General features: G+C 30.1%; 1 protein-coding gene and 1 long non-coding RNA gene across 2 annotated transcripts; both read right to left on the reverse strand.

The window, feature by feature from the left end:
* Positions 1-23,320: 23,320 nt before the first annotated feature.
* On the reverse strand, positions 23,321-118,052 carry cad (caudal type homeobox). The gene is made up of 2 exons (XM_075296713.1): positions 116,338-118,052; positions 23,321-25,163 (listed from the first exon to the last, which is right to left on the reverse strand). Exons 1-2 carry the CDS (start codon positions 117,062-117,064, stop codon positions 24,694-24,696), a joined length of 1,197 nt encoding a protein of 398 aa, XP_075152828.1. The 5' UTR covers positions 117,065-118,052; the 3' UTR covers positions 23,321-24,693.
* Positions 103,296-108,885, reverse strand: LOC142226617 (uncharacterized). The gene is made up of 2 exons (XR_012719715.1): positions 108,770-108,885; positions 103,296-103,799 (listed from the first exon to the last, which is right to left on the reverse strand). It is a non-coding gene; the product is annotated as an uncharacterized LOC142226617 (long non-coding RNA).
* Positions 118,053-144,179: the final 26,127 nt, after the last annotated feature.

A 144,179-nucleotide genomic window follows, 5' to 3' on the forward strand; every position in this document is an offset into this window, starting at 1 on the left:
TGTACCACAATAGTCGTGAAGGGTATAAAAACGAATCAGAAACCTTTAATGCAACAATTAATTTATTAATTGGATGAAATAATTTTTAATTGATGTTATTGATTAATACCATCATTTTTGTTGTTGAAGAAATTTCAATATAAAAATTAATTGGTTCAAATAATTTCGCGATGGAAGACAAAAAATATTTTTTCCAAGTAGCGCTGGATACTAGTAAATAAAAAGAAACATTTCATGCTTTTTATTCCAATTTATCTTCCAAGAACGCCAAGCAGTTGCTTGCCAATAGTACTTTACAAAATCGATACTGGTGTTAATTGAAAAAACATCTTTTGATAAAACATCTTTTTATCTTCAAGATGTGAATTCCTAAGAAGGACAACTGTTATCCTTGAACTCAACTCGTTCGTATAAAATATCCCAAAAACTAACATTTGTTTGGAAACAACAAGTAGCAATACCACAACAAACCAAATAGGTGGTATTAAGAGTATTCCAAAGAAATTCATTTTGACGGCAAGGACTTCAAAAGGATATTTGCAACCAAAGGATTCGTTACAGTATAGCTCATAAATTTTGTTGATAGTAAGAGTCGTGAGGTGAGTATGTAATAGAAGGAATTGTATAACTCTTCAAGTAACAGTGGGTTTGGGTTGTCATATAGAAAATACCATCAAAGAATATTTTGTGTGTTTTGTAGAAGTAGCATTGCGGATACGGATATTTAAATATTTTAAATACGTGAGGATCACACAAACGTAGTTCCTTTGGCAGATCTATTGATATGGCAATTGCACTAACATACGCTGGATTACACTGTGAACTTGGGACAAGCATAACTAACACCGATATGTTAAAGAATGCAATCTTTGCATTTGATTTCATTCGAAATATCAATCCATGTCGATACGAACATTTTCTTTTTCAATTAAACACACAGGCAGTTGATTTTTTTTGTGCAATTGATTTCGTTTGAGCCTTTTTGTTTTTTTAGCACATAGGTGTGAAAACTTTATCTTTTGCTGACTCGACTCTTTTGGACTTTCCATTATCATTGGCCAAGGCAAAAAACAAAAATATCGTCGTCACTGTTTGAATGACAAATGCATTTTGTGTGTCAGTATGATCGTGAAGTTCTTTTTTGTTATGTTGGAGTTTTGCACTAAATCCATTGTGACATTCGACCCACATGGGTAAGAGTTATAAAATTTCACCTTTAAAATGTTGGTTTCTTATCAAAAACTCAATTTTTTGTTTGGTAACATTTGTTTAGATGTTTTTTTTCCCTTTGGCTTTAAATCACAAATGGGTGTCAAAATATTTTCCTATAAACAACGGGGTGTTTTGAATTTTAGAGTAGAACATTTTCTATTTTCTTTCAATATTTATACAAAAATTTTATAAATTGTATTTGTTTTGTAGAATTTTTGGTAATTTTGATTTCATATAATTTAAATGATTTTATATCGGTGTAAATAGTTTTAATGAATTGAATTTTGAATTCGAAAAATCAACATTAGAGGTCAACGTTAGATTCACCGAATAAGAATCCCACACCCTCAAAGAAAATCGCTTCGCTAACATATACCACAAACACATTTCAAGCATATATATTTTCACGATTGGTCCAAACAAAATATTGCTTGTATTATTCAAACATATTATGTTTCACCTTAGGCATACACTGGTAGGAAAAAATTTTAATGAAGTTTTCCTTGTGTATGTTATATACATTTTTAAGGCGCCAATTGGTTACTTCCATTCTTTTACTTGCAGCATACTCTCTAAGTCTCTCTTTCTTAACACATATATGTTTATAAACTATTTCTAAATTAATATATGTTTGCATCCAAGCATATTATATTTAAAACATTTTATGTCCCAAACATAATATGTTCTAACATATTAACATATATGTCCCAAACATGTGATGCTAGTTTATGAACATTGTATGCTTGCTTTTAAAAATATTGTGTTTAAAAATTTGAGTTCCAAACATATAATTTTTACACCCAAACATATTACAAACAGTCTTTTTCATCCGCGCGGTTACTATACTGAAAATAATATTGGCATAATAAGATTTATGAAACCTAAATTTGACACATTGAATTTACAAAATATTAAAAACATTTTGTTTTACTAAAGAATTAATTCATAATCTTTATTGTACATTTTTGTTAATAATTTGCATCCCTCTGTTAAAGTCGTGGGTACTAAATTCCACTTTGGCTGACATCAAAAATAAATCTGTAAAACTGTTATAAAATATATTATCTTTGTTGTAAATTTTATTAACCATTGTTGTTTGATAGTTAACCTTTAATCTGTTAATTATATTTGATTAGAACAGCTCGAGGTCGTGGAAATAAAAATTGATGTTGTTGTTTTTGTGAGTTGTAAATTTTATTTAAAAATATCCAATATTTCGATACATCTCCGATGCTCGTCCTCAGGGAAACTAATTTAAAAGTAAGCAACCCAGCAAAAAAATTTGGAAGTTCTTCCGAAGGCACAACTTTAAAAGCACTTCCAAAAGATGTACTCCCAAAGATGTTCTTTATTTCAACTACACAGGAAGTTCTTTTAATTCAATTATTTATAAGTCGCTTTTTTTCTTATTTTTAATAGGTAAATTTATTTTTTTTTTTATTTCAAAAAGGTTAAAAACAGAGTAAGCCTTAAATAAATGGTACAAATAATTGAAATTTTGTCGAAAAAAAATCAAAATCCAGTCAAGAAATATTGCGAATTTTTAAAAATATTTTAGAATGTATTAAAAATCTTAAAAAATTATAAAAATTAGTGTTTTTTAGCAAAATATCACGAACATTTTTAATTCACATCCAAAACACTGAATTTGAATCACAGAGTAAGAAGTGATGTAAATTAAGTGCAACGGCTGTTGAAATGGTGGACATCCGTCCTATGAGAAGCCCGTGTTAAATTCATCGCTTCTGCGCCAATTTTGGCCTACTTCCGGATCCAAAAAGAACATTTTCAATACTTTTTTGGCGACGCTTTTTTTTACCGGGAAGTATATAAGCGGTATGTTCGGTCAGGCCGAATCTTATGTACCCTCCACCATGGATTGCGTAGAAACATCTACTAGAGATTGTCATTTGGAAGTTCTTCCAAAGGCACAACTTTAAAAGCACTTCCAGAAGATGCACTCCCAATGATGTTCTTTATTTTAACTACCTAGGAAGTTCTTTTAATTCAATTTTTTATAACTTGGTTTTTTCATACTTTTAATGGGTACTTTTAACTTTTTTGTTTCAAATAGGTTAAAAACAGAATAAGAATTCATAAAATGGTACAAATCATTTTAATTTTGAATTTAATTTTTAATTTTTGAAAATATTTGAGGTCTAACGTTTCCGACTAGCGTTAGAATCCATTAAAAATGATAAAAAATTATAAAAATTTTATATTTGACAAAATATCACAGAATATTTTAATTTACATCCAAAACATTGAATTCGGATCACACCTAAAGAAGTGATGCAAATTCAGTGCAACCGCTGTTGAAATGGAGGACTTCCGTCCTATGACAAGCCCATGTTAAATTCATCGCTTCTGCAATTTTGCACCACTTCCGGATCCAAAAAAAAACATTTTCATTACTTTTTTGGCGACGCTTTTTTGCTGGGATTGTAAGTTAGTCCATAAAGGGTATATAAAAAAAATGCCGATTAAATACGTATATAATTCAGTTCTTGATCGTTATATATATGGGAGTTTATAAATAATTAAGAACCGATATGAAATGTTGCGTGGTAATTAGAGAGCCAGAAGTGAAATATGGTGGTCGGTACACGGATGAAAAAGACTGTTTTTCATATGTTTGGCTATAAACATTATATGTTTGGAACACAAATTTTTAAACACAATATTTTTGAGTGCAAGCATATAATGTTCATAAACTAGCATAACATGTTTGGGACATATATGTTAATACGTTAGAACATATTATGTTTGGGACATAAAATGTTTTTAAATATAATATGCTTGGATGCAAACATATATTAATTTAGAAATAGCCTATAAACATATATGTGTTTAGTAGCTTGGAGCGCCATTTTACAGGGAGCGATATTGAATTAAGTTGGTGGTTGTTGCTTGTTATTACAAAATTAACATTTTATTTTTCCTTGGCAATTGATCAGCTACTTCTTTGATCCTTACAAACTGTGTGGTCCGCTGTTCGAATCCCCGTCCGGCAAAAGGTAAAATTAAAATAAAAAAAAATCATACAATTGAATAATTTCTTCTACAATGTTTGTATTACAGAAAAAGGTGCTAAGAACTAAAAAATCTCGTGGAAGTGAGAAAGATGTGGGGGAATATACAATTGGGCAGAAACAAAATTTTGAGCATTCAGGTCGAAAACCTATGTTGTTAGCACCTATATTACCTGTTTATTTTCATAATTATGATTGTAAATATATAAATAAATAAATAAAATTTTGAGCACAATATTGTTTGGGAGGATTTTTTTAAGCATATAATATTTTTGGGTGCAAAATGCTTCCAAACATATTATATGTTCACATAATAACATATTGTTTTTTGGAAGACAACATTATTGAATTTGGATGCAAAAATACAAAATGTTTGGAAATTGACTACCCAAACATATATTGTTTCGACCAATATGCTTTCAAACATATTATATATTGGAAGAGATCAAACATATAAATGTTTGGGCAATAGCCAAAAATGTATATGCTTGAAGCAAAATATGTTTGGGAGTATATGTTACAGAAGCGATTTTTTGTGAGCGTGTATATATGAGGCCTATACAATTATGAACCGATATGGACCAAGTTTTGCACGGTTGTAAGTGTCCATATACTAACACAATATACAAAATTTCAACCGAATCGGACGAAATTTACTCCTCTCAGAGCTCCGGTGGTCAAATCTGGGGATCGGTTTATATGGGGGCTATATATAATTATGAACCGATTTGGACCAATTTTATCGTAAATATTAGAGACCGTATACTAACACCATGTACCAAATTTCAATCGGATCGGATGTAATTTGCTCCTTCAAGTGGCTCCGGAGTTCAAATCTGGGGATCCGTTTATATGGGGGCTATATATAATTATGGACCTATGTGGATAAATCTTTGCATGGATGTAAGAGGCTATATATAAAAACCACGTACCAAATTTCCACCGGATCGGATGAAATTTGCTCCTCCAATCCGCAAGCCAAACCTGGGGATCGGTTTATATGGAGGCTATATATAATTATGGACCGATTTGGATACATTTTTGGATAGATGTTAGAGGCTATATATAAACATCACGTACCGAATTTCAACAGGATCAGATGAAATTTGCTCCTCCAAGAGGATCCACAAGCAAAATTTGGGGATCGGTTTGTACGGGGGCTATATATATAGTTATGGACCTATATGGATCAATTTTAGCGTGAATATTAGAGACTGTAAACTAACACCACGTACCGAATTTCAACTGGATCGGACGTAATTTGCTCCTCCAAGTGGCTCCGCAGGTCAAATCTGGGGATCCGTTTATATGGGGGCTATATATAATTATAGACTGATTTGGACCAATTTTAGTGTGAATATTAGAGACAGTATACAAACACCACGTACCAAATTTCAACCGGATCGGATGAAATTTACTCCTCCAAGAGCATCCGCAAGCCAAATCTGGGGGTCCGTTTATATGGAGGCTATACGTAAAAGGGGTCCGCTTTGGCCCATTTCCAATACCATCCGATCTACATCAACAGCAACTACTTGTGCGAAGTATCAAGTCGATAGCTTGTTTCATTCGGAAGTTAGCGTGATTTCCACAGACGGACGGACGGACATCGCTAGATCGACTCAGAATTTCACCACGGGGGTCTTAGACCAATATTTCGATGTGTTACAAACGGAATGACAAAGTTAATATACCCCCCATCTTATGGTGGAGGGTATAAAAACAATGAACTTGTTCACAAGAGAGTACATTCACAACTTTAAAGTAACAGGTTGGCTGATAAGTCCCCGGTCTAACAAAGAAAAACACATTTTGTTTGTCAAAATTCGATTTTATTATTCAACATAATTCCCTTCAAGAGCGATACAACGATTATAACGACCTTCCAATTTTTTGATACCATTTTGGTAGTACTCCTTTGGTTTTGTCTCAAAATAGGCCTCAGTTTCGGCAATCACCTCTTCATTGCATTCGAAGCCCAATACATGAATTTTTACCATCGTTCTCAATGACTTGTGGCACGGTGCGTTGTCTTGGTGGAACAACACTTTTTTCTTCTTCATATGGGGCCGTTTTGACGCTACAATAACGCCATATAATAGTCACTGTTGATGGTTTTTCCCTTCTCAAGATAATCGATAAAAATTATTCCATGCGCATCCCAAAAAACAGAGGCCATTACTTTGCTAGCGGACTTTTGAGTCTTTCCACGCTTCGGAAACGGTTCACCGGTCGCTGTCCATTCAGCCGACTGTCGATTGGACTCAGGAGTGTAGTGATGGAGCCATGTTTCATCCATTGTCACATATCGACGGAAAAACACGGGTGTATTACGAGTTAACAGCTGCAAACACCGTTCAGAATCATCAACATGTTGTTGTTTTTGGTCAAATGTGAGCTCGCACGGCACCCGTTTTGCACAGAGCTTCCGTATATCCAAATATTGATGAATGATATGACCAACACGTTCCTTTGATATCTTTAAGGCCTCTGCTATTTCGATCAACTTCATTTTACGGTCATTCAAAATCATTTCGTGGATTTTTTTGATGTTTTCGTTGGTAACCACCTCTTTCGGGCGTCCTCTGCGTTCACCGTCCTCCGTGCTCATTTCACCACGCTTGAAGTTTGCATATCAATCAATTATTGTTGATTTTTCTGGGGAAACTCATTATCAAGCCAAGTTTTTGCTTCCACCGTAGTTTTTCCCTTCAGAAAACAGTATTTTATCAAAACACGAAATTCCTTTTTATACCCTCCACCATAGGATGGGGGTATATTAACTTTGTTATTCCGTTTGTAACACATCGAAATATTGCTCTAAGACCCCATAAAGTATATATATTCTGTGTCGTGGTGAAATTCGGAGTCGATCTGAGCATGTCCGTCCGTCCGTCTGTTGAAATCACGCTAACTTCCGAACGAAACAAGCTATCGACTTGAAACTTGGCACAAGTAGTTGTTATTGATGTAGGTCGGATGGTATTGCAAATGGGCCATATCGGTCCACTTTTACCTATAGCCCCCATATAAACGGACCCCCAAATTTGGCTTTCGATTGCTCTAAGAGAAGCAAATTTCATCCGATCCGGCTGAAATTTGGTACATGGTGTTAGGTTAGGTTGGTCTATATCGGTCCACTTTTACGTATAGGACCCCCAAATTTGGCTTGCGATTGCTCTAAGAGAAGCAAACTTCATCCGATCCGGCTGAAATTTGGTACATGGTGTTAGTATATGGTCTCTAACAATCATGCAAAAATTGGTCCATATCGGTCCATAATTACATATAGCCCCATATAAACCGATCCCCCGATTTGGCTTGCGGAGCCTCTAAGAGAACAAAATTTCATCCCATCCGGCTGAAATTTGGTACGTGATGTTAGTATATGGTCTCTAACAACCATGCAAAAATTGGTCCATATCGGTCCATAATTACATATAGGCCCCATATAAACCGTTTCCACGATTTGGCTTGCGGAGCCTCTAAGAGAGCCAAATTTCATCCGATCCGGCTGAAATTTTGTACATGGTGTTGGTATATGTTCTCTAACAACCATGCAAGAATTGGTCCATATCGGTCCATAATTATATATAGCCCCCATATAAATCGATCCCCAGAATTGTCCTCCGGAGCCTTTTGGAGGAGCTAAATTCATCCGAATTAGAATGTGGTCTCTAACAAACACGCAAGAATTGGTCCATATGGGTCCATAATTATATACAGCCCTCAAATAAACCGTTCCCCAGATTTGATCTCCGGAGGCTCTTGGAGGAGCAAAATTCATACGATCCTGTTGAAATTTGCAACGTGGTGTTAGTATAAGGCCGCTAATAACCATGCCAAAATTGGTCCATGTCGGTCTATAGTTATATATAGGCGATCCCCAATCACACAAAAATTGGTCCATATCGGTTCATAATCATGGTTGCTACTAGAGCCAAAAACAAGTACATACGGCCGCAAGTTCGGCCAGGCCGAAATATGGGGGTCGCTTATATGGGGGCTATATACAATTATGAACTTGATATGGACCAACTTTTGTGTGATTGGGGATCGATTTATCTGAGGGCCATATATAAGTATAGACCGATATGGATCTAGTTAGGCATGGTTGTTAACGACCATATACTAGCACAATGTACCAAGTTTCAACTCACACGGATGAAATTTGCTCCTCCTAGTGGTTCCAAAACCAAATCTCGGGATCGGTTTATATGGGGCTATGTACGATTGTGGACTGATATGGACCACTTTTGGCATGGTTGTTAAATATCATATACTACCACCACGTACCAAATTTCAAGCAGATCGGATGAATTTTGCTTCTCCAAAAGGCACCGGAGGTCAAATCTGGGGATCGGTTTATATGGGAGCTATATATAATTATGGACTGATAGGAACCAATTCCTGCATGGTTGTTGGATATCATATACTAACATCACGTACCAAATTTCAACCGTATGGCAAGAATTTTGCTCTTCCAAGGGCTCTGGAGGTCAAATCTGGGGATCGGTTTATATGGGGCCTATATATAATTATGGACCGATATCGACCAATTTTTGCATGGGAGTTTGAGGCCATATATTAACACCACGTACCAAATTTCAACTGAATCAGATGAATTTTGGTCTTCCAAGAGGTTCCGGAGGTCAAATCTGGTGATCGGTTTATATGGGGGCTATATATAATTATGAACCGATGTGGACCAATTTTTGCATGGTTGTTAGAGGCCATATATTAACACCATGTGCCAAATTTCAGCCGGATCGGACGAAATTTGCTTCTCTTAGAGGCCTCGCAAGCCAAATCGGGGGATCGGTTTATATGGGGGCTATATATAATTATGGACCGATGTGGACCAATTTGTGCATGGGTGTTAGAGACCATATACTGACACCATATACCAAATTTCAGCCCGATCGGATGAAATTTGCTTCTCTTAGGGGCCTCGCAAGCCAAATCGGGGGATCGGTTTATATGGGGGCTATATATAATTATGGACCGATGTGGACCAATTTTTGCATGGTTGTTAGAGACCATATACTAACACCATGTACCAAATTTCAGCCGGATCGGATGAAATTTGCTTCTCTTAGAGGCCTCGCAAGCCAAATTTTGGGGTCCGTTTATATGGGGGCTATACGTAAAAGTGGACCGATATGGCCCATTTGCAATACCATCCGACCTACATCAATAACAACTACTTGTGCCAAGTTTCAAGTCGATAGCTTGTGTCGTTCGGAAGTTAGCGTGATTTCAACAGACGGACGGACGGACGGACATGCTCAGATCGACTCAGAATTTCACCACGACCCAGAATATATATACTTTATGGGGTCTTAGAGCAATATTTCGATGTGTTACAAACGGAATGACAAAGTTAATATACCCCCCATCCTATGGTGGTGGGTATAATAATCTACCAAAATTTTATTTTTATAGAAAACATTGTCAAAATGTTATTTCTATAGAAAATTTTGTCAAAATGTTATTTCTATAGAAAATTTTGTCAAAATTTTATTTCTATAGAAAATTTTGTCAAAATTTTATTTCTATAGAAAATTTTGTCAAAATTTTATTTCTATAGAAAATTTTGTCAAAATTTTATTTCTATAGAAATTTTTTTCCAAATTTTATTTCTATAGAAAATTTTTTCCAAATTTTACTTGTATAGAAAATGTTGTCAAAATTTTATTTTGTTTTTATTTTGACGTATTTAATCGGCTTTTTTATACCCACCACCATAGAATGGTGACGGGGGTATAATAAGTTTGTCATTCCGTTTGTAACGCATCGAAATATCGATTTCCGACTATATAAAGTATATATATTCTTCATCAGGGAGAAATTCTAAGACGATATAACGATGTCCGTCTGTCCGTCTGTCTGTCTGTCTGTCTGTCTGTCTGTCTGTCTGTTGTAATCACGCTACAGTCTTCAATAATGAAGCAATCGTGCTGAAATTTTGCACAAACTCGTCTTTTGTCTGCAGGCAGGTCAAGTTCGAAGATGGGCTGTATCGGTCCAGGTTTTGATATAGTCCCCATATAAACCGACCTCCCGATTTGGGGTCTTGGGCTTATAGAAACCGTAGTTTTTATCCAATTTGCCTGAAATTTGAAATCTGGAGGTATTTTGTGACCGTAAAGAGGTGTGCCAAAAATGGTGAGTATCGGTCCACGTTTTGGCATAGCCCCCATATACCGATCTCCCGATTTTACTTCTTGGGCTTATAGAAATCGCAGTTTTTATTCAATTTACCGGAAATTGGAAATCTAGAGGTATTGTAGGACCACAAATACGTGTGCCAAAAATTGTGAGTATCGGTCCATATTTTGGTATAGCCCCCATATAGACCGATCTCCCGATTTTACTTCTTGGGCTTATAGAAACCGCAGTTTTTATTCAATTTACCTGAAAATGGAAATCTAGAGGTATTGTAGGACCACAAATACGTGTGCCAAAAATTGTGAGTATCGGTCCATATTTTGGTATAGCCCCCATAAAGACCCATCTCCCGATTTTACTTCTTCGGCTTATAGAAATCGCAGTTTTTATTCAATGTACCGGAAATTGGAAATCTAGAGGTATTGTGGGACCACAAATACGTGTGCCAAAAATTGTGAGTATCGGTCCATGTTTTGGTATGTTCCCCATATAAAACGACCTCCCGATTTGGGGTCTTGGGCTTATAGAAACCTTATTTTTTATCCAATTTGTCTGAAATTGGAAATCTAGAGGTATTTTAGGACCATAAAGAAGTGTGCCGAAAATGGTGAGGATCGGTCCATATTTTGGTATAGTCCCCATATAGACCGATTTCCCGATTTTACTTCTTGGGCTTCTAGAATCCGAAGTTTTTATCCTATTTGCCTGAAATTGGAAATCTAGAGGTATTTTCGGGTCATAAAGAGGTATGCCGAAAACGGTGAGTATCGGTCCATATTTCAGTATAGCCCCCATAAGAACGATCTCCCGATTTAACTCCTTGGGTTTCTAGAAACCGTAGTTTTTACCTGATTTGCCTGAAATTGTAAATATTCTGGTATTTTAGGCTCACAAAAACGTGTATCGGATTAGGTTTTTATAGGTCCATTTGGTAATGCCTCCATATAGACCGACTTCACTTCTTGAGGGTGTAGAAGGCGCACTGATGATGAAAATTGCTTGAAACTCAATGTAAAATTTCCAGATTTTACTTCTACAGATTTAAGATTTCAAATCAAGACGTTATTTTATAATTTTCTTGCACACTTACAAGAGATGTTAATGATTTCTCTAAAACTCAAACAAAAATGGTTCTTATAAATCCAGAATCTGATATAGTCCTCATGGATGAAATCTTTAAATTTATCTTCGGGAAGTGTCCTCAAGTCCTCAAGCTCTCCTGAAATTTCAAAGGAAACCCTAATATTTGGTTCATGGTGGTGGGTATTTAAGATTCGGCCCGGCCGAACTTACTGCTGTATATACTTGTTTAGTTTAATATATACCACGTATGGACTATGTGGTATATATTACGGTGTTAAGAAGTTTTAAGATACCTTGCAAGTGTTACCGCAACCCAAGTAATTCGATTGTGGATGACAGTCTTCAGTAGAAGTTTCTACGCAATCCATGGTGGAGGGTACATAAGCTTCGGCCTGGCCAAACTTACGGCCGTATATACTTGTTTTCCATTTTTTTCACAATAACAAAAGTTGCTTCACAAAAGACGCTCTATCTCACAAACTAATTGACTTATAGACGTCAAATTTTGACACGAATCATTTGAAGGTTGGTACTATATAAAAATAATATGCATTTAATACTAGCGACGCCATCTATGTGTCAGACCGGGGACTTATCAGCCAACCGTTTATGCATGCCAAATTTGGTTGAAATCGGTTCAGATTTCGATATAGCTTCCATATATATGTTTTTGCGATTTGGGCAAAAATGGCCAACATACTCACATTTTTCTTATAAAATCGCCATTGCTAAGTCGAAGACTTGTAAAAATGACTCAAATTTTCCTTTATTTCTAATACATATCTATCGACTGATAAATCATAGATACACTTTTACGAAGTTGCCTCAAAATTGGTATCATATTTCAATGTATTTTTTTACTAACATTGTGTTCCACCTCAGCGCATTAGCCGACTTAAATGTAAAATCTATAAGCATTGTAGAACTCTGTCCAGATCTTGTCAGATAAACAGAATATATGTGTATGAGTGCATATAACATCCAACACATTGGACGGATTTGATATGGTATCGAAAATGTGGATTTACAAAGTGGTGCGGGTATAATATAGTCGACCCCGCCCGACTTTAGACTTTCCTTACTAGTTTTGTATGTGTTAAATATCCCGATTTCCATGTGTTGGTTTTCTTTACAGAGTATCTGTCATGTATTGGTGTAGCTAGAGGGATTATAGGGGGCTACGCCCCCTAAAAACAATTTAACCCTCCCTCTCCCCCCCCCTAAATTTTTAACAGTATTTTTTTTTTTAGTCGCCGTATCTTTGAATTCGTACCTTTAATGTTATGATAGTAATATATAAAATAATATAGGCGAAATTTTTTATTTCTACAAAATATTTGGCGAATAATTAGGATTCTTAAGCATTTGACATAGTTATTGCATACGGAAAATCCCAAACTGATTGGTAAATACAAATTGCTTAAAAAATACAAAAAAAAACAACTTTATTAATAGCTACAAATCTTAGGTAAATACCTATAAACATACCAATAAATTTATAGAAACAAACAATTTATTTGTTTTAGGTTTTTAGCACTTGTCAAGTGACAACCAATAGTCAGTCATACAAACAAACCAAAACAAAAACAAGTATATACAGCAGTAAGTTCGGCCGGGCCGAATCTTAAATACCCACCACCATGAACCATATATTAGGGTTTCCTTTGAAATTTCAGGAGGGCTTGAGGACTTGAGGACACAACCCGAAGACAAATTTAAAGATTTCACCTATGAGGACTATATCAGATTCTGGATTTATAAGAACCAGTTTTGTTTGAGGTTTAGAGGAATCATTAACATCTCTTGTAAGTGTGCAAGAAAATTATAAAATAACGTCTTGATTTGAAATCTTAAATCTGTAGAAGTAAAATCTGGAAATTTTACATTGAGTTTCAAGCAATTTTCATGATCAGTGCGCCTTCTACACCCTCAAGAAGTGAAGTCGGTCTATGTGGAGGCATTACCAAATGGACCGATAAAAACTTAATCCGATACACGTTTTTGTGAGCCTAAAATACCAGAATATTTACAATTTCAGGCATATCAGATAAAAACTACGGTTTCTAGAAACCCAAGGAGTTAAATCGGGAGATCGTTCTTATGGGGGCTATACTAAAATATGGACCGATACCCACCATTTTCGGCACACCTCTTTGTGACCCGAAAATACCTCTAGATTTCCAATTTCAGGCAAATAGGATAAAAACTTCGGATTCTAGAAGCCCAAGAAGTAAAATTGGGAAATCGGTCTATATGGGGGCTATACCAAAATATGGATCGATACTCACCATTTTCGGCACACCTCTTTATGGTCCTAAAATACCTCTAGATTTCCAATTTCAGACAAATTGGATAAAAAATACGGTTTCTATAAGCCCAAGACCCCAAATCGGGAGATCGGTCTATATGGGGGCTATACCAAAATATGGACCGATACTCACAATTTTTGGCACACGTATTTGTGGTCCTACAATACCTCTAGATTTCCAATTTCAGATAAATTGAATAAAAACTGCGGTTTCTATAAGCCCAAGAAGTAAAATCGGGAGATCGGTCTATATGGGGGCTATACCAAAATATGGACCGATACTCACAATTTTTGGCACACGTATTTGTGGTCCTACAATATCTCTAGATTTCCAATTTCAGGTAAACTGAATAAAAACTGCGGTTTCTATAAGCCCAAGAAGTAAAATCGGGAGATCGGTCTATATGGGGGCTATACCAAAATATGGACCGATACTCACAATTTTTGGCACACGTATTTGTGGTCCTACAATACCTCTAGATTTCCAATTTCAGGTAAATTGAATAAAAACTGCGTTTTCTATAAGCCCAAGAAGTAAAATCGGGAGATCGGTCTATATGGGGGCTATACCAAAATATGGACCGATACTCACAATTTTTGGCACATGTATTTGTGGTCCTACAATACCTCTAGATTTCAAATTTCAGGTAAATTGAATAAAAATTTCGGTTTCTATAAGCCCTAGAAGTAAAATCGGGAGATCGGTCTATATGGGGGCTATACCAAAACGTGGACCGATACTCACCATTTTTGGCAGATATCTTTATGGTCATAAAATACCTCCAGATTTCAAATTTCAGGCAAATTGGATAAAAACTACGATTTCTATAAGCCCAAGACCCCAAATCGGGAGGTCGGTTTATATGGGGACTATATCAAAACCTGGACCGATATAGCCCATCTTCGAACTTGACCTGCCTGCAGACAAAAGACGAGCTTGTGCAAAATTTCAGCACGATTGCTTCATTATTGAAGACTGTAGCGTGATTACAACAGACAGACAGACAGACAGACAGACAGACAGACGGACAGACGGACATCGTTATATCGTCTTAGAATTTCTCCCTGATCAAGAATATATATACTTTATATAGTCGGAAATCGATATTTCGATGCGTTACAAACGGAATGACAAACTTATTATACCCCCGTCACCATTCTATGGTGGTGGGTATAAAAAAGATGTTGTGCGTGTGTGATTAACTCATTTACTCCCTCACCACAGGTCAGTCCACATTCGGATAGATCTGCTGGTCTCGTGCCTAATCAAACTAATTAATATGATAAACAATTAACATATAAACAACAAAAATATCATATTTATTTTTAATCCACGATATTGTCTCAAAATTGAAAACAAAAAATTGGAAAATTCTACTTTGCTCATACACTTTGTCAGATCGATTTGATGGACGATATATCGGAACGCCTACACATTTAGCAAGTCAAGTGACGTGATTGAAATCAAAATATTTGGATAAATTTTGTGTCTATTAAATTGGACACAAAACCAGTTGGCACTAGGAACTTAACCAAGTTTGTTAATTAGTGCATGAGCACTAATAACATTCGTCGCCAAATTTTGAAATGCATGATAATCAACTCCTTCGCTTTCAAAGTCAATGAATTCGATCGTTTCAAAGTTCTGCTCAGTAACCGCCAAATGCGAACCGGTTCAATGGTCTTTTGTATCTAAATCCGTCTATATAGCGTAGCCTGAATGGTTGAACATCTTTTTGTTTTTTGTTTTTGTGGGTGATCAATTAATATGGATCTGTTGAAAACAAAAATAAAAGTTGTTTATCGAAAATTAAATTTTACCATGATCTTGGGATGCCTCGAAGATGTTAATTTGATTTCTGTGACTTATATACTTTTTGATAAAGTTTTGATTTTTGAAAATCACTTGAAAACTGTGGGAAAATGTTTTATAGCTACGGAATGAGTTAATGGTGTTAATAGATTTTATTTTAGCAAATGCAAATAGATTCGTCACTTAAGGTTTTTGTTATAGAAAGTCAAGAATGCAGCTTACTTTAAATAAAAAGAAACTCATTGTGGAAACACGATTGCCACAGTTGGTAGGATTCTAAAAAAATGCTATATTTTTTACTGTTTGGTAGATTGGTAGAATTCTTAATGTTTTGGTAGATTTTGCGAATCATTCCTCTCCATTCCTGGAAATGTTTTCTATAGAAATATTTTAGAAAATTTTTCCATAGAAATAAAATGTTGGAAAAAATTTCTATAGAAATAAAATTTTGACAACATTTTCTATAGAAATAAAATGTTGGAAAAATTTTCTATAGAAATAAAATTTAGACAACATTGTTTGTTGGTTAAGCTAAACTTGTAGTTTAGTCAACGTATGGTTTTAATCCGAAATCAAAGAATTAAAAATAAAATTTTGTCAAAAATTTCCATAGTAATAAAATTTTGACAAATTTTTCTATAGAAATATTTTTTTTAAATATTTATTCAATAATCTTTAGTCAATCTAGTTAGTTTGAAGATTATTTCTTAAGATCGAAAAAGTTTTTTTATTATGAAAAATTGTCCTTAGTCTATTGTAAAATTTATTTTAACCTTTAACCGGTGAGGTGAAATTTTTTTGCGTAATTTGCGACGTGTGGTAAATTTTACCCCCTCTTTTACATTAATATTTTTTCTGTAAAAAAATGGTTTTTTTGTATCATTATTATATTTGTTGATTAGTAAACATTGTATTTAACGAAAAAAACAATATTTCGAAATATTATATGTTCTTTCAATGATTAGCATATACTTTATTTCACACGTCTTTTTTAAAATATATGTAAACGAGTGTTCGAGGTGGTAAATTTTACCACCACGTACCCAGTTAAAGGTTAATTAAAATATCTTTAGTACAGTGAAAATCGTTTTTAGTGTTTTTTTTTTTCAATTTAGTGTCCTAAAATTTTGGGTTCATAATCGGTGATGTTAAATCAATATATTAACATCACCCACCGGAGCCACCGTGGTGCAATGGTTAGCATGCCCGCCTTGCATACATAAGGTCGTGGGTTCGATTCCTGCTACGACCGAACACCACAAAGTTTTTCAGCGGTGGATTATCCCACCTCAGTAATGCTGGTGACATTTCTGAGGCTTCTCTAAGTGGTTTCACTGGAATGTGGAACGCCGTTCGGACTCGCCTATAAAAAGGAGGTCCCTTGCCATTGAGCTTAACATGGAATCGGGCAGCACTCAGTGATAAGAGAGAAGTTCACCACAATGGACTGAATAGTCTAAGTGAGCCTGATACATCGGGCTGCCACATAACCTAACCAAACCTAACCTAACATCACCCACACACATTATCCTGAAAATAAGATTACTGAACCTCATAGAAAGTCAACGTTCATCTATTGCGAGGAAAATTATCCGGAATAAGTCAACTTCAAATACTCTTTAACCCACACCTGAAGAATTAATAAGCTTAATTCCTGATTGATAGACATTTACCTAAGCTTACTCGAAGGTCAGGTGTATTGAGATTATATTGCATAAACTATTCAGCTCACTATTTGTCGATGAATCAGGGTTGCCACAGTTGGTAATATTCTACCAAAAAAGGTAGATTTTTTACTGTTTGGTAGATTTGTAGAATTCTGTACAAATAAAATTTTGACAAAATTTTCCATAGAAATAATAAAATATAGAAATAAAATTTTTACAACATTTTCTATAGAACTAAAATATTGACAAAATTTTCTATAGAAATAAAATTCTGACACAATTTTCTAGAGAAATAAAATTTAGACAAAATTTCTATAGAAATGAAATGTTTGACAAAATGTTCTACAAAAATTAATTTTTTAAAAAAATTTCTTTAGAAATAAAATTTTGTCAAAATTTTCTATAGAAATACAATTTGGAGAACATTTTTTAGATATAAAATTTTGACAAAATTTTCTATTGAAATAAAATTTTGATAAAATTTTCTATAGAAATACCATTTTAATAAAATTTTGATAAAATTTCTATAGAAATAACATTGTGACAAAATTTCTATAGAAATAAAATTTTATCAAAATTTTCTTCAGAAATAAAATTTTGACAAAATTTTCTTTAGAAATAAAATTTTGACAAAATTTTCTTTAGAAATAAAATTTTGACAAAATTTTCTTTAGAAATAAAATGGTGACAAAATTTTCTATAAAGATAAAATTTTTACAAAATTTTCTATAAAAATAAAACTTTGGCAAAATTTCTATATAAAAAAAATTTTATCAAAATTTTCTATAGAAATAAAATTTTGACAAAATTTTCATTAGAAATAAAATGTTGACAAGATTTTCTATAAAGATAAAATTTTGACAAAATTTTCTATGAAACTAAAACTTTGAAAAAATTTTCTATAGAAATAAAATTTTGGGAAAATGTTCTATAGAAAAAAATGTTGACAAAATTTTCTATAGAAATACAATTTGGAGAAAAATTTTTTTAGATACAAAATTTTGACAAAATTTTCTATTGAAATACAATTTTGATAAAATGTTCTATAGAAATAAAATTTTAACAAAATTTTCTATAGAAATAAAATTTTGATAAAATTTCTATATAAATAAAATTTGGACAAAATTTCTATTGAAATAAAATTTTGACAAAATTTCTATAGAAATAAAATTTTATCAAAATTTTCTATGGAAATAACATTTTATCAAAATTTTCTTTAAAAATAAAATTTTAACAAAATTTTCTTTAGAAATAAAATTATGACAAAATTTTCTATAGAAATACGATTTTGACAAAATGTTCTATAAAAATTAAAGTTTGACAAAATTTTCTATAGGAATAAAATTTTGACAAAATTTCTATAGAAATTAAATTTTATCAAAATTTTCTTTAGAAATAAAATCTTGACAAAATTTCTATAGAAATAAAATTTTATCAAAATTTTCTTTAGAAATAAAATTTTGACAAAATTTTCTTTAGAAATAAAATGTTGACAAAATTTTCTATAAAGATAAAATTTTGACAAAATTTTCTATAAAAAAAAAAACTTTGACAAAATTTTCTATAGAAATAAAATTTTGACAAAATGTTCTATAGAAAAAAATGACAAAATTTTCTATAGAAATAAAATTTTTCAAAATTTTCTATAGAAATAAAATTTGGCAAAATTTTCTATAGATGTAAAATTTTGACAAACTTTTCTATAGAAAAAAAATTTTGGGAAAATGTTCTATAGAAAAAAATGTTGACAAAATTTTCTATAGAAATACAATTTTGAGAATTTTTTTTTCGATACAAAATTTTCTATAGAAATAAAATTTTGATAAAATTTCTGTAGAAATAAAATTTGGACAAAATTTCTATAGAAATAAAATTTTATCAAAATTTTCTATAGAAATGACATTTTATCAAAATTTTCTTTAGAAATAAAATTTTAACAAAATTTTCTTTAGAAATAAAATTTTGAAAAATTTTCTATAGAAATAAAATTTTGACAAAATTTTCTATAAAAAAAGTTTGACAGTATTTTCTATAGGAATAAAATTTTGACAAAATGTTCTATAGAAAAAAAAATTGACAAAATTTTCTATAAAAATAAAAGTTTACAAAATTTTCGATAGAAATAAAATTTTGACAAAATGTTCTATATTTCTATAGAAAAAAAATGACAAAAATTTTCTATAGAATAAAAATGTTACAAATTTTTCGATAGAAATAAAATGTTGACAAAATTTTCCATAGAAATAAAATTTTGGCAAAATTTTCTATAGAAATAAAATTTTATCAAAATTTTGACAAAGACTTTTATAGAAATAAAATGTTGACAAAATTTTCCATAGAAATAAAATTCTGACACAATTTTCTAGAGAAATAAAATTTAGACAAAATTTCTAAAGAAATAAAATTGTGACAAAATTTTTCTATAGAAAAAAAAATTTACAAATTTTTCGATAAAAATAAAATGTTGACAAAATTTTCTATAAAAATAAAATTTTGGCAAAATTTTCTATAGAAATAAAATTTTATCAAAATTTTGACAAAAACTTTAATAGAAATAAAATGTTGACAAAATTTTCCATAGAAATAAAATTCTGACACAATTTTCTAGAGAAATAAAATTTAGACAAAATTTCTAAAGAAATAAAATTGTGACAAAATTTTCTTTAGAAAAAAATTTTGTCAACTTTTTCTATAAAAATAAAATTTTGACAAAATTTTCTATAAAAATAAAATTGTGACAAAATTTTCTATAGGAATAATACAATTTTGACAAAATTTTCTATAAAATTAAAATTTTGACAAAATTTTCTATTGAAATATAATTTTGATAAAATGTTCTATAGAAATAAAATTTTAACAGAGTTTTCTATAGAAATAAAATTTTGATAAAATGTTCTATAGAAATAAAAATTTAACAGAATTTTCTATAGAAATAAAATTTTGATAAAATTTTCTATAAAAATAAAAGTTTGACAAAATTTTCTATAGGAGTAAAATTTTGACAAAATTTCTATAGAAATAAAATTTTATCAAAATTTTCTATAGAAATAACATTTTATCAACATTTTCTTCAGAAATAAAGTTTTGACAAAATTTTCTTTATAAATAAAATTTTAACAAAATTTTCTATAGAAATAAAATTTTGACAAAATTTTCTATAGGAGTAAAATTTTTACAAAATGTTCTATAGAAAAAAAAAAAATTGATAAAAATTCTATCGAAAAAAAATTTTACAAATTTTTCGATAGAAATAAAATGTTGACAAAATTTTCTATAAAAATAAAATTTTGGCAAAATTTTCTATAGAAATAAAATTTTATCAAAATTTTGACAAACATTTCTATAGAAATAAAATGTTGACAAAATTTTCCATAGAAATAAAATTCTGACACAATTTTCTAGAGAAATACAATTTAGACAAAATTTCTAAAGAAATAAAATTTTGACAAAATTTTCTTTAGAAAAAAATTTTGTCAACATTTTCTATAGAAATAAAAAAAATTGACAAAAATTTCTGTTAAAATAAAATTTTGACAAAATTTTCTATAAAAATAAAATTTTATTCGTTTTGTTATTGTTGGTTTTGTTCTTTCATCATTGTTGTTGTTTTTTTGATTGCAGCTAAAAACCATGCGTTGACTAAACTACAAGTGTAGCTTAACCCTTGTGTATGTGATAACACTGGAAGCGATACCAGCGTGATGAGGTCCCGTGGGACATACAATAAAAAAAGGATGGTAGAGAGGTTATCCCTACCATATTTTTCGATCATTTACTGTAGGTGGACTCTTCTATGATGCACAAATTGCATATATAAATATTTGGTTGTAAATATAGAGTTTTATTTAATTTTTAATAGGATACAGATAATGTTTAAATTTTTGATAAGTATACTAGAGGCCCTGATGTTTGTCACAGGCGTGGTACCTATAAGTATCCTTATACGTACCAAGCAACAATATATTGTTTTGGTAGTCGAACGTTCTTCACAAACTGGATTTTTGAAGGAAAAACAATACGATTTATTTAGTGGCGTTCGTTTTGTACACAGTTTATGTGCATAGTGGTTGTTTCAAACTTGGTCCAAATTGAGGCACATCTTGCCAAATTCCAGGAGCCGATGTGTCTGGAACATGTATAGAAATATGAAAACTTAGATCGACTAAGATTTCGATGAAGTTCAAATATCTTTTTTTGCACTTTTAGTTACACTATAGTGGATATATCCACGAAAGACATAAAATTATGTACTACCAAGCAACGAAACCAATGGAAACTTCAAAAATGACAAATCCTTCCAAATAACGGTATTTTCTGAAAGGATGTTAGTGTTATTAATTGTTCCAAATACGAAAATCGCAATATCTTTACGTTGCTTTTTAAACTGTGCTAAAACCACTAATGTAATTAATGGTAGGTCCCATTGGACCTCATCACGCAGCATCGCACTAAACTTTTTCAAATACCTATAAAAACCGATTTAATGATTCAATCACATAAAAATTTAAAGTTTTGAACTTAAAACACTTCAGTACAAGAAGTCATAAACCATCAAGCTGAAATTCATATAAAAGATAAAGTTATGTATGAATAAAAATCAAAAAGGTCCAGTGGGACCTCATCACGCACAGAAGGGTTAACCAACAGAGGAAAAGAATGCTTGTCAAATTTATTTGGGCATAGCCCTATAGACTGCAAGATGGTTGGATGGACAGACGTTTCGGAATTACCACATTCCTCATCAGCATCCTCTACTTGCAGCAAAACTATCAACCAATTATCAGAATAAATTCAGGCAGTTCATTAAACCCAACAATGAACCTCACTTGAACCTTCCGAAATTTTGACATAATTTTCTATAGAAATAAAATTTTGACAAAATGTTCTATAGCAAAAAAATGTCGACACAATTTTCCATAGAAATACAATTTTGACAAAATGTACTATAGAAATAAAGTTTTGACAAAATTTTCTATAGAAATATTTTTTTATAAAATTTTCTATACAAAAAAAGTTACAAAATTTTCTACAGAAATAAAATTTTGGCAAAATTTTTTAAAGAAATAAAATTTTGCAATATAAAATTAGGTAGTTTTTGGTAAAATGTTCTCTAAATTTTGGTAAATTATTTTAGGCTCGAATGGCAACCATTCGATGAATACATAATTTTTGCTATTAAATTCTTTGGAGGAGCATTCCATAACTTTCAATAATATAGTCATTTAAATAAGTAATAATAGCGATAAAAAAATTGATCTGAACTTTCTTAACAGAGCACATATTTTCATAATAAAATTCCATAATTTGCAAGCGATGTTCGTTTGGAAGACTATTCATGGTTAAATCATAGACCAAACTGATCATGTTTGAGAGTGAAAAAAAAACGAAACGTGCGTCAGCTGTTTAAACCAGTTTTAATAAAAAAAAATAATAGCTAAGAAATCACCCTTTAGTAGTATGTAATGTCAATAAAATTTGTTCAAATTTTAGTTGTTTTTTTTTAATCGTTTTTATACCCACTTTTATCATCATATACATAAATCAAAGACATTTTATTTATAATTTTGTCAATAATTTTATTGTGATTTGTTTGTTTTTTTTTTTGTTTATCGAAAATGTACACAGTGGAATTTTCTTTGTTTCATTTGTTTTTTTTTTTGCTTTGCCAAAGTTATTATAATTCGCTTAAAGAATAATTATCGGATTTTCATTTTGTTTCCGTATATTTGTTTTTTTTTTTTTTATAAATAAGAATTGCATTTAAATTCAAAAAAAAAAAAATCATAATTACATAATATAATTACTAATTTAATTTATTAATTAACTACTATTACTAAGGAGAAAGAAAATGCCAAATAAATTGAAAATATCCCATTAAAATTTATATGCCTATAGAAGTCGTTAATGGGAGTGAGTTATGGGTGATATGGTTACTTTTTCTGGTTTTGTTAAAAAATCTATAAACATTTGCATAGAGTAAATTATTTATGAAGAGGCAAATGCCATATGTTTTTAAATTTAATATTTTAGTAAGTAGTTTTCATTTGATTTTATTTTACTTTTAACTAAATTACATAATAATTGTTCTTATTATTTAATAAGTAATAAACGTTATTAATATATATATAGACCACAATTGACATCGGCAAATATTATTTCGTTATTTTTTCTGCAGCAGGAAATTATTTACACAAGTTATAGAAAAGGATAAAAATACATGAGGTTTTCAAAAATTAATTGCACAGAACTGGAACAAAGTTAATTAAAATTTAAAAATTTCCTATTAATGATTTTTTCTTTAAATAAATACACAATTTTTTTAATTACTATTTATAGAATTGTATGCGTGTGTGTGTGGGTGCTTGGAACTTAAATTTACGAGTGGCATTGAAGTGATCTGAAAGGACGGCTATAAAATTGAATTATCTCTCATTTGTAATTTTGTGAATTAATTTCTCTCTCTCCCTATTTCTTTCGCTCTCTCTCTTCCTCACTACATTTGTTAAGGCATATTAGCTTACACCTAAAACTATCCTAATTATAATTATAAATTTGTTATTTTTGTATTTCATTTAATCTAATATTGTAATTAAATAAAAAAATGTATATAATTAAATAAAAAATAAATCAAAACAAAAAACAATAAAAAAACACAAAATATTATTTTAGTGTACGTTAATATATTAGGCGAAAATCGATCATATCCAGAGACAAAATTGGAAAAGTGGCCATTGGAAAAAGCAATGAAAGTAGAATAAACATTTTATAGAATAATAATAAAAAGACGATAAGTTAGTATGCATTTTAGAACAACAACAATTCGAATATACAATCACAAAAGACAACACGTGCAATATTGAACTGAAGTTGATGGCATACTAAAATAACAACTATTTACAGATAGAAATGGCCATATAACCAAAAATGATATGCCTCTTGGGTTATGGATTTTCGTATCAAAGACTAAGTATTAAAATTTTATGTATTATTTAAAACCCTGTTAGAAGATATATCTCTCCCCCGCAAATAAGTCACAGTGCGCATATGTGTGTGTGTTAAATAGGCGGCCTAATTACAGTGTCTAGAGGTTTGTAATAATTCACTAGGACATGTGCTGTGGTTACTGCATGTCAGGCAAGATTTTGCTATGGTTACTGATTGATGACTGCCAGCACCTATAATAATTTCACTATTTTCTGCGGCAGCTATTGCAGCTAAGGCTTTTTCCACAACATCATCACCGTCGTCGTCGTCGTTGTCGTTGTCATCATTATGGTCCATAGCATTAGCTGAAGATATTGCTGCCGTTGCCACTGTCGATATATCATGCAAAATATGATGATGCTCCTCATCATCATCATCATCATCAGCATCACCTTGATTATTTTTATTACCATAATAAGGTTGTCACATCGATAATGTTCCCACGGCAGCAGATATTTGAGCATGCGGAGATTGATGCAACTGATGTGAATGGGCACTCACTGCTGCCAACGGATGATGATGGCCAGGCAAGTGATGCGGATGAAATCTCATTGTTGGCATACCCATGGCAGCCATGGAACTCATTGAGTGCAGGGAATGTTGTAAATGTATACCGGGTTCTAGTTTTGGTTTAGTATCCATAAGATTGGCATAATCCGGATGTTGTACACCTCCTATGGAGGGCTCGGAGACTTTCTTATTTTGTTTACGCTCTTTGGCTCGTCGATTTTGGAACCAGATTTTCACTTGACGCTCCGATAGCGACAGCGTCTGGGCCAATTCTGTTTTGCGGCGTATGGTAATGTAACGTGATGTACAATATTCCTTTTCTAGCTCTAAACGTTGAAAATCGGTATAAACCACACGGTATTTATCCTTGGTACGTGTTTTTCCTGAAATTGTAAAGAAGAAGAAATAAAGAATAAATACATGTATTTTTTTTAAATAAGGAAAAATATAAAATATATGTCTTAGATATAAAGTTATTTTTCGCAAAAAAACATCTATAGACTTTGAGTAAAATTTTTTCCATAATTTTTCCATAAGGCCAAGAATATGATAAGTACAGTGTGTCTACCAAACGCATTTAGTAAAAAGTCAAAATAAAAAAAAAAATAAAATAAAATAAAATAAAAAACAAACACAGTTATCCATAATGTCATATCGCATTTATTGTCTTTATGCAGAAAAAATATTAGCAAAATATTTCCAATTAAAAAAATTAATAAAATTGAAATCCTAATCAATTAAATTAATTGATACAATAAACATTTTAATCAAATTTCAATTAAATTATCTCAATTAATATCCCAGCAAAAAAAGTGTCGCCAAAAAAGTAATGAAAATGTTCTTTTTGGATCCGGAAGTGGTGCAAAATTGACGCAGAAGCGATGAATTTAACATGGGCTTGTCATAGGACGGAAGTCCTCCATTTCAACAACCGTTGCACTGAATTTGCATCACTTCTTTAGGTGGGATCCGAATTCAATGTTTTGGATGTAAATTAAAAAATTCTGTGATATTTTGTCTAATAAATAATTTTTATAATTTTTTATAATTCTTAATGGATCCTAGCGCCTGTCGGTAACGTTTGACCTCAAATATTTTCAAAAATTCACAATTTTTTCAGATTGGATTTAGCATTTTTTTTCGACAAAATTTAAATGATTTGTATCATTTTAAGAATTCTTACTCTATTTTTAACATATTTGAAACAAAAAAAGTTAAAATTACCCATTAAAAGTATGAAAAAAACCAAGTTATAAAAAATTGAATTAAAAGAACTTCATGGGTAGTTAAAATAAAGAACATCATTGGGAGTGCATCTTCAGGAAGTGCTTTTAAAGTTGTGCCTTTGGAAGAACTTCTAAATTTTTTTTTGGGATTTTAATTAAATAAAAATGTATCGAATTAAAAATGTACATATTACATTAAAGAAAAATCCATTTATAATTATAATCGCAAACATCATAAGAAAGTAGAAACTCTTATAACTCTTATATACAAGAAGATTTATTCAAATAATTACGAATACCCACACAGAAAAAAATGTTACCAAAATATCTGCAATTAAAAAGTTAATTGAAGCTGAAAACTGTTTTAATTAAACAATTAATTGATACAATTAACTTTTTAATCAAACTCGAAACATTAAGTCAATTAGGTCAATGATTGAAAATTTTTAAATTTTTTATTAAAAAATAATTGATATAATTATTTTTTTTTTTAAATCAAACTCGGAAGACTAAGTCAATTAAAAAGAATTATAAATTTTTAAATTTTTAATTTAAAAAAAAAGTTTAATCAAAATAAAAACACAAAGTCAATTAAGAAAGTGATTGATTTTTAAATTTTTTAATTAAAAAATTAATTGTATAATTTTTTAATCAAACTCGGAAGACTAAGTCAGTTAGAAAAATTATTATTTTTACTTTTTTTAATTTTTAATAAAAAAATTAATTGATACAATCAATTTTTTAATCCAAATTAAAAAAAAAAACACAAAGTCAATTAAGAAAGTGATTGAAAATTGATTGATTTACGTCTTCATACTTAAGAAAGTGATTGATTTTTAACTTTTTAAATAAAAAATTAATTGTATAATTTTTTCATCAAACTCGTAAGACTAAGTCAGTTAGAAAAATTATTATTTTTTACTTTTTTAGTTTTTTTTTTTTAATTTTTAATAAAAAAATTAATTGATACAATCAAATTTTTAATCCAAATTAAAAAAAAAAAACACAAAGTCAGTTAAGAAAGTGATTGAAAATTGATTGATTTACGTCTTCATACTTAAGAAAGTGATTGATTTTTAAATTTTTAATTAAAAATTAATCGTATAATTTTTTAATCAAACTCGGAAGACTAAGTCAGTTAGAAAAATGATTATTTTTAAATTTTAATAACAAAAATTAATTGATACAATCAATTTTTTAATCCAAATTAAAAAAAAAAACACACACAATTAAAAAAAAACATACATCTTCACACAAAAATACATTTTTCTGATTCAAAAACGAAACTAATTGATCCAATTAATATTTTAATTGAAATGTCTTCAATCACAGAAATGACAGTATCAATTACAAAATTAATTGAAAGTCAATTAAAAAAATTAATTGACACAATTCAGTTTTGTGATTGATTTTTGTTTAAATTAATAATTTGTTGAATCAATAAAATTTTTATTGGAATATTTTGTAAAATTCAATTAAGATTTTAATTGGCAAAATTTTCGTAAAATTTTTTCTGTGTTTAATTAAAAAATTTTATTAATACAATCATTTTTTAAATCGAACTGAGAACACAAAGTTAGTTAAGAATATGAGTGAACATTTTATCGGTTTTTATTTAACAATTAATTGTAAGTAAAAAATTTAATCGATGCCGATTGCAAAACAAATTTAAATCAGTTAAAGATTTAATTAAAAAATAAATTGAAATTGGATTGTAGTTTAACTAAATAATTAACTAAAACTAATAAAATTTCATATTTTGGATGAAAAAATTTAATTACAAATTACCGAGGGGAACAGTGGTTCTGCGAATTAAGAACTGAATATAGTTTTTAAGGTTATTTGGGACGCTGATCTCATTTTTGTTAAAAATTTAATTTTTTTTTCAAAACTTGAACAATATCTCTAAAACTACTTGCAAAATTGAAAAAACAATGTGAAGACGGCATAACGAGAATATTGTTAGGAATTTTTTTTATATTTTGTTTAATTTAATATGTTGAACCGTTTTCAAGTTATTCCAATATATGTAGCAGAAGTGCCTTAATTTTGAACATGACGATATATCTCGAAAAATCGAACTGATAGAAAAAAAACCGAATGCAGAGTTGGATTCAGCGTCTCAAATAACCTTAAAAACTATATTCAGTTCTTAATTCGCAGAACCACTGTTCCCCTCGGCAATTTTTAATTAAATTTTTTTCTTCCAAAATATGAAATTTTATTAAACAACAGAAAAAAAAATTATTATTTGTAATAAATTTTCCTCAATTTGGCAAAAATTATTAAATAATTTGAATCATGGTGCAATTACTAAAATATTTTAGTTAAAATGTTCTTATATAAACCTAAATTTTTATTCATGGTGGGTTCACTTTTTTCTGGGTGAATTAAAAGTTAATTGAAAGTGTCGAAGAAATCATTTAATATTCTAATCAAGTATATTTTTTATTTCGTATTAATTCGTGATTAAATCAGAATTTTTTGTGTATACGGTGAGTACAGCAAATGTGGTATACCCATTTGTTTTTCGATAGCCAAATTTTTTGTTTTTCTCCGACGAGGCTAAAATTTTACCACATTCATTTTACTAGTGTTAGCCATCCACGCAATTATGAACGAAAAACAAGTATATACGGCCGTAAGTTCGGCCAGGCCGAATCTTATGTACCCTCCACCATGGATTGCGTAGGAACTTCTACTAAAGGATGTCATCCACAATCGAATTACTTGGGCTGCGATAACACTTGCCGATGGCAAGGTATCTTAAAACTTTTTAACACTGTCTTCTAAATTGTAAGTTAGTCCATAAGGGGTATATATTAAAAAAAAAGGCCGATTAAATACGTATATAATTCAGTTTGACAAAATTTTCTATAGAAATAAAATTTTGACAAAATTTTCTATAGAAATAAAAACTTGACAAAATTTTCTATAGAAATAAAATGTTGACAAAATTTTCTATGGAAGTAAAATGTTGACAAAATTTTCTATAGCAATAAAATTTTGACAAAATTTTCTATAGAAATAAAATGTTGACAAAATGTTCTATAGAAATAAAATGTTGACAAAATTGTCTATAGAAATAAAATGTTGACAAAATTTTCTACAGAAATAAATTTTTTACAAAATTTTCTATAGAAATAAAATTTTGACAAAATTTTCTATGGAAATAAAATGTTGACAAACATTGCTATAGAAATAAACTTTTTACAAAACTTTCTATAGAAATGAAATTTTGACAAAACTTTCTATAGTAATAAAATTTGACAATTTTTACATGGCTGTTAGAGGCCATATACTAACGAAATGTACCAAATTTCAACCGCTGATGACTTTTGCTCCTCCAAGAGGCTCCGGAGGTCAAATCTAGGGATCGGTTTATATGGGAGCTATATATAATTATGGACCGATATGGACCAATTTTTGCATGGTTGTTAGAGACCATATACTAACACCACGTACTAAATTTCCATTGGATCGGATGAATTTTGCTCATCCAAGAGGCTCCAGAGTTCAAATCTGTGGATCGGCTTATATGGGAGCTATATATAATTATGGACCGATATGGACCAATTTTTGCATGCTTGTTAGAGACCGTATACTAACATCAGGTACCCAATTTCAAACGGATCGGATGAATTTTGCCCCTCCAAGAGGCTCCGGAGGTCAAATCTGGGAATCGGTTTATATGGGAGCTATATATAATTATGGACCGATATGGACCAGTTTTTGCATGGTTGTTAGAGACCACATACTAACACCACGAACCAAATTTCAATCGGGTAGGATGAAGTTTGCTCCTCCAAGAGGCTCCGGAGGTCAAATCTGGGGATCGGTTTATATGGGAGCTATATATATGTATGGACCGATATGGACCAATTTTTGCATGGTTGTTAGAGACCGTATACTAACACCAGGTACCAAATTTCAACCGGATCGGATGAATTTTGCCCCTCCAAGAGGCTCCGGAGGTCAAATCTGGGGATCGGTTTATATGGGGGCTATATATGATTATGGACCGATATGGACCAATTTTTGCATGGTTGTTAGAGACCGTATACTTAGACCACGTACCAAATTTCAACCGGATCGGATGAGTTTTGCTGCTCCGGAAGGCTCCGCAAGCCAAATTTGGGGATCGGTTTATATGGGGGCTATACGTAAACGTGGGCCGATATGGCCCATTTTCAATACCATCCGACCTACATCAATAACAACTACTTGTGCCAAGTTTCAAGTCGATAGCTAGTTTCGTTCGGAAGTTAGCGTGATTTCCACAGACGGACGAACAGCCGGACAGACGGACGGACGGACGGACATGCTTAGATCGACACAGAATTTCACCACGACCCAGAATATATATACTTTATGGGGTCTTAGAGCAATATTTCGATGTGTTACAAACGGAATGACAAAGTTAATATACCCCCCATCCTATGGTGGAGGGTATAATAAGAAACCCATTATTTCGAATATATTTGCGAATTTATTAAAAAATACATTAAGGTCGAATTCAAAACATGTGCAGGTAATGTGGTACACCATAATGGTGATTTTATTGTAAAAAATATAAATGCAATATATGTGTCGCAATTGCACACATTTTATGCTTATTTATTACTCGTCAGTTATTTACATCCGAAAATTAACAAATTGAAAATATACCATCACACAAAACGAAATGATTAAAAACCACAAACTTGCACAAAGAAAGAGTTGCAAAAATCAAACTGATCTTTGATTGCTTCATTCTCTGACAGCTATAATCTATTCTGCTTGGTTTAGATATTCGTATGTTGTTAGATAGAGAAAAAAGCTACTATACCACATTACCAGCCTGTAGCACATTTGCTGCACTCACCCTATATATTATTTATATAAGAAAAAAATATATATTTAACAATAATGCCTTTGATATAAAATTATTTTCCGCAAAATAATATGTATAAACTTTGAGTGAAAGAAATTTTCCATGATAAGTGAAGTGTATTTTTGTCCACAAAAAGATACAGATACCCTTAATGCCATATCACATTAAATTACGTTGAGCTATATTGGTTTCATACGTGTCACTATGATAATAAAACTGGAGCAATTCTTTTAATCCATTTCGATAAGAACAATAGCTCCTAAGACATCACGAGTTTGGAGGGATTTAAAAATAATTTACAATTTCTATTCCTACGCATTTGTAAGGTAACTCGGCTTTTCTCCATTTCATCTCCATCTTTTGGTTTTCTTCCTTTTGCATAAATTCTAACCATATATTTTTCAAAGTTGAAAACAATTAAATTAAAATTAAACTTAACTGAGTGACATAGCAATAAAAATCGTTCACACCTTAAACTCTTATTTCTTACGTTGTTTAGCGTAAGTATAAAAACAAAACAACTTAAATTTAAACAAAAGAAGAGAATACCTATGCATAAAGAAAACGCACAATTCAACATAGATTTTTTTATTATTATTTTTATATACACAAAAAAAAAGATATTAACACCAAAAAAATAAAGAAAAAACACGTAGGCACAATGATCCTCTCAACACTTGCGTACCCCCCTACCATACACCACAAAATGGACGAAGAGTGTGTTATTTTTACTGCAAATAAGAATATCTTCATGAACCCAGCCAACAAACCAAGTCTACTGATAAATAATACATTGTTCTTCTTGTGCATTTATTTATTAAGCTATTTTAAGGTTCATGTTAGTTATAAAAAAATAGGGATGACAATTGTGGATAAACAAACAAGACTGTAATCGATTTATCGACTAAGAAATATAAAGTTCAAGCGTGATATTAGCTCGAAAACCAAATGTGGCTATCGTTTGCCAGGAATGGGCAGAACCACTTTCTTGCAGGGTGTGATGGTCTTTTCGGCCGTTTGAAGGTAGCAAATTTAATCAAATTTAACCTGATTCTAAAATTGGATGTTATTTTTTTTTTGCTTTTGAACAATAAAATTAAAGAAAAGTATAGCGCTTTACTTTGTTGCATTACATATCAGCCACCCTGTGTACATATCTTATCCATGGATATGCACCACCATCGCTATCAATTGGAGAAATTTTAATTTTTATGAACCTAGATATACATCTTTTAAATCCAAGAAGAAAAGGCATCATCATACCAGGCCTTTTTGACAAAATTTTCTATAGAAATAAAATTTTGACAAAATTTTCTATAGAAATAAAATTTTGACAAAATTTTCAATAGAAATAAAATTTTGACAAAATTTTCTATAAAAATAAAATTTTGACAGAATTTTCTGTAGTAATAAAATTTTGACAAAATTTTCTATAGAAATAAAATTTTGACAAAATTTTCTATAGAAATACAATTGTGACAAAATTTTCTATAGAAATAAAATTTTGACAAAGTTTTCCATAGAAATAAAATTTTGACAAAATTTTCTGTAGGAATAAAATTTTGACAAAATTTTCTATAGAAATAAAATGTTGACAAAATTTTTGTATAGAAATAAAATTTTGAAAAAATTTTCTATAGAATTAAAATTTTGAGAAAAATTTTCTATAGAAATAAAATTTTGACAAAATTTTCTATAGAAATAACATTTTGACAAAATTTTCTATAGAAATAACATTTTGACAAAATTTTCTATAGAAATAAAATTTTGAAAAGATTTTCTGTGAAAATAACATTTTGACAAAATGTTCTACAGTAATAAAATTTTGACAAAATTTTCTATAGAAATAAAATTTTGACAAAATTTTCTATAGAGATAAAATTTTGGCAAAATTTTCTATATAAATAAAATTTTGACAAAAGTTTCTATAGAAATAACATTTTGACAAGATTTTCTATAGAAATAAAATTTTGAAAAGATTTTCTGTGAAAATAACATTTTGACAAAATTTTCTATAGTAATAAAATTTTGACAAAATTTTCTATAGAAATAAAATTTTGACAAAATTTTCTATAGAAATAAAATTTGGAACAAATTTTCTATGGAATTAAAATTTTGAGAAATATTTTCTATAGAAATAAATTTTGACAAAATTTTTGTATAGAAATAAAAATTTGACAAAATGTTTGTATAGAAATAAAATTTTGAAAAAATTTTCTATAGAATTAAAATTTTGAGAAAAATGTAGAAATAACATTTTGACAAAATTTTCTATAGAAATAAAATTTTGAAAAGATTTTCTGTGAAAATAACATTTTGACAAAATTTTCTATAGAAATAAAATTTTCTATAGAATTAAATTTTTGAGAAATATTTTCTATAGAAATAAATTTTGACAAAATTTTCTATAGAAAAAAAATTTTGACAAAATTTTTGTATAGAAATAAAATTTTGAAAAAAATTTTTTATAGAATTAAAATTTTGAAAAAAATTTTGTATAGAATTAAAATTTTGACGAAATTTTCTATAGAAAAAACATTTTGACAAAATTTTCTATAGAAATAAAATTTTGAAAAGATTTTCTGTGAAAATAACATTTTGACAAAATTTTCTATAGTAATAAAATTTTGACAAAATTTTCTATAGAAATAAAATTTGGAAAAAATTTTCTATAGAAATAAAATTTGGAAAAAATTTTCTATAGAATTAAAATTTTGAGAAATATTTTCTATAGAAATAAATTTTGACAAAATTTTTATATTGAAATAAAAATGTGACAATTTTTGTATAGAAATAAAATTTTGAAAAAATTTTCTATAGAATTAAATTTTGGAAAAATTTTCTATAGAAATAAAATTTTGACAAAATTTTCTATAGAAATAACATTTTGACAAAATTTTCTATAGAAATAAAATTTTGACAAAATTTTCTATAGAAATAAAATTTTGACAAAATTTCCTATAGAAATAAAATTTTGACAAAACTTTCTATAGTAATAAAATTTTGACAAAATTTTCTATAGAAATAAAATTTTGAAAAAATTTTCTATAAATTCAATGTCTTTAAAAAATTGTTGGTGCAGGCTAAAAAAAATAAAAATATAATTTTAATTTTGGCGAACTGTCAATTCATCATTCGAAAAACGTATTATTATTCGAAAAAGTTAATATTATTTCGTTTATGCATTGTCATTCCTAATGGCATAAAAATACTCTCAACATTCAAAAAGTTTCTTTCTTCTTTGGGTTTTGAAGAATTTATGATAACCTCACACGATTGGATTGTGTGAATTACCCGTGTTTGGCATTGCAAAATCTCATTTGTTTACTTTTTTCTAAACTACTATCTGGGATGTGATAAATGTGAAATCATACCAAAGATTTATCATCTAGTTTTCCAGATCATACCATTTGACAAAAGATTTCATTCATATCTTATCTTAATTAAATTTCATTAAAAAAAAAAACAAAAACTATTAAAGTTGTGTGTCTAAGATCTTGAAATCCATGCCCGTTGATATTTCTATTTTCAGAATAATCTCTAGCGATGATGGTTATGATGACTGCTTGTGATTCTGAAATTATTAACATGAGCTCCCCCATTTGATTTCATTTGAATTATTTGTATAGTTTTTTTTGAGTCTAATTAAACAATATCATAAACTAATTAAGATTGGAGATCAACTCTTTTCGTTTTTGTTTCTTTGACTTTGCTTTTGGTGTAAAAAAATATTTACACTTTTATTCAGAATTATTATACAATAAAATAACTAACAGCCGAGAGCACCATCATAAATACGAATAGGAGATGGGTGGGGAAGTGAAATGAAATTTACAAGGTAAATAACAAATAAATGCATGAATTTTAAATAAGCATGGAAACAAAAGCAGTTGACACGAAAACTTGCAATAAATAAAGGTGGAAAATGCTGGAAACCTTGACATAAATAAATTCATTGGGTATTAAGAGGATTATTCTTGGGTGGTTTTTGAAGGGCATTTTCAAAAGAATAATTCAGATATCAGATAAATATAGCGCTTATTTAAATATTCATACCGAATACTTCAATTGTAAATCTTAATAATCAGAATTATAACACTATTACTGGACCTAAAAACGAAGTGTAGAGCAGCGTACTATTTGAACTAATCGTGTTCCAAATTTTTCAAATATTTGTTGAAAGTAGAATTTAAAAATTTGAGCAACGAATTATTCATAACAAATTAAATAAATTTTCATTAAATCTATCATCTTTTAATTCCATTTTATTAACCTAATTACAATTATGAAAACCTATTAAATGTAATGTGATGCAATCGGCTGAGTGCTGAAAACTTCACCCAAATGCAGCGTTGCCTCAGTGAATTTTTATTTTGGACCAACACTTTTCCAAAATTGGACCAAAATTCGTACCAGCGGACCATTTTTCCAAATTAAATTAATATCATTTAAAAGCTAACAATTTTGTACAAATTTTATTTATGTAGAAAATTATGGCAAAATTTTATTTCTGTAGAAAATATTGTCAAACTTTTATTTCTATAGAAAATTTTGTCAAAATTTTATATCTATAGAAAATTTTGTCAAAATTTTATTTCTATAGAAAATTTTGTCAAAATTTTATTTCTATAGAAAATTTTGTCAAAATTTTATTTCTATAGAAAGTTTTGTAAAAATTTTATTTCTATAGAAAATTTTGTAAAAATTTTATTTCAATGGAAAATGTTGTAAAAATGTTATTTCTATAGAAAATTTTGTAAAAATTTTATTTCTTTAGAAAATTTTGTCAAAATTTTATTTCTATAGAAATTTTGTCAAAATTTTATTTCTATAGAAAATTTTATTTCTATAAAAAATGTTGTCTAAATTTTACATCCAATAAGCTCGAAACAATATTGTAATAATTTATAATTTTACATCTATAGAAAATATTGTCAAATTTTACTTTTATAGAAAATGTCGTCAAAATTTTATTTCTCTAAAAAATTTTATTTCTGTATAATATTTTGTCAAAATTTTATTAAAATTTTAGTTCATTAGAATATTTTGTCAAAATGTCATTTCTGTAGAAAATTTTGTCAAAATTTCATTTCTGTAGAAAATTTTGTCAAAATTTAATTTCTTTAGGAAATTTTGTCAACATTTCAGTACTATAGAAAATTTATCTAAAATTTTATCTCTATAGAAAATTGTTCCATGATTTTTTTCTATAGAAAATCTTGTCAATATTTTATTTCTATAGAAAATTTTGTCAAACATTTATTTCTATAGATAGTTATCGCAAAATTTCTATTTCTATATAAATTTTTAACAAATTTTTCTTCCAATACAAAATTTTTTGATAATTTTGTATCTATATAAAAATTTTTTAAAGTTTATTTCTGTAAAAATGGCCAAATTTTTTTTTCTTTATAAATTTTGTAAAAATTTTATTTCTGTACAAAATTTGGGCAAAATTTTATTGCTATAGAAAATTTTGTTAAAATTTTATTTCTACAGAAAAAATACCGATTTGACGAAATGGACCAAAATCAATCAAATTCCAGTTGGTCCGACCTTATTTAAAAATTAATAATTTTTTGGACATATTTTGGTCCGATCGGACCAAAATGGTAACCCTGGCCAAATGTCAAATTGTATTGATTAAACAATTATAGGTACAATTATTTTTTAATTGAAATCACTTCAATCACCGATACGATAATATAAATTACTGATATCAGTTAATAAATTAATTATTTAATTTATTCAAATTAATTATGATTTTGATTAAAAAAAGCACTTGAGCAATTATTCTTTTGATGAGATATTTTTTAATTTATTTCAGATTTTAATTTAAAAAAAAATAAAATAAAAATTGTGACATTTTCTCTGTATATAATCTGGTAGATTAGTACAATCGATGCGATATATGCGGAGGTGTATGGACGTTTTTGAGCTGGGGAACAGTGAGTCCAAGCAATTGATTGCAGATTGACTACATGATCATATACTAATTAATGGAACATTATGTTCAAATTTCTTGGATAGATACTAATACCAATTTGCTCCGTTTAGAAAAGGATGAAATATTCCGTCCGTTTGAAATTATTTTAAAATGTTTATTTAGTCAATTCTTCAAATGTTTATTTACTGAATGGTTGAATTTAATGATCATTATGATCATCTAAAAAATTTCCAGCACAGAGAAAATTTCATTAGATTTTCAACTTTAATTGAAATATTTTGGTGATATTTTTTACTGCGTACGTTAGATTAGACAGTTCGTCTCCAACATGGCCATATTCCGCCATTACTGTGGATTCAATTTGCTAAGTCTTTTGAAAGATTGAATATGTTCACTATTCATTTGTTTACAAAAAAATATATGTTGTTTAGTATCCATTAGGGGTTGAAACTATGGAAAAGACACATGAAAACCCATTGATGGACGTTCGACTTCAAAACAAGTTGTACCCCATTGCGAACTGTTTATATCCATATTTATTAATAGATCCATGTTGAGATATTCAAGATGGAAGCCAATGCACAAAATGTGTGATGTCTTTCTAACAGTCTGCTCGCGGTAAAGGAATTGACCGCAATCAGAAAAAACTGGACTCACCATAAAAGAAAATTTATGTTAACTATACAAATTTTTAACTAAACGTAATATAGTGGTACGAAAATACCAAAATGTCGATCAACTCAAGACTGCGCTTCGCCAGGAGTGGGCAAAAATAACGCAGAGGCACATTCGCGTAGTAAATCTAAACTGATTCTAAAATTTTATTTTATTTCCGACATTTTTTGCTTTTGAACAATAAAATTAAAAAATATACCGTTTTATTTGTTGCATTACATACCCGCCATATAATGTCCAACTATTTGTGGACTTAAAAGACCTTAAAATTTTTAATTTAAAGGAAATCGGCTTATATGGCGGCATTACCGAAATATGGCTTATACGTCCCATAGTGCCGACTTTTTGTGGACCTTAAATGCCTCCGTATGTTTAATTTCAAGTTTAAATTGCGATGCGCCCAAGAAGTCAAATCGGGATATAGGTTTGTATGAGGTCTATATCAAAACATGAAGCGATATACACCATATTTTCCACATCTGTTTACGGGTCTAAAATACCTCTTTATTTTCAATATCAAGGAATTCGTAAAAAATGACGGTATCTAAATGACAAAACAGAAAAATCAAAAAATGGTTCTATCTACCAAATCAAGAATCGATAAACATCCCTATGCACCCATAGAAAAAATCATGAATGGCGTCCATGTTTCAAAACGATCCGTTCATGAATGTGAACTAACACATATATGGTTTCAATTGGAGAACAGACGGTGTCAATCCGACAACGATAAAATGACACCTTGCGCTGGTAAAACAACAACCAGCGTTCACGATCTAAAAATGTAATGGTTACGAATTTATAAAATAATAAAAAAAATCCGCTACCGTGACTTGAACCTGTATTGTCTGCTCCATACGCATTACCAGTCGCCTTAGCACATTGCACCACCGACGGAGTTGCTATAAGAACGTCTAACGAATATTTTAAGACTTTTCATGGCCAAAAAAATCGTGAACGCCCGTGAACGAAACCGTAAAAAATCGTTTTAATTTTTCGTGAGTTTGTTACCGTCTGTTCACGATTTGGGAACGTCGTTTTATCTATTAGTGTGGGAGATGGATCAATCTTAGATACAGGTTCAGGACTAGTCTCTGGTGTCTATGGACCAATTCCAGTTCTGGTCAAAAAGTATGGAAGGGACCGATCACTTTAACATGGGTTTGTCATTGACGGGGCTTTGTGTCACTTTTAACGATTCGAATACAAATTGTGGTATCTAGAATCTGTAGATTGCTTTATATTGACTCTATATCAGAACATGGACCGATATAGCCCATCTTCGAACTTGAACGAATCTACAAAAACAAAACGAATCTACACAGAAAAAATGTAGATTGTTTTATAGCATGAATGAACTACGTTATACGAAAATTGAAATAAACTATACTCCACATTTTGAGATTTCCACAAATCGTTGTTAAAACCAGAAGAATTTAATGCCCTGGTGTAACATACTTTCTAACTACAACTCATGTAATTATACCCTCTCATAGAAGAAAAAATTACCTAAAAATAAAGAAAAAATCATTGGCGCCAAGTCATGCCAATTTTAACCATACTGTAGTTCATTTTTACTATTTTTTGGAACCGTACGATTTAGTTCATATTGAATTTTTGTGCGTAGTCGTTGAAGTTTATACCCATGTTCAGTTCATATACTCATAGAAAAAATCATGCACGGCGTGCTCATTTCAAGACGATTCGTTCATGAAAGTGAATCAACACACATGTGGTGTCAAACTGTGAACAGGCGGTGTCAATCTGACAACGATAAAATGACACCATGCGTTGTTAAAACAACAACCAGCGTTCATGATCTGAAAACGTTATGGTTACGACTTTATAAACAAAATTAAAAAAGATTTCCGTTGGCGTGACTCGAACCTGTGTTTTCTGCACCACACGCGTTAACAGTCGCCTTAGCACATTGCACCACCGAGGGAGTTGCGTCTAACGATTATTTTAAGACATTTCATGGCCAAAGAAAAACGAATGCCGTTCATGAAATCGTGAACTCCCGTGGACGAAATTGTGAACATTCCGTTTTGATTTTTTGTGAACGTTTCCGTTTCATTTTGTCACCGTCCGTTCACGACTATGGAACGTAATTTTTTCTATTAGTGTAAAATGTTTGAGACAAAAGGAAAATTTCATAGTGCTGTGGATAATTTAAAAAAAAAAAATAAATAAATTTAACTACAAACAAATAATATTTTTGCAATAAAAATAATTTAATTTACTTCGGTGTATGCCAGATTTTGAAGCGACAGAGCTATTAATGAAGGCTATAGAGTGTTTACAAACGACAGACAGAGGATCATTGTTATACAGCCGTAGGAATTTTACTTGTTCAAGAATGTATTTAATTCATATAGTCGGAAATCGATATTTCGATGTATTACAAACGAAATGACAAACATTTTAAAACCCCATGACAGTGGAAGATGGCGGTTGGATTGATGCGAAATTAAAACGAACTTAACGATTAACGAAATAGTTTTTTTGCTTAATTTGCATGATTAATTTCATCTACCTATCTACACTGGCCCCACTTCTCCACCATAATAATCAAAAATATTTGTCATCGTATTCTTGAATATGGAATATCCCATATATCTAAGTGCTTACATTCGATAACGCTAGCTGATATATCTATTGCACTATTCAATTGATTGTACGATGTTGTAGAGGCATACAAATAACAACTCATAAGGTTCTAGAGGATTCATTTGAAACATTCATATAAGCGTATAGATTTAACTTCAAATGCACCGCAATTGCATTTGAGTCTGAATACTTTAATGCCTTTGGCTTTTGTTAGCAGTTTTCTGAAAACATAGAAGAGTCAAGTCAATTTTTTTTTATTATTAAACTTGTGGCTCGGTTATACCCTCGGTGTAAATATTTGGTTTGATCGTGATATCAACAATTCATATATTTTTTTGTTTTTGTTATATTCCGCTAGATGTTATCTATTCCAAGTTAAGGTACACATATAAGATAATTAGATAAGCTTGGTGTAAGTGTATGTCGAGGTGTTTGTATGTGGCACAAATATACTAATACACTGTCAATTGGGGTAATCCGTGTTACAAATGTCTATCTGTATATCACATTGTAATGACACAAATAGATGATTTGCATTGGATCCATTCATTGTTCAACATTTGTGCAAGTGTCAAAGCCATTATACAACGTTTACAAGACTTGTAATAATAGAAAATTTTATGAGAATTTTTGTTCTGTCTTCGATTTTGTTCAATATTCATTTTTTTTTTTTTTTTGAAATTAGCAGAATTTTATTTTTTTAGTCTTTGAAGGCAAACAAAAACTATAGAACAATATCGAAAACAGAACTGACAAAATTTTCTATAGAAATAAAATTTTGACAAAATTTTCTATAGAAATTGACAAAATTTTCTATAGAATTTGACAAAATTATCTATAGAAAAAAATTTTGACAAAAGTTTCTATAGAAATAAAATGTTGACAAAATTTTCTATAGAAATAAAATTTTGGTAGATTTTTTTTGGCTCGAGTGACAACCATGATTACGACTGATATGGTTGTTAGAGACCATATACCAACACCATGTACCAAATTTCAGCCAGATCGGTTGAAATATGCTTCTCTTAGAGACTCCGCTAGCCAAATCTGGGGGTCCGTTTATATGGGGGCTATACGTAAAAGTGAACCGATATGGTCCATTTGCAATACCATCAGACCTACATCAATAACGACTACTTGTGCCAAGTTTCAAGACGATAGCTTGTTTCGTTCGGAAGTTAGCGTGATTTCAACAGACGGACGGAGGGACGGACATGCTTAGATCGACTCAGAATTTCACCACGACCAAGAATATATAATCTTTCATATTAGGTCTATATGCATTTTAGGTACGAAAAACTTGGAACATCTTTTAGTAAATATCGTGTGTTTGCGGCTACGCAATCTCAAAAACGCTTAATTTATCATTTGTTTTAACTGATACTACTGTACAATCAGATATTTTTAATCGCTTTGTATTGGAGGTACTACGCTGCAAAAAATATTTACGTGATATTAAAGATTACGCAACCTAAATTTTATAGTGTTCAATTTACAAAATATTAAGGACAAATTTCTTTAAAATAATGACATTTTAATTACAAGTTTTTAATCTTTGCTTCAATTTTTTTTATTAAATTTAGGACACAAATTTCGCAAACTTAAAGTAAAGAAACACATTTCTGATTTAAAGAAAACGTCCTTAAATTAATTGAATATTTAGATTTAAGATAAAAACGCTTCAAGTATAGGCTCAAAATAAGGTCGTGTTTGGTTTAAAGTTTTGTGTTGGAATTAAGAAAACATTTTTTACTTTGAAGTATCCGTTATAATGTGGATTTTTTTAACTGGCATTTTTTTTGTTCGTGAATAGCTTTATTAATACCAAAATCCTCAAGTTAAGGCCAAAATAAACTTTTGTTTTAGTGTGGGATAAAATCACCGAGCGGCGTCCCGCACTATTTTTAAGATCACTTAGAGTAGCTTGGGTATCCAGGAACCATGCCATGACGTTACACAGTACCCGTTTATTCATGGCAATTCCTAAAATTTGTAAGACTGGCACCAGCCCTTGAAAAACTAATACTCCCAACTGATACAAATTTTGTAGCCAGTACTAAAATAAAATGGCCTTATTATTGTCTGATTCGCTACATTGAAATAATATTAATGACGATTTGTCATCGTACGAAAAATACTAACTAGTTCTATATTTTATAAAAATTTTATAAATATATACTGTAAATTAAAACATTCAACAATCCCATCCATCATTATTTTATACAAATCAATTTAGCAGGAAAATTCATTTAAAAAGTAGTCGTCATAGTATTTATCATGAGACTATAACTATGATATGATGATTCAAATAAAAGTTTCTAATAATATGACATTAAATTCATAAATAAACTCAATTAGCTGTTAAAGAGCAGAAACAAAAGTTTAGTATTATTTACTATCATCCTACCGTAACAATCAAACAAACAAATACAAAACGCAAAGGGGAAATGGCTTTGCAAAAAACGGGGACTTTGATATATAATAGAGGTAGATAGATAGGAAATTGTAATTCGTAATTATTTGTTTCAACTTGTTTCATCGAATCCATTGAAACTGTCAATGGTATCACGATGAGGTATATTAAGCCAATATTGTAAACCGTTAAGCTTCAAATGCATCTACCATATACTACCTATTGCAACAGATATTACTGTTTGTACCACTCATTCGTTCATTTTCCTTTTGACGGTACTTTTCAAAGCGAAAAAATCTAAAAAAACATAATATGAAGTGTTAGTTGTAGCATAAATATTTGATATATACGTGTCGATGAGTTTGATTACAAAATAAACAAATATTACTGGCAATGGGCACAGGAGAAACGGACAAATTTCTGATAAACGCACAAATCAGACGTAAGGAACTTAGCACTAATCACAATTTATTCTACATTGCTATGGCTGGCATAATTAAGAAAAATATTGTCGAATAGAAATAATTAAGAGCTTAATGTTATAGCTTTGACATTCAAAAATAATTTAAGGGCAAATACGATAAGATGATGATAGATGTAATCAATTAAATAGAATTGAAACACAAATTCACAGGTAAACCAGAATGAAATAGATAGATAGATTAATTTAATTGTACACCATTAGCGTATCTAGACAAATTTCAACTAGGGTGGTTATGGTGGAAAATCGTAAATAGATTTTCAAATTCTTATGTTATAAACTCACGAGGTTTTTTCTTATTAAATATTTATTAAATTATATTTAATTAAAGATAATTTAGTTTAATTGAATATAAATAAGTATAATGTTTTAGTTTATTCGAGATTAATTTAAATCAGGTTAATTCATTTCTGCAAGTCTAAATTAATTTAAATTAATTCCATCGCGATAACTTGACAAGGAACATTATGTGATATAGTATTAAGTTTAGACTTGAGTCCCTCATATTGTGCAATTATTTATATTATTATATTATTAGTGTCGTGTTGTCTAGTTTTATAGTAATATAAGTAATTTTCATAATGTAATCAGAATCAAAATCGTAAATAATTACACTCTCATGATGAAGCTGAAACCCCACACCAGCGAAACGACGAGAAAAAATAAAATGAAAACATATCGTTTTATTTACTAAAAACAACTGACCAAAAAGCCTATTAAAAAACTTCAAAACGTTATTTAAAATAATTTATTACAAATTCTATTATATTCAATTTAGATTTACTGAAATATTTAATTTATAATCTCACTGAGGATTTCTCTAATTAAATATTTATTAAATTATTTTTTGTCCAAAATATTATCTAATTTAATTGTATATTGTTTTAGTTTATTAGAGTTTAATTAATTCATAAGTAATTTAATTCAGGTTAATTGATTTATGTAAGTCTAAATTAATTCAAAATAATTTTATTTTTAATATAATGCAGTTTAATACAAAAACTTGAATTAAATTTATTTTGAAATAATTAATTATAAAGCTCAATTGTTTAATAGATTCAAATAATTATTTAGTTAAACGTTTTAATGCAATCAGTTAAATAATTTATTGAGGTTTATATTCGACATCGTTTAATTTTTTTAATTTGTTTTTTTATGTAGTGTAAATGGTATTGTATATGTAAATCAGCTGTTAGCTGTAGTAGTTTAAGTATAATTGGATTTTTGATCAGATGTTTAGTAATAAGTTTATATCGTATGTGATGTTTAAGTATTGTTGTTTATTTTTAAGGATAATGTTGAAAAAAGAATTAGAAATTAGAAATACCGTTATTTAAGTATAAAAGATGAACATTTTTTCAATATAGAAATCAATCAAGTTCAGAAAGCCTGTACTGGCATTTCATTTTAATTAACAGGATCAACTTGCTGTGGCACTGAATCTGTGCCTGCAAGAAATTAAACACTGTTTTTCTGACCGTGGCGTTCTTAAACGCCGGCAAATCAACTAGGCAGGCATAATACATTTAAAAACACAAATTCATCAACATTCCACTTAATCACGACAACAAATATAACCACACACCTTATACGGCGATCCTGCCCAACACGGACCAGAAAAAAATTCCCACTGAAAATATTGTTCCACCTGTGCTGAATGTGGGTCCAAAAAAATTGACGGTCGAGGATTATTTAAAGAGACAGCAGCGAGCAGTGGAAGAGAGACTGACCTGTATACCACCGACACAAAAACCAAAACACAGAAGAGATGGACGAATTGTGCGTCTGCGACGGGAGTTGGCTGCATATAAAAGAATTGGAAAAATTTGAACAATGTTTGTTTAATAAAAACCGCGAAAATGTTTACTCATTTTTTAACTATGTGTTCTTAGTTTGATTAAAAAAATAACAAAAAAAAAATAATTGATACAATAATTAATTTGTTGTGTTTTTATTTTGATTAAAAAATTAATTGTACCAATTACTTTTTTAATTAAAAATTTAAAAAAAAAATCAACCATATATTAAGTCAATGTTAATGTTTCTAGTTTGATAAAAAGTCTAATTGTATTAATACATTTTTTAATTGAAAAAAGTTTTCAACTTCAACTAACTTTTTAATAAGAAATATTTTGGTAATATTTTTTTTTTGTATGATATAGTTTTTAAATATACATTTATTTGTACATGAATAACTTTGTTAATATATCCCCAAAAAGAGAATAAAAATTGAATAAATTGGATCTCTATTCTAAAATTAATTTTAAAGATCCAAGATTTAAAACTATATAGCTCTCTCAATATATGTCTTTCTTTTAAAGAAGCCGAATCTTTGGCTCGAAATCAATACCAACATCCTTTCACCTTATGAAGAAATAATTTTCTTATAATTTTATAAGAGTTTATATAGTCTAATACTTGCTAAGGTGTTTTCCAATTATAATTATAGCTCGATATTTCTTTGAATTTTAGTAAAAATATATTGAACTAATATATATTGTAAAATTATTTATATTTTTAATTTGAAATATTTTGTAATAAATTAAAATAAATAATTTAATTAAAAACATTAAAAATTTCAATCATATTCTTAATGAAATTATTTTTTTTTGTTCGATTGACTGTATCAGATTTGATTGTATCAGTTAAAATTTTAATTAATTACGATTACAATTTCAGTGAAGTATTTAGTAGGGACTATTTTGATTATATTTTTTCTGCAGTTTCCCTTTTTTATAGATAATTCGCCTTACCTCTAAAAACATGTATTTAAAACAAACAAACTGAACTTATTTTTAGCCTAATTAAAATTAAATAAAATGTATTTCTCTCAATTGTTTAAATTTTGCAACCTAAAATGCACCGATAATTTTTTCCCTAGCTGATGGCCTCAGTTGCTAAAGTTTCCCTCTATTTTCCCATACTCATATTTACTATAAGTTTAGTATAGTTTAAATAAATAAATAATTTTTTTCCAATTCAATCACGAAATTAATTGACTCAATTTATTTAAAATTGTTTCAATCACGAAAATGGTCAAATCAACCATAGTATCAATTAGACATCTAATATATATTTTATTAAAAATTTTACTGCTTTCTTCGACATTTCAATTTCATTTTATTTGAATCATTTAAAAATTCAATTGATGTTTATAACTAACTATGTGTTCTTAGTTTGATTAAAAAAAATAAACAATTAATTGATACAATAATTACTTTTTTGCATTTTTATTTTGATTAAAAAAAATATTGTATTAATTATTTTTTTAATTAAAAATTTAAAAATTGTCAACCATTATTTAGGTCAAGGGTTGAAAATTTAATGCATCTAGTTTGCTTAAAAAATTAATTAAAATTATCTATTAATTTTTTAATTAAAAATTTAATTGATTTAAGGATTCTAGTTTGATTAAAAAGCTAATTGTATCAATTAATTTTTTAATTGAAAAAGTTTTCAGCTTCAATTAACTTTCAGCTTCAAATAACTTAACCTTTCACCTTATGAAGAAACAATTTTCTTGTAATTTTGTAAAAGTTCATATAATCTAATGCTTCCTTATGTGTTTTCCAATTATAATTATAGCTCGATATTTTTTTTTTAATTTTAGTAAAAATATAATGAACATTGTAAAATCTATTTATTTCCGACCATTTATATTTTTAATTCGATATATTTTATAATAAAATAAAATGGTAATTGTGACAATTAATAATTTAATTAAAAACATTAAAAATTTCAATCATATTCTTAACGAAATTATTTTTTTTTTTTGGTTCGATTGACAATTTGATTGTATCAGTTAAAATTTTAATTAATTACGATTACAATTTCAGTGAAGTATATTTTTTCTGCAGTTTCCCTTTTTTGAAGATAATTCGCCTTACCTCTAAAAACATGTATTTAAAACAAACAAACTGAACTTATTTTTAGCCTAATTAAAATTAAATAAAATGTATTTCTCTCAATTGTTTAAATTTTGCAACCTAAAATGCACCGATAATTTTTTTCCCTAGCTGATGGCCTCAGTTGCTAAAGCTTCCCTCTATTTTCCCATACACATATTATATTTACTATAAGTTTAGTATAGTTTAAATAAATAAATATTTTTTTCCAATTCAATCACGAAATTAATTGACTCAATTAATTGTTTTATTTAAAATTGTTTCAATCACGAAAATTGTCAATCAACCATAGTTTAGTCAATTAGACGTCTAATATATATTTTTATATTTATATTTTCTAATATATATTTTATTAAAAATTTTACTGATTTCTTCGACACTTCAATTTCATTTTATTGAATCACTTAGAAATTCAATTGTTGTTTATAGCAAAACTCAATTACAGTAGGTAACGGATTTAAGCACATCTCTTATAAGAAAATTATGCATATAAGAAAGTCATTAAAAACACTATACCCTCTTTTTCTTGTGAATAATAATTGCCTATAAGAAAAAAACGCATATAAGAAACAAAAATTGTGTATTTACTGACTTTCTTATACACTAGGTAACGGATATAAGAAACTCGGAAAACTCGCACTTTTTATTTCTTATATGCGTTTTTTCTTATAGACAATCATTGTTCTTAAAAAAAAACAAGTATGGTGTTTGTTTTATTAATTTTCTTATATGCATATTTTTCTTATATGAAATGTGCTTATATCCGTTACCTACTGTATCCGTTATCTACTGTAATATAATATTTTAATTGAGACTGTCAAGTATTTTCAATTGATAGATTCAATTAAGAAGTGCTTACGATTTAGCTTTTTTCATTTATAATTAAATTTTTTCCTTGGATTTTGGGTAAAAAGAAAACAAAATATTCAAATATATTTTTAATTGGAAAATTTTTGTTTTATTTGATTAAAATATAATTAATAATTAATAATTTGATTAAAAAATAATTAATATTTTACTTAGGAATGGAAAATTTTTCATCCATTTTCTTAACACACTTTATTTTTTAATTTGATTAACCCCCATTTTCATGAAGCTTCGTTAGTGCTACGTTAGCTAACGAACTTTTAAACCGTACTATGGACATATCTGTCATCTTGCCTATATATTCCATATGTCAGCTAGGATCTTAACTGCTGAAAATTTTTCAGTTAAATTTAACCGAAGAGAAGATATTTGCAATTTACTTTCTGTTAACTGACAGTTAAAGCCTAACGGAGTTACATGAAAATGGCCGTAAAAAGTTAATGCCAGTTAATTTTTTAATTGATTAAATTTTCAGTTTGTATGAAATATTTGGGTGATAAAATTTTTTACATTTCTATATATCATACATATCTTTCTTATTGAATCTATATATCACAACCGTGTGCTATGGAAAATTTTCTATCACGTGCCCATTTCTAGCTCTTTTTTTCTCTATGATATAAAGAACATTTAGCTAAATTCATGGAATTACATTTCGAATATTGTTAAGCTTATTCTTCAAAATTTTATATGAAAACCCTACATGTGTGTGTTTTTCTTTTCTTTATATTATAATAATTTTACTCCTCATTTGATTTTGTAGTATTTGATTAGTTCTATTTGCTTTAGGATTTGGTGTCGGTACTGCGCAAGATAACACGCAATTCAGTATTCATCTTGAGTTGTATTGAAGCTGTTGTTGTTGTTGTCAGGGCTTTGGAGGTAAACATACAAATGTGAAAAGTCATTTTTCTTAGATTTTCAGATCACGTATTATAAAATATAGTGATCTGGTTTTGTATTCGTGGGTGAGTGAGATAGAAGGCAGAAACTGAAAATTATACAAGGCTTAATTGAGCTTAGCAAAAATTTTTGCCATTTTTAAAAATTAAATTATAAGATTTAGAAGTGTAAATATTCTTACTTAATTCCATGTTAACATTAATGACTTGGATTTTGTTTTGTATTCAACAAAAGGTACATGGAATAGAAGAGCACACCATTGAGATTGGGCGAATGATTGAGAGGATTAAAAAAAACATAAACAAATTAAATTATACCAAAACAGGTGTGAAACATACAGTGGCGTGTAGAAATGAGTACATAATAATTATTATTATTTTTTTTTTTCAATTCTAAACGAATAACAAAGCAAACTCAAAACAAAAAGTAAAGAATTCAAAGAGATAAATAAATATAACAAAAACAAAATCTCGCATGTACTCAATTTTGCACTTTTTGATGTACTCAGCATAAAACCAAAATATACTGTTAGTTTTGTATTTTTTGTCTTTCTTTATGATCAGTAATACAACTTTGTGTTTAGAAACGTGTTTGCTAGTAAGAATTAAAGCTTTATTCGAAGTGTACTGCAATAATATCAAGTAAAAATTAAAATGAAAAAGTTATCGCACGATGTGGAGGACAATATAGTTTCCTTAACTAATAATGGGTCTTCATCGCGGAAAATAGCCAAGGAACTAAATATAAGTCAGTCTGCGGTCATTCGCGTCCAAAAAAGACGAAATACTACTCCCAAAGAGCAAACCAGAGGCCGCCGAAAATTGTTGACCGAAGCGGACGCTCGCCTTATGATGGCAGAAATGAGGCAGAACAAGTCCGTAACGCAGAAAAATACTACTGTTGCCAAAAATAAACAAGTTAGTGAATGGACAGCAAGACAAGCGCTCCACAACATTGGTTATGTTTCAGCTGTAAAAAATAAACCTGCATTGTCCGAAAAGTATCAAAAGGCGCGAATGAAGTTTGCAAGAGAGAATAAAAATTGGACGACAGATGACTTGAAACGTGTTATCTGGTCAGATGAAACAAAATTTAACCGTTTCCAATCGGACGGTAAACAATATTGTTGGCGTCGTCCAGGTGATACCATCAGAGATGATCTGTATCAAACTTTTTAAGGTTTGCGACTGTCGCAAAGTTGTAAACGCCACATACACGTCGTAAATGTAGAAAAAGTATCAAACGTCGCAAACTCAAAATACTTCAGTCCCTTCAGCTAGTCAGCGAATGATATCCAAGATGATGGTATAAACGAAAAGTTTCAATTCTCAGGAATGTTCATAAAATTATTAACGAGTTTAAAAAACTTGAGAATAGAGTTGTTACAATTGGAAACTCCAATCCAAAATTATTATAAACTACTCGATGGTGCAGTAAACGTAGCGGTCGGTACTAGCTCATATTTAACCTTTCACAAATTTCTGCATAAACTGGAAGGAAGGAAAACTACTTAAGTCTTTCATAAGTGAATTGCTGTTTAGAGAGAAGTCACTTTTTGGCTTATTAGAGTCCATTTCCATACTAATTATTATTATTTTTTTCAAAATTGTAGCTGATGATTCGTTGGTGCAACTATAGCTTGGATGGACATTATGGACCACGAAAACCACGAATAGTTTGGAGTTGCTAATGAGAGATGTATATCTAGTATAGTTTTGAATAAATACAATATAAAGCATTTTTGCATATCTTTCATCGGGGAGCATATCTAAATTAAATTAAAAAATATTCACAATATCTTTAATTCAAAATTGGGTTTTCTACACTAGGTTTACGACTTTTGCGACATACGTATTATACCGTCGTAAACGTATGTCGCAAAAGTCACAGTTTGCGACAGGCCAACCCTGGATACCATTCAACGCCACCATGTTAAACAAACTGTGAAGCATGGTGATGGAAGCATAATGGTTTGGGGCTGCTTCACTTGATGGCACATTGGGCCATTGCAGAAAATGTATGGTATAATGAAGAGGGAAGACTACCTCTTCATTTTGCAGACTCATCTTCCGAGTTTGTTGACAAGAGTGTCTATTCTAAAGTTGAAGTCGTATTTCAACAGGATGCTGATCCGAAGCATAGTGCAAAAATAGTGAAAAAATGGCTTAGTGAGCAAAACTTTCAAGTGATGAATTGGCCAGCGCAAAGCCCCGACCCCAAGCCGATTGAGAATTTATGGTCAATCGTGGGAAGACGGCTGGGATTGTACAAATCATCTCCATTAAAATTAGAAGACCTGTGGGAACGAGTACAGCTTGAACGGCAGAATATACCAGATGAAATTATACAGGAATTGGTTGAAAGTATGCCAAAACGTATAAATATGGTAATAAAAAATAAATGGTACCAAAAATGTTCCAACTGGCACCGGTACTAAAAATGTTCCAACTTGCACCGGTATAGAAAAGTGCAAAATTGAGTACATGCGAGTTTTTTTTTGTTATGTTTATTTATCTCTCTGAATTCTTTACTTTTTGTTTTGAGGTTTTTGTTGTTTTTTTGAACCATATTGGAGGAAAAACTGGTTCAATTTGGGAAGAACAATTCTAGTATGTAATTTCCATATAACACCCAAAAATGAATCATATCCCCGCCAGATCTATACTGAAGGCTATGGCAATTCGAATTAAGCAGCAATGAAGCATGTGTATAGACAGGCTTGTGTCCATAGGTATTTCAATAACTTACTAGTACCAATTTCATTCATCCTCTTAATATAAAGGGTGATTCTTTTGAGGTTAGGATTTTCATGCATTAGTATTTGACAGATCACGTGGGATTTCAGACATGGTGTCAAAGAGAAAGATGCTCAGTATGCTTTGACATTTCATCATGAATAGACTTACTAACGAGCAACGCTTGCAAATCATTGAATTTTATTACCAAAATCAGTGTTCGGTTCGAAATGTGTTTCCGCTTTTTTATCGACAAATTTTGTTCAGCGATGAGGCTCATTTCTGGTGAATGGCTACGTAAATAAGCAAAATTGCCGCATTTGGAGTGAAGAGCAACCAGAAGCCGTTCAAGAACTCCCATGCATCCCGAAAAATGCACTGTTTGGTGTGGTTTGTACGCTGGTGGAATCATTGGACCGTATTTTTTCAAAGATGCTGTTGGACGCAACGTTACGGTGAATGGCGATCGCTATCGTTCGATGCTAACAAACTTTTTGTTGCCAAAAATGGAAGAACTGAACTTGGTTGACATGTGGTTTCAACAAGATGGCGCTACATGCCACACAGCTCGCGATTCTATGGCCATTTTGAGGGAAAACTTCGGAGAACAATTCATCTCAAGAAATGGACCGGTAAGTTGGCCACCAAGATCATGCGATTTGACGCCTTTAGACTATTTTTTGTGGGGCTACGTCAAGTCTAAAGTCTACAGAAATAAGCCAGCAACTATTCCAGCTTTGGAAGACAACATTTCCGAAGAAATTCGGGCTATTCCGGCCGAAATGCTCGAAAAAGTTGCCCAAAATTGGACTTTCCGAATGGACCACCTAAGACGCAGCCGCGGTCAACATTTAAATGAAATTATCTTCAAAAAGTAAATGTCATGGACCAATCTAACGTTTCAAATAAAGAACCGATGAGATTTTGCAAATTTTATGCGTTTTTTTTAAAAAAAAGTTATCAAGCTCTTAACAAATCACCCTTTATTATACTACAATATTAATAAATATTGTAGTAATATATAGTATAAATAATTGGGAACATAATGATGTTTAGGACACTTTTAACCTCATTTACGGCTATTTTCATGTAGCTCCGTTAGGCTTTAACTGCCAGTTAACAGAAAGAAAAATGGAAATATCTTTTCTCCGGTTAACTTTAACTGAAAGATTTTCAGCAGTTAAGTTTGCATATAGTATATATATACGCAAGATGACAGATATGTGGATATTACGGTTTAAAAGTTCGTTAGTTAACGTAGCATTAACGGAGCTTCATGAAAATGGGGGTTAAACAATTATTTTTATGTATTTAAGGGTAAAACGAAGAAAAAAGACTTTGAACCAGAGAAATGCGTCTTCTATGCTAAGCAAAAAAAAAACATTTTGTTAAGCACACAGAAATTTGCACTGAATTTGCATCACTTCTTAAGGTGTGGTCCGAATTCAATGTTTCGGATGTGAATTATAAAACTGTGTCACATTTCGCAAAATAAATAATTTTTAAATTTTTTATGATTTTTAATGTCTGAACATTAAAAATCATCGTTTAGGTCGAAAACCTTAGTTGTTAGTACTTTTATTTTTTTGTATTTATCTTCATAATTTATTATGATTTTAAATAAACTAATAATAATAATATTTTCAAAAATTTGCAATTTTTCTAGAATGGATTTAGTTTTTTTTGACAAATTTGTACCATTTTATTAATCCTTACTCTCTTTTTAACCTATTTGAAACAAAATAATTTAAAATTTCTAATTAAAAATATGAAAAAAGCGATATTCAACCGTCGAACGGAACGGACGTGTTTTTTCAATAGCGGATAAACTCATAGTAATAGGTACCTACTACGAATTTCAAGTGTGGTGGGATATTAAGCCACCATGCAGCGAAATTCCAAGTCATCCACTGGGTTGCTAACTTCAGGGCCCAGTGGACGGGTATCGACTGGAGTTATAAATCTGGGCAATGACCAAGAGTTAGGCCCAATTAGTCGACCTGTAGACGGGTCGACAGGTGGCGACACACTGACAAGTCGAACTTTTTCTAAGGTAACGACATCAAAAGGAGGTAATCCCTCACGAAAGAGATTCAAGGAACGCAGAAATGCTTTGTTTATCCTAAAGAAGTTAGGATCAGTCGACCCAAGCACGTTGTCGGCTAAACAAAGCGATTCCTTAAAATGGGCTCAAGGAATTCTTGAGACTGGAAAAAGGGAACGATCGCCGGATGAGCTGCCATCCTCCAAAAGGGATCAAAGATCGTTTGCCTCAGTTGCTAAAGATAGCCTTGTGATGGCTATCATTAATAAAGGAGCATTGGACGGTATGGTTCCAAAGCAAAAATGGGGGGAAATTGAGAATGCTCTATCTGTCGTCTACTCACAGGTACTGGAAAAGTTTCCCGGCCCAGATCCTCGACACCAAGAGGCTGGTTGGTATCAAGGACGATTTAAGCTAGTCGCATTTGAGGACCAGAGGTCTATAGAATGTTTTAAAGCTGCTCTGATACTAATTGGTGAAGTTTGGGAAGGAGCTGCTCTAGAGTTAGTCGAGAAGAAAGACATACCGGCTAGACCTAGAGCACATGCCTGGATACCTGCAAACCCTTCTGACCCTGAATCTATTTTAAATAGACTGAAACGATGCAATCCAGATCTTCCAACAGCTGATTGGAAGGTTGGCCGTTTGGATGAAGTGGATGGACCAAGACGGCATGCAGTGTTTATATTGAACACTCAGTCTTTGCCACATCTGGCAAAGTCCCAGGGCCGTGTATGTTATGGCTTTCATTATATCCAAATGAAGGTGTATAAAAACGATCAGCTAAAGGATTCAGAAATGGACAAGCCTCTGTCTGAATCAGAAGTAAGCGGATCCTCTTGCGAAGTCGAGGGAGATACCAAAGTTGAAGACATGGATAGATACCGTATGCGTGAGGAGGCTTCTATTGCCTCAGAACTCACCAAAGTCGAACCTATGGTTATTGCGAGAGTCACCGATATCTCTGAAGAGGACATTCTTGATGACTCGATCGAAGCGGCTGATGTGACGGTTGTTGAAAATCTCGATGGTCCTACGGATCCTCCAGATAAATCTTCATCATTGTAAGGCTGCATGTGCTGCCTTAAAAGTTCTCCTGATGAAAGGGGACATAGATATAGTTCTTATTCAAGAACCATATGTTTACAAAAACAAAATATGTGAATTAAGTACTCCGGGGTTCAAACTATTGCAGTATACTGGTAATGATGTAAATCGAGCCTGTATAATTGCTAAAAACGAGCTCAATTTGTTTCTGCTTCCCTCAATGTGCAATACAGACACTGTCGTTGCAAGTTTAGAAATAGCCAAATGCAAATATTGGGTATCTTCGGTCTACATGGGACATGACAGGGAGATGCCTCCATATGCCGTTAAGACCTTAGTGGAGGAGTCACTGAAAACAAAGGCGAAACTCATTATGGGATGCGATGCGAATGCACATCATAGTATATGGGGAAGTAGTGATACTAATGCAAGGGGAGAGTCGCTAATAGAGTTTATTTTGCGTACTAATCTGGTAGTTTGCAACAAGGGAGATGTCCCAACCTTTGTCACTAAAAACAGGCAAGAGGTTTTGGACATCACCTTGGCCTCGCAAGAACTAAATGAAATGATATCTGAGTGGCAGGTTTTAAGTGAACACAGCTTCTCAGATCATCGCTACATCAGTTTCAAATTTGATGTTCATATCACCAAGATCATATTTCCGCCAAATGTTAGGAAAGCTGACTGGAATAGGTATAGGGAATCGTTCAATATGATGATACCGGAAATAACAGAGACAAATATGAGAAATGTGCAAGATATCGAACACGCAGTGGAGCGGATTACTAAGGCCTTCAACATCTCACTGAAAGCTGCATGCCCTAGAGGAAAGCCAAGGGGGAAACATCGACCACCATGGTGGTCTACGGAATTAAGTAATATGAGGAAATCCTGCAGGAAGCTCTTTAACAAGGCAAAGTCCACCAGAGCCCCTGAGGACTGGGACGCTTACAAGAAGAATCTGAGAGGATACAAGCGAGAACTGAGAAAGGCTCAGCATAACTCTTGGAATGCTTACTGCAGCAGTATTGAGAATACGTCCGAGGCTTCCAGACTACGGAAGGTTCTAGCATCCACCAACTCCGCTCCAGGTTTCATTAAAACATCGGAGGGCAATTGGACAACGTCCAGTAAGGAGACGCTGGAGGTACTATTGGACACACATTTTCCTGGAAATCAGACGGTTGAACCTTGTACTGGCGGTGCCACAGTTGCTCAGCGGTCGTTTCCTGTCGAGGAAATTGTATCGGAAACTAGAATAAGATGGGCGCTAAATAGCTTTGGACCATTCAAATCCCCTGGACCTGATGGAATTACTCCGGCGGAGTTACAAGCTGTAACTGACAAAATTATCCCCTGGTTGTCGGTGATATATAAAGGATGTATCAACTTATCATATATCCCAGGAAAGTGGAGGGAAACAAAAGTCGTTTTCATACCTAAAGCGGGAAAAGCCTCTCACTCGAGGGCGAAGGATTTCCGACCAATCAGCTTATCCTCATTCCTACTTAAGACTCTGGAGAGGATGATAGATATTTATCTTAGAACTAGCATCGATTCAAGTTTGTTCTCGAAACGACAGCATGCATACTCGAAGGGCAGGTCTACTGAGACCGCACTACATGAACTAGTCAGCTTTATTGAAAGCTCACTATCTGTCAAAGAATACACAATCGTGGCGTTTCTAGACATCGAAGGGGCGTTCAATAATGTCCATCCGAGCTCGATATTAAATGGACTGACAACTCTGAATGTTGATCCATGTATACTCAGGCTGTTAGACGAACTGCTAATGAAGAGACGTATTTCAGCCACACTAGGACAAGCAAACATACAAAAGTATGTGAACAGAGGCACTCCCCAAGGAGGAGTTCTATCACCTCTTCTTTGGAATGTTGCTATAAATAGCCTTCTGGTTACTCTAGAAAAAGAAAGGATAAAAGTGGTGGCATACGCAGATGATGTAGCTCTGGCAGTCAGGGGAAAATTCCCATCCACAATCAGAGATATTATTCAGAGGGCCCTCCGGATGACTGAAAAATGGGCGAAAGACAACGGTCTTGGGGTAAATCCCGCAAAGACAGAATTAGTCATGTACTGCAAAGATCGCAAAACTCCCACGGTTAGGCCTATTTCCTTAGGGGGTATTGAAATTCCCTTTGGTGATTGTGCAAAATACCTTGGCGTTATTTTGGACAGGAAGCTGAACTTTAAGCTTAATATTGAAGAAAGGGCGAGGAAGGCAACTGTAGCTTTGTACTCGTGCAAAAAGGCAATAGGAAAAAAGTGGGGACTAAAACCAAAAATTGTGCATTGGCTATACACGGCAGTGGTTAGACCTATAATGCTATATGGTGTTGTAGTCTGGTGGCCGGCACTTCAGAAACCGACTGGTTTAGATAAAGTTCAGCGTATGGCGTGTTTGTGTATTTCAGGCGCATTCAGCAAGACAGGAACAAATTCCCTTAATGTCATGCTGCATCTATTGCCTTTAGACATTTTGGCCAAACAGTCAGCTGCAACAACGGCTGTGCGGTTGCGCGAACTATCGCTGTGGTCGGAAAAAGGTTACGGTCACAGTTCTGTCCTCAAAACAATGCCAGATGTGCCTAACGTAGTGGATTACACTTTGGCGAGTCCACTTTTCGACAAAAAGTTTGAGACTCTAATCCCCAACAGTGAGGCGTGGTGCACACAGACCCCGGGGAATAAAGAATATATAGATTTCTACACTGATGGCTCCAAATTGGATGGACAAGTGGGGTTCGGAGTATATTCTAATGATCTGGAACTTCGAATAGCGAAAAGATTACCTAATCACTGTAGTGTTTTTCAGGCTGAAATATTAGCAATAAGAGAGGTGGCGAATTGGCTGAGAAGTAATGTTCCAAAAAATGTGGGCATTAATATATACTCAGACAGTCAACCTGCAATAAAATCCTTGGACTCTGTGTTCCTCAACTCGAAAACGGCCATCGACTGCCGCAAATCTCTCAATGAGATGGCTGAGCAGTACAATATTCACCTAATATGGGTGCCTGGCCATAGGAACATACCGGGGAACTGCGAAGCCGATGAGTTGGCAAGGCTAGGGACTACCTTACATATTCCAGGGGAACTAGAATTTGTTGGTATGCCCCTAGCTACCTGCAAGCTCATGCTGCGTGAGAAGGCTGTTATGATGGCAAATGTTCGATGGGAGAATTGCAAGGGTTGTAACGACACCAAGCAAATATGGCCCCATTTCAACTTAAACCGCACACTAGATATGCTAATGTTCTCGAGACGTCAGATATCACTCCTGATATCTGCTATAACGGGTCGCTGCCTGATAGGCGATTTTGCAAAAACTATTGGCGCGAAGTATAATGACTATTGTATGAGCTGTCATGATGCGGAGGAAAAAGAATCAATTAAACACCTCTTGTGTGAGTGTCCTGCATTTTGTGTAAAGCGCAAGCAACTTTTAGGAGCATATAGCTTCAGATTACTGGCGGATCTGGAAAACGTTAACTTAAGCAGTCTGCTACTGTTTTTGGAACAATCTGGTTGGTTCAACAAAGAAAAATAATCAAGAAGGTTCAGCGGTTAAAACTAGAAGTGCCCATATGTAATAGGTACTTTTAGTTAATGTGGTATCACAATGGACTGAATAGTCTAAGTGAGCCTGAATCTTAATCGGGCTGCCACTTTAACCTAACCTAACCTAAAGGTTTCTGTCCTAGTTGGAATTTTGATTGGCTCATCTTCGTTATCTGGTTCATTATCGCTGTGAGTTGCATCATTTTCTTTTGTGTTCTCCACTATCTCTCAACGAAGGCACTTCTGATGTCACGACGTTGTCATCGACATTTACGAACTCATCCCAGTCCTGGTTTGAACTCGAACTCATCCCAAACTGGTTTGAATATTTCTTCTTTGTCATTTACACCTCTGTTTGGGATAGTCGAAAACAAATTCTGTGATTCCCCGCAGTATATTTTTCTTTATTTAGTATTGCCTGACGACAAAAAATGGAATGAAAAAAATAAAAATTAGTACACAGAACTTACATCGTCGTTATAACCGAATGTCCATTCCAAAGCAGACGTGCAAATTGGTCGTTAAAAGCAGATGGTCGCTAAAACCGGAGTCGTTCTAAACGAATGCTTGCGCAAGTACAAACTATTAAGAACCAAACTTGCTTTGAAACTCCGTCGTTATAAACGGATGGTCGTTATAACCGAGGTCGCTATAAATGAATTCTACTGTAGTTACATTTTGAATTAAAACATAATTGAGGTTTGCAAGCAACATCAATTAAATTTTTAATTGAATCAATTAAACAGTTAATTAAAATTTGCTAATGAAATAAATTAATTTTCTTAATCAAGTATTTTTTATGCCCAAAGCTGTGATTGATAGTATCATTATTGTGATTGAAAACATTTTCAATTAATTTGGTGATTGAATCAGAATGTTTTTTTGTGTGGAATTTGACTCGATTTTTTTTTATTTGCCGTTTATGTTTTTTATAGCATCACGATTTTTTTGTCTAGAATTTCGTTACTCAGAATTGAAAACTCTTTCTCATGATAAAATTGTTTTCAGTGCATTTTCCAACTTTTTTTGTAATATTTCCCCTTTGAACCTATTGTAAAGGTAAAATCTTTTGCATTTAATAAAAGTTTTATACACAATCAAAAATCACTACGGCCAAAACATCTGTCCGTAATGTACGTTAGATATGCACATCACTTAAAAGGTGCTCTAATAAATTTTATGAACACCAATTAGTCAGTGTGTATGTGGTGTAAATGCTTCGCAGTTGATTGTATAGATGGAACCTTTTCTAAACCAAAAGTGTAAAAAATAAATAGTGTGAAAAGACCTAAGATAAGCTCTTTAACCAAAAACAACAAAACATGCAGTAATAAGAAATGCATGTGTATAGGAAGGAAATCTTCTCTTATTAATGCTCAACATTTCTAATTGAATTTTAAATTAGAGAATATTTTTGTGTTTTTCTTTGGTGTGTGTGTGTGCGGGTGTTTATTTTTCTTGCTGCAACAGCCCAAATGAAGCAGCAGTACAAGAAGAAGAAAATTTTGAAATCACTACTCTATTATCTGTCATATGTACTATGCGTTCAGTTCATTCTCTTTTGGCTCGCCCATAATGCTTGGGAAAATATTTGTTTGTTGATTTTGTTTAATTGTGTGTTGTGTTCAAATAGTGAAGACAACAATTTACACATACCGCGCGACATCAGATACAGCGATTTAATATATAGAGCAAAACCAGAAAAAAAATAATCATCTTTTGAAAAAAGTAAATAATATAGTATACACCGCACAATGAATGAAAAACAAAAATAAACTAAAGCAGAATATTTTTTTTGTTTGCATATTTATAACCGCCAAACCCAAGAAATTGTGAGGAATCGCTATGATGAAGACATCGTGGAAATAGCATAACTCATGGTACTTAGCTAGAGATGACCGTCTGACACGTCCGCATTTATCGTAAGCATTGGAAACACCTTCCGTGGTACCCTCTACCAAACGAAATAGAATATTTTTTAGAGAATCGCGAGTATCGTTATAAAATCATTACAGTATTTATGTATACACTGAAAGAAAACTATATGCAATAGGTATTTTTAGTTAATGTGGTATCACTATAGACTGAATAGTCTATGTGAGCCTAAAAAAATATATATCACACCATTAATCGTTATAATGATACTGGTAGAATTTGCCAAACGGCAGGGCGATGGCCAAAAAAAAAAGAATGAATGGCCGCCGATAATGGATCGCTGCAATTTAACGAATTTCACGCATACACATACACAGAAAAAAGAATTTTCTTTTCTGAGGAACGAAATTTTGGACAAACAAATTTTTCTTTTGACGCCAAAAAAAATTTCTTTTAAAGCAAATAAAAAATATCAAAGAAAATCGTTGAATCACTTATCACAAATTCTAATTTATTTTCTCTAAAAGAAAATACATACATTAAAAGAAAGGGGCGATTTCGTTCGTCTAAAATTTCGTTCTGGAGGAAAGTATTTTTTCTTTGGGTATAGTGAGAATTAAAATAAATATTACAGGGTGGATTCTATTTAGTGCAATAAACTAAAGCGTTAGGTTAGATTTGGTATAGTGTCAGACCGACATTTTTGGCTCACTTACACACAAAAATTTTTTTTCTGATTCAATCATGAAATTAATTGATCCAATTAATTTTTTAATTGAAATGTCTTCAATCACAGAAATATTAGTATCAATTAAAAAATTAATTGGAGGTCAATTAATGGATCCAATTAAAAAATTAATTCATGCTATTAAATTTTGTAATTGATTTTTGTATCAGTTAAAAAATTTGTTGAATCAATTAAATATTTAATTGAATATTTTTTAAAACTCAATTAAAATTTTAATTAAAAAAATTTTCGTGATTTTTTTTCTGTGCAGACTATTCAGTCCATTGTGATACCACAGTGGTGAAGTTCTCTCTTATCACTGCACGCACCCCAATTTTATATTTAGCTCAATGACAAGTAATCTCCTTTGTATAGCCAAGTCCGAACGGGCTTCCAAATTGTGGTGAGAAGTTTTGAAACATTCAGAAATATCACCAGCATTACTGAGAGGGGAAAATTCATAGCTGAACAACTTTTTGGTGTTTTTGGTCGACACTGGGATTGAACCCATGAGCTTTTGTATGCAAGGCGGACACGCTAACCATTACACCACGTTGGCTCGCTAAAGCGCTATATATTTCATTTTTTTTTTAAATTTTATTGTTAAAAAGCAAAATTGTTGGAAATAACAAATTTTTAAATCAGTTGAGATTTTGCTACTTTTCGAACGAATTATGGCCTTCAAACGACCGACAAAGCAATGCCATCACACGCTGGCTCTGAGGTATTTTAAACGTTTTGATATTTTTAAGTTCCAACCTTAGTTTCCAAAATGTCCCAGGTACAAAAGTTCAACAGATTGAGATCGGGCGATTTTGGTTGCCTTTGTGCGGTAGAAATGAAGCGAAGAACCTCCTTCCCCCGCCATTCTTGGTTAACGCATGCTGAGTGCGATGGTGCTGAGTTATGTTGGAATGTCCATGCTCCGCATCTGAAATATTCGTCTGCTCAGGAGCTTCAATACTGTTTTTAGCACATTTTCCCGACCCCACGGTCGATAAATTTGTATTGATCCCACGCTCGATGAATACGGCGAAAAGAGGGAAAACGAAATATTACACATATTGTTAACTACGTAGGTGGGAATGTGGCGACATGCAAATGGCGTTGTAAACATCATATTTCTTGAAGGAAATATACACAAAATAGATAACCTTAATATTCTGAAGAATAATTAGTGGATGGATTTGTGTTTGTCCAAGATAATGACCCCAAGCATTCGACCCATATTCTTAAAAATACTTGCTATACAAAACAAAAAAAAGCTAAAGCATACCATCCAAATTTAGTGTCAGCCACCGGTGTAATTGAAAATAAATCAATGTGGTGATCTTTAATGACCTAAAGTATCTATTATTGTCCATCCCTTGATTATGATACCACTTTTCTGCCTACTATAGGGTATTCGATAAAATGGGTAATTAAAAACAAAAAACATTTTTAGCTCACATATTTATTACACTTGATTGACTCTTGACGTAGTTTATCTTTTCAGTAAGTCAACACATCAGTCATAATCATGTCATCCTTATCCATCTAGAAAGTCATAATTTAAATATTGTTAAAATGTATACCAGAATAATATAACAATACAAATGTGTGCCATTTAAAATGAGAATTTTTTAAAAGATAACTTTTTCGGATGGCGAAATCTCATCATGTTTTCCTAGGAAATCACAGACATAAGTTTTTCTGCAACTTATGCAGTAATCATGAGATAATATGATCAATAGATACTTTGTTCGCAACAATATATGTTTTTCTATAGAAATCGAATTTTTACAATATTTTTTATAGAAATAAAATTTTGAATAAATTTTCTATAGAAATAAAATTTTTGACAAAATTTTCTATAGCAAATAACAAATTTGATAAAATGTTCTATAGAAAAAAAAATTTTGAAAAAAATTCTATAGAAATAAAATTTTGACAAAATTTTCCATTGAAATAAAATTTTCACAAAATTTTCTATTGAAATAAAATTTTTGACAAAATTTTCTATAGAAATAAAATTTTGACAAAATTTTCTATAGATATAAAATTTTGACAAAATTTTTCAATAGAAATAAAATTTTGACAAAATTTTCTATAGAAATAAAATTTTGACAAAATTTTCTATAGAAATAAAATTTTGATAAACTTTTCTATAGAAATAAAATTTTTGACAAATCTTTCTATAGAAATAAAATTTTGATAAATTTTTCAATGGAAATAAAATTTTGATACATTTTTCAATAGAAATAAAATTTTGACAAAATTTTCTATAGAAATAACATTTTTACTACATTTGGGAGCCACCCGCCTTGCATACACAAGGTCGTGGGTTCGATTCCTGCTTCGACCGAACACCAAAAAAGTTTTTCAGCGGTGGATTATCCCACCTCAGTAATGCTGGTGACATTTCTGAGGGTTTCAAAGCTTCTCTAAGTGGTTTCACAGCAATGTGGAATACCGTTCGGACTCGGCTATAAAAAGAAGGTCCTTGTTATTGAGCTTAACATGGAATCGGGCAGCACTCAGTGATAAGAGAGAAGTTCACCAATGTGGTATCACAATGGACTGAATAGTCTAAGTGAGCCTGATACATCGGGCTGCCACCTAACCTAACCTAACATTTTTACAAAATTTTCCATAGAAATAAAATTTTGACAAAAACTTTTTATAGAAATAAAATTTCTACAAAATATTCTATAGAAATAAAATTTTTACAAAATTTTCTATAGAAATAAAATATTGACAAAATTTTCTATAGAAAAAAAAAAACATTTGATAAAATGTTCTATAGAAATAAAATGTTGATAAAATTTTCCATTGAAATAAAATTTTGACAAAATTTTCTATAGAAATAAAATTTTTATAAAATTTTCTATAGAAATAAAATTTTTATAAAATTTTCTATAGAAATAACATTTTTACAAAATTTTCTATAGAAATCAAATTTTGACAAAATTTTCTATAGAAAAAAAAAATTCTACAAAATTTTCTATAGAAATAAAATTTTCTATAGAAATAAAATGTTGAGAAAATTTTTTATTGAGATAAAATTTTTGACAAAATTTTCTATAGAAAAAAAAATTTGATAAAATGTTCTATAGAAACAAAAGATTTTTACAAAATTTTCTGTAGAAATAAAATTTTGACAAAAGTTTATATTGAAATAAAATTTTTGACAAAATTTTCTATAGAAATAAAATTTTGACAAAATTTTCTATAGAAATAAAATTTCTACAAAATTGTCTATAGAAATAACATTTTGACAACATTTTCTATAGCAATAAAATGTCTACAAAATTTTCTATAGAAATAAAAGTTTGACAAAATTTTCTATAGAAATAAAATTTTGACAAAATTTTCTATAGAAATACAATTTTGACAAAATTTTCTATAGAACTAAAATTTTGAGAAAATTTTCTATAGAAATAAAATTTTGAGAAAATTTTCTATAGAAATAAAATTTTGACAAAATTTTCTATAAAAATACAATTTTGACAAAAAGTTTTCTATAGAAATAAAATTTTGACAAAATTTTCTATTGAGATAAAATTTTTGACAAAATTTTCTATAGAAATAAAATCTTGACAAATTTTTTATAGAAATAAAATTTTCTATAGAAATAAAATTTTGACAAAATTTTCTATAGAAATAGAATTTTGAGAACATTTTCTATAGAAATAAAATTTTGACAAAATTTTCTATATAAATAAAATGTTGACAAAATTTTCTATAGAAATAAAATTTTGACAAAATTTTCTATAGAAATAAAATTTTTACAAAATTTTCTATTGAGATAAAATTTTTGACAAAATTTTCTATAGAAATAACATTTTGAAAAAATTTTCTATAGAAATAAAATGTTTACAAAATTTTCTATTGAGATAAAATTTTTGACAAAATTTTCTATAGAAATAAAATTTTGACAAAATTTTCTATAGAAAAAAAATTTTTTTGATAAAATGTTCTATAGAATCAACATTTTGAAGAAATTTTCCATAGAAGTAAAATGTTGAAAAAATTTTCTATAAAAATAAAATTTTGACAAAATTTTCTATAAAAATAAAATTTTGACAAAATTTTCTATAGAAATAAAATTTTGACAAAATTTTCTATAGAAATAAAATTTGGACAAAATGTTCTATAGAAATAAAATTTTGACAAAATTTTTTATAGAAATAAGATTTCGATAAAATAAAATTTTGACAATATTTTCTATAGAAATAAAATTTCGATAAAATTTTCTATAGAAATAATATTTTAACAAAATTTTCTATTGAACTTAAATCTTTCTTTACGTCTTTGTCCTTTGTCTACACAAAAATCAAGTATCATACTTCACTGAGTCGTATTTCTATTTTTCTATAGAAATAAAATTTTGACAAAATTTTCTATAGAAATAAAATTTTGACATAATTTTCTATAGAAATAAAATTTTGACAAAATTTTTTATAGAATTAAAATTTCGATAAAATAAAATTTTGACAAAATTTTCTATAGAAATAAAATTTTGATAAAATTTTCTATAGAAATAAAATTTTGATAAAATTTTCTATAGAAATAAAATTTTGAGAAAATTTTCTATTGAACTTAAATCTTTCTTTACGTCTTTGTCCTTTGTCTAAACCAAAATCAAGTATCATAATTTACTGAGTCGTATCTTCTGGAGCATGGAACTGAGCAATCCAAAACTGACCAGATGTGATATAAATATGCAAAGGAAATATATGTGACATTATTAATAGTAGTAGCAATAATATCTTTATCTGAAACTCAAAAATATACCCCAAGGACATTTAAATGTAAATCTAAAATACAAGGTAACAAGCACAATGGCCACAGAATAAATTTAAATGAACAGCTGGAAGCCAACGGCCAAAAGCAGTAGTAACCACCACCATAATGTCCTTGTTCGGTGAATTGATGTAAGAGGCTTGTTAAACTGTTACCACAGGATAATTGGCAATTGCACGCCCTATGGTTTAAGTGTTGACACTTGTGGTGACAATGATGACAAAATAATGTGGTAGACCAAGGTTTTGAAGTCAAAAATTCGAGATGAAACCAGGATACACTGAAGAAAATAATATGAAATTTGGTTATGTGAATAAATTGCAAAATCATATAAAGGGTGATTCTTTTGAGGTTAGGATTTTCATGCATTAGTATTTGACAGATCACGTGGGATTTCAGACATGGTGTCAAAGAGAAAGATGCTCAGTATGCTTTGACATTTCATCATGAATAGACTTACGATCTGCCACAACGTCGAATTTTCAGTGAATGGGCCCTAGAAAAGTTGGCAGAAAATCCGCTTTTTTATCGACAAATTTTGTTCAGCGATGAGGCTCATTTCTGGTTGAATGGCTACGTAAATAAGCAAAATTGCCGCATTTGGAGTGAAGAGCAACCAGAAGCCGTTCAAGAACTGCCCATGCATCCCGAAAAATGCACTGTTTGGTGTGGTTTGTACGCTGGTGGAATCATTGGACCGTATTTTTTCAAAGATGCTGTTGGACGCAACGTTACGTTCAGTTCTTCCATTTATGTTGCCAAAAATGGAAGAACTGAACTTGGTTGACATGTGGTTTCAACAAGATGGCGCTACATGCCACACAGCTCGCGATTCTATGGCCATTTTGAGGGAAAACTTCGGAGAACAATTCATCTCAAGAAATGGACCGGTAAGTTGGCCACCAAGATCATGCGATTTGACGCCTTTAGACTATTTTTTGTGGGGCTACGTCAAGTCTAAAGTCTACAGAAATAAGCCAGCAACTATTCCAGCTTTGGAAGACAACATTTCCGAAGAAATTCGGGCTATTCCGGCCGAAATGCTCGAAAAAGTTGCCCAAAATTGGACTTTCCGAATGGACCACCTAAGACGCAGCCGCGGTCAACATTTAAATGAAATTATCTTCAAAAAGTAAATGTCATGGACCAATCTAACGTTTCAAATAAAGAACCGATGAGATTTTGCAAATTTTATGCGTTTTTTTTTAAAAAAAAGTTATCAAGCTCTTAACAAATCACCCTTTATAAGAATAAGTTAATGGTGTACATCCATTTCAAGGAAAAGTCAACATTGTAGATATGGAGCTACCGTCAGGCAATGGTTAGCTTTGAGAGGAATACGGGTCATATGGTCATTACAGCTAAAAATAATATTTTAAACTAACTCTTAATTTCTCGACGGGGTAGCTAATATCTATTGCAACCAAATTCACATTGCTATCATTTCTAAACCGCTCTAAAATTTTTGAAAATTTTAAGAAATGAAAAGCATACAGTCTATTGCATTTCATATCAGCCAACCTATATGTTCGCCTTTAGGACCACTAATCTCTTTCACATTGTTTTCTTTCATATTTTCCAGTGTATCACATCTCAAATGAGTTTTTCGTATAGTAATTCTTGTTAAACTGGAAAAAGGACAATTATCACCCCATAAAGACCTTTCATTCATTCGCAATTCAGATTCCTTTATTTGAAGGCCACTTTCGAATACAACATCATTTCATTTTTGGGTGGTGGTTTTTGTCGGAAATTTCGTCAATACAAAGGAATGTGGTAGATTTGTCACTGAACCTGAACATGTGTTGGCTTATACAACTGAAGTAGTTGTGGCAGTCGGACGACTATCTTTTAAATGTCTTGGGAAACATTTGTCTGGCTTGCTAGTCAAAGATGAATAGACAACGTTTGGCGTGCATAGTGTTAAAGTTCAACTTGACTTAATTTTTTTGGTTTTGTTTTTGCCTTCGAATTATTAAAGGTATGGAGGTGAAACGTCCTGCCAGCAGGACTAATTTAAGTTGTCTTGCCATGAAGATGCAATCACTTTTATGACTCTCTGGAGACATAGTACTTTTGTTGTTTTTGTTTTTTTTCTAGGTTTTCTTTTAGGGAATTTGTTTCGGGTGGGCAAAGAGAAAACTGTTGAAATGTTTGTGGTCTATTTGTTGTTCAACATAACTTATGGTTTACGAAACTAAAATTGGTATGCGAAGCGAAAAACTGTTGGACATCAAATCTCATTGGAATAAAGCGAAAATAAGATCAGCAACAGCTTTTACACCAAAAAACTTTTCAATGTATGGTATATGAACAGAAAAAAATTTCACCAACATTTTTCCAATTAAAGTCTTAATTGAGTTTAAAAAAATATTCAATTAAAAATTTAATTGATTCGAGAATTTTTTTAATTGAAACAAGAATCAATCACAAATATTAATAGTATTAATTATTTTTGTAATTGATACTATCATTTCTGTGATTGAAGACATTTCCATTAAAAATTAATTGGAAGGTTGATTTTTTATTGAAAATTAGTTTTTTTTATTATGAATTAATGACCGTGTGTGAAATCGGAATATTCTGTCCATCACAGCAAAGTATATATAGGGATAATTAACAAAAATTAAAAATTAACCACACTAATTATAATTTTAATAATTTAAGTAGCTCAGAAAATTTTTCACTACAAGCCTCGAAGCCCTACAACCCAGATAATATAGAAACTAAATAAAATTTTAGTTTTTGTGAAAATGGCTATGCTTCTTAGAAGAATTTTTATTACAATTCTTGAAGTCCTACAATCCATTTAATATTGAACCCATATATACCCCAAAACTGATATGGTTAGCTAATAAAATCGAATTGTCCAGTTTATTTAGATTAGGTGAGTTACACACAAAGAAATACTTTCCTCAGGAACGAAATTTTAGACAAATAAAACGTCCTTTTCTTATAAAATATTTATTTAGGAACAAATAAACTTGCGATTCTCTTGTCTTGTTTAATTATTTTTAAATAAAAATTTTTAGCGTCAAAAACTTTGCTTGCCTAAAATTTCTGATCATGAAATTAATTGTATCAATTAATTAATAGTATCAATTGAATATTTTAATAGTATTAATTAATTCGAAAAAGACTTGATTGAAAATTTAAATGATTTCTTGGACAATTTCAAATAAATTTTCAATTGATCCAATTAAAAATTTAATTAGTAAAAAAATATAAGGAAATATATTAAAAAAATCAATTTCTTCTTAACATTTGTCCATTCTTATATGTATGGTAAAGGCTTTTTTAATAATTCTAGCAAAATTAACAAAAATAAAATAAATTTTCAATTGATCCAATTAAAAATTTAATTAGTAAAAAAAATATGAGGAAAAATATAAAAAAAATAATTTCTTCTTAACATTTGTCCACTCTTATATGTATGGTAAAGGCTTTTTTAATAATTCTAGCAAAATTAACAAAAATAAAATTTATAGTGGAGGACTGCCCATCAAACATAGTGTCGCCAAAAAAGTATTGAAAATGTTCTCCTCGTATTTGGATCCGGAAGTGGTGCAAAATTGGCACAGAAGCGTTGAATTTAACATGGGCTTGTCATAGGACGGATGTCCACCATTTCAACAGCCGTTGCACTGAATTTGCATCACTTCTTCGAATTAAGTGTTTTGGATGTGAATTATAAAAGTTTGTAATAATTTGGCAAATAAAATTTTTTTTGTAATTTTCTATGATTTTTAATGCTTGTCTCAAACAAAAAAAGTTGAAATTACATTAAAAATATGAAAAACGAGAGTTATAGAAAATTGAATTAAAAGAACTTCATGTGTAGTTAAAATAAATATCATTTTTGGGAGGACATTTTTGGAAGTGCTTTTAAAGTTGTGTCTTTAGAAGAACATCCAAATATTGTACTGGGTTGTTTATTATATATAATATAATTTTTTTCAATCATTTTCTTAACGGGATTTTTTAATTAATAATTAGTTTTTTTTTATTGAGTACATTTTTAACCTTAAACATCTTTTGAATTGGAAATATTTTGGTGGTGTTTCTTTCTGTGTATCTGTTTGTTTTAAACCTTTTTCTAGGAGAAAAAAATACAAATCCTATATAAATCCTTAAAATACACTCGCTAATTTCAAAAATGATCTAATCGGCCAAAATACTTGATAAGAACAAAGAGCAAGAATTTTATGATTTGCGTAGGAAAAAAATATCACTAAAAATTTTTCCATGAAAATATCAATTGAAGTTGGAAAAATACTCGAATAAAAAATTAAATGATTAAAAATTTGACGTTGGTGATTCATAAAATATTAAAAATGATTTCAATTAATAATTAAGTGGATTAATTCATTTTTCTCGAATAAAAAATTAAATGATTAAAAATTTGACGTTGGTGATTCATAAAATATTAAAAATGATTTCAATTAATAATTAAGTGGATTAATTAATTTCGTTATTGACAATACAACCTCGGATGTAGATACGCGAACCTACACAGAAAATATCATTAATATTTTCTCAATTAAAATTTTTATTGAATTTTTTACTCTTTTGGCACTATTTTCTGGAAGATCTACGGGGTTTTTCGTTTATTATTTTTCCTCGTTTCAAACAATAAAAATGGTATAAAAAAAACCTAAATTGAATTGAAAAAAATCAATCAAATATAAATTTAATATATTCAACAAAGTTTTTAATCAAAACAAAAATTAATGATATCAATTAACTTCTAATTGACGTTGGCGTTTGGTACTAACATTTTTCTGATTGCAGAAATTAAAAGTTAATTGAATCAAACACCCAAAAAAAAAGTGAACCCACCGTAGCTTTATTTTAGAAAATTTAACTAAAATAATTTTCTAATTACAACATGTTATAAATAAGTTCATACTTTTTGCCAAACTGAAGAAATTTTTTTTAAAAATAATTATTTTTTTTCTGTTGTTTAAGATAATTTCATGTGTTGAAAGAAAAAATTGGATTTAAAAATTGTTAAAATGTCTTTAGCGCTGTACGAAGTTCAAGACAGGTACAATTTTAGTAAAATTTACTCACTTTAGAGACTTATGAACTCAATTTAAGCAAGCTTCTGCCATTTTAGGAAAATATGAACTATTTTATTTTGTAGTAAAATTATGCACTATATTTGTATACAATTTTTTTTCTGATTTTTAGTTCACGTCATTAAAGTCAGCAAAAAATTATTCAAATAAGGAACATTTACTCATAGTGGTCAAAATTTAACTAAAATCGACTAATCTTCATGAACTAAAATAAAATTCAGCTGGCATTAGAGCCCCTTTTTTCTGGGTGAATAAAGTCAAAAGTTTTTTTCTGTGTAGAAATATTAACACATTAAAGAAATATATAATGTTTACTCTAATGTTCATTTTCACTTTTTGTTTTGGTCAATTCTTATGGGTTAAATTGTAATTTTCTCAAGTGTTGAATGTGCTCCAAATAAGAAGGACTCTTTTTGTAAAAGACAATCACTTTGGGTAGAACCCCATTTGTATGTGTGTCTATATATACATATGTATCTTCAAATACATATGTATCCACCACATAATATACGGGGTTATAAAAGCTTCCAATTTGGTTGTTTTTTTTTTGTTTGGTTTTTCAACATACTGTTGGTTGGTTCGTTGGTTTTCCTTTTTCCATCCCCCTACTCCCAATTGGTTTTTTGATTTTCATGAGCATCACCAAAGCGACAATATAACGATAACATTATTTGGCATTTTGTTGTATCCTTAAGATGCTATGATATCGTAAATATTAGTACCAAATTACATCATAAAATCATTTGATTCGATTTGACGTTTATTTTTATTTTGTGTTGAGATTGAGATTGGGTTACTGGTGGGCAATTGTTTTTTATGTCAGCTTCTACAATCTACACATTTTGGTGGAAGCAAGGAAATCAGGTTGATCATCCCCAAAATGAAATTTGTACAAAATGTCGATAAAAAATTGTCGTATTAGATTAGAAACATGGCTAGAAGGGAAGGGAGAAAAACATTTAAAATTGAAGAATTGATCCAATTAATTTCGTAATTGGCCATTACAATTTACTTAAAATGTTTGAAAATGTTGTTTTAGTTTATAATGAACATTTTTGAACGCACAGAAAAAAAATTTCACGAAAATTTTTCCAATTAAAGTCTTAATTGAGTTTTAAATAATATTGAATTAAAAATGTAATTGATTCAACTAATTTTTAAATTGAAACAAAAATCAATCATAAAATTTAATAGTATCAAATAATTTTTTAATTTGATCAATTAATTTTTTAATTAACTTTCAATCAATTTTTTTTAGTTTATACTATCATATCTGTGATTGAAGACATTTCAATTAGAAAATTAATTGGACCAATTAATTTCGCGATTGAATCTGATACGCCTAGCTATTTCCAATTAAAAAGTTGAAAAATTAATTAACTGATACGATAAAATTTTTAATGAAATTTTTGTGTGTGGTTATTGATTTTTATACGCCCAGATATTTCCAATTAAAAAGTTGAAAAATTTATTAACTGATACGATAAAATTTTTAATGAAATTAAAAATTTTATATTGTATCAATGAAGTCAGTTAAAAATGTTACTGAATATTTTTAATTAATATATTAACATTTAATTAAACAAATATTTCGAAATAAAAATATAAAATATAATTTTTTTACTAAATAATTAGTTTCTATAAATATACTATGCATTAGTTTATTAAATTTTTCGCTCAAATTCAAAGAAAATGCATACAATGCATTAGTTCATTAAACATTCCGCTCAAATCCATAGAAAATTCAACCTTCATTATAATGGAAAAATTCATAAGCATGTGCTAATGAAGGAAGGAAGTGCTTTTAAAGGCACAACTTTAAAAGCACTTCCAAAAATGTCTTCCAAAAGATGTTTTTTATTTTAACTATACAAGAAGTCTCTTTAATAAAATTTTTTATAACTCAATTTTTTCATATTTTTAATGTGTAAATTTAACGTTTTTTTCAAATAGTTTAAAAACAGAGTAAGAATATACAATTTCATTTCATTTCATTTCATATATCTTTATTTCATAATCGAAAAGTTTAGAAGTTTCTCGAAAAATTGCGAAGTTTTGACAATATTTGAGGTCAAACATTTCAGACAAGCGTTGCACAGAAAAAATTGATCCAATTATTTTTTAATTGAAATGTCTCCAATCACAGAATTGATAGTATCAAATACCACCATCAATTAAAAAATTATTTGTTCCAATTAAAAACTTAATTCATACTATTTATTAACTCTGTGGTGGATTGATTTGATTCAATTAAAAAATCACTTAAATTTTAATTAGAAAAATTTTGGTGATGTTTTTTTGGGTGTAGAATGCATAAAAAATCATAAAAAATTATAAAAAAAATTATTATGCTAAACATCAAAACAATTTTTAATTGACATCCAAAACACTGAATTCGGATAACACCTTAAGAAGTGAATCAAATTCAGTGCAACGGCTATTAAAATGGTGGACATTCGTCCTATGGCAAGCCCATGTTAAATAAAGTTGTTAAAAAAACTAATTTATCTAAAGGCAAAGTAATAATAAATAAAAAAAATATAATTGAGTTTTGCGACCAAAACCAATAAAGTTTTTAATTGAAACAATTAATAATTATTAGAAATTACCGGAGAAATCAATCAATGTTTTAATCAAATTTAGTTTTTATTTCATAGAAAAAAATATTTTTTTAATTTAATTAATTTTGATACTAATTGACGCCATTTAAAAAAAAACTAATGTTTTCATATATATATTTAATTGATTCAATTATATTTGGTGATTGATTTTTATTTTGATTAAAAAATTAATGAAATCTTTAGTGAATATAACAAATTATTAAAATTGCCGAAGAAATCAATCAATGTTTTTATTAAGTTTATTTTTTTCATAAAAAAATATTTTTTTTTATAATTATATTTTTAATTGATTCGATTAATTTTTGTGATTGATTTTTTTTCTATTAAAAAATTAATCATATCCTTAAGTCATTGATTGAATATTTTTTTCAAATTCAGTAAAAATTTAATTGAAAAAAATATTAACTATATTTTTTTGTATTCTACCAAATTCTGTAATTGTTTGTTTTTATTAAAAATTCTATGAAATCTCTTAGTCTTTAGTTGAATATTTTTTTTAAATTGGTACTAATTGACGCCATTTAAAAAAAAAATATAATTATATTTTTAATTGATTCGATTAATTTTTGTGATTGATTTTTTTTCTATTAAAAAATTATTTATTTATTGTTTATTTTAATCATACAGTAAATGTGTGATAAAAAAGAAAAGGGAAAAGTAGCATTGGCTGCTAAGGCCATCAGCTACTATTAAAAAATTAATCATATCCTTAAGTCCTTGATTGAATATTTTTTTCAAATTCAGTAAAAATTTAATTGAAAAAAAAAATATTAATGATATTTTTTTTGTATTCTACCAAATTCTGTAATTGATTTTTTTATGAAAAATTCTATGAAATCTTTAAGTCTTTAATTGAATAATTTTTTAAATTGGTACTAATTGACGCCATTTGAAAAAAAAAATTATAATTATATTTTTAACAGATTCGATTAATTTTTGTGATTGATTTTTTTCTATTAAAAAATTAATCATATCCTTAAGTCTTTAATTGAACATTTTTTTCAAATTCAATAAAAAATTTAATTGAAAAAAATATTAATTATATTTTTTGTGTTCTACCAAATTCTGTAATTGATTTGTTTTATTAAAAATTTTATGAAATCTTTAAATCTTTAATTGAGTAGTTTTTCATATTGATACTAATTGACGACATTTATAAAAAAAAATATTTTTTTTTTAATTATATATTTAATTGATTCGATTAATTTTTGTGATTGATTTTTTTTTCTATTAAAAAATTAATGATATCCTTAAGTCTTTAATTGACTATTTTTTTTAAATTCCATAAAAAATTTTAATTGAAAAAAATATCAATAATTTTTTTTGTGTTCTGCCAAATTCTGTAATTGATTTTTTATTAAAATTTTTAGGAAATCTTTAAGTCTTTAGTTGAATAATTTTTCAAATTGATACTAATTGACGCCATTAAAAAAAATATTTTTCAATTATATATTTAATTGATTCGATTAATTTTTGTGATTGATTTTTTTTATTAAAAAATTAATGGTATCCTTAAGTCTTTAATTGACTATTTTTTTAAATTCCATAAAAAAAAATTTAATTGAAAAAAATATAAATAATTTTTTTGTGTTCTACCAAATTCTGTAACTGATTTTTTTATTAAAAATGTTATGAAATCTTTAAGTGTTTAGTTGAATAATTTTTCAAATTCAATAAAAAAAATTGATTGAGAATAAATTTTTGATATCCTTTTTTGTAAATTTAAATTAAAATTGTAAATTTAACCTAAAACAAAATAAATTAATAACTAGGTTCATTTTAAATCAGTATAAAAGAAAGCTGAACGTAGCGAAATTCCGAATGATATGATATCTGACGTGAAACATTTTCCTATGAAACATTTCCCTCTGACGTGAAACATTTCGTTTATGAGTTTTGCAGCTCAATGTCTTTGAGCGTTATTTTGCTTTTAGGTTATTTTTTAAGTTTAGGAACTTTTATTTTGAGAGAAACATACTATAATTACGGAGAAATATCAATAAAGCTTAAGTTATCTAATTGCCTCATAAAATATGAATAATTAGGACAAAATTTATGAAATATAAAATAAAGAAATTTCAACTCTCGAAAGGGATTTCGTAGCAAACTTCCATAAACCAAGGAAAACAATTCAAAATGACATCAATTCACCAAGTAACATGGCAAATAGTAATAATGGTTATATCGAAAAATCTTCCAAATTCCAGGGAATCATAAAATAAAAAAATAATGGCATTCGATATAAATCTTCATACTCTCCATTAGCTTTCGAATAAAGCTTATACAAAAATATATATATCAAAAAAATTTCTTTTTTTCATCTGATTGCGTGACAATATTATTGAGTAAAAAAAACCCATTCAACAAAATGCAAACTCCTATCCATGAACGCCATATTCGAAAGACAGGCATATTGATGGCGGCAGTAATATATGAAAGATGTTTTTTGGTTGGTCGATTTGGTTGTACCTAAAAAAAACACAAAAGAGGATTTGAGCCCCCCTTTTATGGCGTACCAGTTTTCGTTTTTCCTTCATTTCGGATTGTTACTGGTACCATGCTTGCCGGTTTGGCTGGTTGGTTGGTTGGCTATATTTTATGGATTTTTTTGAAGCCATATAAATGAGGCAATGTTGCATGTTGTTTGGATGACGAATGGTGTGCCGATGCCGCCGACATAAATTGTTTTAATGTTGTAGCCACTTCCAATGAAAACAAAATGGAATGAAAATATGCAGCACGTACAATAACCTCCAAATCAAAATGGCTATGAAACATGCCATCAACGGAATGAAATTCGTTTTTTTCTTTATCATAAAACAAAAAATATAATCCTACAGCTAACCCCACAAAAAAAGTCTTAAAAAATAACTGTGGAAAAACGAATATGTGGTTGGCATGTTAATAATTTTCCTTTACTTCTTCACCAAAGACTTGAGGGGAATAAAAGGAAAGACTCAATCCTCTGAAAACAAGAAATATATATCATGGAAATTTGTATTATGGTCACGTAGATATAAGGAATCTACTACAAATGAAAAGAAATACTAAAAACATAAGAGAATATTTGTTTTATGCTTTAAACCCAAAAAATTGTTGAAAAATCAAAAATTTAAATTTTTTTAAATTTATTAACTTTAAGCTATCATGCAGTGAGAACTTTTAAATCACTTATATTATGGTCAATACCTTACATGCCGAATAAAAAAAAAAACATCTTACCAACTCTAAGAAAAAGTATATGGTTCACTTTTTCCCTAAAGCTGATTTAATTCTTTTTATTACTTCATGGAATTATTATGTGTTGAGAAAGTTTCCTTGACTTTGATAATTTTTTGCTAAAGTTAATTAAATAAACTAAAATGGGAGAAAAATTATACGCAAATGAAGCATAAAGATAAATTCGTGTCTCCCACAAAATTGGTCTGAATTTTTAAATTTTACAAATAATGCGCCCATCTTGATCTTCGTATGGCACTAAAGACATTTTTGCAATTTTGAACTCCAATTCTTTTCCTTCAAACTACGAAATTTTCTATAATAAGCGAAAAATAAAAATTTTATCTAATAAATTTTCTTGATAATTGATTTAATTAATTTTTGTGATTGATTTCTATTTTGATTAAAAACATAATGAAATCTTTAAGTCTTTAGTTGAATAGTTTTTCAAATTCAATACAAACTTAAATTGAAAAAATGTTAATGATATTTTTTTGTGTTCTACTAAATTCGGTGATTGATATTAAGATTTTGGTGAATGGATCAATTTCAAGTAAGAGGAATTGGATCAATTAAATTCGGGATTGAATAAAAAAACAAAAAAAACAAGTATATACGGCCGTAAGTTCTGCCAGGCCGAATCTTATGTACCCTCCACCATGGATTGCGTTGAAACTTCTACTAAAGATAGTCATCCGCAATTGAATTACTTGGATTACGGCCGATGGCAAGGCATCTTAAAACTTCTTAACATCATCTTCTAAATTGTAAGTTAGTCCATGCGGGATATACATTAGACAAAAGAAGGTCGATTGAATACGTATATATTCAGTTCTTGACCGGTATATATAGGCAAGAAATAATTACGAACCGATATGAACTTTTGTGCGATAATTATAGAGCCAGAATTGAAATATGGGGGTCGCTTTATGGGGGATATATACAATTAAGAACACGAGTCTACAGAATGGCAGATTTTTTACTGTTTGGTAGAATTCTTGATGTTTTGGAAGATTTTGCAAAATACTCCTCTCCAACTAAGAGCTGCTTCATAAATTTCTATAGAAATAATATTTTCCGAAAATTTTCTACAGAAATAAAGTTCTGACAAAATTTTCTATAGAAATAAAATTTTGACAAAATTTTCCATACAAATAAAGTTTTGACAAAATTTTCTATAGAAATATAAAATTTTGACATTATTTTTCTATGGCAATAAAATTTAAAAAATCGTGATTTTTCTGTGATTGGGAATAGGTTTATCTGGGGGCTATATGTAACTATAGATCGATACGAACCAATTTTGGCATAATTGTTATCGGCCATATACTAGCGCAATGTACAAAATTTCAACCGGATCGGATGAATTTTGCTCCTTCAAGAGGCTCCGAAGGTCAAATCTTATATGTTTATATGGGGGCTATATATAATTATGAACCGATGTGGACCAATTTTTGCATGGTTGTTAGAGACCATATACTAACACCATGTACCAATTTTCAGCCGAATCGGATGAAATTTGCTGCTCTTAGAGGCTCCTCAAGTCAAATCTGGGGATCCGTTTATATGGGGGCTATATATAATTATGGACCGATGTGGACCAATTTTTACATGGTTGTTAGAGACCATATACCAACATTATGTACCAAATTTCAGCCAGATCGGATGAAATATGCTTCTCTTAGAGGCTCCACAAGCCAAATCTGGGGGTCCGTTTATTTGGGGGCTATACCATTCGACCTACATCAAAAACAACTACTTGTGCCAAGTTTTAAGTCGATAGCTTGTTTCGTTCGGAAGTTAGCGTGATTTCAACAGACGGGCAGATATGCTTAGATCGACTCAGAATTTCACCACGACCCAGAATATATATACTTTATAGGGTCTTAGAGCAATATTTCAATGTGTTACAAACGGAATGACATAGTTAATAAACCCCCCATCCTATGGTGTAGGGTATAAAAACAACAAATTCTGTGAAATCACATTTAGTTCATAAAATTTACTGAGATATAGAAATTTCGAAAAAATTGTAAATTTAAACATTTTTTCGTTGAATTTTTTCTAAGTCTATCAATATGTACCAAAAAAAAAAAAAATATTCATAAATGAAATACACAATTTTATTAAATTCAAATTTCATACAAAATAATTCAAAATTTTATAAAATAAGCAAAATTGACCTTTTGAGTTTATTTAACAAAACATTTTTAAATTGGTTACGATTAAGTTTGTAGATATATTTGAATTTTTATCACAGTAGAAAAAGTTTGAAAAATTGAAATTTTACTAAATCTACCATATTTTTATGTAAAACCTTCATGCAGAAAATTATAACACAAAAACTCAAAAGAATTACACACATAATTACGACCAATGACAGTAAACGAACTTTAAGCAAATAAATAATTTTGGCTGTTGAAATGAAATTGTGGTCGCAACCTTAACTTTTACAATTCAATTTGTTTGACGGTAAAATTCGATAACTACATTTCTTCACCCAGGTTCGGAATCGCAAATCGTAATTTTTTTTAAAATTTGGCAATATAGTTAGTTCTCTTTAAGAAGATCACGTTAGAATTGGATTTAAGTGCGCGAGTATCACTATTTTTTCGCTGTAAGAGTAGTAATTTCTAGCGATTTGCGATTCCGAATTTCGAAACAATGGGGTATGTGTGTGTGAAAAAAAAAAAACAAAAATATTGGAAACTAAATGAAACTTTCACACATGCAATGCATTCACATATCAACGAAAAAGGAATTAAGTTTTTTAATTAAAGCCTACCGCTTGGATCCAAAATATCCGTGAATTCATCTAAACTTGGTGTTGTATAAAGATCAGCATCTGTGCAGATTCCTTTAATGATAAGTGAAAAGTTGATATTAATAAGTGTGTTGAGAAGAGATGATATTTGAAATCGAAATAAAAAGAGTTTTACCAAAAAAAAATATTTGCATGCATTTTTATTGACATCTAAGAGGGTTAATATTAGGTATCTATCAAATGAAACTATTATAATCGGTTAATCGATTTTTGCATTAAAATCTCGAAATATCGTAATTGATTATTGACACAAAAATCATGACAAAATCGATGTTCGATTTGCAACTTTTTCTTGCAAAAATCAATTTTTATATTGTTTTTATTCATTTCCATTGGTAACTACATCCCTGGTGTTTTCAGATTTTATCCAGATCCTTCATTATTTGACAAAGTACGAAATACAGAATCATTAAAATGCCGAATATATTAAAAATATTATAATTTATCAATTTTAAATATACCTATATTAAAAAAATTAATAATATTTTGTCAAGTTGAAAAGTAAATAATAGTTTTTTTTAGTGCTCAATGCAACATTTGTATGAGCTATCTAGAACATCATTGCACTGGTGTTCTATCCAGAACATATCATCAGTGGAAATCGCGTCGGTGTTGCCAGATTGCATTTTGATAAAGTTACGTTTCCTCGATTCACAATGGCAATTTATTGTGATTAATTTTTCAAATAATATGAAATTAAAAGTGATAAATTATCGTACATAAATAATGGAAGGTTTCACTTGTACTTAGTTCATCACGGCTTAAAACAAAACAAGCTTAATTATATTTTTGGTATTTCGTATCATATGCTAATACTCGCAAAATGTCAAATCGATTACATCAAAACGATCAGTTTTTATAATCATTATTCTTATGAAATTCGATAATGAAAAAATCGAATATTGGAAAAGGGGGGATTTGTATTTTCAATGATAGGATCCTTTGGTATAATATGTATACTTAATTTTAAAGTATGGCAACCATATCCATTTGACATTTCTAAGTATTTTTAGAGAACAGCTGTTTTTATATATCCCTTTATATAAAGTCTGCAAAAAAAGTTGTACACCAATCAATGTGAAATAAATTGTGAAACGATATGGTAAATATCAAGTAAATACCTTAAATTAAAGCTTGAGATTTATTTCGGATTAAGGGAAAGGGAAAAGACGAAATATTACACTTACTGTTAACCACATAAGCCCAGTACTAAGATCACGTTTTCGCACGAAAAACTGTTATATTCCATATAATAAAATTTAGCACGGAATAAATGCGAAATCATTGTTTGAGCATTTCCAAGCAACATGTTTGTACAACCCTGGATTTTTCGCACGAAAAAATAGACAGGAATATTATTTCACATTAATATGTTAAGATCCCTGGGTTTGAGACCCTATTTACAGAGATAGATGAAGATATTCGTTTTTCGCAGAAACGAACTTAGTACTAAGCTATAGGTGAAAATGTGACGGCATGAAAATGGCGTGGGAAACCTCATAATTCTTGAAGAATGTATAGACACAATAGATAATTTAAATATTCGGAGGAATAATTTGGCCGAAACTGCCAAAAAAATGGGTCTGGAAGATGGATTTGTGTTTGTCCAAGAAATGACCCCAAGTATTCGTCCCATATTCTTTAAGAATACTTGACATATAACACCAAAAAAGTATTACCTCACCTTCCGAAGGACCCGGACCTGAATCTAATTGAACACCTATGGGCATATATGAAAAGAAAGCTGAAGAACCTTAACATTTCTAAAGAAACTCTCAAGACCATCCTTATTGATATATGGAGCTGAATTCCCATAAATTTGACTAAAACCCTAGCGCATTTAATGGCAAAGAGACACCAGGCTGTAAGAAACGCTAAAAGGAAATATTAAAAACTTGCAATATTTAATATTTAAACCAATAATGAAAATTATATATTTGGTGTACAAGTTTTTTTCTATGCGAAATTAACATTTTTTTGTTAGATATTTTCCATATCGTTTCACAATTTACAACTTTGTGTTTTTGCTGACTGTATTTATTACAATTCAAGAGAGTGTATATTTCACAATTTTTTTTTGTGAACATTTCTCTCTATTGTCTCATCCTTGGCTTTATATTCAAAGTGAAATTTTACATTTCGAGAAAAATAAAAAGTTACATTTTTTTTTGAAATGTGTAGCTTTACTTGTCACAACAATCAATTGATAATATAACCAAAAACCTTTTTAATAATCAACTCAACAAAATCACAAAACGAAACGATTTGATAGTGTTGCAAACCTAATACCCAAAAATTGCTTTTTGACAGGTTTCACCCCGCATTGGCTTACCAACATAATGTGGCTGCACAAATGGGGTGGTGAAGCATAAAATAATCATAATACCGCATGTCATTTTTAATGACACATAAAGATTTAATGTGTCAATTTAAATAAAATTTATATGAGGCCATATAGTATATACACAAAGATGTATGTATGTAAATCCCATTATGTGTACTCGTATGTATATTTATGTAATGTTGTCTAAATATACGCACGAGTCAATGGTGACAATTGTAGTAAAACTATTTTTTCCGAGTTTTCTCTCCCCCCCCCCCCCCCAAAAAAAAACAAGCATAACTTCATATGTGTGTATGACACACTGAAATTCTCTTTTCGATTTTCAGTTTAAGAACAAAACCAAGTGTCAATCAAAAGCTAATCAAAGTCTGTCAATGATAGTGTTGCCAACGTAAAGGAAAATATTTTATAGGAGAAATAAGCAGTGTTTATTTGTGCTATCATGACTGCATCAAAATAATGGATTTCTTTCAGGAATGCAAAATTAGTAAAAATTATTGATGCTAAAGGGTAATAAAATCAATAGGTAGCCACCTAAAGGTCCTGGGCAGAGAATGAAACCGACACATTTTTCTCGGCGGCGGCTGACACTAATTTTTTGGTTCCGTCGGCGGCGTCTTGGCAGCTAAGTCAATATAATTTTTTTCAATTTGAAATTATCCGAATGGTAATGAGATTAGTTGTACTGGTTGTACAAATCAAATTTACATTTCATTCAAATTTTCTGAGTTATATTTTTGCAAAATTATTATAGCGACTTGATACTGATTCAGTGAGGGTGGAAGTTTCAAAATTTCGGCAAAAATACAAAACTTATTGATAATTTTTTTGGTTTACATCAATATTTGAGTCGGCATATTCGGCGGCGGAGTCGACTGGCAAAAACTGATCGGCGACGGCAAAATTGGCGGTACGACTCGGCGGCTTTATTCTCTGGTCCTGGGTTCAATCTGAATTTCGAACAGCAAAAAGTGGGTAGTGACTAGGGCTGTCATCCGGGATTCGGGATTTATCCGAATCAAAATATATAAAGAATCCCAAAAATTTCGGGATCCCGGAAAATCGATCCCGAATAACAATCCTAGTAGTGACATTTCGGAATGTTTCAAAGCTTCTCTACACTGAAAAAACAGTGAACCCACCAGGAAGAAAACTTTTGGTCAATTTTAGAAAAATTTGAATATTTTTAGAAAATTTTAACTAAACAGTATTACAAACGCTGGCATCATGCCGATATCACAAAAATAAGTAAATATTTTTCGACAAATTCAAGAAAATTTATTAGACATAATTAATTTTTTTCACTTGTCAAAGAAAATTTTGTAGTTTGAAAGAAAAAATTGGAGTTCAAAATTGCAAGAATGTCTTTAGTGACATACGAAGTTCATGATGGACGCATTTGTAGTAAAAGTTACAAATTTAAAGAAATAATGAACTATTTTGTGAGAAATACGAATTTAGTAAATCTTTATGCTTAATTTGTGTATAATTTTTTCCCCTTTTTTAGTTAATTCAACTAATGTACGCAAAAAATTATTAGAGTGAAGGAAACTTTCTCCAAACGTAATAATTCCATGAACTAAAATAAAGTTAAATTGGCTTTAGTGAAATAGAGAGTTCACTTTTTTTTGAGTGTAAGTGATTTCACCGTAATGTGGAACTCCGTTTGGACTTGGCTATAAAAAGGAGGACTCTTGTTATTGAGCTTAACATGGAATCGGGAAGCAGTTAGTGATAAGAGAGAAGTTCACCACTGTGGGGTCAGTTGTTTGGACCTACACCCAGAAAAAAGTGTCTTCGAAAATAAAGGAAAAAATGTTCATCAATTTAGTTTAGCCATTTTATTTCCATTCAGTTAAATTTTTGTGTGAAATAATAAAATTTTCTTGTTTCAGTAAAAAAATCCTAAACTGAAAGCAGTTAGGAATAGTTCATTAACTAGAATAAGACATGGTATTTTACTAATACTGTTTTCTTCGCTGGGTATAAGAATTTACTACTGAAAAAGAAAATTTTATTCACTGATAACAAAGCATTCGTAAAAATAAACAAAAACCGAACTAAAACCAAGTTTCCTCAAATTTAGTAAGATTTCTTATAAAATGATAATTCTGACTTCCTTTATTATAGAAAGCTTATCATACATACGAATAACACTTGGCATAGAAAAATATTTTAGTTCATTCGTACTAAGAAGTATTCAATCCATTCAAAACTTAAGGAAACACACTTGATAGAATATAGGAAAATTTCCTACATTTCTTTTATCTACCTGTAATCGATACCTGTCATTGATGTGTTTGCGCGTGGGTTATTTACGGAGAGATTGTTAAAAAATAATATTGTAAAATAATATAATAAAAAACAAATAAAATATATAAAATATTTATTATTTTAAATTAGTGAGAAAAATGTTCGTTTTTTGAAAATTGGTTCATAAAAAAAGAAAACACCAGCAGAATAACAACCCCTTCATACGACTTCATTTTGGAATCTTCAATTATGAGGTTATATTCAGTGACGCTAACCTTTTGTGAAAAAATTGGTTTAGGATTTTTTTGTTTATATTTGTAGGTATTGAAATTGTAAAAGGTGGCAAAATTGCTAGGCAGCAACTTATTCAAAGTGAAAGGTACTAGAAGAAGAAAAAATGTGTTTTAATATTTCAAGGCCAGTCGATGCTGTTGATTCTAAATAAATATATTTAATATATTAATAAAACATGTCTTTTATTGAAGAAAAAATTGCATATATAAATACATAAAATTGTATTTAAAAACGAAGGTAAGCAGTTATACATTTGAAGTAAAAAGTTTACCACAAATATGTAAGATTTGTCCAATATTTGTCCATAAATATAGGAAAATGTTAACTAATATATGGAATGCATTCTACCTAATTTCTACGAAAATCACATCGTTCAAACAAATAAAAATGTCTTTGGCGCTATACGAAGTTCAACTTTCTTCACAATGAGTTCATTTTAACTTAAAGAAGGGGTCACTTTTTTCTGGGTGTAGAAGGGTGGATTCTTGTTTTCTCTCCTTAACTACCTTCCTTACAAATATCTATAAGCCTTAGATTAAAAGGCTATGTTCAAAAACATACCGACTTTTAATCAATATTTTCGAAAAAGGCATTCTTTCTGTCGTAACATTTTTTTCTAGACTTCCCCCAATATTTATTACTTGGTTCATATAGAAAACAAAATAAGGATATTTTACAAGCTTTATATCGGCAAATTTGCTCAAGTAGTATATGATTTCTTCTCATCCCAAAATCGTATTTGTTTTTACAAAATTCTCAAATGGCTAAACACCAATTGCTAAGCCTCATATGTCCACTAACTAACCGTAAGAGTTAGTTAATGGGCATAAGACTACCCGTAAACAGATGAGAAATAAGCAAACTACAAAAAAAGGGTTTCTAACATTTGTCCCCTCTATGCCCATTTTGGGGATTTTTGATATGAATTTTGGGAATGGTAAAACTCAATAAATTATATCATTATTAGCTTATAATTAGTTATTTCAAAGTTTCAAATCATATTTTTATTTCCAAAAACAGTCTTGTTTTTGTCCCTTGCACCAAACACTATCAATTTTTGGTTTTTCGCGCACACGCGATTTTTACAAGTTCTAGCCAGCAATCATGGAAATCGGTTTATAATTGCTGATTTGGCAGGTCTAAAAATTCGTTCCTCACAAAAGAAAACTCTTCTTTGAGTGCAGTATTGAAGTCCTTAGTATCATCGCACTCAGTACAACTATTGCACCATTTGGTAGAATTCTACAAAAATGGTACATTTTTTACTGTTTGGTGGATTAGTAGAATTCTTGATGTTTTTGTAGATTTTATATAATATTCTACTCCAATTAAAACTTACATTAAATTTTTATAAAAATAAAAACCAAATTTCCAATAGAAAAAATTTTGGTAAAAACTGTTAGAGAAATAAAAGTGTGCTAAAAATTTATATAGAAACTAAATTTCGACAAAATTTTCTATAGAAATAAAATTTTGACAAAATTTTCTATAGAAAAAATATTTTGACAAAATTTTCTATAGAAATAAAATTTTGACAAAATTTTCAATAGAAATAAAATGTTGATAAAATTTTCTATAGAAATAAAATTTTGACAAAATTTTCTATAGAAATAACATTTTGACAAAATTTTCTATAGAAATAAAATGTTGACAAAATTTTCTATAGAAATAAAATGTTGACAAAATTTTCTATAGAAATAAAATTTTGTCAACATTTTCTATGGAATTAAAATTTTGACAAAATTTCCTATAGAAATAAAATGTTGACAAAAATTTCTATAGAAATAAAATTTTGACAAAATGTTCTATAGAAATAAAATTTTGTCAAAATTTTCTATAGAAATAAAATTTTGACAAAAATTTCTATAGAAATTAAATTTTGACAAAATTTTCTATAGAAATAAAATTTTGACAAAACTTTCTATAGAAATAAAATTTTGACAAAATTTTCTATAGAAATACATTTTCTACAAAAATTTCATGCAAAGCTTCAAATTAAGATTTTTTAAATTTGGTAAATTTTTGGTAATATTTTCTTCAAATTTTGGTAGTTTATTTTAGGGCCGAGTGGCAACCGTGCTCGTTAAAAATTTTTCATGTTAGTCGAAAAGTATGTTGGCAACACTGAATTACTCTACGCGACTCCATACATGTTGCTCTCGGTTTTGCCTCAAATAGTTTTATATTAAACAACAAAATCCAAATAATGATGGATACCTACGAGTCTATAAAATAGAGTCTATACATATTTCTATGAGGGTAATTTGAACAAATGCCACTATGTACACATGTATGTGTTTTGGTTTGCTGATAACATTTACCAGAGACCCTTACAGCCATTTACAAATATCCATGAAAATCATATTTGAATTCAATACTACTCCATTTCTACTTTAACACATTGTATGAAAACAAATATCATACATTCCCAATCGAATGGGATGGAGTAGAAGTAATGATCTTTATCACAAAATGTTGGCCAATGTTGTGGCTTCGATGATCCAACTACCTATCCAACTGGCCACATGGTTTCGAAGGCAACAACAACATACAGAGAGGCACAGACATAGTGACACCGTCAGTATCTGCTATTGTCATTAGAGCATTATAACGACTATTCCAAACGTGTTGTGGTTCATGGGTCTATTTAATTTTAGTGTCATTTTATGGATTAATAGGGTTTCTCTTGATAAGTTAGCATAAGGATTACATTACGTCGCACTGGGTTTCGAGCGGAGACAAGCTGATAAGAAACCATGTAAGACCCCATGTATATTTTAGGTTGTAACACCACATGAATCTATGTCTTTAAAAGGTATTACAAGGCCTTTACCGTTTCAGACGTTTGAGTTGTATGTAAGAATTTATGAAATTTAATGTAATGATGATAATTGTTCTAATTGTTTATTGCGGAATAAATCAATTATGATGGGGTTAGAGTTTTGATTTTAAAAACAATTGTATACCACCAAAGTAACTAATATATGATCGAATATTCTGGATATTAATTGGTTATTTGTGTTTGAAATGCAAACATATCTTTATTTTCAGTAATATTGATGTTTGCTGCAAACTTGAAGATATCTATTGAAGACATATTTCTGCTATTTCTCATCCACTATAGAGAGTTTCTTTTATCTTTAATGATAGATTAACGCTCTACGAAAACTTATAAACGAAAAAACTATTACATTCACCAGCAACTTCTCATACTACCTTTAAAAACTACCTGAATTTGAAGAAAAAATTTAATACAATCTACCATATTAAAAAAAAAATATTATGAAGAATATTATGATCAAATTTTTGAATGTTTTTTTTTTGTTTCTATAGAAAACTTTGTCAAAATTTTATTGCTATAAAATTTTTCTCAAAATTCAATTTCTACAGAAAATTTTGTTGAAATTTTTTTTCTATAGAAAATTTTCTCAAAAATGTATATCTATAGAAAATTTTCTCAAAATTTTATTTCTATAGAAAATTTTGTCAAAATTTTATTTCTATACAAAATTTAGACAAAATTTTACTTCTATAGAAAATTTTGTCAAATTTTGTTTTGGCTGACCGACCTACAAGTGGCCATTTACAAAATTTTTTTGTAGAAATCAAATTTTTACACACAGAAACATTTAACAAAATTGTAAAATGTTGCCAACATTTTTTAAACAAATAAAATTTTAATAAAATTTTCTGTAGAAATAAAATTTTAACAAAATCGTCTATATAAATAAAATTTTGACAAAATTTTCTAAAGAAATAAAATTTTGACAAAATTTTCTATAAAAAGTAAATTTTATAAAACTAGAAACAAAATTGTGAAAAAATTCTATAAAAACAAAATTGTTACAAAAATTTCTATTGAAATAAAAATTTGCAACAATTTTCTATAGAAATAAAATCTTGACAAAATTTTTTATAGAAATAAAATTGTTTATAAAAATTTTATTGCTATAATATTTTTCTCAAAATTCAATTTCTACATAAAATTTTGTCGAAATTTTATTTCTATAGAAAATTTTCTCAAAAATGTATATCTATAGAAAATTTTCGCAAAATTTTATATCTATAGAAAATTTAGATAAAATTTTACTTCTATAGAAAATTTTGTCAAAAATTTTTTTCTATAGAAAATCTTGTCAACATTTTATTTCTATAGAAAATCTTGTCAAAATTTTATTTCTATAGGAAATTTTGTCAAAATTTTATTTGTATAGGAAATTTTGTAAAAATTTTATTTCTATAGAAAATCTCGTTACAATTTTACTTCTATAGAAAATTTTGTCAAAAGTTTATTTCTATAGAGAAATTAGTTAAAATTTTATTTCTTTAGAAAATCTTGTCAAAATTTTATTTCTATAGGAAATTTTGTTAAAATTTTATTTGTATAGGAAATTTTGTAAAAATTTTATTTCTATAGAAAATCTTGTCAAAATTTTACTTCTATAGAAAATTTTGTCAAAGTTTTATTTCTATAGCAAAATTAGTTAAAATTTTATTTCTATAGAAAGTTTTGTTAAAATTTCATTTCTATGGAAAATTTTGTAAAAATTTTATTTCTATAGAAAAGTTTGTCAAAATATTATTTCTATAGAAAATTTTATCAACATTTTATTTCTATAGAAAATTTTGTCAACATTTTATTTCTATAGAAAATTTTTTGCAGAATTATATTTCTATAGAAAATTTTCTCAAAATTTTATTTCTATCGAAAATTTTGTCAAAATTTTATTTCTATAGAAAATTTTATCAAAATTTTATTTCTATCGAAAATTTTGTCAAAATTTTATATCTTTAGAAAATTTTTTCAAAATTATATTTCTTTAGAAAATTTTGTCAAAATTTTATTTCTATCGAAAATTTTGTTAAAATTTTATTTCTATAGAAAATTTTGTCAAAATGTTATTTCTATAGAAAATTTTCTCAAAATTATATTTCTATGGAAAATTTTCTCAAAAATTGACAAATTTTATTTCTGTAGAAAATCTATGTTTTGTATGTGAACACTTCATGCTATTTTCCAAGCATTTTAGTAAATATTTTGAGAAAATAATTATTATTATCCATTGAAATTCTCATTTCTGATAAAATACCTTTCAAATACCAACAACAGACTAATATCATTTCTTTTGTTTAAAAATACTTAGGCTTATAACTATTCGATAATAATATTTAAGAGTGTCAATCAATGGTATTAGAGAAATATGCCAATGACTTGATATCGTTTTTTAGTCGAAAGCAATTTTTGGGGTATTTGGGTTTTTCCAAAACACCAATGAGTCTGACTATACACAGTCATGGTCTGATAAAATAAATAAAATTTAAATCTTTAGTGAAAGTAAAAAAGACCTAACTGCGTTTAATATTTATTGTCGGGTGTAAGCATAAACTTTGATATGATTTTTTTTAAATAATTTTGCTAAGAAGATGGTAGTAAATTCAAATAATTTACGATTTTTTTATAGAAAACTTTGCGTATCTATGAAAAAAAAACATGATTGTTGAAATAGGCTACATGAAATGAATGCCTTATAACAGCTTACTTTTCATTCGCAAGTTTGTTTAAGGCGCCTTGTAAATATGAATAGTAAACATTTTGCAAAATATTATATTCTTTTTCCTCTAAAAAATCATTTTTTTAAGTCGTGATAATATAAAAGTTAAAATTTTTCAAATATCAGGAATATATCAAAACTCTCATTATTTTCTTGTGAAAATATTTCAAGTATTTTATTGTGTTTTTTTTTTTTAATTTACTATCTGAAGTTAATCGTTTCTTCGAATAGGATCGAGGTATAAACGTCACGCCGCAATGTTATCAGAGTGTAAAAAAAAACATACACTAAATATTCGATTAAAATAGACATTTTTATTTGGATTTTACTTGCCACTCAATGTGGAGAATTAAAATGAATCAACAATATATGAAATTCTTGGGTATCACAAACGTGACATTCGTAATCCTGACAAATATTCATCAGAAATAGTAGCACGTTTTTTTTGCATATTTAAATTGAAAAGAAGTAAACAGGAAAATTGAAAATTCGGTCAGGCCGCTGTTAAACACTTTGTAGGCCATTTACAAAATTTTCTATAAAAATAAAATTTTGACAACATTTTCTATAAAAATAAAATTTTACAAAAATAGAAACGAAATTGTGAAAAAAATTCTATAGAAACAAAATTGTGACAAAAATTTCTATAGAAATAAAATTTTGACAAAATTTTCCATAGAAATAAAATTTTGAAAAATTTTGTATAGAAATAAATTTTTGACAAAATTTTGTATAGAAATAAAATTTTCTATGGAAATAAAATTTTGACAAAATTATCTATGGAAATAAAATTTTGTACATAATTTTCTATAGAAATAAAATTTTGTACAAAATTTTCTATAGAAATATAATTTTGAGAAATTTTTTTATAGATATAAAATTATGACAAAATTTTCTATAGAAATAAAATTATGACAAAATGTTCTATAGAAATAAAATTTTGACAAAATTATCTATATTTAGAAATACAATTTTGACAAAATTTGCTATAGAAATAAAATGTTGACAACATTTTCTATAGAAATAAAATTTTGTCACAATTTTCTATAGAAATAAAATTTTGACAAAATTGTCTATAGAAATAAAATTTTGACAAAATTTTCTATAGAAATAAAATTTTGACAAAATTTTCTATAGAAATAAAATTTTGAAAAAATTTTGTATAGAAATAAAATTTTGACACAATTTTCTAAAGAAATAAAATTTTGAGACAATTTTCTATAGAAATAAAATTTTGACAAAATTTTCTATAGAAATAAAATTTTGACAAAATTTTCTATAGAAATAAAATTATGACAAAATTTTCTATAGAAATAAAATTTTGACAAAATTTTCTATAGAAATAAAATTTTGACAAAATCTTCTATAGAAATAAAATTTTGACAAAATTCTATAGAAATAAAATTTTGGCAAAATTTTCTATAGAAATACCATTTTGACAAAATTTTCTATACAAATAAAATTTTGAGAAAATTTTCTATCGAAATAAAATTTTGACAAAATTTTCTATAGAAATAAAATTTTGACAAATGCATGAAGAAATCCTGCAGGAGGCTCTTTAACAATACAAAAGACCACTAGAGACCTTGTAGATTTGGAAGCCTATAAGAAATATCTGAAGGAGTGCAAAATGTACCAACAAATATTTTCACGAAAATCATAGGGCAAATCATGTACTAAGCCATTACCCCACTTTGAAAGAAGAGTTTTCTTTTTTGAGGAATGAAATTTTAGACAAAGAAAGTTTTCTCTTGACGGTAAAAAATTTTCTTTCAAATTAAATTAAAAATTTTAGAGACAATCGTTGAATCGCTTGCCGTAAACTCGGATTAATTTGCTCTAAATGAAAATACTGTATACGAAAGGGGAATTTGGTTTGTCTAAAATATCTTTCCGGGTGCATGTACAATATTATCTTTGTATAATGAAAAATTTTCCGTGCGAAAATGTGATGTTAATGTTAAAGGAAAAATTAAATATAACACTTTATGACAGTTTATGAGTTTTTATATAGTTTCTCCCAAATTTTCTATAGAAATAAAATTTTGACAAAATTTTCTATAGAAATAAAATTATGACAAAATTTTCTATAGAAATAAAATTTTGACAAAATTTTCTATAGAAATAAAATTTTGACAAAATCTTCTATAGAAATAAAATTTTGACAAAATTCTATAGAAATAAAATTTTGGCAAAATTTTCTATAGAAATACCATTTTGACAAAATTTTCTATACAAATAAAATTTTGAGAAAATTTTCTATCGAAATAAAATTTTGACAAAATTTTCTATAGAAATAAAATTTTGACAAATGCATGAAGAAATCCTGCAGGAGGCTCTTTAACAATACAAAAGACCACTAGAGACCTTGTAGATTTGGAAGCCTATAAGAAATATCTGAAGGAGTGCAAAATGTACCAACAAATATTTTCACGAAAATCATAGGGCAAATCATGTACTAAGCCATTACCCCACTTTGAAAGAAGAGTTTTCTTTTTTGAGGAATGAAATTTTAGACAAAGAAAGTTTTCTCTTGACGGTAAAAAATTTTCTTTCAAATTAAATTAAAAATTTTAGAGACAATCGTTGAATCGCTTGCCGTAAACTCGGATTAATTTGCTCTAAATGAAAATACTGTATACGAAAGGGGAATTTGGTTTGTCTAAAATATCTTTCCGGGTGCATGTACAATATTATCTTTGTATAATGAAAAATTTTCCGTGCGAAAATGTGATGTTAATGTTAAAGGAAAAATTAAATATAACACTTTATGACAGTTTATGAGTTTTTATATAGTTTCTCCCAAATTTTCTATAGAAATAAAATTTTGACAAAATTTTCTATAGAAATAAAATTATGACAAAATTTTCTATAGAAATAAAATTTTGACAAAATTTTCTATAGAAATAAAATTTTGACAAAATCTTCTATAGAAATAAAATTTTGACAAAATTCTATAGAAATAAAATTTTGGCAAAATTTTCTATAGAAATACCATTTTGACAAAATTTTCTATACAAATAAAATTTTGAGAGAATTTTCTATAAAAAAAGTTTTTTTTTTGACAAAATTTTCTATAGAAATAAAATTTTGACAAAATTTTCTATAGAAATAAAACTTTGACAAAATTTTCTATAGAAATAAAATTTTGACAAAATTTTCTATAGAAATAAAATGTTGACAAATTCATGAAGAAATCCTGCAGGAGGCTCTTTAACAATACAAAAGACCACTAGAGACCTTGTAGATTTGGAAGCCTATAAGAAATATCTGAAGGAGTGCAAAATGTACGAACAAATATTTTCACGAAAATCATAGGGCAAATCATGTACTAACTCATTACCCCACATTGAAAGAAGAGTTTTCTTTTTTGAGGAACGAAATTTTAGACAAGCAAAGTTTTCTTTTGACGCTAAAAAGATTTCTTTCAAATTAAATTACAATTTTTAGAGACAATCGTTGAATCGCTTACCGTAAACTCGGATTAATTTGCTCTAAATGAAAATACTGTATACGAAAGGGGAATTTGGTTTGTCTAAAATATCTTTCCGGGTGCATGTACAATATTATCTTTGTATAATGAAAAATTTTCCGTGCGAAAATGTGATGTTAATGTTAAAGGAAAAATTAAATATAACTCTTTATGACAGTTTATGAGTTTTTATATAGTTTCTCCCAACTAATTCATTTATTTTTGTTTCAAAATTTGTTACAATGAAATTTAAAGTATATCCTTTCTTTTTTTCCATTTTAATATAGTTATCATAATTATAATACTAATTATTATTGCCCATTTACGAGATTAATAAATTATAACAAAAACAAGCAAAGGCTTAATTGGGGTTTCATAAACTGACAATACAGTAAAAAATGATCTACAATTCTTTATGTAGTCTGAGTAGCAATGATGGCTATAAAATCTAGTATAATTATGGCATAGTGTTTTTTTATTTTTTTACGATGGTGCAATATCTGTCTATTGCATTACAAAAAAATCAAATAAAAGTGGAAAATTGTCACCATAATATTTTTTCTGTGTTGTTTTTTTGCTTTTTTATTAATAGATGCACTTCCATTCATAACCTTTACTTAAGAATTTTTTACAATTAACAAATAATAAATATTATTAAATAATTAACCTGTATGACCATAACGCCATACAGTACTAACAGATTATATAAACAAACCCACAATTGGAGTTTTCTTGGCACCGATAAGGTAGGCATCCAAACACCTCAACTGATTCGAGTATAGGCAAAGATTTAGAATACCATACCCAATGTATATTGTATCTGTTCTGTGGTTTCTATTTTATATATGAACACAACACGCATATAGTGCGAGATACTTTACACCTTTATGAGAGCGCATAAATTGTTCTTGAGATTACCAAGTAGAAGACGAAGAATAAAAAGAAGGCGGATCTTATCCGAGCAGATTGCTCTGGCCAGTTGGGCCCACCTAATACGTAAGCTTTCGTTTGTTTTCTTTCTTGCGTTTATGACCATGGGAATCTTCTTTTGTATGCCCATTTAGCTGTTTTTTAATATCTTTGGTTGTTTTATCTATTGGGTTAAACGCATATTTTTCAACAAATATAAAATATTTAAATAACAATCATATAACCATTTTATTTTATGACTTTTTAATGTCATTGAGCAAAAAAAAAAGACTAAAACTAGAGATATTACTTTGCCAATTTAGGAAAAATTATGAACTGAAAAACATTGTGTTTATGTTGAAAATACGGCTAATGAAATTTCCAATTAATTAGTGATTTAAAAAGATTTTATAACAAGTTGAACCATCTAATATGGTAGCTAACGCACGTGTTACCAATTGAAATTTTGTAATAGTTTCATTGATTCAAATGAAAAAAACAATCCTAATTTCAGCATTCATTTAAAATGCAATCTTGCAGTATTTTTATCCCTTCCCGGGTAAAAGCAAACAAATGGTAGCTGGAAAATTAAACATCCACTTTGTGGACAAAATAAAGACCAACCATTAAAATTAAAAATTTATTGGACAATTTGATTAAAAGATTTTTGGTGGAATTTTCCTGAAATTTTGGTAGATTATTTTTTACTGGTGTGGCAATCGTCATTCTGCTTCGTAGATGGGCAGACTTTTTTACACATTATATACATATATGTTGAAAAGAGGTTGCCTTTGGGGCAGCATTTGGGATCATATTCTCTTTCCTTTTCCCACAAAAATTGTTTCAATTAAGTGTTAGTTGAAATGTTTCCAATCAACAATGTCAATTAAAACATAAACTGATCCAATTAAAAAATTAATTGATACAATTAAGTTTTGTGATTGATTTTAATTTCAATAAAAAATTTCTTAAATAAATTAAATATTCAATTTAATATTTTTTTTAATTTAATTTAAATTATAATTGGAAAACTTTTGGAGTCTACTCGTCATGTTATCATACCGATAAATAATTACAACGCATCAATTATCAATAATAATTCAGTAAACTTTCACAAAAGGCAATTCAACATAGCATTGGAGAACAGCAAGCACGGTTGCCACAGTTGGTAGAATGCTGCCAAAACTGGTAGATTTTCTACAGTTTGGTAGAATGGACGAATTTTTGATATCTACAAAGATTTTGCAAAATATTCCCTTACAACTTTTCTCAACAAATTTTCTATAGTAATAAAATTTTGATAAAATTTTCTATGGTATGGTATGGTATGGTAAACGTGTTAAGGATATTATATATATTGATCGATTTATAATGTCCTTCGAAGCAATTGGGCTACCCGGCGAACCTACCCGGCGATTCCTATATTTGTTGTTCATAAGATTGACGTCAGAACTCTTTTCAGGGATTTATGAAATTTTGTGTCTTTTTGACAAAAAAACAAAAAACGGAAATAAATTTAAAGAAAAATCCCAAGATTTATATGTCTTAAAATATTCTTATTAATTCAACGAATATTTGGAAACTATATATAGATCTTCGATATTTTTTAATTTGTGTTCGAATTGTCTACAAAATGAGAAAAAGTGCAAAAACGTATCCTTAAACTGACAGTTAAGTTAACTAAGTTTTACCCCCATTTTCATGAAGCTCCGTTAGTGCTACGTTAGCTAACTAATTTTTAAACCGATCTATGGACATATCTGTCATCTTGTCTATACGGCTTATATGCCAGTTAGGAGCTTAACTGCTAGAAATTTTTCAGATAAAGTTAACTGGAGAAAAGATACTTGCAATTTACTTTCTGTTAACTGACAGTTAAAGCCTAACGGAGCTACATGAACATGGCCGTTAATATCATTTAAAAGTTAATTTTTTCCAAAATTTTACTTCGATAGAAAACTTTGTCAATTTTTTTTTTCTATTCAAAATTTTTATTTCCATAGAAAATTTTGTCAAAATTTTATTTTTATAGAAAAATTTTTTTCTCAAAATTTTATTTCTATAGAAAATCTTGTTGAAATTTTATTTCTATAGAAAATTTTGTCAAAATTTTATTTTTGTATAGAAAATTTTGTCAAAATTTTATTTTTATAGAAAATATTGTCATAATTTTATTTCTATATAAAATTTTGTCAAAATTTTATTTCCATAGAAAATTTTGTCAAAATTTTATTTCCATAGAAAATTTTGTCAAAATTTTATTTCCATAAAAAATTTTGTCAAAATTTTATTTCTTTACAAAATTTTTTCAAAATTTTATTTCTATAGAAAATTTTGTCAAAATTTTATTTTTGTATAGAAAATTTTGTCAACATTTTATTTCTATAGAAAATTTTGTCTAAATTTTATTTTTGTGTCGAAAATTTTGTCAACATTTTATTTCTATAGAAAATTTTGTCAAAATTTTATTTTTATAGAAAATATTGTCATAATTTTTTTCTATATAAAATGTTATCAAAATTTTATTTCCATAGAAAAATTTTGTCAAAATTTTATTTATTTAAAAAATTTTATTAAAGTTTTATTTCTATTGAAAATTTTGTCAAAATTTTATTTCTATAGAATATTTTGTCAAAGTTTTATTTCTACAGAAAATTTTGTCAAAATTTTATTTTTGTATAGAAATTTTTGTCAAAATTTTATTTTTGTATAGAAAATGTTGTCAAAATTTTATTTTTGTATAGAAAATTTTGTCAAAATTTTATTTTTGTATATAAAATTTTGTCAAAATTTTATTTTTATAGAAAATTTTGTCAAAATTTTATTTTTATAGAAAATATTGTCATAATTTTATTTCTATAGAAAATTTTGTCAAAATTTTATTTTTGTATCGAAAATTTTGTCAAAATTTTATTTCTATAGAAAATTTTGTCAAAATTTTATTTTTGTATCGAAAATTTTGTCAACATTTTATTTCTATAGAAAATTTTGTCAAAATTTTATTTCTATAGAAAACTTTGTCAAAATTTTATTTCCATAGAAAATTTTGTCAAAATTTTATTTCCATAGAAAATTTTGTCAAAATTTTATTTCCATAGAAAATTTTGTCAACATTTTATTTCTATAGAAAATTTTGTCAAAATTTTATTTATTTAAAAAATTTTAATTTTATTTTTTTAAGTTTTATTTCTATAGAAAATTTTGTCAAAATTTTAGTTTTGTGTAGAAAATTCTATATTCTATAATTTCTATAGAAAATTTTATCAAAGTTTTCAAAATTTTATTTCTATAGAACATTTGGTCAAAGTTTTATTTCTATAGACAATTTTGTCAAAATTTTATTTTTGTGTAGAAAATTCTATATTCTATAATTTCTATAGAAAATTTTGTCAAAATTTTATTTTTGTATAGAAAATTTTGTCAAAAATTTATTTCTATAGAAAATTTTGTCAAAATTTTATTTCTATAGAAAATTTTGTCAAAATTTTATTTTTATAGAAAATATTGTCATAATTTTATTTCTATATAAAATTTTGTCAAAATTTTATTTCTATAGAAAATTGTTTCAAAGTTTATTTCTGTACAAAATTTTATATCTGTACACAATTTTATTTTCGTAGAAAATTTTGTTAAAATTTTATTTCTATAGAAATTTTTGTCAAAATTTTGAAAAATTACCGATTTGACGAAAATGGACCCAAATCAACCAAATTCCAGTTGGTCCCACCATCGGACCAAATTTAAAAATTAAAAAATTGTTGGACCAATTTTGGTCATATTGCCACGCTGATCAACTAGTTTTACATCCTATACTGGTTAAAAAAAATCCATGACATCAAAACGCCCCCAAAATCTATTTTCAATAACAGAACCCCCCACGCCTTAACCCCACCTTGGATACAATGTCCGTATCTCCCTCACTCATTTTTAGATCTAGAGTATCGCAAGAGGTTCGACCACTAAATAGGTGGGGTCATAAAACATTTTATTTCATTTTTTGAGATTAGATTAATAATGATGGAGGAAATCCATATCACGAAACTCACAACTCGTCGAACCACAAAGAACAACAACAATAGCAGAAGCACCAAAAATTGTTATTCTAACAAATAATGAATTTGATATCTTGCAACATTTTTGTTGTTTGTGTTTTTTTTTTTGTGTTCAACTAACTCTTTAGCCAGGTTTGGCCTGTTTAGTCGACTATTATCGCGCTTTGTCAAATAACATCGATTGTTTGACATACCATATCTTTGGAAGAAAAAAAAAATTCGAAATGTTATCTACGCCACAACTCACGTGCATATGTATGAGTTATCCTTTAGTATTTGATATCGTCGATATTGTATGGTGGACTTACTATATGGATACGTTTGTGGGTGTATGTGTGTGCAAGTCTTTTCTGTGTGTCAAAGCCGATTCGATTTTTCAAGTGCTTGGTTTATTGACCAATAAAATTTCATATTATTTCTTTCGTCCAATAAAATTGAAAATAGCGACAATTTTGCCTTTTTTCTCATATTGAGTTCAATTAATATTTTTGCCCATCGTCATCATCACCACAACCACAACAAAATACTACCATTGCCATGGGTCATAATAAAATTAGGGTAAAAATATGTGAGGGGCATATAAAAGAAATCTTTTCATCAATTAGAGTTATTAAACAATTTTGGTGGGGCGCATATACATCAAGAGTTAATTTATAGAAATACTTTTTTGTTTGGTTTCTCATTATTTGTGACTATTGCATTTGAGGATTGGTGCTCTAAATTTATGATCGAATATCGATTTATGTTTATATCGATTACTATAATAATATTAAAATCTTTGAATGATAAAGTGTTGACGGTATAATAGTTAGATCTTCTTTGAAAAAATTATCTTCTCAGATGATTTAAAAAAAATTGAAACAATCGACCTATAATCGGTTATTGGCAATGACTTAGACAAAACAAAGTGATGAAGTATATGCAAAATTTAACTTATTTTCATGCCAAAAAAAAAACCTATTTGGTCGTAGTTAAATTTTATGTTATTATTTTTTTTCGTAATTTTCTAAAGCCCAATGAAATTTTGCTTACCCCAAGTATGTCCCAAAAATTTTATCAACTAAACGTGAGTATATTGTTTAATATTCGTACACATAAATTTTTAATAACAACTAAAACAGGACAACATTTTCCTACAATTCCAAAAATAGTAAAAATGAATGTTTTAAAAGTCGATTTTTACAAGATTTTCAAATTTGAAAAAGCTGTGCTCAAACTACAGATTTGTTTTTAACTTATGTATTGATAATTAAAACAGAATTAAATTTATGAATGTTAATATTAATTTTGAATGTTACTCTTAATTTTGAATTATCGTATTAATGAATTCGAAATTATAATATACCCTTCTATAATTTTGAATTATCCCTACACACAACCCTATATGACACTAAAGTCAATTTAATTCCATTTTATTTCATGGAATTATTATATAGTTAAATTAACTAAATTAAATTCGTGTCTCCCACAAAATTGTTAAGAATTTCTTCAAATTTGTAAATTTTATCAATAATGCGACCATCTTCGTATGGCACTAAAAACATTTTTGCCATTTTTAACTCCATCTTTTCTTTCGATATTTGAAATAATTATGTCGAAAAATATTTACTTATTTTTTTAAATTGGCGTGAAATCTGCATTTGCAATATTGTTTAGTTAAAATTTTCTAGTCAATTTTAGTTAAAATTTTTTAATTAAAACAACATTTTCTTTTCTGGCGGGTGAGTGTTTTTTTGAGTGTAAACTTGAACTGTTTTGAATTACCTTTAGTCAAAGATTACTGAACTATTAACGGTAAGATATTTGGGATGTACGATCCTTCCAACCTCCGAAATGTAACATCAACGCCTTATGGTCGGAATAATCTACCAATTAGTAACATCCCAGCAAAAAAAAATGGAAGTTCTTCTCAAGGCACAACTTTAAAAGAACTTCTAAAAATGTCCTCCCAAAGATGTTCTTTATTTTAACCCTCTAATGCCCAATGCCTTTAGGCGGGCTTCATTTAATAAGGAAGTTTTTAGTAAAACACCCCTTAACACAACAAAAATGGTCAAAATAAAAAGAAAACTTATTTGAAACAATTCAAGAGGCTTTGCAGCATATGGTGAATTTTACGGTATAAATTTTTCTTGCTTAGTTGGTTTTGTGTCGTTAACATAGAAAATTTAATCAGCTGGCAAAAAATTTGAGGCATTAGAGGGTTAAATGCACAAGAAGTTCATTTGAGTCAATTTTTTTATAACTCGCTTTTTTCATATTTTTAATGGAATTTTTTTTTGTTTCAAACAGGTTACAAACAGATTAAGAATTAATAAAATGGCACAAAATATTTAAATGTAGCCGAAAAAAAAGTTAAATTCTTTCTAGAAAAATTTCGCATTTTTGAAAATAGTTGATGACAAACGTTCCAGACAAGCGTTATAATGCATTAAAAATCATAAACAATTTTAAAAATTATTTATTTGTCAAAATATCACAAAATTTCTTAATTCACATCCAAAACACTGAATTCACCTCACACCTTAAGAAGTGATGTAAATTCAGTGCAGCGGCTGTTGAAATGGTGGACATTTGTCCTATGACAAGCCCATATTTTCACTACTTTTTTGGCGACGCTTTTTTTTTGCTGGGATTCTGTAATATTGAGAAATCGGCCAAAAGACATTACGAGGAGACTGCTTTCAATTCCATGAAAAAAGAAAAGAGAATCAGAAACGCTGAAGGTTATAAGATCATTACTTCAAAGTACACTGAGAAAACCAAGTGCTGCTCGCAAGAGAGCCTTTTTTCAGAAGATGTCTATAAAGGACAGAAAAGACTGCCCAGATATAAGGCAGGGTCATGGTTTTCACACGAATAAAAAATAATCTACGAAAATTCTTCCAAAAATCTAATTGAAAAAAGTTCTTCATCAATTTTTGGTGGTTGTTCAAAAGCGCGTTTTTTTTCAATAAAATATTCGTATCAGCAAGTTTAGAATTTTATCTCAGGGAGGACTTGATACTAGTCAAAATTTAAAAAGTTGACGATTCTAGACAAGGAAAAGGACAATGTTGGCTAATTTTAGAAAATTTTAACTAAATTGAGAGAAAACAGAGAACATGTAGTTTGTCGCAAGAATTTTCTCCCACATTATATATGTGATTCACGGTTGCCACTTGGGCCAAAAATAATCTACCATTTGTAAAAATTTTATTTTTTATTTTTCTATAGAAAATTTTGTCAAAATTTTATTTCTATAGAAATTTTGTCAAAATTATATCTCTATAGAAAATGTTGTCAAATTTGTTTTTCTATAGAAAATTTGTAAAGTACCTATTAATTGGAGAGGACTATTTTGCAAAATCTACCAAAACATCAAGAATTCTACCTATCTACCAAACAGTAAAAAACCATGTTATTTTTCTCGCACATTATATATCTGATTCACGGTTGCAACTCGAGCAAAAATAATCCACCAAAATTTGGAGAAAATTTTACAACAACAAAAAAAATCCACAAAGATCTTATATTGTCAAAATTTATTTCCATAGACAATTTTGTCAAAATTTTATTTCTATAGACAATTTTGTCAAAATTATATTTCTATAGAAAATTTTGTCAAAATTTTATTTCTTTAGAAAATTTTATAAAAAATTTATTTCTATAGACATTTTTGTAAAAACTATCAAAAAGATATTATTTCGTAAAAATTTTATTTCCACCGAAAATTTTGTCAAAATTTTATTCCCATATAAATGTTATCAAAATTTATTTCTATAGAAAATGTTGTCAAAATTTATTTCTATAGAAAGTTTTATCAAAATATTATTTCTAAAAAAAATTTTGTGAAAATTTTATTCCTTTAGAAAATTTTGTCAAAATTTCATTTCTATAGAAAATTTTGTCAAAAGTTTATTACTATAGAAAATTTTATTTCAATAGAAAATTTTGTCAAAATTTTATTTCTGTAGAAAATTTTGTCAAAATGTAATTTCTATAAAAAAAATTTGTTAAAATTTTATTTCTATAGAAAATTTTGTCAAAATTTTATTTCTATAGAAAATTTTGTCAAAATTTTATTTTTATAGAAAATATTGTTAAAATTTTATTTCTATGGAAAATTTTGTCAAAATTGTATTTCTATAGCAAATTTTGTAAAAATTTTATTTCTATAGAAAATTTTGTAAAAATTTTATTTCTATAGAAAATTTTATAAAAATTTTATTTCCACCGAAAATTTTGTCAAAATTTTATTTCCATAAAAAATATTGTCAACACTTTATTTCTTTAGAAAATTTTTTCAACATTTTATTTCTGTTGAAAATTTTGTCAAAATTTTATTTCTATAGAAAATTTTGTCAACATTTTATTTCTATAGAAAATTTTGTCAAATTTTTATTTCTATAGAAAATTTTGCCAAAATTTTATTTCTATAGAAAATTTTTCCAAAATTTTATTTCCATAGAAAAAAAGTTTATTCCTATAGAAAATTTTGTCAAAATTTTATTTGTATAGAAAATTTTGTAAACATTTTAGTTCTATATAAAATTTTATCAAAATGTTATTTCTATGGACATTTTTGTAAATTTTTTTTCTAGAGAAAATTTTGTCAAAATTTTATTTCTATAGAAAATTTTGTCAAAATTGTATTTCTATAGAAATTTTTGTCAAAATTTTATTTCTATAGAATTTTGTCAAAATTTTATTTCTATAGAAAATTTTTTCAAAATTTTGTCAAGATTTCTACACTCAGAAAAGTGAACCCTATATTTCACTAAAGCCGATTTAATTCTATTTAAGTAATTTTTTTTTTTGTAAATTTTTTTTCTAGAGAAAATTTTGTCAAAATTTTATTTCTACAAAAAATTTTGTCAAAATTTTATTTCTATAGAAATTTTTGTCAAAATTTTATTTCTATAGAATTTTTTGTCAACATTTTATTTCTATAGAAAATTTTGTCGAAATTTTATTTCTATAGAAAATTTTGTCGAAATTTTATTTCTATAGAAAATTTTGTGAACATTTTAATGTTGTCAACGTTTTATTTCTGTTTATTTGCCTTTCAACCTACGCGTTATAGATTGAAAGGGCTTTGAATGGAATGCCTTATTTCACACGTTGATGAACATAAGGGCTTTTGAGTTTGGTTTCGTTTGGATATCGCGCACGTCATATAGCGCGAAGCCTAAACCTTTCTTAAAGAAAAGACGTTCGTTTAATTTTCTTTTCTAAGAATTTATTGGTCTTCGTGACCTTCTTCTTTGACAATTCAACCGTAACTAACTCTAATAGAGAAAAATTCAAAGTTAATTTACAAATTCCGTTAACACGGTAAATCTTAACGAAAACAATAGAAAAAGGATAAATAAAAGTAGAAAATGAAATTCGATAAACTTAAATAAAGAAAACATGACAAACATTCTCTTAGAAAACAGAATATTCAAAACTTAAGAGAATACGGAATTATTAAATAAAAGAAAGAAGAAATTAATGTAGAGGCAATAAAATGTGTTGTTGGAGCGAATCCTAATACGCTCTCCAATAAAATTGAAGTAATGTTGTTGAACTCGCTTCAACATATTCCCGCCTCAGCACGGAAGAGTGATTTGGTCTCGTCCTTCTTTTTATAGGCATGTGCAGCTTTGATCGCCCCTGACTGTACAATCGGTGTAATATTGCATTATAGCTAATGCTGCTGCGTCAATGGCATATATTGACCTGTAAGTAAAGAACAGAAAGAAGTTCGTACAAATGATTAAGTAGTTTGTGGGGGTGATCAAATCGCGCGATTGTGCTAGATTTCTTGAGGCGGTGTGGTGTTGTGGACTGTATTTGCGTTGGGCGGTATTAGTTACCAATGTGCACAATTTAACCATCGGTCGAGTTTTTGTGCCGTTTTGTGTTAGAGTATCGGCTACCCTAACATTTCGATGGTCGTTGTAGTGGACTTTCAAAACTCGCCTTTCGGTGGGTGGTAGCAAGTCCCTGATTACTGTAAAATTATTTGACCGAATATTATTATTGTTCGTAATCCATTTTGCTCGCTGTTGAGGTTCGATAATGTATTTAGATTTCCACCGATGTGCGAAGATTCGGTGGAGAGATTTTAGTCGTTCCCAGCAATTCAGTAGCGATAGCGAGTTTTCTGGAACGTCGTGAGATATTTCAGGTGTGGCGAAGATTGGTGCTCCGCGCAGGAGATGGACTTTATCGCCGATAAATGGATGAACGGGGAGGTGTCTGTTTTGATTATATACTCTTCGTTTATCTCGTAGATTTCCATTTTCTCTTGGAAATGCAGTCTGTTGTGATAGAAGAATGAGACGATGTCCTACAAATAAGATTTCTTCTTGACGTAGAAAATTGTTATTGGTGACTATTTTTCTTTTCCAGGCGTTATAGAATCGGAACATATAGCATAAGACTCGTAGACAGCGATTGAGTGACGAAAATCTTGAACTCATATCTTCTCCGTCGATTGTGGTGAAAAAGGTAGCAACCCGCTTTTCACGGGGTTGTGTTTCGAGTGTTTTCTTGGCGCTGTGATCTTCAATGTTTAAAAATTCTTCGCCCAGAAGATCTTCTCGGGGCCAGCGTTGTAAACGAGCCTTACTATTGGAAGTAAGCTTCTTAAGGGGAAATCCAGCGGATGAAAGAGCCTTTACTAGCCGATCCTGTTTGATTTTGGCTTCCGCGATGGAAGGAGCGCCTGATAATACGTCGTCGACATAGACTTCGTGTTGCAAAATTTGTGACGCTTGTGGGTATAATAGTTTGCAGTCTCTTCCCAATTCTGATAGGGTTCTAATTGCGAGGAATGGGGCGGCGTTTACGCCGAAGGTAACGGTTTTTAATTGAAAATTCTGTACAGGCTTGTTGGGTGCGGGACGAAATAAAATTTGTTGAAATTTCTGGTCGTCTTCATGGACCCATATCTGGCGGTACATCCTTTGAATGTCGCCGTTGAATACGAATTGATAGTACCGCCAGTTTCGTAAGACTTTCACCAAGTCTTGTTGCAGAATCGGCCCAGAATGGAGAACATCGTTTAAAGAATGTCCACTGGAAGTTTTTTTCGACGCATTGAACACAACGCGGACTTTTGTGGACTTGCTTTCTGGGCGAACCACGGCATGATGAGGAAGAAAATAGTTTATTTCGTTGTCACCGCTTTCTTCATTTGCTTTTACTAGTGCCTTGTGGCCTAACTCCTCATATTCGCGAAGAACTTTATCGTATTCGTGCTTTAGTTCTGGCGTTTTACTTAAATTCTTTTCCATTCGGATGTATTGAGCGAATGCCATGTGTCGCGAAGACCCCAGGAATATTTCGTGTGGATATTCCTGTTTGAAGGGTAGTCGGACTACATATCGACCGTCATTTTGTCGATAAGTCGTTGATTTATGAAAATTCTCACACCATGTTTCAGTATCGGATTCGGTCTGAGGTTTCTCTACCTCTTCTAACTCCCAAAACCTTTTTTGCTGCTCGTGCAGTGCTAATGCCTCGGATTCAGACACGATAGTTGAAAATGCGTTAACTTGTTCGGCATCTGCTGGACCTGACAGATACCAGCCAAATTGAGACTCTCGGGCCTCCAATCCACCATCAATCTGAAGTAATGATCCCGTTTTATTGATGAACGGAAGGTAGTCGCTACCGATGATCATATCGATTGGGGCTGGCTTATGGAAAAATGGGTCTGCGAGGTTCAGACCCTTCACTTCATTGAGAAGTGTCGTCTTGATTGGCCGCGAAGGCAACAAATGAGCCAAACTTGATACGACCAATGCTTTAATTATGATTTTGAAATCGGATTTCGGAGCCTTTACAGTTAGAATACATTTCCCCTTGCAACTGCTTACGACCGTGCCACCCAACCCTGAAATCTGAGCGTTATGGGTCTCCATCGGGATGGCCAACCTCTGTTGAACGCGTTTGGAAATGAAACTTCGTTCTGACCCTGCATCTAGAAGTGCCCTAACCGCAAAAAGTTCTCCGCAATGTTCCAAGAATATTCGCGCTGTTGGTAAAACAGTTGTACTTTCATTTTGCGCGAAGAGTGTATTAACTTCTTCCACCGGCTCGGTGGTATTCAAAAATGTATTTTCATGTGCTTGTTTTGAAATTGATGGCCCATCCTGCTTAGGATTTCGGGACCCGTTTTCTTGAATTTTTTCTTGCGTTTGATCACATTTCGAATTTATGTGTAACATCGTGTGGTGCTTTCTCTTGCATTTTGCGCACCGCCTCTTGCTGGTGCAGTCTGACTTGAAATGGTTAGGTGAGAGACAATTTAGACAATATTTGTTTTCCATAGCGAATTTGGTACGGTCAGTGGGTGACAAATCTTTAAACTGTTTGCACGACATAAGCCAATGATTCTGATTGCACTTCTTGCACATTGTTTTTAAGTTTTGATTTGTCGCGGAGATATGGAACGATTGGGATTTTGAATTTTGATTTTCCCTCGTATTGGGTTTTCGAAAATCAAGTACTGTTTCTAGTTTCTCAATTCGATTTGATAGAAATGAATCCATTTGTTGCCACGAAGGCAATTCCTTGTGGTTTGACAAAGAATCTTCCCAGGCTCGTAACGTGTCGTCGGGAATTTTAGAAGAAACAATATGTATGAGGATCGGATCCCAATTATCGACGGCTATTTCATAAGACTTGAAAATCGCCAGACTATCGTTAATCGCGCTTTGTATTTGTCGAATTGACTTTGGTGACTCGTTTGAAACAGATTGAATCGAAAAAAGCTTTTTCATTTGTTGATTCACCAATATGCGCTTATTTTCGTAGCGATTTCTCAATGCTTCCCATGCTAAACTAAAATTGGCGTCGGTTAAATCAAATTTCTTCACAATGTCATTCGCTTCCCCTCGGGTTTTACCGCGAAGGTGATACAGCTTCTGAGCTGGGGATAAATGTGGATGATTTCCAAATACAGCTGAAAAGATGTCTCTAAATGCTGGCCATTTAGAGTATCCCCCCTCGAAAGGTGGAGTATCGCAGGGCGGCAATTTGAGAGAAGGCGCACTTCGTTGTGGCGGAATATGATCGACACTGTTTTCTTGTTGACTATTTGTTTTAGAACAAATAGCTATCATTATGCTTTCCTTGCATTTTTGATATTTAGCGCAAGCTTCTTCAAATTTTTGGCCATTAACGTCATTATAATCATGTTCTTCTTTCTCATCTTCTAATGCTAATGCCTCATAACTCGCAACTAGCTGTGGCCATCTTCTTTCCAATTCCAAATCTTTAATTTCTAGTAACTGAACCGATAGTGTTTCTGCCTTTTGATTTTCGAGTTCCTGGCAGAATGTTACGATCTGATTATGATTAAAAAGAAATTTTCGACGCGTAGCCATTTTCCTGTGTGATTTTTTACACCTACACCAAAGAAAATTATACGTTTCTGGGTCGCAAAGATTTACTTTTGGATTGTAATATCTCGAAGATTTGCCCGCTTATGAAGACGAGTCGACAATATATCAAAAATGCAATCGCAATGAACGTATTTTGGCTGTACAATTGAATGTAAATATATTTTTATCGCAAAATTCCTACTAAATATTTTTGAATGACGGTGTGCTTAAATATTTCAGGCTTAAATCTCCACCGAATCTATTATTATTATCTTTTACATGAAAACCAGTAGAGAAAATAGCAAAATGTTCAAAATTCGTAGGCTTGTATGTAATTTTGTTGAATCCCTCGCGGATGTTCTGGGCAATAATTGTGGCAAAATTATGTGTGCATTCGTTGTGGTTTTCTTTTTACTTTGGTCGCGATGACGTAATCGTAAAAATTACTCAAGTTGGAACAAAGTTGTGTGATATGAAAAATTTATCAAGTGTATACGTAACATGTAAAGAGGTCCAAAATTTCCAAAATATTTCTCTGCCGCCAAGATTGCGTGTACTTTTTTGCGCACAGTCGTATGTTACAACTATTTTGAAAATTTTCCAAGAAAAATAAATTGGAACGACTCACCGAATAATTTTTGCTGGATGTGTCTCTGGAACCGCGAAGGAAATTATCTCCGCTATGGCAATATTATTTATGCAAACCAAATTTATTTTATTTTTCACCGCAAAAGTGTTTTTATTCAAATTAATTTTTAGTTAAATTTGTGTGGAAAAATATTTAGTTTATTTTCTTTGTTTCGTTTTTTTTTTTGTAAATCCACATTAATTTGTTATATTAATTCTCATACCGCTATTATTTGTTTTTCACCACTACACCGTTTGTTTATTGTCTATTTATTTTATTTTGTATGTGGGATTTTTTATTCTGTCCGCGGAGGAAAATTCCCTGAAGGTAGGGTAACCCTATACAATTTGGCACTTTTTCCCACGGGTAACAATTTTCCACTATCACGGCAACACTATTATAGCGGTACTTTGAAAATAATCTTTGGTTCCTTTTTCACTTTTATTTCTCACTTATTTTGTAAAATTATTTCAACTCAATAATTTCAATATTAATATGCAGCTTTAGTTATTTATTTCTTCTTGTTTATATATTTTCTTGCCACTGACCGTTGTTCTCCGTTTTGTTCCAATAATTTCTTCTCGCACACACACACTATCACTATTGTAAGGCAAAATTTTTTACCATTTATTTTCATTCTTTTTGCCTTTATTTTAATGTCACCACACTTTTATTTAATTACTTACTTTATTTTCTTTCACTTTTTGTTTATTTGAACGCGTTAATATATCGTTTAATTATATTTATTTAATAAAATACTTCGCGTAGAATCGAAACGTTCTTACCGTCGGTCACTTGTGTCCTTTTACTTTACCAGTTTGTTTGACGTTTATGCCAATGATCATCTGTCATATGATCAACAAGTTACCCAGTAGGGATCGTCGTCTTAAGGGAAAATTGATGGAATGTTACCACTGAACGACCGTTAAAATTTTAATTTGCTAAAATTGTCAATCTGGTAATTACAAACTGTGGGAAAATTGTTATTGTAGCACGGATCGTATTTTAGACAACTTTTGACGTTTTCTATTATCCCGTAGACAAACGTTGTTGTTGTTATCTTTTTGTTTTCTTCTTTTTTCTCGCGATATAGTATGCGGGTATTTGTTTTTGTATTATATGCACCGAATTACACGCACACACACTTTCTTGCAAATATTATTGTCTATTACTTTATATTTAAGCACGGAATTGATGTTTCGTTCAGTTTTTTTTTTTTTGTTTTTTGTTTTTGGAGTTTTCTATGTTAACCTTTGTCTCCTTTTTTACACTTTTTCTTGTAATTATTTTGACGTTTGAGTTTGTCTCAAATTTTTATAGCACTGTTTTTGAATTTTATGTATTTTAGGGCCTGTTCACACTAAGCAACATAATCTGAAAGACCAAACACAATGTTTTTTAAACGAAATTTTTGAATTTTGTTATCGTTTTCCGTATTTTTGCATACGTTTTATATGCGCGAGATGACAGCGTTGACATTCACTGATTTCTTTTGATCACACCACGAACCACCAACACATTTGCGCTTACCCAATCTATTCTTTACCAATTTTTTATGATGTTGATGATGTTCGCTGGTGATGATTATGTTTCTCTCCTCGTTGGAGTCGCCTTTTTCCTCTCCTCGTTGGAGTCGTCTTTTTCCTCTCCTCGTTGGAGTCGTCTTTTATATTCTCGGTCGAGAATCGTTTTGTATCCAATGTTGTATATTTTCACTGGTACGTTTCTTGCGCTACGGTTGCTCCTGGTTGTTCCTACTCCCAATGTTAAATTAGGAGGCTCGAATGGACCATATGTTTATTTGCCTTTCAACCTACGCGTTATAGATTGAAAGGGCTTTGAATGGAATGCCTTATTTCACACGTTGATGAACATAAGGGCTTTTGAGTTTGGTTTCGTTTGGATATCGCGCACGTCATATAGCGCGAAGCCTAAACCTTTCTTAAAGAAAAGACGTTCGTTTAATTTTCTTTTCTAAGAATTTATTGGTCTTCGTGACCTTCTTCTTTGACAATTCAACCGTAACTAACTCTAATAGAGAAAAATTCAAAGTTAATTTACAAATTCCGTTAACACGGTAAATCTTAACGAAAACAATAGAAAAAGGATAAATAAAAGTAGAAAATGAAATTCGATAAACTTAAATAAAGAAAACATGACAAACATTCTCTTAGAAAACAGAATATTCAAAACTTAAGAGAATACGGAATTATTAAATAAAAGAAAGAAGAAATTAATGTAGAGGCAATAAAATGTGTTGTTGGAGCGAATCCTAATACGCTCTCCAATAAAATTGAAGTAATGTTGTTGAACTCGCTTCAACAATTTCTATAGAAAATTTTGTCAAAATTTTGTTTCTATAGAAAATTTTTTCAAAATTTTGTGAAGATTTTGTTTCTACACTCAGAAAAGTGAACCCTATATTTCACTAAAGCCGATTTAATTCTATTTAAGTTCATGGTAATATTACGTCTTAAGAAAGTTTCATGACATTAATAATTTTTTTTGCGTACGATAGTTAAATTAACTAAAAAAGAGGAAAAAATTGTACACAAATGAAGCATAAAGATTAATTAAATTCGTGTCTCCCACAAAATGGTTCATAGTTTTTTAAAATGTATAAATATTACCAATAATGCGCCCATCTTGAACTTTGTATGGCACTAAAGCCGTTTTTGCAATTTTGAACTACAATTTCATCCTTCAAACTACGAAATTTTCATTATTAAGTGAAAAATAATTATGTTGTTTAAAAAAAATTTCTTGAATTTTTCGAAAATTATTTACTTACTTTTGTGAAATCCGTGTAACATCTGCGTTTATAATATGGTTTAATTAAAATTTTCTAAAATTAATCTACTTTTTTTAAAATGAACTAAAATTTTCTCTCCTGGTGGGTTCACTGGTTTTTCAGTGTATAGAAAATATTGTTAAAATTTTATTTCTATAGAAAATTTTGTCAAAATTTTATTTCTCTAGAAAATTTGTAAAGTACCTATTAATTGGAGAGGACTATTTTGCAAAATCTACCAAAATAGCAAGAGTTCCACCAATCTACCAAACAGTAAAATATCTACCATTTTTGGTAGACTTCTACCAACTGTGGCAACCGTGATCTGATTTTGACAACTATTTCTGGCAGAAATATTCCATGTTCCTCATCCAAAAATAAGACTTCGCTCTATTCCTTTTCTGCGTCTAAGAGGGAAACAGATTTTCAACATAGTCTCCTTTTAACTCAGCAGACTTTATTTCCTTTATTTTATTTCCCAGTTTGATTTCAAAAATCAAAATCACTCAAATGCCACAAAATGTCAAATCAAATCCCAAAGCATAGTCATGAGGAGGATTCCCACAAGATTAAGGATTATTTATGTGTTTTGACAATTCAAAGAATGTTAAGACCAGACTGTTTTTTTTTCTACAGGCGTACAGACCATTATAAAATTCTTCTTCAAGCTATTGTATATGACATACTCGTGCTAAACGCACTTTAAATTTTTTGAAAATAAAAATCTACTTTTTGTGTGTTTGTCATGGTGATAACTTAAATGATTTATATTTCAAAATAACATTAAGCACAAAAATCAAGCACTGTAGGATGAATGATGAATTTTATTTCGATTATTTTTCAATGAAATTCAAGACCATAAACCACAGTCAAAATCAATACCCAATGGCTAATCACAACCAAAGTGAGCAAAGAAATAAAAACTTTGGGAGTTATAAAAATTAAAAAAGGCTAATTCTAGAATAATAAATCATTGGCTGGGGAATCTAACGTATGTTAACGAAAGAACACATTTGAAATAGCAAAGTACATATAGGAAGGAATTCTTTCGTTAACTCTACCACCTTGTGGATGATGTTGAAAATCTTGAATATAGGGATGTAGATGAAAGCGAAAGAAAAAGGCGGGGATAAATCAACCATCTTTATTCATAGCTAAACCATTATTTATAGTTCGTCATCATAAAGGAAATACCAAACCAATCGAAATGTTGATGATTGATTGCATTATACCTTTTATCAGAATCTCCATCACCTTAACAAAGTATGTTTGTTTGTGTTTTAAAGGAATCAAAGAAAAATTGTCTCATTTGTCTCTGGGTTTTGTTTTCAGTTGAGGTTATTTTATCTCTTTAATGTGTATTTTTAGGTTTAACAGAATTTCTGTTTATTTATTCAATTTATGACCCCCCGATTTGAATGGCAGACGTATAAGAGGTATATGAGCACTGTTACTTCATTAAGTCCATAAAAACTGTAGGATTGCAATTAAGTTTTATTGGTGGGTATTATGTTTAATCCATGTGGTCAATATTATGGCAGGCATACCCTAACAAATCAAAATCAGAGAAAATTCGAATTTTTTTATTCTATAGTTCAACATTTAGGTGATTTTTTTTGGCTAGTCACTTTTATAAGCAAATGATAAAATTGATGTGGTTTTGGATACATTTTAAGGGCATTTGTATACATTGATTCTTATTGTTATCCATGAAAAATCTTCATTTGTTTGGATCGTTGAATAAAATGTATACCTAAGAAATTGGAAATATAAGACAACCAGTACAGTTCCAATGATTTAGGTTATGTGGCAGCCCGATGTATCAGGCTCACTTAGACTATTCAGTCCATTGTGATAATGATTTGGTTTTTACTTAAATTATTTCGGTATTGATTCCGAGCCAACACTGAAAAAACAGTGAACCCATCAGGAAGAACAATTTTGGTTAATTTTAGAAAATTTAGATTATTTTTAGAAAATTTTAACTAAACAGTATTACAAACGCTGACATCACACCGATATCACAAATACAAATTAATATTTTCAATATATTCAAGAAAAATTTTCACTTGTTAAACAATATTTTGTATTGAAGAAAAAATTGGAGTTCAAATTTTCAAGAATATCTTTAGTGCCATACGAAGTTCAAGATGGGCGCATTTGTAGTAAAATTTACAAATTTTAAGAAATAATTAACTATTTGTGAGAATTAGGAATTTAGTAAACCTTTATGCCTCGTATATATATTATTTTCCCCCGTTTTTTAGTTCATTTAAGTAACGTACGTAAAAAATTATTAGAGTAATGGAAACTTTCTCCAAACATAATAGTTCCATGAACTAAAATAAAGTTAAATTGGCTTTAGTGAAATAGTGAAACCTCTATTTTGAGTGTTAAATTTTAAGACACCAAATTTAAACAAAAAAGAATTTTTTATTGAAAGTAAATTCAAATTTAGTTCAAATGAAGTGAAAAAAGTTATTTATGTCTAATACATTTTTTTGAATTTATCTAAAAACATTTACTTATTTTTGTGATATCGGCGTGATGTCTGTAATGTAATGTTAAAATTTAAATAATAATTCTAAAATTTTAATTTTCGTTTTTTTTATCTCAGCTTAAAGCCATGCATTGACTAAACTACAAGTGTAGCTTAACCAACAGAGGAAAATTATGCTTGTCAAATTTATTTGGGCAAAGCCCTATAGACTGCAAGATGGTTGGATGTACAGCTGTTTCGGAATTACCACATTCCTCATCAGCATCCTCTACTTGCAGCAAAACTATCAACCAATTATCAGAATAAATTCGGGTAATTCACTCAACCCAAAGTGAACTACACTTGAACCTCCCGAAAAAGGGTTTGATAGTCGGCTACTGCCTAAACAAATTTAATTTAAATTTAAAATTTAAATTTTCTAAAATTAACCAAGGTAGTTTCAAATTAATTGATATATTTGAATCTTTGGATTACAGATAAAAAACCTTCAATATAGGCTAAGATTGATTTTGATGATGTTGCATCCTTTTTACAATTTTTTTTTTGGTTAAGAAAATCTTTTTTATTTGGTTGTGTTTGTAGTGAATTACTCCGCACGAAAATGTAACTAAATTTTATTCCGACTATTTAATGTCATTTTTGGATTTTTACTACCATTTACGAAATTCTTCTTTCTCATATAGCAAAAATGCCACCATTACCATATTAACCACGTAGTTATTCATTCTGCTACTTCTTTAAAATAACGAAATTTTTAGTAATCTATTTAGTGATACATTTAAAATTTTTAGTGATATAGGATACAGGATACAGATTTAATTTCTCGAATTTTCATTCTCCTTTTGCGATATACGAGTATCAACAGAGGTATTCCACAGACAAAAAAATAATTTTTGGATTCAATCACAAAATTAACCCTTAAATGCACATGATCGCCGATTCCTCCGAAAAATATACATATAATATGCAAAATGATATATAAAGAATATCTGAATACCATATTTTTTTCAATTTTTTTTTTTTTTTTTTTTGAAAAAAAAAATAGTGGTTGTATCCTAAAAAATACAGTGCGCATTAAACTAAGTTTTTATTTACAAATAAGCAGTTTGATTTTAGTAGAGAATAGAGAAAAATAGATATTTTTACACTACACACTTTTAAACCAACATTACTTTTATCTCTTGTAAATATTATTTAACTTAAAATTTGTAGTTTTTGCATTTTTTGTCAAAGTTTGAGTTTTAATTTTGACTGCAGATTACTCAGAAGTACAACAAAATTTCAAAAAAAAACATATTTTTATAAATAGCGCTATGATGTAATAAATACAACAAACCTGATTTCATAGAATTCGGTCAAACTTTGAAGACATAAGAATTTGAGGGTTAATTGATTCAATTAATTTTTAATTGAAATGTCTTCAATTAAAAAATTAATTTCGTGATTGAATCAGAAAAAATTGTTTGTGTGTGATTGAGTTTTGTTTTAACCCCTTCACTACCGAAGTCAACATAATGGTACAAACTTAAATTTTTCTTCTGTTTTTGCTTGTATTAACAGCATGTAGAATAAAAATTGTAATTCTGAGGACCTACCTCAATTACTTCAATAGCTATATGAGTTTGTTCTGAAAACTTGATTCTTGAATTGTGACCAAATAGCTCTATGAAAATAAGCGCTATTTGACCTATTATATCTATTGAAGTGTGAGAAAAAATACAAAAAAGAACCCGAAAAATATCAGCCATAGTTTTTGTATGAATGTCCATTTACATAGAGTAGAAAAATGGACTCAAAATTTCGTATTTTTCGTTTATTGCTAAAGAAGTTTATAAAAGTGCATTTCAGTGCTCACCAATATGTAAAATATTTATAGCTTATTTAGATTAAAGCCTCTACTTTAAAATAACATCGAGAAATAAATCAAAATTAAACGGGGAAATAGAGTTTGGTGTCGTTTTCGAATGTCCTGCTAGGTGGACATCGGTAGTGAAAGGATTAAATAAAAAAATTGTTGAATCGATTAAATTTTTAATTGAATATTTTTGAAAATTCAATTAAAATTTTAATTGGAAATATTTTGGGTGAAAATTTTTTCTGTGCACGTACAAATAAATGTCAGTTTAAAAATCCAAATTATAACAAATTCTTCAAAAATGTGTGTTTATTTCAAATTTCATAAAACGCTTTAAACCAAAGATGTAAAATACTCAAAATAAATATTAGCCTATTTTTTATGTTTTCAAATTTAATCCCAAGATTCAATATCTCAATTAATTTATAGATTATTTCTTAAAATCTAAAATGATTTTCTTTTCTTTAAGGGAAATGTGACTAACAAAAAACCTCTATTTTTTACAATATTTTTTTCAATGCATAAATTATTTTCCCGATGTTGGTGCCTATGGAAGCCACAATTTTTAGACTTTCCTGAAATTATGAACTGATATACTTTTCTATTCAAAAATTATTATTCTCAATACAGTTAAAATCGAATTATAATCATAACCGCTATATAAAGTTGAAAGAAAAAACTTTCATATCGTTGTTAACTATTCCGAATAAAATTGTGAGAAAAGTAAAAAAATATATATATTGATGTTTTTCGTAGACCCAAAACATTCCGGAATTCATAATTTCAAATTCCACCATGGTGCCAATCTGCTAATCCCTAAACTACCGAAATTTCGAGATACTCCAAATGATATTTATTATACTTTTAAAAATGATTCCATCTGTCCAAACTTAAAAAAAAACTTCTTAGATAGTATTTCGAAGCTATGATTTGTGTTTATGGAAGAATTTAAAAATATAAACAAAAGTAGGCAACCCTATAAAATAACTGTTGAGAGAGTGGTGGAAATTTCGAAGAGAAATTCCTCACTTTATATTTTATACAAAATTATAAATAAAAAAATTAATAAATAATTATAAAATTTGTAAATAACATTTTAACCACTTACCAGGTGCTGGTTGCGCTGGATAGGTTGGTTTTTTCATCCACTCATAGTATTGATGTGATTTCACCGGTGATGAACGATTGTTGCTATTTATACTATTGTTGTTGTTGTTATTGTTGCCATTAGCCGTCGATGGGCTATTGTTATTATTCAAATGATGGGCAATATGATGGGGTGATGATGATGAGGCTGGAGCTCCGGGACTTGAGATCTCACTGCCACTAACCGTAATCGGTGGTGAGGGTAAACCCTCAGTGATATGATGTTGTTGCTGCTGCTGCTGTTGTTGTTGCTGCTGTTGGGGATCACCAATGCTGCTAACAGTTTCATTCAATTGATTTGTACTACCCGATGCAGGACCAGCTGAAGTAGTGCTACTCGCACTACCCGCTGACGATGAAGGTGTTGAACCAGCTCCCACTGCACCATTTAAAAGCTGATGTTGTTGTAATAAATCGGCATTTTGGGCAAAATTATCCGCTGATGAAGGTGAATGCCAATCCGCAGCAGCAGCGGCAGCAGTATTAGAGGCTGAATGAAACATACTATGGGGATTATAATACATTTGATGATGGGCCGTTGCATGCGGTGAATCCATGTCGCCCAGATATTGATGATTGGGCGGTGTATGGTAATTGGCATTCCAATGCCAAGGTTGACCAGCTGAATAGGCCAAATTGGCAGCGGTGTGTTTTTGTGAATAGGATAAAGGATTGTAATAGGAAACCATTGTGTAGATTGGGCGAATTTGTTTCACGCGGCTTAATTCGGTATAAATTGAGGTTAGGGAAAATAGTCACTGGGATATATATATTTTTTTATTTGTCAAGAACACTAGGTGATTTTTTTATATCTAAACTGGGTTTATATATTTTTAATGTTAAACATTTTTTTTATAAAAAAAATGTATATATATATTTTTTCTTTTAAATTTATGTCATTTTTGTAACACTCAATAGTAAATTTTTTTTATTTATATGTCTTGCACGCGTTGTTGTCTTGTTTTCGTTTCTCCTTTTGTTTTACTTTAACTTTTGATTGTTTTAATTGAGCTTAGTTTATGAGCCGTTATTTGTCACTTCTAGAATGACAGTTCAATCAATCACTTGCAATTATATGCTCTTATATGTTATTGTTGTTTTAGTATTATCACTCTCAATTACACTCTTTCATTTAATTTTTTTACTCTTCAAGTGTTTACGGTAAATCTCTTGTAGGCGTTTATGTGTGCGTGTGTATGTATGGTTGCCTCAGTACGATGATTTGCATAAGTAAACTATTTACGATAATCCAGTAATCGATTATCCACTCTTCGGCTATTGATAAATCTCTCTCTATTGTGATTTAGTGATTGCAGCAATTCGATAATTATGCTTGCTATTTGTGTTATTACCGTTGCCGTTGTCGCCGTCGTTGCTTACGGTCTTTTTTGAATTTATTGTTAATTTCTTTATATTTTTATAATTTAACCGTTGTAAATATGCGTTGATGAGATGTTTTAAAGAAATAAAACCTATTTTCCACCGACGTCGGCGATGTATAGTATGTGCTGCTTGCTCTTCACTTGTTTGCGTATCATAAAATACTGAATTGCTTCATGCACAATACTACACAGTGAAACTCAATAGCTGCGTACTGGGTTCCGTGTGGGTTTTGTGTGTGTTTTTTTTGCTTTCGTTTCTTGGTAGACTTGTTGAGTGATATGGAAACCCGATAACCGTCTACCGAACTTGCCTTTGACGTTAAGACTAAACGTATATGGGTGATAAAACCTCGTAAACTAACAAAATAAGCGACGACGAGCCAAGAAAACAGACGATGCAAGAGGAAAAGAGCTTGTCTAAAAACCACCACCGCTTTAACGGAAACAAACACACATGTAGATATGAAACAACTAATAAAGTACGTTTATAGTTCTCTCTTTCATATACACAGTGAAACACCCCATCGGTTTCATTGCCTCACTCATTCACTTACCCTGTAGGCCTTTGTATGTGGGCATGTCTAAATGTTTGCCTTATTACTACAAAGATTTGTGGGCTCATAATTTAACCCTCATATAGCCTAGACCCGCCTTGGACTTTTTCAATTCAAGATGGCATTTTCCGTTAATGTGTTTCTCTCTCTTTCTTTCATTAACGCATGTACCATTTGAAAAGAGCCATTATATGCTTTATTTGTGTCACTTGTAACGTATTGGAAATGAGGCCCCACCTTTTATCAAATTTAGTTTGAGCTGCGGGCAAAGTAAGGGGATTTCAGTAATCACTTTAGTAAATAGTCAGGTAATATGATATTAGCCATGGCGTATGTTAACTTGTTTTTTTGACCTAGTAGAGGCGTGTTTTTATACAGATCTCAGGTAAATTCCATCCTATATGAATGAGTTTCGTGTTGAATTTTTCTCCAAATTTTTTTTTTAGTTTAGTTTTGTTTTGTTTATAATAAATTTTATTATCCTAAATCGTGGTTGTGTTGTGTTTCCCATACTACTAAAGGGGAGAGGATTAGTTCTTTTGCTTATACACCTTTCGCCAGACATTCAAACATTCGTATGTCTACAGGGTCTGGTAATTATTTCGCCGCATTATGTAATTAAAGGCCATAAAAGTGTGCATGCGGGCATTTTTTTTTTCGTGCTTTCCTCCATCAAATACCTACGCCATAATGGGATTTAGTTTTTGCTATATTTTGCCATTGATGGTAAATTATCGAGAAACTAAACTAAATAACCAAAATATGGAATATTATGAAAGTTAATGACACATGAGCAGTAGGTCCCGAATATTATGAATTTAAGGAATGCTATATAACATCTAAAAATAGTGAAAACTCCCTTAATGAGATCAAATAGTAAATGATATAAATATATTATTTTCTACGCTATTTATTTCTACAACGAAAGCCTTAGAAATGTATATCTTCCAGATAAACTAAAATGCCATAGCCGATAGCCTTTGTAGCTAGTGCTTTCATGTTTATTATAGTTTTTAAAATTGTAGTAAATAAATAAATAAATAAAATAAATAATAAAATGCCATACAAGTAAAAATATAGGAAAAAAAACGAAGAAAAAATTTTCTGATTCGATCACAAAATTGACTAGAAATAAAAAAATATACTTGATTAAAAAATATATTACACTGAAAAAACTGTGAACCCACCAGGAAAGAAAATTTTAGTTAATTTTAGAAAATTTTAACTAAACTGTATTAAAAACGTAGATGTCACACCGATTCCACAAAAATAAATAAAATAATTTTTGACAAATTCAAGAAAATTTATTCGACGTAATTAATTTTTTTCACATGTTAAAGAAAATTTCGAAGCTTAAAGGTGGGTATTAAGTTCGAGTTTAGCCGCTAAAATCGCCATTTTTTCACGATTACTTTTCTTAATTAATCCACTTTAAGGAATACAAACTTTGTAAAAATTTGCTTTGGGCTATTCCCCATCAAGTTATAATAAAATTTGCAACAAATATGTATAATTTTATGCCTTTTTTTACTGATTTAGTTTTCATTGTAGCGATTTTAGCTGCACTCAAAAAAAAGTAAACCCTATATTTCACTAAAGCTGATTTAATTTTATTTTAGTTCATGGAATTTTTACGTTTTAAGAAAGTTTGCATGAATTTAATAATTTTTTGAGTACGTTAGTTAAATTCACTACAACAGAGGAGAAAACTATACACAAATGAAGCATACAGATTTACTAAATTCGTACTTCTCGCAAAATAGTTAATTTTTTCTTTAAATTTGTAAATTTAACTAAAAATGCGTCCATCTTGAACTTCGTATGGCACTAAAGACATTCTTGCAATTTTGAACTCAAATTTTTTCCTTCAAATTGCAAAATTTTCTTTAACAAGTGAAAAAAATTAATTATGTCTTATAAATTTTCTTGAATTTGTAGAAAAATGTTTACTTATTTTTGTGATATCGGCGTGATGTCAGCGTTTGTAATACTTTTTAGTTAAAATTTTCTAAAAATAATCTAAATTTTCCAAAATTAACCAAAAATGTTCTTCATGGTGGGTTCACTGTTTTTTCAATGTGCTAATCTCGAACTTACTACCCACCTTAAAGGGAAAAGTTGGAGTTCAAAATTGCAAAAATGTCTGTAGTACCATACGAAATTCAGAAAATGAATTAGAAACAAAAAATATACTTGGTTAAAAAATATATTGCACTGAAAAAACAGTGAACCCACCAGGCAAGAAAATGTTAGTTAATTAAAAAAAAATAAATTAATTTTAGAAAAATTTAACTAAACTGTATTAGAAACGTAGATGTCACACCGATTCCACAAAAATAAATAAAACAATTTTCGACAAATTCAAGAAAATTTATTCGACGTAATTCACTTTTTTTCACTTGTTAAAGAAAATTTCGAAACTTAAAGGAAAAAGTTGGAGTTCAAAATTGGAAAATGTCTTTAGTACCATACGAAGATCATGATGGGTTTATTATTGGTAAAATTTGCAAAATTTAAGAAATTTTGAACTATTTTGGGTGAGACACGAATTTAGTTAATCTTTATGCTTCATTTGTGTATAATTTTTTCTTCTGTTTCAGTTAATTTAATTAACGTTCGCAAAAAAGTATTAAAGTCAAGGAAACTTTCTCAGCACATAATAATTCTATGAAGTAAAAAAAAACATGGAAATTTTTTTAACACGTACTAATTCCATGAACTAAAATATTATTAAATCGTCTTTAGTGATATATAGGGTTCACTGAGTGTGGTTTCTTCGACACTTTAACTCAATTTTTAATTGACTCAAAATGTAATTAATTTTGCTCGCAAAACTCAATTTTTTGTATTGATTCAATCAATTATTTATTTATAATTATTTTAACTTTAGATGAAAAATCATTAATTTATTATTATAACATAAAAAGGTCGAAGAAAACCAAAGAAAATAGAAATAGTCTTCTTGCAAATTTCATACGATTTTTTTTTAATTTTCCTATTAAATTTATAGTTGGATTTTTCCTTGGATTTGATTCTAAATGTAATGATTTTAGCAGGTTGGCTGATAAGTCCCCGGTCTAAGAAAGAAAAACACATTTTTTTTGTCAAAATTCGTTTTTATTATTCAGCATAGTTCCCTTTAAGAGCGATACAACGATTATAACGACCTTCAAATTTTTTGATACCATTTTGGTAGAACTCCTTCGGTTTTGCCTCAAAATAGGCCTCAGTTTCGGCGATCACCTCTTCATTGCAGCAAAATTTTTCCCTGCGAGCATCCTTTTGAGGTCTGAGAACAAGAAAAAATCGCTGGGGCCAGATATGGAGAATACGGTGGGGAAGCAATTCGAAGCCCAATTCATGAATTTTTGCCATCGTTCTCAATGACTTGTGGCACGGTGCGTTGTCTTGGTTGACCAACACTTTTTTCTTCTTCATATGGGGCCGTTTTGCTGCGATTTCGACCTTCAAGCGCTCCAATAACGCCATATAATAGTCACTGTTGATGGTTTTTCCCTTCTCAAGATAATCGATAAAAATTATTCCATGCGCATCCCAAAAAACAGAGGCCATTACTTTGCTAGCGGACTTTTGAGTCTTTCCACTCTTCGGAGACGGTTCACCGGTCGCTGTCCACTCAGCCGACTGTCGATTGGACTCAGGAGTGTAGTGATGGAGCCATATTTCATCCATTGTCACATATCGACGGAAAACCTCGGGTGTATTACGAGTTAACAGCTGCAAACACAGCTCAGAATCATCAACACGTTTTTGTTTTTGGTCAAATGTGAGCTCGCGAGGCACCCATTTTGCACAGAGCTTCCGCATATCCAAATATTGATGAATAATATGACCAACACGTTCCTTTGATATCTGTAAGGTCTCTGCTATCTCGATCAACTTCATTTTAAGGTCATTCAAAATTATTTTGTGGATTTTTTTTTATGTTTTCGTCGGTAACCACCTCTTTCGGGGGTCCACTGCGTTCACCGTCCTCCGTGCTCATTTCACCACGCTTGAATTTTGCATACCAATCAATTATTAATGATTTTCCTGGGGTAGAGTCCGGAAACTAATTATCAAGCCAAGTTTTTGCTTCCACCGTATTTTTTCCCTTCAGAAAACAGTATTTTATCAAAACACGAAATTCATTTTTTCCATTTTTTTCACAATAACAAAAGTTGCTTTACAAAAGACGCTCTATCTCACAAACTAATTGACTTACAGACGTCGAATTTTGACACGAATCAATTGAAGGTTGGTACTATATAAAAATAATATGCATTTAATACTAGCGACGCCATCTATGTGTCAGACCGGTGACTTATCAGCCAACCTGTTAAGTTAGTGCATATGTTTGCAACACCAAGAAGGAGACGAGATAGACACATGGTGTCTTTGGGAAAAAAGCTCAGAGTGGGCTCCTGAGTCGATATAGCCATGTCCGTCTGTCCGTGAACACATCAAAGTCTAGGTCGCAGTTTTAGTCCAATTGACTTCAAATTTGGCACAAGTATGTGTTTTGGCTCAGAATAGAACACTATTGATTTTGGAAGAAATCGGTTCAGATTTAGATATAGCTCCCATATATATATTTCGCCCGATATAGACTTATATGGCCCCAGAAGCCAGAGTTTTACACTAATTTACTTAAAATTTTGCACAAGAAGAACAATTAGTACTATAGTCAAGCGTGCCAAATTTTATTGAAATCGGTTCAGATTTAGATATAGCTCCCATATATATCTTTCGCCCGATATGGACTAATACGGTCCCAGAAGCCAGAGTTTTACCCCAATTTGGTAGAAATTTTGCACTAGGAGTACAATTAGGAGTGTAGTCAAGTGTGACAAATTTTATTGAAATCGGTTCAGATTTAGATATAGCTCCCATATATATCGTTCGCCCGATTTACACTCATATGACCACAGTGGCCAATCTTTTACTCCGATTTAATTGAAATTTTGCACAGGGAGTAGAATTAGCATTGTAGCTATGCGTGCTAAATTTCGTTGAAATCGGTTAGATTTAGATATATCTCCCATATATAGCTTTCGCCCGATTTACACTCATATGACCACAGAGACCAATTTTTAACTCCGATTTAGTTGAAATTTTGTACAGAGAGTAGAATTAGCATTGTAGCTATGCGTGCCAAATTTGGTTGAAATCGTTTCAGATTTAGATATAGCTCCCATATATATGTTTTTCTGATTTCGACAAATACCAACATTTTCCTTGTAAAATCGCCACTGCTTAGTCGAAAAATTGTAAAAATGACTCTAATTTTCCTAAACTTCCAATACATATATATCGAGCGATAAATCATAAATAAACTTTTGCGACGTTTCCTTAAAATTGCTTCAGATTTAAATGTTTCCCATATTTTTTTTACTAACATTCATGTTCCACCCTAGTGCATTAGCCGACTTAAATGTTGAGTCTATAGATTTTGTAGAAGTCTATCAAATTCTGTCCAGTTCGAGTGATATTTAAATGTATGTATTTGGGACAAACATTTATATATAGCCCCCAACATATTTGACGGATGTGATATGGTATCGAAAATTTAGATCTACAAAGTGGTGCAGGGGATAATATAGTCGGTCCCGCCTGACTTTAGACTTTCCTTACTTGTTTTTTCCTCGGTTCTAGTTAATTTAACTAACGTACGCAAAAAATTATTAGAATAAAGGAAACTTTCCCCAAACATAAATAAAGTTAAATTGGCTTTAGTGAAATAAAGAGTAAACCCAATTTCACAAAAATAAGTAAATAATTTTCGACAAAATCAAGAAAATTTTTTAGACAAAATTATTATTTTTCACTTATTAAAGAAAATTTCGTAGTTTGAAGGAAAAAATTGGAAGTCAAAATTGCAAGAATGTGTTCAGTGTCACTTGAAGTTCAAGATGGGAGCTTTTGTAGAAAAATTTAAAATTTAAAGGAATAATGAACTATTTTGTGAGATGTACGAATTTAGTAAATCTTTATGATTCATTTGTGTATAATTTTTTCCCGTTGGCTCTCTAATGATCGTACGCAAATTGGTTCTTAGCGGATCAAGAACTGAGTGGGCTCATATAGGTATCTAATACGCTTGTTTTTGTCTAATCATAGACTCCATATGGACAAACTTATAATTTAGAAGACAAAGTTAAGAAGTTTTAAGATACCTTGCCAAGGTAAGAATTACAATAACCCACGTGATTCGATTGTGAATGACAGTCTTTAGAAGAACTTTCTGCGCAATCCATGGTGGAGGGTACATAAGATTCGGCCTGGCCGAACTTGCAGCCGTATATGCTGGTTTTGATCTAAATTTTATTTTTTTATTATTATTTCTCATGTTATTTATTCGTCTTTATCCAAAAAAAATTCTAATAATAATTACAATGATTGATATTTTGATATCATAGTAATAATACCAAATAATTTTTTTTTTTGCAATAAAAATATCTGAATTTTAGAATCAATTTAACGATGTACGTATTTTCTGTTTCTGTATTTTGCCCCATCAAATTATTGCAATTAGAATAAAACATTTTTTATGGTCATATTATTGGAGTAGAGATGAATTTTATTCCGAGTGCTCGTACATATTTACCTACCAAAAGGACTATGATTGGCTTTTCCTATTTCCATTTTTAATATAATGAACAAATTAATTAAATTACAGTCCCCAATATGCTGTATTCAATTCCAGATTGGGGTTGCGTGTGTTTTGAAATATTTGTATTGTGCATATGAAGTTTGAGTTAACAGAAACCTCTTAGGGACTATAGATCCTTTATGGGGGAGGGCTAACCGAACATTGCTTATCGTTGTGCACGGAAAGTCAAATGTTAGTTGGTATTTACTTTAGTCCCCATGAAATAGTTGTGAAATGGGAACAAATTCATTATTTATTCAAATATTTTCATGCATTTTATGATCTTTAATTGCCTATCCACACACTGAAAAAAAATCACCTGGAGCCAGAACTTTAATAAAAATTATTATTATTGAAATCGAAAAAATAAGATTAAGGGATTGTACACCCAGAAAAAAGTGCCTCCGAAACTAAAGGAAAAATTTTTCATCAATATAGTTTATCCATTTTATTTCCATTAAGGTACATTTTTATGAGAAATAATAAAATTTACTGGTTTCAGTAAAAAAATCCTAAACTGTAAGCAGTTAGGAATAGTTCATTAACTAGAATAAGGCATGGAATTTTACTCATACTGTTTTCTTCGCTGGGTATAAGAATTTACTACTGAACAAGAAAATTTTATTCACCGATAACAAAGCATTCGTAAAAATAAACAAAAACCGAACTAAAACCAAGTTTCCTCAAAATTAGTAAAATTTCTTATAAAATGATAATTGCGACTTCCTTTATAATAGAAAGTTTTTCATACATACGAACAACACTTGGCATAGAAAAATATTTTAGTTCATTCGTACTAAGAAGTATGCAATCCTTTCAAAACTTAAGGAAACACACTTGTTAGAATATAGGAAATTTTCCTATATTTCTATTGTCTACCTGTAATCGACACCTGTCATCGTAATCGATGTGTTTGCGCGTGGGTGTAATCGATATGTTTGCGCGTGGGGTGTTTTTTAGTTGGAATCGCGTTGTTGTGGTATACGGAGAGATTGTTAAAAAAATAATATGGTAAAATAATATAATAAATAACAAATAAAATATATAAAATATTTGTTATTTTAAATTAGTGAGAAAAAAAAATGGTGTTTAAAGAAAGAAAACACCAGCAGAATAACAACCCTTTCATTTTGGAATCTTCAATTATCAGGTAATATTCAGTGACGCTAACCTTTTGTAACAAAAATTATTTATAATTTTTTATATTTGTAGGTATTGAAATTGTAAAAGGAGGACAAAATCGTTAGGCAGCAACTTATTAAAAGTGAAAAGTACAAGAAGAAGAAAAAGTGCGTTTTACAGTTGATAATATCACATGGAAATTGGAAATAGTGGAATAATAAACTAATATTTCAAGGAGATTCGATGCTGTTGATTCTTAATAAATATATTCAATATATTAATAAAACATGTCTTTTATTGAAGATAAAATTGCTTATATAAATAAATAAAATTGTATTTAAAAACGAAGGTAAACAGTTCTAATCATGAAGTAAAAGTTTTACCACAAATGTGTAAGATTTGTCCAAATGAATGAAAAATATTTCAATAAAATAATTCCATATATGAATTCAAATCAGTTAAATTTTTCCATTCTGTAGTATAGTGGTACATAAATATAGGAAAATGTTAACTAATATATGGAATGCATTATACCTAATTTCTACGAAAATCACATCGTTCAAACAAATAAAAATGTCTTTGGCGCTATACGAAGTTCAACTTTCTTCACAATGAGTTCATTTTAACTTAAAGAAGGGGTCATTTTCTTCTGGGTGTAGCTATATGAGAAGATGATGCACAGTGGTGGTGAAAAAATGTTTCAACTTGGAAGAAATGATTCTCGTGTGTAATTTCCATAAGAAATTAGCATATAAGACCCAAATTGAATCACCTCAACTAGCCATATCTTACTAGAGACTATGGAAATGTGGATTAGCCAACACTGAAACATATGTATAGTCAGGCTTGTAAGATGGGTATCTGGCATTTTCAGTGTCACTTGAAGTTCAAGATGGGCGCTTTTGTAGAAAAATTTACAAATTTAAAGGAATAATGAACTATTTTGTGAGATGTACGAATTTAGTAAATCTTTATGATTCATTTGTGTATAATTTTTTCCCCTTGGCTCTCTAATGATCGTACGCAAATTGGTTCTTATCGGATCAAGAACTGAGTGGGCTCATACAGGTATCTAATACGCCTGTTTTTGTCTAATCATAGACTCCATATGGACAAACTTATAATTTAGAAGACAAAGTTAAGAAGTTTTAAGATACCTTGCCAAGGTAAGAATTACAATAACCCACGTGATTCGATTGTGAATGACAGTCTTTAGAAGAACTTTCTGCGCAATCCATGGTGGAGGGTACATAAGATTCGGCCTGGCCGAACTTGCAGCCGTATATGCTGGTTTTGATCTAAATTTTATTTTTTTATTATTATTTCTCACGTTATTTATTCGTCTTTATCCAAAAAAAATTCTAATAATAATTACAATGATTGATATTTTGATATCATAGTAATAATACCAAATAATTTTTTTTTTGCAATAAAAATATCTGAATTTTAGAATCAATTTAACGATGTACGTATTTTCTGTTTCTGTATTTTGCCCCATCAAATTATTGCAATTAGAATAAAACATTTTTTATGGTCATATTATTGGAGTAGAGATGAATTTTATTCCGAGTGCTCGTACATATTTACCTACCAAAAGGACTATGATTGGCTTTTCCTATTTCCATTTTTAATATAATGAACAAATTAATTAAATTACAGTCCCCAATATGCTGTATTCAATTCCAGATTGGGGTTGCGTGTGTTTTGAAATATTTGTATTGTGCATATGAAGTTTGAGTTAACAGAAACCTCTTAGGGACTATAGATCCTTTATGGGGGAGGGCTAACCGAACATTGCTTATCGTTGTGCACGGAAAGTCAAATGTTAGTTGGTATTTACTTTAGTCCCCATGAAATAGTTGTGAAATGGGAACAAATTCATTATTTATTCAAATATTTTCATGCATTTTATGATCTTTAATTGCCTATCCACACACTGAAAAAAATCACCTGGAGCCAGAACTTTAATAAAAATTATTATTATTGAAATCGAAAAAATAAGATTAAGGGATTGTACACCCAGAAAAAAGTGCCTTCGAAACTAAAGGAAAAATTTTTCATCAATATAATTTATCCATTTTATTTCCATTAAGGTAAATTTTTATGAGAAATAATAAAATTTACTGGTTTCAGTAAAAAATCCTAAACTGTAAGCAGTTAGGAATAGTTCATTAACTAGAATAAGGCATGGAATTTTACTCATACTGTTTTCTTCGCTGGGTATAAGAATTTACTACTGAACAAGAAAATTTTATTCACCGAAAACAAAGCATTCGTAAAAATAAACAAAAACCGAACTAAAACCAAGTTTCCTCAAAATTAGTAAAATTTCTTATAAAATGATAATTGCGACTTCCTTTATAATAGAAAGTTTTTCATACATACGAACAACACTTGGCATAGAAAAATATTTTAGTTCATTCGTACTATGAAGTATGCAATCCTTTCAAAACTTAAGGAAACACACTTGTTAGAATATAGGAAATTTTCCTATATTTCTATTATCTACCTGTAATCGACACCTGTCATCGTAATCGATGTGTTTGCGCGTGGGTGTAATCGATATGTTTGCGCGTGGGGTGTTTTTTAGTTGGAATCACGTTGTTGTGGTATACGGAGAGATTGTTAAAAAAATAATATGGTAAAATAATATAATAAAAAACAAATAAAATATATAAAATATTTGTTATTTTAAATTAGTGAGAAAAATTTTCGTTTTTTGAAAATAAATCTATCAATGTTCGTGATGGTGTTTAAAGAAAGAAAACACCAGCAGAATAACAACCCTTTCATTTTGGAATCTTCAATTATCAGGTAATATTCAGTGACGCTAACCTTTTGTAACAAAAATTATTTATGATTTTTTATATTTGTAGGTATTGAAATTGTAAAAGGAGGACAAAATCGTTAGGCAGCAACTTATTAAAAGTGAAAAGTACAAGAAGAAGAAAAAGTGCGTTTTACAGTTGATAATATCACACGGAAATTGGAAATAGTGGAATAATAAACTAATATTTCAAAGAGATTCGATGCTGTTGATTCTTAATAAATATATTCAATATATTAATAAAACATGTCTTTTATTGAAGATAAAATTGCTTATAGAAATAAATAAAATTGTATTTAAAAACGAAGGTAAGCAGTTCTAATTATGAAGTAAAAGTTTTACCACAAATGTGTAAGATTTGTCGAAATGACTGAAAAAATTTCAATAAAATCATTCCATATATGAATTCAAATTAGTTAAATTTTTTCATTCTGTAGTATAGTGGTATATAAATATAGGAAAATGTTAACTAATATATGGAATGCATTATTCCTAATTTCTACGAAAATCACATCGTTCAAACAAATAAAAATGTCTTTGGCGCTATACGAAGTTCAACTTTCTTCACAATGAGTTCATTTTAACTTAAAGAAGGGGTCACTTTTTTCTGGGTGTGGAAATGTGGATTAGCCAACACTGAAACATATGTATAGTCAGGCTTGTAAGATGGGTATCTGGCATTTTCTTTTCAATAGCATAATAATACCAATTCCTTAATCTTCATGTCCAATTAGCTCGCATTTAAAATTGTAATTAATATAAATTTAATAAAAATTTTAAACAAATATAACTTCCCAGCAAAAAAAAATTGGAAGTTCTTAAAACTCGCTGTTTACATATTAAAAAAAAATTAAATTATTTTGTTTTAACAAGATTAAGACAAGAGTAAGAATCAATAAAATGGTACAAATTATTAAAATTCTGTCGAAAAAATTCTAAATCCATTCGAGAAAAATTGCAAATTTTTGAAAATATTTGAGGTCAAACGTTTTAGATAAGCGTTAGAATGCATTAAAAATCATAAAAAAAAAATTTACTTTGAATTCGGACCACACCTTAAGAAGAGATGCAAATTCAGTACAACGGCTGTTGAAATGGTGGACATCCATCCTATGACAAGCCCATGTTAAATTCATTGCTTCTGAGCCAATTTTGCACCACTTCCGAATCCGAAAAGAACATTTTCACTACTTTTTTGGCGACGCTTTTTTGCTGTGTTGTATATATATGGAAAGTACATTACACTCAGAAAAAAGTCAACGACGTATTTCTTTCAATTTTGCATTTAAAAAACCTGAACACCCCTCATTTTGAAGGTGTGTGTGTGTAGAATGTTGCTCCTATTTTGATTTTGGAATTCACTCTTCAGTTGTCAAAATGCCGTCCAAGCAAGAAGAGCAACGTATCAAAATTTTGCTCGCGCATCGCGAAAATCCGAGCTACTCGCACGCAAAGCTGGCAAAATCGCTAAAAGTTGCCAAATCAACCGTTACAAATGTAATTAAAGTGTTACATTTGGATCGGGGGGAAATCGAAAACCGGAAGCCGCTGAGACGACAAAGAGAGTTGCCGATAGTTTCAAGCGAAACCCTAAACTCTCTCTCCGAGATGCCGCAAATAAACTGGGTGTATCGTCTACAACCGTGCATCGAGCCAAAAAACGAGCCGGACTATCGACTTACAAGAAGGTAGTGACTCCAAATCGCGATGACAAACAAAATACGACGGCCAAAGCGCGATCCCGGAGGCTGTACACGACGATGCTGAAAAAGTTTGGCTCCGTGGTAATGGACGACGAAACCTACGTCAAAGCCGACTACAAGCAGCTTCCGGGACAGGAGTTTTATACGGCAAAAGGAAGGGGAAAGGTAGCAGATATTTTCAAGCACATAAAACTGTCAAAGTTCGCAAAGAAATATCTGGTTTGGCAAGCCATCTGTACCTGTGGCTTGAAAAGCAGCATTTTCATAGCTTCCGGGACTGTCAACCAAGAAATTTACGTGAGTGTTTGAATAAACGTCTGCTGCCTTTCCTGAAGAAACACGGTTGTTCCGTACTGTTTTGGCCGGATTTGGCATCTTGCCATTACGGTAAAAAGGCCATGGAGTTGATTCCCAAGGACAAGAACCCTCCCAACACACCAGAGCTCCGCCCAATTGAGAAATACTGGGCTATTGTCAAGCGGAACCTAAAGAAGACCAAAAAAACTGCTAAGGACGAGCAGCAGTTCAAGGCAAACTGGCTTTCTGCGGCGAAGAAGGTGGACAAGGTGGCTGTACAAAATCTGATGGCAGGTGTCAAGCGTGAGGCCCGGCAATTCGGATTTGGAAAAGCGAAAGCCTAACTGAATATTTTTCCTGACTTTTATACTAATTGAACTTGAAAAAGAACTTTAATTTGATTTTTTAAATAAACGATTTCACCGATTTACACGCGTTTCCCTTGACCAAATTTTGACCGTATCACCCTTTAACAAATAACAAATAATTTTTTATTCGTTATTTTTCATTTGGAATTTTTTGAAATCAAATTTCAACTGTTATCTGTTTATTTGTGTCACAAATAATTATTCGTCATTCGTTAAGGTGGGTACTAAGTTCGAGTTTAGCCGCTAATTTTCACTAAAGTGAAAACTAAATCAGTAAAAAAAGTTATAAAATTATACATATTTGTTGCAGATTTCATTATAACTTGATGGGGAATATCCCAAAGCAAATTTTCACAAAGTTTGTATTCCTTAAAATGGATTATTAAAGAAAAGTAATCGTGAAAAAATGACGATTTTAGCGGCTAAAGGTGGGTATTAAGTTCGAGTTTAGCCGCTAAAAACGTCATTATATTAACTTTGTCATTCCGTTTGTAACACATCGAAATATTGCTCTAAGACCCCATAAAGTATATATATTCTGGGTCGTGGTGAAATTCTGAGTCGATCTGAGCATGTCCGTCCGTCCGTCTGTTGAAATCACGCTAACTTCCGAACGAAACAAGCTATCGACTTGAAACTTGGCACAAGTAGTTGTTATTGATGTAGGTCGAATGGTATTGCAAATGGGCCATATCGGTCCATTTTTACGTATAGCCCCCGTATAAACGGACCCCCAAATTTGGCTTACGATGCCTCTAACGGCCATTTTCATGTAGCTCAGTTAGGCTTTAACTGTCAGTTAACAGAAAGAAAAATGGAAATATCTTTTCTCCGGTTAACTTTAACTGAAAAAACTTCAGCAGTTAAGTTTCTAACTGTCACATGGAATATATACGCAAGATGACAGATATATAGATATCACGGTTTAAAAGTTCGTTAGCTAACGTAGCACTAACGGAGCTTCATGAAAATGGGGGTAAGAGAAGCAAATTTCATCCGATCCGGCTAAAATTTGGTACATGGTGTTAGTAAAGACCATAACAACCATGCAAAAATTGGTCCACATCGGTCCATAATTATACATAGCCCCCATATAAACCGATCCCCCGATTTAGCTTGCAGAGCCTCTAAGAGAAACAAATTTCATCCGATCCGGCTATAATTTGGTACGTGATGTTAGTATATGGTCCCTAATGGCCATGCAAAAATTGGTCCATATCGGTCCATAATTATATATAGCCCCCATATCAACCGATCACCAGATTTGACCTCCGGAGCCTCTTGGAAGATCAAAATTCATCTGATTCAGTTGAAATTTGGTACGTGATGTTAATATATGGCCTCAAACACCCATGCAAAAATTGGTCTATATCGGTCCATAATTATATATAAGCCCCATATAAACCGATCCCCACATTTGACCTCCGCAGCACCTTGGAAGAATATAATTCTTCCCATTCGGTTGAAATTTGGTACGTGATGTTAGTATATGGTATCCAACAACCATGCAGGAATTGGTTCCTATCAGTTCATAATTATATATAGCTCCTATATAAACCGATCCCCAGATTTGACCTCTGGTGCCTTTTGGAGAAGCAAAATTCATCCGATCTGGTTGAAATTTGGTACGTGGTGGTAGTATACGATATTTAACAACCAAGTGAGTTGAAATTTGTGGATGACAGTCTTTCGTAGAAGTTTCTACGCAATCCATGGTGGAGGGTACATAAGATTCGGCCTGGCCGAACTTACGGCAGTATATACTTGTTTTAAATTCATATAGCCCTAAGACATTTTAACAATTTTTAACTCCAAGTTTTTCCTTCAAAAAATGAAAACTCCTTAAATGGCAGAAAAAAATATTTTTAATAAATATTCTTCAATTTGACATAAATTATTAACTTATTTGTAAAGACATTCTTTCAATTTTGAACTCCAAATGTTTCCTTCAAACTACAAAATTTTCTTTATTAGGCGAAAAAAAAAATTAATTATATCCCTACGGGAAATGGATTAACCACAGAACCGGTACAGGACTAATCCCTCGTGTGTATGGACCAGTCCCAGTTCTGGTCAAAACGTATGGAAGGGACCGGTCACTTTAACATGGGTTTGTCATTGACGGGGCAAATTTACACTTTATGGCGCATCTTGGACTCATCCCAAAGGACACGTCCTGGGACAATTTAACAGGAGCACCCCATAGACAGGTCCGCAGGAACCAGTCTCGGACAAAGTCCAATCGAACCCGAAATGAAAAAAAAACTTTTGAAATATGTCGAATATGTATACGCACAGAAAAACCATGTTTGGACATGGTTGCCGCATCAATTTTATGCTTATCTAGAGCATGTATTTTTATACCCTTCACCACTACTGTGGTACAGGGTATAATAAGTTTGTGCATTTGTATGTAACGCCAAGAAGGAGTAATCATAGACCAACCTTTTAGTATACGGATCGGCTTAGAATTAAATTCTGAGTCGATTTAGCGATGTCCGTCTGTCTGTCTGTCCGTCTGTCTGTCCGTCTGTCTGTCTGTCTGTAAAATTTGGTACAGGGTCCTGTTTCGGCTCAAAGACGATCCCTATTGATTTGGGAAAAAATCGGTTCAGATTTAGATATAGCTGCCATATATATTTGTCACCGATCTGGTCATAATTGGCGTGTATATCAACCGATCTTCCTCAAATTCCGTACATCCGAATATTTTATGAGTCTCGAAAAACTTGCACAATATCAGCAAAATCGGTTCAGATTTAGATATAGCTCCCATATATAGCTTTCGCCCGATTTACACTCATATGACCACAGAGGCCAATTTTTAACTCCGAATTAGTTGAAATTTTGCACAGGGAGTAGAATTAGCGTTGTAACTATGCGTGCCAAATTTGGTTGAAATCGGTTCAGATTTAGATATATCTCCCATATATACCTTTCGCCCGATTTACACTCATATGACCACAGAGGCCAATTTTTAACTCCGATTTAGTTGAAATTTTGCACAGGGAGTAGAATTAGCATTGTTACTATGCGTGCCAAATTTGGTTGAAATCGGTTCAGATTTGGATATATCTCCCATATATAGCTTTCGCCCGATTTACACTCATATGACCACAGAGGCCAATTTTTAACTCCGATTTAGTTGAAATTTTGCACAGGGAGTAGAATTAGCATTGTAGCTATGCGTGCCAAATTTGGTTGAAATCGGTTCAGATTTAGATATAGCTCCCATATATAGCTTTCGCCCGATTTACACTCATATGTCCACAGAGGCCAATTTTTAACTCCGATTTAGTTGAAATTTTGTACAGGGAGTAGAATTAGCATTGTTGCTATGCGTACCAAATTTGGTTGAAATCGGTTCAGATTTAGATATATCTCCCATATATAGCTTTCGCCCGATTTACACTCATATGTCCACAGAGGCCAATTTTTAACTCCGATTTAGTTGAAATTTTGCACAGGGAGGAGAATAAGCATTGTTGCTATGCGTGCCAAATTTGGTTGAAATCGGTTCAGATTTAGATATAGCTCCCATATATATGTTTTTCTGATTTCGACAAAAATGGTCAAAATACCAACATTTTCCTTGTAAAATCGCCACTGCTTAGTCGAAAGGTTGTAAAAATGACTCTAATTTTCCTAAACTTCTAATACATATATATCGAGCGATAAATCAATTTTTGAAGTTTCCTTAAAATTGCTTCAGATTTAAACGTTTCCCATATTTTTTTTTTACTAACATTGTGTTCCACCCTAGTGCATTAGCCGACTTAAATTTTGAGTCTATAGATTTTGTAGAATTCTATCAAATTCTTCCAGATCGAGTGATATTTAAATTTATGTATTTGGGACAAACCTTTATATATAGCCCCCAACACATTTGACGGATGGGATATGGTATCGCAAATTTAGATCTACAAAGTGGTGCAGGGTATAATATAGTCGGCCCCGCCCGACTTTAGACTTTCCTTACTGGTTTCTTTGTAAAAATAGTTTTCGAGCGGAGAAAAATGTATGGTGGCAATAAGCATTTGAATGGTTCTCAAATACCGCAAACATGTTCTATCATTTAAATGATAGAATTTGAGACCATTAAATGGTCGGGAAAATCATGTACCTGACTATTCAATTTTTTTTTACTTTTTTACAGAGAAAAAAGTATTTTTATAGGTTAAGTATAGACATGTCTAGGACCATTACATGGCCATAAAGACCATTTACATTTCTTTCGTGACCATTTAATTTTTTAACTTGTTTGCAGCGAAAAGAATTTTATAAAAACATTGAGCACACGATTTTCATTTTGCGCGTCAGTCGTGTGTTGATTGTTTCTTGAAATGGACGGAGAATACGGATTTACTGTGTTTTGTGTTAATTTATCTATTTAGAAGTGGCACGTGGTTTTATGTGAACACAAAAAAGGAAAGTGTTATTGAAAAAATGTACCTGTTTTTTGTTCTGCATTTTGCTATCTGGTATCATTTATTTTTATTTGCAGTTACATGATGTCTGCGTTTGTACATTTGATGGGCACGATGTAAATATGGAATAATTACTTATTGTTGAAATTGAACCAAAATAGAATGTGTAAAAATATGTGATGTTTGCATGCGCGACATAGTTAATACAAATAAACAATGAATTAGTTTATAAATAAATAAAAACAAATAAATAAAGTTAATTTTGTGTTTCCTTTTCTCAAGTGGCGTCCTTTTTTCGACGACGAAAAAAGTTTTTTCATAAAGATCAAAACATTTTAGGTTGTGACCATATTCTTTTGACTGGAAGAAAAACATTTTTGACGAATACCATAAAATTTTAGATCGTGACCATTGTCTTTTAATGGAAACAAAATTCTTTTTATCAATATAATAACATTTTAGATGAGGAAAATTTTATTTTTCTTAGAACCATGTTCACTGAGCCAACATGGTTGCAGGTGAGAATGTTACATGGTTGCCGCAAAAATAGCTCCTATCATATTATTTTGCTCTTCGAATATGATTGTGACAATCATGTTTCTTCTCTGCGTGATAAATGTGAAAATGCTTGATATTAAAATTAAACCAAAATGTTCTTCCTGGTGGATTTACTGTTTTTTCAGTGTCCCTACGAAATTCAAGATGGACGCATTTGTGGTAAAATTTACAAATTTTAAGATATTCCGAATTATTTTGTGGGAAATACGAATTTCTTATAGAAGACGCACTGATCATGAAAATTGTTTGAAACTAAATGTAAAATTTCCAGATTTTACTTCTCGTAATCATTTAAATAATGGGAGAAAATCTACAGACTTTAGAACAAACCGTTATTTAATCATTTGCTTGTACACTTACACGAGATGATTATGATTCCTCTAAAACTCAAACAAAAATGATTCTTATATGTCCGGAATCTGATCTAGTCTTCATAGGTAAAATTTTCAAATGTATCGGGAAGCGTACTGGTTGGAACTGATCTGCGTGGGAGAATATTTGTGATAAAGCCCTCTGAAATTCTATATATTATCAAGTAACCCGCTACGACAAAGAATTTTCAAAGTAAACTATTATATTTGAGTCATGGTTGTGGGTATTTAAGATTCGGCCCAGCCGAACTTACTGCTGTATATACTTGTTTTAAAGGGTGGTTAAATTGTAAGGGCCGATGTTGAATGTGACCCACACCTAAACGCCAAGTTTTTTCCGAATTTTATTTGACATTTCTCTATTTCAGACTTACTCAATTTGAACCATGGACGTCGTGAATGGGCAGAATGGTTCCAAGAAATGGCAACAGTGGATGATCAATTTTCGAAGAAAATCATCTTCAGTGATGAGTGATGTCAGTGGATTCGTCAATAAACAGAATTGCCGCATGTGGGCGAATGAGAGTTAGGGTTTTCTTTTTCCCGGACTTTTTGCATTCCCGGGAAAGCGGGAATTTTTTTTCGAATTTCCCGGGATCCCGGTCAAAGGGAAACCTACTTTGATGTGGAATACATTTAGACATTTTAATAAATTAGAAATAGCCTAAAGCTACGGTTATAAGGTACACTGTTAGAAAAATATGTTTTTCATATGTTCCGATATAAACAAAATGTATTTCGGGCACGATTTTAAACCACAATATATTTAAGTGCGAACATGTAATGTTCGTAAACTAACACTAAATGTTTGGGACATCTATGTTAATATGTTAGAATATATTATGTTTGGGGCATGAATGTTTCATACAAATTTTATGTGTGAATACAAACATATATAAATTTACAAATTTCGACTAAACATACATATGTTGTGATACTTTATTCAAAGCGACAGAGAGAGTATAGAGAGAAATAGAGATGGAAAACGGGAGAGTTGACGAAAGATATCAATATAACACAGCAAAAGAGTCAAAAGAGAACAATTTCTGTGAAACCGCTTGTATGTTGTTTCGGAAAACTGTTTTATGATAAGGCCAAAAATTTGATATGCTTAAGTCTAAATATTATTTAATTTGAATTAAGAGAATAGACATTCGGAACCAAGAGAATAGACATTTGAAAAACAAACAGCATATGTTTTCGCCTTGAGAGCAGCATTTTATGTATGTGTGGACATGTGTTTTGTTTATCATTTTGGCATTATGGGCACAATTTTTTTCTTGGTTCCTTAAAAGAAATCAGGGGTCTTCATAAAAATAGCGAAAGGGCACTATACACTTTTTAGAGTTGGGACAGTAAAATGAAATAAAAAAACAAACTTTAGTTCCTCTTTAGTAGTCCACGAGGAGTTGACGGACACCATCAAATATAAAAGCGGGCATTAAGTTCGAGTTTTACAGCTAAAACAATTTAAAAAGTTTATTTTCTTTAAAATGAATTATTAAGAAAAATAAAAGGAATTTTAGAGCGATGGTGTTAAATGCTAGTAAAAAACTTTTCACTCCTAAATAAATTTATGTTTATATTATAAAATTATGTATGTATGTTTATACTCGACTCCACGTTCTTCTTTTGTTAGTTTTTGAATTCCTTCCAAATTTTAAAGTTTTGTCCAAAAACAGTTTTTTATTACAAAATTGTTATTTTTGCAATAAAAAATAATATTTTATCCAAAAATCAGTCAATTTCGTTTATATCAAGCACTGTTACTGACTATAAATCTTTAATAACGCACATTTCGTAGTTTCATTTAAAAAAATTTAATATAGTATATATATAAATGTGTAAATTAAAAAAAAAAAACAAGTATATACAGCAGTAAGTTCGGCCGGGCCGAATCTTAAATACCCACCACCATGAACCAAATATTAGGGTTTCCTTTGAAATGTCAGGAGGGATTGAGGACTTGAGGACACTTCCCGAAGATAAATTTAAGGATTTCACCTATGAGGACTATATCAGATTCTGGATTTATAAGAACCATTTTTGTTCGAGTTTTAGAGGAATCGTTAACATCTCTTGTAAGTGTGCAAGAAAATTATAAAATAACGTCTTGATTTGAAATCTTAAATCTCTAGAAGTAAATTTTACATAGAGTTTCAAGCAATTTTCATGATCAGTGCGCCTTCTACACCCTCAAGAAGTGAAGTCAGTCTATATGGAGGCATTACCAAATGGACCGATAAAAACTTAATCCGATACACGTTTTTGTGAGCCTAAAATACCAGAATATTTACAATTTCAGGCAAATCAGATAAAAACTACGGTTTCTAGAAACCCAAGGAGTTAAATCGGGAGATCGTTCTTATGGGGGCTATACTAAAGTATGGACCGATACTCACCGTTTTCGGCACACCTCTTTATGACCCGAAAATACCTCTAGATTTCCAATTTCAGGCATATAGGATAACAACTTCGGATTCTAGAAGCTCAAGAAGTAAAATCGGGAAATCGGTCTATATGGGGGCCAAAATATGGACCGATACTAACCGTTTTCGGCACACCTCTTTATGGTCCTAAAATACCTCTAGATTTCCAATTTCAGACAAATTGGATAAAAGCTACGGTTTCTATAAGCTCAAGACCCCAAATCGGGACGTCTTTTTATATGGGGACCATACCAAAACATGGACCGATAATAACAATTTTTGGCACACATATTTGTGGTCCTACAATACCTCTAGATTTCCAATTTCAGGTAAACTGAATAAAAACTGCGATTTCTATAAGCCCAAGAAGTAAAATCGGGAGATGGGTCTATATGGGGGCTATACCAAAATATGGACCGATACTCACAATTTTTGGCACACGTATTTGTGGTCCTACAGTACCTTTAGATTTCCAATTTCAGGTAAATTGAATAAAAACTGCAGTTTCTATAAGCCCGAGAAGTAAAATCGGGAGATCGGTCTATATGGGGGCTATACCAAAACATGGACCGATACTCACCATTTTTGGCACACCTCTTTATGGTCATAAAATACCTCTAGATTTCAAATTTCAGGCAAATTGGATAAAAACTACGATTTCTATAAGCCCAAGACCCCAAATCGGGAGGTCGGTTTATATGGGGACTATATCAAAACATGGACCGATATAGCCCATCTTCGAACTTGACCTGCCTGCAGACAAAATACGAGTTTGTGCAAAATTTCAGCACGATTGCTTCATTATTGAAGACTGTAGCGTGATTACAACAGACAGACAGACAGACAGACAGACAGACAGACAGACAGACGGACAGACGGACATCGTTATATCGTCTTAGAATTTCTCCCTGATCAAGAATATATATACTTTATATAGTCGGAAATCGATATTTCGATGTGTTACAAACGGAATGACAAACTTATTATACCCCCGTCACCATTCTATGGTGGTGGGTATAAAAATTAGAGTAGGATCCCTTTCCTTTTTCTACGATCGTTTTCAAATTTAAAGCTACATATTATGAATTAATCAGTTAAATTGTATTGTTACCCTCGAAAGCAAAAGCACCACCAATCAAAATCACTTGTTTCATGGTATCGTGATATGTATCATGATATAAATAACAAAAAACAAAAACAAATAAACATTGTAAATCAATCAGACGTTATGATGAATGCAGCAATTAGTAATCAATTTTGTTTATACATATAATAAAATACAATATTATAAACATTTCTATATGATATGTATGGTATAGGCATAAGCATAGGTATGCCATAGACAACCAAAATTAATGAATGAATTTTTTAAGGGAAATTATCAATTTCGCAGTCGAATGTCTTTGAGATTTTATCTGTGTATGAGAGGACTTTTAAAGTGGGCGTAACGGAAGCTTTAAAGCAACATAAATATGAGGTAATATTTATTGAAACTTCCCCATGATAGCGTTATACTAAAATTTATGATTTTTTTCTAAGAGAAAATTAGGTTTTAGCTTTATGGTCTCATCCAAAGAAAGATTTAGTCTATATTTTATAGAAAATGAGTTTATTTAAACATTGGATTATGTTGTCTCAATAAATTGGAATTCACGCAAAAAAATAATTCTATCCTCCCAAACGAAATTTTAGACAAGCAAAGTTCATTTCAATTTTCTTGTAGGAAGTTTGGAAGAAAAGTATATTCTTTTTGTGATAAACGATTATTCTTTTCCAGGATGTAAAAACAATTTCATAAAAACTAACTCAAAAAAAAAAAAAAACAACTTTTTTTTAACTAATAGCATTTTTCCCCACATCTTTCTCACTTCCACGAGGTTTTTTATATCCTCCACCATAGGATGGGGGTATATTAACTTTGTCATTCCGTTTGTAACACATCGAAATATTGCTCTAAGACCCCATAAAGTATATATATTCTGGGTCGTGGTGAAATTCTGAGTCGATCTGAGCATGTCCGTCCGTCCGTCTGTTGAAATCACGCTAACTTCCGAACGAAACAAGCTATCGACTTGAAATTTGGCACAAGTAGTTGTTATTGATGTAGGTCGGATGGTATTGAAAATGGGCCATATCGGTCCACTTTTACGTATAGCCCCCATATAAACGGACCCCCAAATTTGGCTTGCGAAAGCTCTAAGAGAAGCAAATTTCATCCTATCCGGCTGAAATTTGGTACATGGTGTTAGTATATGGTCTCTAACAACCATGCAAAAATTGGTCCACATCGGTCCATAATTATATATTGCCCCCATATAAACGGACCCCCAAATTTGGCTTGCGATTGCTCTAAGAGAAGCAAATTTCATCCGATCCGGCTGAAATTAGGTACATGGTGTTAATATATTGTCTCTAACAACCATGCAAAAATTGGTCTACATCGGTCCATAATTATATATAGCCCCTATATAAACCGATCCCCTGATTTGGCTTGCGGAGCCTCAAAGAAAAGCAAATTTCATCCGATACGGCTGAAATTTGGTACATGGTATTAGTATATGGTCTCTAACAACCATGCAAAAATTGGTCCAAATCGGTCCATAATTATATATAGCCCCCATATAAACCGATCCCCAGATTTGAACTCCGGAGCCTCTTAGAGAAGCAAATTTCGTCTGATCCGGCTGAAATTTGGTACATGGTAGTAGTATATAGTCTCTAAGAACCATTCAAAAATTGGGCCATATCGGTCTATAGTTATATATAGCCGATCCCCAATCACACAAAAATTGGTCCATATCGGTTCATAATCATGCTTGCTACTCGAGCAAAAATAATCCAGAAAAATTTTATTTCTATAGAAAATTTTGTCAAAATTTTATTTCTATAGAAAATTTTGTCGAAATTTTATTCCTATAGAAAATTTTGTCAAATTTTATTTCTATAGAAAATTTTGGGAAAATTTTATTTCTGTAGAACATGTTGTCAAAATTTTAATTCTATAGAGAATATTTTCAAAATTTTAAATCTTTTGAAAATATAGAATATTTTGTCAAAATGTTATTTCTATAGAAAATTTTGTTAAAATCGTATTTCTATAGAAAATTTTGTCCAAATTTTACTTCTATAGAAAATGTTGTCAACATTTTATTTTGTCAAAATTTTTTTTTTTTTAGAAAATTTTGTCAAACTTAATTATATACATATTTAATCGGCCATTTTAAGTTTAATATATACCACGTATGGACTACGTGGTATATATTACGGTATTAGGAAGTTTTAAGAAACCTTGTCATCGGCAAAAGTTACCGCAACCCAAGAAATTTGATTGTGGATGACAGTGGATGGTGGAGGGTACATAAGCTTCGGCCTGGCCGAACTTACGGCCGTATATACTTGTTAGTTCTTAGCTCCTTTTTCTGTAATACAAACAATGTAGAAGAAATTATTCGATATTATAATTTTTTTTAAATTTTACCTTTCGCCTGGACGGAGAATCGAACCGCGGGCCTTGCAATTTGTAAGCCAACACACTATCCACTGAGCTATGTTGCTGTTATTGTCATCAATAGACAATTATCCATATTAGTTACATTTATATAACATAGCTTGCGGCGCCCACGAGCCGATTAAACAAACTTTATTTAACAGAAACATACATTTAGTTGGGCACGTCCGCCTTACATGCCAAGGGTCGTGTGTTCGATCCCTGCTTCGACCGAACACCAAAAAGTCTGATTTAAAGTCAGAAAAGAACAGTGCTTGATATAAACGAAATGGACTGTGGTGTTGGTCCAAAAATATTTTTTTTTTTATTGAAAAAATCAAAATTTTGTAACCGAATTTTTTGGGTGATAAAAGTTTAAAATTTTCGAAGCAATTCAAAAACTATAAAAAAAGAAAAACGTTTTCGGTGAACGTTTTCCAAACGTTTTTTTTTTTTGCGTGTATTATGTTTGATGCAATCTAAACATAAACGCCTGATATAAAAAGCTATACTTGATTATATACTTGATTGAGTTATTACTACAGAAAATTTGATTTTGCCAACTTTATTGACAAAATCGTGCGATACATATATATCGGAGCTATACCTAACTATGAACCGATTTCAATAAAATTTTGCACACTTGAAGAGTGGTGAATTAGATTAAATCAAATTTAACACCAACCATTTTGTAAAAAAGCGCAATCTGACTCTATTTATCAAACTCGGGCGATACATATATATGGGAGCTATATCTAAATTTGGTCCGATTTTTCCCAAATTCAATAGCGTTCGTTTGTGCCAAAAAAAAACGTCACATGCCAAATTTCACCAAAATCGATTGCGACCGGAATCCTGGAAACAACAAATACATGGACAGACGGACACCAAGAGCTAGAAGGACTCAGGAGCACGGTTGCCACTCGAGCCCAAAATAATCTACCAAAACTTGGAAAAAATTTTACCAAAAAACTACCAAACAAAAAAATTTTATTAAGCAATTTTTTATTTCTAAAGAAAATTTTGTCAAAATTTTATTTCTATAGAAAACATTGTCAAACTTTTATTTCGACATTTTGCAATATTTTATTTCTAAAGAAAATTTTGTCAAAATTTTATTTCTATAGAAAATTTTGTCAAAATTTTATTTCTATAGAAAATTTTCTCAAAATTTTATTTCTATAGAAAATTTTCTCAAAATTTTATTTCTATAGAAAATGTTGTCAAAATTTTATTTCATTAGAAAATTTTGTCAAAATTTTATTTCTATAGAACATTTTCTCAAAATTTTATTTCTATACAAAATTTTCTCAAAATTTTATTTCTATACAAAGTTTTCTCAACATTTTTTTCTATAGAAAATTTTGTCAAAATTTTATTTCTATAGAAAATGTTGCCAAAATTTTATTTCTAAAGAAAATGTTCTCAAAATTTTATTTCTATAGAAAATGTTCTCAAAATGTTATTTGTATAGAAAATTTTCTCAAAATTTTATTTCTATAGAAAACGTTGTCAAAATTTTATTTCGATATTTTGCAATATTTTATTTCTAAAGAAAATTTTGACAAATCTATAGGAACTTTGATAAAAATTTTATTTCTATAGAAAATTTTCTCAAAATTTTATT

The sequence above is a fragment of the Haematobia irritans genome, chromosome 2 (genome assembly GCF_050003625.1).
Source record: "Haematobia irritans isolate KBUSLIRL chromosome 2, ASM5000362v1, whole genome shotgun sequence".
NCBI classification, from domain to species: Eukaryota; Metazoa; Arthropoda; class Insecta; order Diptera; family Muscidae; genus Haematobia; species Haematobia irritans.

Bases quoted from the DNA above. Each gene is read 5' to 3' on its own strand.
- cad (XM_075296713.1), bottom strand. From the start codon at position 117,064: ATGGTTTCCTATTACAATCCTTTATCCTATTCACAAAAACACACCGCT. The intron at 25,164-116,337 runs GTAAGTGGTTAA...TTACAATTTCAG, and splicing joins TCCAGCGCAACCAGCACCTG to GAAAAACACGTACCAAGGAT.